This window comes from Hetaerina americana, unplaced genomic scaffold (genome assembly GCF_022747635.1).
Source record: "Hetaerina americana unplaced genomic scaffold, ioHetAmer1.1.p SCAF_1, whole genome shotgun sequence".
In the NCBI taxonomy this organism is placed as follows: domain Eukaryota; kingdom Metazoa; phylum Arthropoda; class Insecta; order Odonata; family Calopterygidae; genus Hetaerina; species Hetaerina americana.
Window position 1 is genome coordinate 69,615,959 of NW_027286069.1, and position 144,179 is coordinate 69,760,137.

Below are 144,179 nucleotides of genomic sequence, written 5' to 3' on the forward strand. Positions count from 1 at the left end.
CAAGTTTCTGTATTCCTGCTGCATAGTCCTTCGCCGCCAGCTCATTGAGATACGCGAGGGACCCATCTTGCACAAATTTTTGCATAATGCAGATGGTGTTTAACAATTTCATGAACAATTGTTCGAGAAACATTGGGAAAATGCTCACAGATGTCATCAATTGTGACGCGCCGATCGTTCCTCACGAATTCGTCAACTGAGCTCACCAGTTGGTCTGTAATGACAGACGGTCTCCCCGAACGCTCATCGTCGTGTGTGTTCCCCCTCCCCATGTTGAAGTTGCGACACCACCGCCGAACAGACGACTCGTCCATTACATTGTCTCCATACAACTCCTTTAATTGGCGATGAATATCATTTATTACATCGTATTATTTATTACATTTATTACATCATCGTACATATTTTTCATTAAAAATTCCTAACCATCAAATTATTTTTTACTAATCCATTTCAGCCTACTAGCAATCTAAGTTTCAATATAGGTCATATTTCCGCTCTCGATATTTCTTCGAAGTCACGCTAGAAAGTTAATGGAACATTTTCAATTTACATCCCGTAAGACATTTCGTCGAAAAATATTAATTAAAGATCTGTCATATTTGACGATGAGGGGAACAGGATTAAAATGTCTGCAGGAATCATAGTTAAACTGTCATTAACCTGGACCTCTTTTTTTCCCCCTTCCGTTCCACCCTCCCGCCTGCCTGGTGCCTGGGGCCACAGCCTGCAACTGCAACCTGCACGCCCGCCGATGTCGTTTCAACATGGAGCTCTTCAAGCTGTCCGGCAGGGAGAGCGGCGGAGTGTGCCTCAAATGCAGGCACTTTACCGCTGGGAGGCACTGCCACTATTGCAGAGAGGGCTACTTCCGCGACCCCACCAAGCCAATCTCACACAGGAAGGCGTGCAAAGGTGAGTGAGTGAGAGGAATGGAGGAGAGGTTTGAGGTGGTGAACTAAAAACTGCATATAAGCTCAAGACTAGTACAATAATTTCCCGTGCCATGTGTACCTACCAAATGTTTTTGTGGCCGAACAGAAGTTTTAATGCCAATGTCGTCGGCATTTTGAAGAAAATTTATCATCGTATTTCGTATTTTCAATAATTAACTTAAAATTATTTTTTTGCGAGCCATAATTCTAGATTGTACTCTTTAAGAAAGTTTACTCGCAAGGTCTTAATGCGTGAATTAATCCATCGAATATATATAATTTCTAAACATCCTCCTGTGCGAAAATAAACTGTTGGGAGCCTTAATTTAGATAAATTTTTCCATGTTAGGTACACGTTGCACCTCGCTTTCCCCACAGATATGTTAGTGACCTTTCTATTTCTTGAATAAAATCTATTACATCTGATAAAAGGAGACCTTTTCAGTTTAATCGATTCCTTTAAATGAAATATTATTTGATAATTTTTCAATGTGATAAAATTTCCCTTTACTCGAGCTTCCTCGTGAATCCACTAATGTCCCACGAATCATCACAATGAAATGCTGTTTCAAGGTGGATCCGAAAAAGCGATGTTGGTTTATTGTAACACTCACCCTCATGAGCGACCACACTGGAATATAAAAATGTGAAGTACAATTCAAATGTAAAAACTAATCGGTTCCTATAATGCATTAGAGAAATGATATTTCAACGCCATTCGTGCAGGTACGATTGTCGTCGATTGCACGGCTATCGTGAGATTTTGGTACACGAGTATATTTGTCATAATACCCGTACACCCGTACTAAAAAACTGAGTCATGTATTTACGAACGACACCTTCCTCAAATATAGCACTTGCCAAACAACAAATATGCCAACATCCAAATGGCTACCATTAGATTCTGCAATTTATTTTTTGCGTTGAATGATGTGAGATAAAACTTACTGTGAGATATTTGGTACTAAGACGCACATTAGCGACTTTTGGCGTTCCAAAGACGTTAACTTGGCGTAGTCTCCCTGAACTCCGTCGTTTATGTCCTGACATATTTCCAAACGGAGGATCATAATTCATTCTGCAGAGCGCTTCTAAAATTTACGGAATAAGCATGGAGTTAACGTTGATGGTGCCAGAGTGCCAGATATATGTAAGGCGCGCTCACCCGAACACCAAATATGGCCCCCATCGCCGGGCGCCATATCGAATCTGAAAATCGATGGCTCGAAATAATCGATGGAGTGTCGGTGGGTGGGCCGTATCCTGTTCTCCGGCTCGTAAGTAGGCGTTTCTTATTTTAAAATACTACCTTTAAGGAAAAGGCAGATGAAGAGGAAGGGAAAGACACATGCAAGGAGGCATAAAGGGGTCTCCGGTGGGAAGGGCCGTATCTCTCAGCGAGCAACGCTATCAATCGAAGCTTATCTCGGAGAGAGATCGGCGTCCATCATCCCTTGCCTCTATTGTGGGACTCTAATCCAGTACCGCCGTTACCTCGCGCCATCGGACACCTTAAGTTTAAAGTGTCCGTATATAGTAAACGTTCACCTTGGAGACGAAACACTGTGAAGCGCGCAGCCAAGTCGGTGACTCACAATTTTCGAAGAATGCATCGAAAAATGACATACTACTTCTTCGCACTACAACAGCATAGTACTTAGAAGTAGAAGAAAATACAATAGTTTTTCACTGTATGCCGACATGGCTCCGAATTCCAATGTAGCTCTGGCAGACGACCTTCTGTATTCCGTGGTGTGAACTTTCAGATAAAAATAATAGTACTTTTTAGTATCAGCTAAATGCTTAACTTTTCCTCCATACATATAGTAGGTCTTAACTTTACCTTTCCATCACATGTTTCAGATAATCATCGGTGGGTATTTATAGTCTGTACCAAATGCATGCTGCATTTCTACGCGGTGGTCATTTTAGAAACAATTCTTTTTCCGTTGGGCCATAATGTGTGCCGCATTTCAAAAACATAATTTTTGGGATTCTAATGTTCGTCATAATGTGGAGAATTTTGAAATCCTGTCAAGATCCTAAATTTATTACATTCTGGCAAGGAAAATTATGCATTCCGACGTTCCCAACGAATAAATAGGGAATTTTATCATTGATATAATCTTAAGCATAGTCTTATACTCAAGATTCTCTTGTTTATTTTCCATACATAACATAAAAATCCAGTCAGTATAGCATTGGGAACCATTTTCTTCAGTAGGTGTACCATCGCGTATTCTTGAACGAAAGTATGATGCCAGATCTGGAAAAACCGTTCCTTTTACCCTTTTGAAAATCCAAATAATTTCGTTATGTTCACGTATTCATCAAAGCGAAATTTTGCGATAAACTTTTTTTAAATATTGAGCGGAATAGAAATACCAGGTCCTCTTTCACCTATGGCTGACAAAAATGAACGGAATCAGCAAAGAGCAGCATTATTTAGGTTGTGTCTACTAGACATCATGGTCGGTACAATGTATCCTGCATGAGTCATATTTTGAGACTAAAATCTGGCAATTGCTCTGTATGTGTAATTATTATACGATATTATGAGCTATGACTTAGGTGCAATAACCACGAATGAAGAATCTAAAAGGACTTCATGGTCTTCAAGTTCCACTTTGACTACACACATTTATAATAATTGGCACAAAAAAGTCATAAAATACAGAAAAACTTAGTGAAAATTGAACGATAACAGACTTACATTTTCATACAGAATGTCTGATGGTCTTTTTGCAGGACGAGCACCTTTTGGTGCTTACTCGAGTTTTTGCTTTAAAAATATCAACATTTTGACCCGCTCTTAATCTAACTATTACCTATTCTGGACAGATTTATTGCCTACAGTTCTGAACAGCCATTTATTGAAAACTGTTTGACAGAAAACAAATTTATTTTAATTCAGATATTCTGAGTAACTATAATAATTCATGACTTCCATTAAGGAGAAACGGAGTCTCACTCGGGAGTCTTGTAACAGTCTCCGATCCCAAGTACCACTCTGTAAATAACTACCCACACCCTACGAGTATGGTTATAGCTGTTATTAGATATTTAAACATATGTCGGCATGAGTCGCATTAGCGTCGTTTCTTTCTCTCCTTAAGTTGTTGGTATCCCGATCCGGGTGGCTTGCCTGTGGCTCATGTGGACTCGAGAGAGAGAGAGAGAGAGAGATGGATCGTAGAGAGGGAGAGAGAGGGAAAGGAGGGAAGGGAAGATAGTTGTTTGTGCACGCGGACGCGATGGAAGTCAAACTCCGTTGAGCGGCGCTCTCTCCTTTTGTCACCGCACACGAAACCGCGCCCGAGCAGCACCACACACACACGTCCACCCGTTCCCCCACCAGCACCACCGCCCCTACCACCCTTCCCGACCTGTAAAGCGGATACCGTTCACACAAAGGTCCTCCGGATTTATTTTTTTTATATGCCTTCCGTTAATGTAATCGCTTGCGAGCGAAAGGATGAGAAGGGCGTGATGGGGGAAGGGGGGAGGAGGGCGGTTTGAGGAGACGAGGAAAGAGAGAGAGAGAGAGAGGAGAGGATGTCTTTTCACTCTCCCTCCCTCTCTCTCTCTCTCCTCTCCCACAGTCTCCTGAGGTCTAGGTCCTTCCCGTCTGCCAAGTAAGTCCTTTGGAAAACGAAATCCCTCGACGCCCTTCTTTCATGGGAGCTTAAGAAGGTAACAAAGCAGGATTACTTCGTGTTTCCTCATTAGCTCAATTCCCAAGGGAGACGCCCCGTACATCAGTTAATAGAGGGGTTTGATTGCCTCGTGATCCGTGGACTGATATTCATTCATTGCACTCTCAATAGCAGTCGCTTAAATCCCGAGCGATATTCACGCCTTCAGAGCAATTCGAACTCGCGACCCTTGTCTTTCCGGTGAGCTCAAAGTTGATTTATTTGCTGGTCAGTCGGATTTTGATAAAATGATTCGTGTTCCTGGAAGCATGCAAAATTTCCAGGTGTGTGCGCTAGGGCTTAGCATAGAGAGAAAATTATTAATTGTTAAGGTTTTTATTTATTTTCTTGTGTGTTACTGTGGAAAAATCTTCGTATACCTCCTGTTAAAACCTGGAGCGATGAATGAAGTTGAATTGTGACATTTATTTGGCAAATATGTTAAATCATTTTGCAACAAAACCTATAGTTTTCGATTTCAAATGCATGTTCCACTAATTGGGTCGCTTTTCCCTGCGTGAAGTTTAGCTTGATTTCCGTTTGTCGGCTCTTGTAAGCAGAGAGAGTGTAATGAAAAATGTATAAATATATACGTACAATAATGATTAACTCTGAAGCCATCGTCACCCATCCTTATGTTTCATTCAGAAACATTCACCATTGATGTTATATGATTCTTCAAACTGTTGAAACTAATCAATCTATAAGTTATGCAAATTCACTGCCTTAAATGATGAATGTAATAATGAAAGGCCTATATGAGGCCAGTTACTCCTCGTACTCCGATGAAGGTGTCTGGGACCACCGAAATATTAAAGTGAGTTATTTCCAGTCGCATTGTTATTTTCTGAAAGCAATATTCTATCTCTATTTGTATACACACACATATGCACACAATAACGCACGCACAATACACACGCACACGATACATGCACACAAAAATTCGTATATACACATGTATACATACATGAGGTGCATATATGTATTATTTTTTTTATAAAAAAATATTATAAACATGCATAAAAGTATGCATAAATTCTGTAATTTCTAAAATGTCCATGAGTAATTGTATCTCCTTGCTTTTTATGGGACCAATATACTCCCCTGAGCGTTATATCAATATTTATATTTTATTTTTTGCATTTAAAAGGAACACTTTACCAAGCGCGGTTGGACTTGTTCCGGCAACGCAATTGCATAGAAATTTTGCAGCCTTTCGACAAAAAACCAATACTGTTGAAATAGTATATTGATTTATCGCGTTGCTCTGGATAGACTCGGAACACGGGGGTAAAAACATCCACTTGTTTAAAAAAAATTCGATACCGTGTCCCCATAAGCATGAAATAGGATTTCAAAACAAGTCCTTTCTTCGCAGAGAAACGAACGAAATCGTATAGCGCTGGTGGGGAAGTCCGAATAAGTGGGATGATGGGAGGAAAAATAATATTTTGCAAGTGCCTCCCACGAAATCGATCACGCCAGGAATGAAGAACGAAAGAAAAAAAATGCGAATTCAATACAAAGTCTTCTGTCTATGTATCTCGCTATCTTCTCTCTCTTTCTCCATCTCTTTCCACAATTCAGCGTTGCCCGAGTAAATATCTCTTTCCTGGACTGGAAAATAAACGTATCCAGGGAAAAAAATCCTATCTTGGGTCCAGGAGATGAAGCAGCGGCGTATGGGGAGATAAAGGAAAGATAGAGAAAAATACGAAAATGGCGGTTTGCCTTGATGAGAGAGAGGTGGAAAGGGATCGACTGAGAAAGTGCAAACGCATAAAAAAGATGGGGTGTGGGCACGGAGAGAAGGAAGGGTCGTCCCGACGCCCGTTAAAGCCGTTTGACCAGAGGCGGAGGCGTCGACGCTTCCTCAAGATGGCCGATCGCCACCTACCCCGTTTTTTTTCCTCACCCACTCTTCTGGGCGAGGGCTCCCGGTCAAATGGGGTTAAGAGCCACGTGGGGATGCTGCGAAGTGATTGGACGAGGGCAACAAAGGGAAATGCCTCGGGAGTCGGAAGAGTGTTCGGGAGCCCATCTTAAAGGAGGGAGGGAGGTGGTGGGGGAGGGCAAATGTATATACGGGTATAAGGCAGGAGGAGAGAAGAGGAAATGGTCCCATGGGGTCAAAAGGTCTTGAGATTGCCCCTTGGGGAAAAGGCTGCGGCGGATGGCTTGTCATGTACGCCGGAGTGAAAGCTCCCCAGAGTGGAAGCATTCAGACACGGGACGGGGCATGGGACGAGAATAGGGAAGGAAGAATAAAGAGAGTGGCAGCAAGGAGGAAAGTATCCGAAAAGAACAAAGGATTAGCTCCAGAGTAGAGGAGATAAATATAATGTAGAGTGAAGGTGATGAGGATGTAAAAGTCTAGGTACCCTCCACGTTTCTCAGTTTCTATACAAGGCGGACACCTTGATGTGAGTGACCACTAAGTTTACAGTCAACTAAATTACCTAGAAATCGTTGAATAAAATGAGAATATACGCATAAAATTATATTTTTTTCCTTGTATTTGTTCACTCGTCACTCAAAATCCATTCATTTTAAACATTACTCTGGAAGTCATCTTGATGCAGAATGGAGACAAAAGTTATTCAAAACTAGGCATGTTAAATTATTATGCAAGCAGACAGATGGTCATTATTACTCGAATTTCATTGTATTAAAAAATATTGTTACCTACAGGAGGAGAAAGCCTTGATGTGATTTACAAAGAAATATGAACACCACATGGCACTACTCACCGATTTCTATAGAAATGAGAGTATTTTTAGATACATACAATTAAACTAAAATGAGAGATATAGAGGTACACGGTCAAAGAGTAAGAATGCTTCAGCCTTAACGGACTTCGTTTCCAATTGTGGAATATATGAAACATTGGCGGAATATCCATGCGGATCTTGCCTGTGGCTGAGATTTGATGCATTTGCGCATCAAAACAATCATCACGATATGGATAACTGCTACCCGTACTGTAGACACATGAACTTTGGTTGAAATTTTATTGCGTGGTATCAAAGAGATCCACGGTAGGTATCAAATTTATACCCGGTGGTTTCAAAAATAGCCAGTCATTTCTCAGAAGTCGGGATCGGAAGTTAAAATCGTTGTGAATTCTGCTAAAAGGATTCATGTATCATCAATTGCGTTAAACTTCGGATCATGTTATTTACAGTCCGGTTTATGGAAAAATAAAATTAATTCTCTTTAAATACCACAATGGAATTTTAAGCAGAATATCAAATTATAATCGATACCAAAATTAATTAATTCGAGAAAACAATTGAAAGCGGACAGTGAGCAAAGTTGAAGCAGAAGATTAACATGAAAACCACGGAACAGTGCGATCGACTTTATGTGACAAGGTTCGCAAGTCAAAGCACGAATGACTCCGATCCGCTACCGTGGAAATAGTACCTCTGGTTAAAATTATAGTGAAGGGTGAGAGTGAAGATGGTCGATTCGGTGAAGAATGTTAGAGCAGTGGTTCTTGATGACCTAGCAACGCCATTTGGTAATGTCGAATGAAGAACCGCAAAAGGTCATGCGTGCCCTCTCTTGGTCGATTGGATATTAATTGTATAAAAGAGATGAGATGACTATGGCTCACAACTCTTCAAATAAATGAATTAATCGTTCAACTCTTTGATTTAAAACTAATGATACCTGCTCCAAAGGCTACGAAGGGAATAATGATGTATTCTTAAAATAGTAAGTGTCTCTTTCAACCTAAGATTTGGACTTGCCATAAAAAAATAAGAGGTGAGAATGTCCAGCTAAAGACCATCAATAGATATAGGAAAAGTAGGGACTTGTGAGTGGGAATTCTCGCATCTGAAGGGAAAAAATGAGCGCGATCAGATCATATGAAAGTGAGTGCGTTGGCGCGTGAGCCGCCAAGGGGTATTTAAATCGTACCCGCGAAAGAGTTGGCGACGGTGCTCATGGCGCGCGCCAACACGGCAGTGCCCGGTCGCTCGTCTGCCCGATCTCCGAGACCCGGGGAAGATTCCCAGTCCTCATTTTCGAAAATGTTGAAGCACATAACCAGGTAGCACATAAAATGTTTTGAGAAGATGGAGCTTGGCTTTCTTTTCATTGACACAAGGCAGGCTTAGGTTTGGTGAAATACCTGGCATAAGAGTTTAATTATTAATCGAACCATATAATGTCACCTTTTCAATGATGGTCGAGTGAATAGTACACATACCCAGCATGTTAAAACAGAGGCGACAGCAATACGACGGACGATCGTCAAAATAAAATGTAAAACCATAGATTTGTGATCAGAGAAAAAATTAACCATGTGTGAATAGTGTCATTTCTTTATTAGTTATTTTTAACAGGCATTAACTTTTCGAAATTACGTTTGTTATTAAAGAAGACAACTGACAGTTGAACGGCGTATTACCCTTGTAGTGCTCTCAATACGGCACTGATATAGCGTTCAGAATACCTCTGAAAAATTCAGTCAGATTTCGGACACGGACCTTCGCGGTGGGGAGCCAGTATAATAATTACCATACAAACCTGACCTCTTAGAACGTGACATATTTTAAACAATTAAAAAAGTCAGTTCACAATACCACATGTTAATAGCCTCCCAATTTCGATTTTGGAGGCCAGGTATTGCAACATGCAAGCAATTTGTTTAGAAACGTTAACTCAAACGCTCACTTTATAAACATATGGTATCAGCTCTAAAGACAGAGAAAAGAAAGTTGCGTAATCTCCCATTATCTTAGACATGAGGATAGGATTGGAATGCAAGAAATCTTGAGCGCCGTAGTACGAGATGATTGCATCGGAGGAGAAGAATAGGATGGTAGGTTTGGTAGTAATGGAGGAGGGAGTCTTGGTTCCACCAATACATATGCTTTAAGAATGAAGATAATGTTCCACAGTTTACTAAACCGACGCCACAGCACACGTGGAGTGGTGGGCCGGCAGTTGGTGCATACGGTCGGTGGCAGGACTCCACTCTCCCCGTGGGTTACGATGTCATCAAGGGCGCGGGGCGAAGGGGTTCGAAGGGGAGCGAGGGCGTAGGGACAGGGATAAGGGGGGGAGAGTAATTGAGAGCAGATCGAGTGCGCGATGGGGGGTGGAGGGCGGGCATGAGGGGGCGTGTTGGGATTTCGGGGACGGGTTTAAAGCGAGGAGGGGTGCCGGGAGGTTTCCAGGGGAGATGATGGGTCAATGATGCTATCGGAGCGATTAAAGCAATAGAACGAGCAAACAAACAGAAGGGGCCCGCGGGGTGGGTGCGTGGGGAGGGGCGCCTGCGGGAGGGAAGGCAGAAAGAACGCGGGGTGTGTCGGGGGAAGTGCTGGGGGGTGACGGGCCCGCTCGCGAGCCCGTTCCTCTCCACTCCCCCCTCAACACCCGCGCGTCCCGAAGCACCCCCTTGCCACGCTAGTAATGTGCGGCCAACTTTTTCCTCTCCATAGTCCCTGCCCCTCTCCTTCAACCCCACTCTCCTAATGAAAATGGGCCCACCTGGCGTTCGCTGGAATAGAACCTGACTAAATCTTACAAATTATGCTTTCCACGTGGCTATCTGAAAGAATCGGGAAATAGGACTAACGGCCATCGTGAAGAACGTGAACCTATTATACAGGTAGGATTACAAATATTGCAAATATTTAAATTGTCAGCATCAATGTACTGGTATTTTACCTACAAGCCAAAAGAAAATTCTTCCACTTGCAGAGAAATAGATTGTAATTCCTCAGAAACATTGTCGCAGGCTTTAATATATATACGTTGGAACTGATGTAAATGTTATGAGGTATTATAAATATATATGTGTGTGTGTGTGTGTGTGTCTGGGCGGGGGGTCGCGGTATTCTAGGGGTAGAGCGTTAGATTACTGATCGGAGGGCCCGGGTTCAATTCCCGGGCAAGTCTCTGGGCACCTGCTGCTCCACCCAAGCTATGTGATTTTTCGGGTGCCAGATCTTCCTGAAAGACGGAAAGGCCCCCCTACCCTCATGTGGGAGTTTCACACGCCGTCGGGCGTAGTACTGGGTGAACTCTACTATTACATAACAAACCGACCTTCGTGTTGATTGCTGTGTTTATGTTATATATATATATATATATATATATATATATATATATATATATACATATACATATATATACACACATATATATATATACATATATATATACATATATATATACACACATATATATATACATATATACTATATATATATATATATATATATATATATATATATATATATATATATATATATGTGTGTGTGTGTGTGTGTGTGTGTGTATGTATGTACACATATATACATACATATATTTTAATAGCCTATACCAACTCTGCATTTTACATTTAATACATAAAAATCAAGTCAGTCATGCAGGGGAGAAAAATTGTATAGTTGAAGTATTGTTTCAATTATGCAGATACACAACTTTTAAAATAGATTCTAAAAATACTAAATTTCAAATATAAAAGGTTTTTCTGATAATTACCTGTCTGTGTAATATACTTGTCCAGTCATATGCAAGCATGAAGGAGAAGTATTACTTGTGGAGAGAGTTGGTATTGTGACACAGCTATAACTCTGGTGATTGTCTCACGTGATAATTTGAAACAGTCTTTACTTTTGAATTTATGGCCCATAAAAGGAGATTTTTGATGACATTCTATTGTGGATGTCCTCACTCCACGGCAAGAGGTAAGGCTCTATAATGGTACGTTATGAAAGTTGAAAATAGGCCACGAAATGGCCGTTGTTTTTCATGCAATGAAAGATTTTTCCTTTTGAAAAATTCAATATCCAGTAAGGATTGGTTATTCATAACGCTCAGCTTACAAGTCTAGAAAATTTCCTTTCAATTCTTATTAGTAATGTGACCCACCTGATTTATTTTTCAGAAAGTCAAGAGAGCCATTTTATAATTCAATTAATCTTATTATAAATCTCATTCACGCGGTAAAAATCGTAATTCGGCGTTTAAAATTGAATCTAATCAGTTGTATCCTAAATATAAATAGTTATCTCTATTAGCCTGTTGCGACGTTACATTATAAAGAGCATTCTTATTTTTATTTCTATTACCTACTTCAAAATTGTACAATTTTTATATGAAAAAGGAGATATAAATTATTTATAATTTTTAAATCATCTTGACGTAAAACTTTTCTCACGAAATGTTATTTTTTATAAAGCAATATTTGCTGTGAGATAACCTTTAAAATATATCTATATAGAGATACGTTGATTTATTGAAGTTCTTTAATATTTTCATCAATATATCTATTTTTTATAGCATCAATACATCAAAAAACAATTTTACAATTTATCTACGTCTGATTTACATGTACCCGAGTGTGATAAAAGTTTTAGTTTCTCACTGGACGGTAGCTTTTCATGGGATCATACCCAAAGTAACGAGTGGAGCTATTATCATATGACCTAAATATTTTCAAGGATTCTCAGCCCAGACATACCTCTATTTGAATAAGCCTCTTATCCGAAATTGGTTTTGAACCCATTTTAAACACGCTTTCATTCCGTAACAATAGATACAAGCAAATGCAATTTCGTTGTAATTGTTCATCTCAAGGATCACAATTGATAGAATCCCCTCTTTTTTCTTTCAAAAATAATACCACACAGCTTTAGAATATGGCTTCCTGTACCTACAACTTCAGATAAAAATTCAATATCCGACCTATTTCCAAATGCAATAAATAGGTATGTTAATTAGGTATTTCTGCCAAAGATAAGAAATTATACAGAGAGGAGACATGAAAAGCGATTGATAAAACGTTTTCACGTAAAATTAAATAAGTGTTACTTTCTTCCTTTAATGCTACATTATTCTAAAAACCCGAAAAATGTTGTCTGCAGTATACGACTTTTGCGTGTAACTTTCAAATTCAATTTACCGTTTTACTTCAACCAATTTAAACCTCATTACAAATAATACTATTTAAGGCATTTCAACAGACTTCGGAATCTACTGAACGTGAATTTCATTCAAAGCCATTGCTAATGACAGAAAAAAGTAAATTCTTTTAAAATGAGAACAGTAAATTTGAAATATTACTAGCGTGACAGAAGAATTTTATTCCATACTATATTTTACCGTAGTTTTTGTCATCTGATTCTCTCTTGTAAAAGGACTGAAAAATCAATTATGGTCCAACAGAAAAATTATTTAGTTTATCCATTAGAAAAATTAAATGTACACTCGTTGGAGAAGAAACAGAATTTTCCCCATTTTAAGTATCAAATTAGGTACAAAATGAATGGCTAAAAGTTGGAAAGCATGATGATACATTTCATTAATTTTCTTCCACGTATAATTTTACTCCCAAATGTCGTAAAACCGAAATCACTATTGCATTGACACCGAATAACTTAGTAATTTATCAACAATGGCAAACGTTTAATTCGAGTCGACTTAATGACCGCCAACTTAATATTCAAGAACAGCATGGATACTGATCCCGCCAATGATGTTTAGTTAATCGTACGATCTCAATTCTCGGGAGACGATTGGAAGAGAAACTAACCGAACGCGGCGACGTTGGGGGAGAGGCAGGGCTTGAGAGAGATCATGGTTGGCAGGAAGAAGAGATATGTTGGTGCTGGGTATTACTATATATACGAAGGAAAACTCGAGACCTCGGAAATGGGTGAGAGATTTGTAGAGTGGAGACTTATAAGAGGCAAAATGAGTCATAGGCACTTTGTCTAGCTTCTAAAAGTTGGAAGCTCGTTAGAGAAGTTATCCATAAGAAATGAAAATACATTCCATTTTAATTTAATTGAAGTATCAAAAGGAAAATGAAACAAATAACTGCTAACGCTCAAAGAGAACTTTAGAGGCACTGAAAGTATAAAATATAATTCAAACGAAGTAAAAAATATTGGTATCCTAAGACTTGAGAAGACTTCCCAGCACTTTCCGCCCACGTTTTTCAGAAATAACAGCAAACTGTATTAATCATAAGCACATATATCATCTGGAACCAAAATATAATATCCCAATTTCTGAGTACATTAAATTTACCCTGAGTATATTAAAGTTACTCAGAGTCGTTTAAATTCAACCAGAGTCTTTTGAATTTACTCAGTCTTGTAAATTTACCAAGATTATTTCAAACGCGTAAGTGAAACAAATCATTAATCTTATAAGGCAACAATTTCAGAGTGAAAAAAATCATTCGCCTTGACCAGGAACCGATCCCGGATCCCTCGATGTCAGGGCGAGTGCTTCAGCCAGTTAATCTACCGTGGCGTCCTCTTTACTGGCTAAAGCAATCGGACGGACATCGTGGGATCGGGTTTCGGACCCCGGTCATGGCGAAGGATTTTTACACTCTTTAATTGTTGCATTGCAATGCCCATAATAGCGAATGACTCCGTTAAAAGTGACTGTCGCGGCATCTCCCGCAATTTCTTCAAAATTATTCTCACATGCTAATTGTTGTGTGCAAGGTATTAAAAAGTTCTCAGTTCATGCGAATAAATTAACTTTAGGAAACAGAAAATGATATACACAGTATGCACACTATTCATACGGCAGGTAAAGGAAATTCAGATTCCTAATTCGCAACTCAAATATAAAAACGCACCAGAGGAACAAGTAATACCACCAGAAAGTAAAGCACTGAACACATATCTAACTTATTACAATTAAAAATTATTTTTAAGCTATTTGAACGGTTTCCGTGTAATAAATAAAAAGAAGAGCTAAGCATTTTAAGCATTCGCCCAATCAATAGTTTAGATACCTCCACCCTGAACAGTGAATCATAAAAATGGATATGAACGAGTATTGATGATTCATCGGTAATATTTATAGGTAAAACAGTTGATCGATTGCGTAATAATGAAACGGATGTCCATTTCCAATGAACGCAAATGGTGGATTAAAGGCGAGACACTTAACATGACAGACTTGATATCATTATTTTAACTTGAAGAGCGCGCTCGACTGGTTTGGGAGTTTTAATCCCTCCGCCCTCATAAAATGCGGAGCTCATGTGGTCCGCATGCGACGATAATGAACGAAGAGTTCCCTGCGCATTCGTTAAACGTTGTCGGGATTCATGAGAGGCGGTTGTAAAAACAAGCAGTTATTCAATCGAAGGGTTGTTGGGCTACCCTATTGTCCTCTCCCTCCCTTTCAACCTTCCTCCCTCATATGGTTTTCCCTCTTCGCCCACGACGCGCAACCAAACCCTTGCGGCTAAACGCAGAAGCATCATCCTCAGACGCGGGCGGATCACGCCTTTCCCATATACTGGCTGGCACATGGGCGGTCGGCCGTGTGTTGCTGCCACCGCCGCAATAAAGTACGAGCGCGCATTAAGAATGGAGCAGGGGATTTCGTGTGGTGGGTTATGTGCTGCCTCCAGGGGCAATTCACCACCCCCAAACCCAATACCCTCATGTGACATGGTTTCTCCGTTATCACCCCCTCCCCCCTATGAGTATGATGCAATGGTTCCCATAATAAGTGAATGCTTATCTCGAATGGATTTCACGAATGAAGAAACAAAACTTTTTTCATGTTAGATCAAGCGACGTTCAGTTCTCCAGTGAGATAGGGATAGAGCCAGAATTTTTTCCCTGAAATCGAATTCCCAGATTTTCTCTCCCTCTCTCTCCATTGATTTCCCTCATTCACCCTCAAAAGTCCAAAATTTCAGGAATGTCTTGTGTCGATCCTCTTAAAGTTCTCTCATCGGAGGAAACCATAACGACGGTTTTAAAATTCTTGACGTCATTCTCACATTAGAGCAGACTATAAGTCGCCTCCTTTTGAAGAGCGACAGCGGGAAGCAATTGTCGTGAATGTGATAAGTCGCTTAGGCCAACGGAAGGAAGGTGAGAGATTCGAAAGGTCTTAACATCACTTCGCTGGAATAGTTTTTATTTTGGCATCCATTCGGTAACCAAGGTCATGCGCGCCATTTAGGGACATTGTGATAAGACGACCGTCTAATAGGAGGGAGAACGCAGCCAGGCCGTCGAGGGAGGTAATCTCAATATTTGCATCCGTCTACTCGCCGCGACTGTCATACGCGATGGTCAATGTACGCGACCAATAACGGGTTCACGTGTTGTACTTACATCTTGAGAAGATAAGTGGTGGTGCCTGTGGTTCTATGGTAATTGGTGTTTAGAGAACATACAGGTATCAAAAACCATTTGGAGCATAATACCGCAGCTATCAGTATAATTTATAATTTAGCGGTCCAACAAATAATACAAGTATATCGGTTCACCTCAAAAAAGATATGTTAGATGTGTTTATAATGTGTATGTGTGTGTGTGTGTATATATATATATATATATATATATATATATATATATATATATATATATATATATATACATTGGAAACAGTTATACCAGAATAAAGTGGGTAACAAGATCACTAACATTGAAGTAATTGCGTCTCAAAACTACGTCGGCATCTCAGACCACCCGGAAAGAGGAATAAGGCCCGAGGGTAAATAGATATGTATATTCTTCATTCCCTCCCACATGTTTTAGTCACTCCAACTAAGACGTAACAATTCCGTTTAATGTGACAGAAAAAATCAAATTGTAATCTGCAATCCATGTAACGAACGCATGGTATTCATTCATTCACAAAGACATGACATGACTGGCGAACCAAAGTTGGGATGAATTAATGGATTGGAAGGGATGAATTAATAAATATTAATCCCTTTACACACGTCCCATACCGGCTCTCAGGTCACAACACAGATGTGATGCTAGTAATACTTCTACTATCAGTCCATTTTTGTTTCACTGTTAATTCGTTATATGCTCTACTGATCTTAGAAGATTTCACCCCAGAAGTGTCGGGTGGCAAACCACGGGTGACTGAAATCACCAATGAGGAATGCCTCTCCTCAGGATTCGAATCCGTGTCCTAGGCACGGTGAGGCGGCAAAATAGCCATGAGCCCGTCAGCTCCAAAAACCTTGTATGATATTACCTCAGTAATATTCGTGTCGTTATATATTCATTCAGCGCATCAACTTCTGGCAAAATTGAAAAAGCATTCCAATGACAAGGTTTTACATCTAAGAAAGATACTTCCGACTCTCACTTTTTGTTTCCTTATATTAGTGCCGATTACTACAAAAATAAACCACCCGCCACCCGCAAAAAAAATTCCTGTTGTCTGTGGCGCACTTCTCCCGGGGTCACATTATCATTCCATACTGGTAAAATAATCATTTCGGCGCCCGCCCTCCCCCGAACGCTCGTGCGGACTGTGAATGGAGTGTCGCTAAACGACCGGCGGGCGCCTCCACTGCGTAGCTAGACGCCCGTAATACTATATAGTATATCGCTCCCCTGGTAGAGCATCGATTATGGGTTCACGCGGCGCGGGTCGAGGCCCACTTCGCGCGAGCTCTCTCGTCAACCCCGAGCTCTCTCGTCAACCCCGTAATCAAGTGGACGGAACAGGGATAGTAAGCCGTGGAACCCACGCACGTTGCCGGGAAAAAATCGATTTAGATGGACAAAAGTTAAATTTCAGAGTCAGTATTGAGTTAACGTAGATGGTGAAATGATGAGATTAAACGTCGAGCTTGAACGAGCAATATAGTTTGCATAGATTATGTATTTTCTTTAGTTGGTCAGCAGTGATGTTGAAAATGTATTATTACCACCATCGCAATACGATAGGAGAGACCATGTCAATAAAATTAGAGATGTTGTATGTATAGATTTAAGATTTCATTTTTTTCACGAACGATAAGGGATCAGAATACCTGTAAAATTTTCCGGCCGCGGTATGGTCATATTCGGGTTAAAATTAGTGTGGCCACCCTAGTGGTGGCTTGCAGAGAACTAAAATATCTACATCTATTGCTTCAAAATGGCGCATTTGTATCCGTACCTCATTCATTTGGTGCCAGCCGGCGATAGCATGTGCTTAATGGCTAATCAATCTATCTGACGCAAAATACTTTCACACTCAGTTTGCGGAATAATGAATAAGTTTTTATATTATGCGTGAAATGTATTAATCATGTCCCGCTACGTTCCGGTGTGATTTTTGTTCTCTTCTGTTGGAAGGCAGTCTGAGAATACCTTGGCCCTGACTGACCCTGGATTCGGTACGCGTGGTTAACTCCCACGCCGTGAAGCATTTCTCACCCGATGAGCACGGGCAAAGCGACCATGATTATTTGCTGTCGTAGTAGAAAGTACACAGCTCGGATTACTGTGTGGAAATAATGCGAATACTGCCTCATACCTATGTATCAATGCAAAAAATAAAATCGGCACAATAGCAATGATTGGCATTACGAAGTCTTAATGTCGTTATCGAAAGAAACACTCGGTTATGCCTTCACTGTTAGTAAATAATGAGGTGGTGAAATAGGCGGAAAAATTATACCCAACAAATTCGAGATGGTGCTCCACATCGCACGGCGATGCATTACAATGCTTCACTCAAAGATTGTGCTGCCTCTAGAATATAGTGTATCGCATTTGATACCTTACAATGCTTCACAGACCTTAAAAAATCCTATTTGATATCTATTTCTTTCATTTTTTCAATTATTTATTTATTATTCATGCTCGATGATGCTAAAAATAATGGTGTCTTGATTTTGTAAGTCTTATCCGTGAATACTATTGTCCCCTCAATCATAAAAAACGAACCTTAAAAGGCAGTTACACTCAATTACTAGTACATAGGGCTGGTGTTTACCATAATCTTACAAAAAAGACTCATAAATCATAGCATGACACCGAGTGACAAATTAATAAATATTCGCTGATATAATTCAGTTCTCGTAAATCACAGATTTGAAGCAATTATTTCAGAAAATCCACATTCTGGAAGCATAGGTACCTTATGTTACATATCAAAGTATTTACGAATATGATCGATAGGTTTATCTAAGGAAAACTGGGAGTGAGGAAGCAAGCGATTAGGTGTTCTTTCTTCTGAATTCCACGAGGGTGCATTAGCGGTGTCTTTTGACCTATATTAAGTTCGTTTGGTATTCTCCTTGCAACAAATAATTCCTCCTTAAAAAGAGAGTTAATATTTCCTGCTAAGGAATTCCATTCAACTTGAGTAGTTTGAAGTTGAGGCGTATATCTTCAAACGTATCAAAACCTTAAGATCTGTTCGTGATTCTACAAAGTGACTATTTAGTCACGATTAGATATTATCACCAAGGAGGAATTCAAACGGACTTCCAAGGTCTTCACTTGGAGGCTGGATGCATTATCATCTAAACTTTTCAAAATGGGAAACACACTATCGCATATGAATTAGACGGGATTGAGTTAAGTGATTCGGAATGAGTCGAGGGATTAAGAATATTCGTTATCTCCACGACGTTTATTGAGGAACACATGTTTGAGTAATGTGCGTGCATTCCTTCAAGAAACAAGGCTTCATTAGACGGTTCTAGCAAACTGGTGAAAAAGTACAGGAGAAATTATCAGCTCTTTCTGTCATGAATCCGCATATCAAATACATGTATGTGGCAAGTATTTGAGTTTTATTCTTGAGCAAGTACGTATTCATGTTGAGATCCATGAGGGACGTGGTAGTTCAGTGGGTAGAGCTCTGGGCTACGAACCGGAGGGCCCGGGTTCTAATTCCCGGGGATTTCTTTGGCCACTCTCAGCTTCACCCAAGCTGTGTGATTTTTCGGGTACCAGGACTTCCTGGGAAACCGTGGACGGCAAAGGAAAAAGAGGTCTCGCCCCCCTCCTGATTTGTGAAACTCAAACAACTTTGGGCTTAGTATTGAGTGAGCTCTACCATTACCTATCAAACTAATCGATAACTGCGTTTTTTTAGACTCAAAATTATCCGCTAAATTTACCATAAAAATCTTATGAAAAGATAATAATTGTGACGGAACAATGGAGAAAGAAATTAGAAACGTCTCCATAAACAGATAAAAGCAAGTGAGGCATAGGCTGGTATTTCCAGCCATATCCCTGTTCTGAAAGGCTCTCTCCTGTATCAACATTTTCTGTGATTGGTATAGGAGAGGCTCGAGGTATTTCCAACGTTGGGACATGACACGAAAATTTTGACGTAGGAAACATGCTCCTTATAAACTCCCAGAACTAGAATACGACAATCAATGAGGACTTAAGACTTTATAAATTTTAAGGGGTATCTACTTTACTCTTGACCCTTAGGGATACCAGACAACATATTCAGGTTGAACCATTAGGATTAGGCAAGAGAAACGGACTCCATTGATACCTTTAAGAGTTCGTCTTCCTCTTTGCTGAATCATTCAGGATGAAAACAAATATAAAATTAAGTTAAAACTTGATTGAGTGATTATTTCTCATTTTCCATTATTTCATGCATATTTCAAGACTAACCACAGTTACGCGTCGTGGTACACAATCAATCTCTAAATGACTCGCAAGTCAAAGGGTATAGTAGGTGAGGGTGTAGCAGACAGACGGGATCAAGCAACCCTCCTTCGCATCCTAAACTCAGAGAACTAATTTCGATCATCAGCAGTCGGAGGCGAAAGACTCCTCAGGCTGAGGTGAGGAGGAGACGGGGAATGTGAAAGGGAAGATCCGAACGCGGGCGTAATGGCATTTAAATGTGAGACGCTCTCTAATGATGTGATTCGGAGGAAACGAGAAAATGGGGATGGGAAGGAGGCGTTTGAGGAATCGGGAGGGCAGAGGTCGTGGCATTAAAATGAGCCGCGGGCGAAAGCGAGGGAATTTGCGAGGCTAAGGACACAATCCGTTGCTTTATCTACGGCCTCGGATTCCTCAAACCTTGTGTTCTTAATGTGAGGAAACTTGTTATTTATTGGGAGAGAGGCGAGCACACCTGGTTCGAGGGAAACATGGGAAATTGACGCGGCGGTCTGGTCGGTTAATGCGGCCAAGATTGATTTTGCTGGAATTATTATGTTGCTATGCCGGAGAGTTACGCGACGAGTTTAAACTCATGTCTGTCTGCACGAGCGGTGAGCGGCTCGAGGATTGTAAAGGTCTAAAAAACGTGGCCCGAGCTCCTTCGAGTGCAACTCGTGTAGCATACCTTCGAGCTTAAAGTAAAATCTGTATTGATAAAATAACGCAAACTTCCTTTTTTCAGATTTAATCTAAAGGATTGTGACAAAATTTTAAGTTTAAGTTATTTACCCCTGTGTACATTATCCAATAAGGCGTCTTTACATCAATCTTTCGATGCGATCGTAGTGGCGAACTTCAAAAATGCCACGAATTTCAACGCTTCTTTTGGAAAAATTTCCCGTCCGCTCACGTGAAACAACTGAACTCTTTCATTACTGATATTAAGGTTATTTTATCACTTTCATTGAACCGGGCAAGTCATTCAATTGTGTTTCGATCGGATAACCGAAACGAAATATTCCCTCACACAAACAAGGCATATGATATCGCAAAGTTTTCGTCTTTTTAATGTTTTCATTATTATTATTATTAGCAGCAGTAGTGTATCAAATTAAGGATGCCATTTTTAATGTTTTCATTATTATTATTATTAGCAGTAGTGTACCAAATTAGGGATGCCATTATACTTTATTTCACTTCATATATTTATTTTTTTAATGATTTCTTTTGTTGCTGTGTTGTTGTTTCTCAATGTTCTTGCCTTCTCCAAAGTTAGGAAGTAACACCGTTTCAACACGAAAAAGTAGGGATTTCCAACCAAATGTCAACGCACGTGTTCACCGTATGCTTAATTGCAGGAAATTTTCTCAATTGTTTTCATCCAACTGGAAATACTCCGCGCGAATCTCGCCCGCTTCCACCTTTAAACGTCAATCCATCTTTATTCACGCATTACTATTTCCCTCCTGTCCCTCTCCTTGGCCTCAACTCCCGCGCAACCAGCCTTTAGCCCAATTTTTCGCGACTACCTCTCATCCTCACGTTCACTTTCCCTCTCTCTCTTGCCTCTCAACGCCTTGTCTCCTCATACATATCCTCCCATTCCCCTCGGCAACCTCCTCCCCACCCCAATTCCCCTTTACCACCTCCCAACACAGCTAAGGAAAATGCCGACGCTCTTTCCCGCTCTTCTATCCTGTTTATTAAACGGCTGATTATTCTGGCAGATTAGGTCTCGCGCGAGGTGCTAATTCAAGCCCGCTCACCGAGGACTATGAGGGGATATAATATTTCGAACAACCCTGCGAACTGAGCTCTACAGATTGGGCTAAGCCAGGCAGTGGTACTTATCGCCGGTCGCTTAGTTACGTAGACTGAAGCTTTAATTGCGAGGATCTATTTTGTGCTTATGATAAGGATTCCAGTTTACTATATTCACTGATACTTTATCCTTCTCTTCCGTTGAAATAGTTTCTTAAATAAGGTGGAAGAAGGGACAATTAGTCTCAACCTCGCCCAATTAAGTCGATAAATAAATAAATAAATAAATTACGTAGATTTAACTTCCGTTTGTTCTCTTCTTGTTAGTGACCGCAAAATCCAATGCCTTTTTACCGGACCCTGTGGGATATGTTCAATGCAGATATTTAATTTAGAAGCTCAGAAATAAGTAAGTTGTCTTAATTGTAAAAATATAGCATTTGTAATAAAACATTTTTCGCTCTTATGTCGCTGAATTCATGAATGATCAAAAAATGTGTAATTGTACTTAAAATCTATCATACCACATCGCTTCACATTTAGTTAATAATCCATTGAATTAGAATGCTGAAAAAATTCGCATTCATTTGGTCAGAATATTTTATGTTGGATGTGCAGAGACTTATTCTCAAGAGTTGATGTAAGCCAGAACATATATCTGCCACAATCGCGTTCCCACCACAGATGTGCAAGAAAGACTCACCGTCCCATGAATATGGCTTCCCCTGAATAATCCCTCGCAAGCCGTTGGCGGAGAAATGCAAAGCATTGTAATTTTAGCATACTGGTGAAATGGCGAGGTTGTGGAAGTGTCTGTAATCTATCGCTGTCCAGTATTTCTATGCCGCGGTAGATCACCGTGAAAATTTCCTGGTCACGCTAGAAGTAGGAAGCGAGGAATAGATTGCTTCGATTCAATCCGATTTCTCCGCAAATCCGACCCGATCTCTCTTTTGATAGTTAAATCATCTCATAAATTCAAGCGAAAATTGTTTATATCGATTAAAAAGAGGAATTCCATTTGCTTTAAGGTGTACAGGACTTATTGATCGAACCCATTTTCAATGGATTTGCAAATAAATACAAAACATGCTTATTTATTAATATGTAATATATAAATCAACTCCATCAAGTTGTCAAAAGCAACACCAATAACCTAGAATTTATATTTAGAACTTTGCGCGTAAGGTAATAGCCCAAATCGCCATGAAGCATTTTCAGTTCAAAAACGCATAAACAAGCAAGCGCAATTTAAAAGCGGACTTAAGTGTTCAGGATGATGGAAAAAAAGTCTACTACGTATTAAAATCTGGACTCTCTCTTACGTCTTTATGAAAATGGAAAAGCTCCATTGAATTATGTATTCACCTGGAAAGAGAAATTCAAACATTCATGACGAAATGGGTTTATTAGAAGTTCTGGACTCAGTATGACTCCAAGGACGATTTAAACCAATGCGGTTGAGAAGACTGAAATCCAGCACTCTAAATTCGTTCCGCAACAATGAGCTACATAAGATACATATGTATCATGATTGTATTTAATTTTTATAACTATCTAATCTTAAAGAGGAATGTCATTCGACTGCTCAAGTCCTGTTCATTCTGGAAATAGGTGCACGAATAGCGACATAGTTAAATATTTAAATTGATTGAGTCTCTTTGATGCGGAAACTTTCACCAAAAATTAATTTCTTAAAAGTTGAAAAAATTCGATATGGCGAAACAGTCGCGAGCAAATACTAATAATTATATTATCAACCCATAAAATAATTCTTCCTTCCTTGTATCTGCGCTCATCTCCCAAAATACGCACCGATATGAACTTTGACCCTTCCAAATAAAATTGCTTCCACTGACCACCGCGAAAATTAGAATGGGCGTCTGGGGGTTCGCTCGGAAGGAATGGGAGGCGGAATTCTTAGGTCGTCCCCTCATCAACCCGCACTCCCGTCGCACGGCAGTTGAGGGAGTCATGGGGGAAGCATAAAGTAAAGGATAAAACGAGAAAAGAGGGCATGAAAGGGCGGCGGGAAAGGAAGCCGTGCGCTGTCGGAAGACGGGAAGTCCAGGGGCTGGGAGGTGTCGAGAGTGCCCTCGCGTGTGTGTGTGTGTGATCTCGAGGCATTGACTGCAAGGGGCTGGGGAGAGAGGGGGAGGAAGCAGGGTGTGGAGGGGTAGGGAGGTTTGTGTGTGTGTGTGGCTTGTGAGAGAGGGGGAGGAAGGTAGGAAAGGGTGGAGGACGGGGAGTCGAGTACACGGGGGGCATTCAAGGGATCGAAGTCAAAACGGTTTAGCCGGAGAGAAAGAGAAGGCGTGTGGGGGGGAGGGTAAGGGGCGTATGGATAGGAGGAGGGAGAGAGAGGGAGAGTGTCGTAATCCTCGCTTCCTCTTTATGAGACCACGAACCTTATGTGGTCCCCGACCCCCACCCCCGCCGCCTACTCACCGCCGCATGCTCCCTTCCCCCTCTTCGTTGCTTTCCCCTCACCCACCCCCGCACATGCATCCCTTAAATCAACGGCGGTCTTCCTGTGGGAGTGGGATCGTGTCGTCGCAATCGCCCTCGGGTTTGAAAGTGCGGAGGTGGATGGAGGAGAGGGATGAAGCGGGAATGCTTTTAAGTAGGGTAGGGGGAAAGGAAAAAAAAAAGCGTTCCCACATTTCCTTCTCCGGCCGACCGTTCGTCCACCAGCGGGGGACTCCTCCGTTGGAAAACGCGCCGGTCCAAGTATCATCTATCGACGTACTCGAGATCCAACTTGTTAGAAAACCGAAATATTAGACGAGGATTTCTTTCATCGAGCGAAGGTATTCTGTTTAGCGTGAATGAGTGAATAATGCCCGCAAAAAAATTGTAACTTGGGTGAAACTGTGGAATGTAAGGTGGGGAGGTTGTTTTTAGGTTATTAAAATTATCAGTGGTGCAGTCGTTTATTTTTCAGTGGTCGTAGGAGCCGAATGTTAATGCTGAACCGATCGGTACTTAATGATTTGTCATTTGCCCCTGGATTACCTGGCAATAATTCCCCCGAAGTGCCTAGCGAGGTGCTTTTGATTTGTATGCAACTATTCACCCCCTTTTCGGGGTGTCTTTTAAAACAGGGAAGTCATGAAAACTCCATACATTTTATTGGCTCGGGAAAAATCATAGTATAGGTTGCAATTACAGTTAACTCAGCTTTAAAATCTGTAAATTGATCTGAGATGCATGAATTCAATTTTCAACACATTCTAATTTTTCATTGTTTTCTTTATTTGAAGAATATTTGCTAATTCACTAGTTCATTCTTACTTCTTAAGGGTCCCATTCGCTCATTTAATCGCGAAACGTTTTATATTTTCAAAATAATGGCCTTGCTTATTGGCGATAAACCTCAAAATATGCATTTGTCGTTGAAATGTCATCAAAAACTTACTTACCATCCCCCTCTAAAAAGAAAAAATCAAAATACTTCAGCTGAAGAACTGTGGAAATGATTAGAATAAATTTTTTCGTATCAATTCCAATATATATTCGGTTGGGCTATGCATTGAAAAAAATTATATTTTCACATCATGGCTGTTACTCATGAATTGTCTTCCATCCAATCACAGGCATGGAAGTTAAAAGTATTGAAAAAGTAGATTTAATATATTGGTATTATGATCACAGAATGAATTCCAGTGGATTTTTGTCAGAAGTAGTCTTTGAGTTTGTTTTTGTCTGCTCTGCCACACCCGACAACTTGAGAATTGAGTAGTAGGTCTGGTTTAGCTTTTAATGGGACCTACGAAATCGTTTCAAAGTTTCCCACCGGTGGCGTTCAGTTCAATCCCAGGGGTGTATACAATACGTTGTTCCGCTGGATAAGGCGTGAGAGGCGAGGGTGAGAGTGGGTCGGTGAAGGAATTAGCTCCGAAAGGGGTCATCCCGATATCGTTTCTCGGCAAACGCACAACCGATGTTGGTCCAAGCTGGCAATCGGATGAACGCAAAACACGACCGCATTAAGAAGTATTTCACGTGAAGTCAAGTTAAAGGACTTCCTAACGGAATTATATACTTATATTTCCCGCGTGCTGTTGCTGTTCACTAAATGAATGACCATCAGGTCCGTAGGGATTCATTCCGACCTCGCGAAATCGGTGTTTCGATTGTAAGTCGATATCGCGGGCGATCATCATTTCCGATTCTATTAAAAGCGATATGGCAGTGCGATAAACACAAGCTGTAGAATTAATGTTTGCATATCGCGAGGTAAATAATATTCACCTCCGTAGGCGCCGATAGTTTCGACGTCATTTCACAATTCATAGCTACTGAAAGGTACTGGTTTTACAAACTGGGCTGGAGCACTCTCCTTCTCCATTTTATGTTTTTTTTACTTCATTCGGTTATTTACGCTGAAAAATTTTCTCTCGGAGAGAAAAACCTCTGAGACCGCAAGAACGTCATTTATCATCATAATATTTCAGGTTCGGAATACGAGTTTGCTCTTGAGATTAACTCTTCTTTATGGCTTAACAGACACATTTGAATAAATAATTTAAAACTCCTATTGGGAAAGTGTCACACGTATCGCCACATAAAGTTACTCCACCGTTATTTTCAACGTATCGGCTAAAACCATTTAATGTTGATGCGTCTAGCAATATCATCCATAACGTTTTGGAAGATTAACTTTTTACTCTCTAAGCTTTCATCCCTATTTCCATTTTCCTTCGGTATATTTTTTTCATTTAGAAGACAACGTTTTTGATACATTATTTAACTATTGCCGTTGAAAAATTAAAAGAAATGCGTAAACCTAGAGACTCAAATCATGCATAGGAAATTTTAAACAACTGTTTGTAACCACGCAAATTCACTTCACTTTTTTCCGATTTGATTTGCTTCTCACGACGGATATCCCTCGGTCGGAATTCAAACAAGTTGCCCAATCATCCCGGAGGAACGAAATATTGGTCAGTACTCTCGTGTAATTTCGGGGCGTAGAAGTGAATGATTCTCCGCCATTTCCTCCCAGACAAGCGAGAGCGTTTCGGCCTGAAGCCGCGAGCACGGGAAGATGAAAGAGTGGCTTGATTACGCCCCGTTGCCTCCGTTAACTACGGAATTCTGCAGAAATAAGGAGTCTCCGGGAGGGGGTGCAGGAGGGACGAGGGGAACGCCCTAGACCCCCGTCAGATATATTGGATACGTCATCCGTGAAATTATGCCCTCGAGCACCGGGACCGGCAAACGTTTAATTAAGGACGCTATCAAGAAAATATTTTCGAATAAATCCCCGGATAGATGTCTCCGGGAGTGCGGTGTGCACGTGGTTAAGAAGGGATTTCGTCCCGGCCGCGCTCGTGGCCTGCAATGCAGCTCGCGGCTTATCAGGTCGTCCGCAGCCGCCCTTTCCTCACCTCTCCACCCCCCAAACCAAACCTTCCCACCCCCTGTCCCCCGTCTCTCTCCCTTTTCCTCCCCAATGTACATCCTACCATGAGCCTCCTTAAGGGACTCTGTGTGAACGCAGTGGGGACTCCGTGACGGCGTGAAAGAGTGGTGAAGAGAGAGAGAGAGATATATAGAAAGGGAACGACAGACGGAGACAACCAAACGAGCGCACCCACCCACACACACACACACACACACACATCGTATAAATGTATTTCCGGAAGAGGAGTTTAGGACGGGAGGAGACTGGATGTTGGCTGGAGCGGGTTGGCACGGAGATATGAGAAAAGTGTTTACAAATGATGCCACTTGAATTTCATCATTTTAACCTCCTCTACTCCCAATCCGAAACCACACACACAGACGCGCGAATCGTCTGCCCTCCACCGCTCAACCGTGCACTCTTTTTATTGAGCTCTGTGATAATTTTCTCTTCTCCTGGCACCTCTGGCAATCCGGGAATCCGCAGCCGACGAGTGAGAGCGCTTACTCCGAGATTTTGGCCTGAAAATGCGCTCAGGATAATGGCCAACGTAGGAAATGAATTTGCGTCTGAGAGTATAAATGGAAGGAAAACAATCCCAAAATGATTATCAAGACACATGAAATAAACACAGGGACAAACTTTTGTCAGTTTGAACTTTGCCTCAGAGCTTCTCCCCTCGTCTGCCCTAAGACAGCAATTATAATCTATAGAGTATTTCTTTTTTTAATGAGATTAGCATGTCAATTACGTGGCGTGCGTATGCCATACCCAGTAAAATTTTAAACATCAGTTAAAAATAACTTACAGGTTCCTCTACATTTACCTAACGATTATGGACAATTGAAATAAATATGAGAGGGTAGGGCGAAGTGAAACGTTTACTGGTAGAGTTAGTTATTCCATGCAGAAATGTGACGATATGTGAAATAAGTGTACTAGAAAGATAGTGACTTCATTGATGAAAATTAATTATAAAATTCAAGTTTTGAGTTAATGCTAGGTTTTTTCCCCTCAATTCCAGAAATGATATTTCTATTAGATATTTTTCTCTGAGCATGTTCATTATCACATTGCGTGTAAGTGTATATTGGAAATAAGGTCAGGTAATATTTGAAACGAAATGTTTTCGGGATTCATAAAAATTTTCTGGGAATTTTCGATACTTATTTATTTCATTTTCGGGGGCCATATCATTTGAGATTTGAAACTCTTATCATCTTCGTAAGTTTCTATTCATTAATTATCTCTGAGGATAGCATAAGCTATGAATTATCGACAGATGGCAAATGCATTTTGGAATATACTACCTACACACATTTTCCAAAATCGAACTTTATATACAAATATATTTACAAATACCAAGAAAAAACGAGGTAACATTTCGAAATATTTATATCTATCCACAATTATGAGGCCCACGTTTAACAAGCAGAGCTACTAAGATGTAATGAGGACGCGAAATAAAAACTTTTGTCCGTTTTTAAGAGACTAATATACGTACAGTCAAACAAAAGTGAAGGGGCAAATGTTCATTTTTCGTATAGTTCACTTCCAATTCTAATCAAAGGAATTTCGATCACTTTTTTTTCTTTGTGCCCTCATTTTGCCCGTGTATCCTGAGTCTCCATCAGCATCCCGCAGCCGGTGATGTGAGGACAATGATCAAAGACGAGTCCATGGAGGACACCGGTTCCTCCTTCAGGGGGAAAATCCTAACCCATCACCACCTTGTGACCACTAATTGCGTCTGACGAACCGCGGCATCTATGCGCGATTGTTTCTCAGCGGGAAGAAAGTTTTATTCTGCAGCACGCATTCTGGCAGTTAAAATTCCTCCCTTCCCACCCCCCGTGGAAAAATTCCTTCCCCATCGTACAAATGTCTCCCGGGCAGATTAATTCTTTTACGGCGTCACAGTTCAAACTCTTTTTCTCAAGATTCTCTCCTTGCCCCGTCGTCCTTCGACTTTGGAGCATACATAAAACTGCGGAGAATAAAGCCTGCTTTATGAGCCGTTTTTATCGTTCTTTCTCTCTCCGTCCTTCACCTTCCTACTCTCCCTCGGTACGTTCCTTCCGTCCCGCACCGAAATACAGAGTCTCGAGCTGTGGTCATCGTCACCGAACAAAGCCAGTGACATGAGGGACTATTGTTGTAGCGGTTGTAAAAGTTCGTCAGGGATATTCGCCGTGGTTGGAGATCCTTGGTCCGTGAGACGATAAAACGAGGACGCGCGCGAGCGGGCGGTGGACGGGATAGAGGCCGAGGGGAAAAATATGTCTCGCCTCCCGTATTTGGCCTGGACGAAACAGTTGCTGTGCATCAAAGCGCGACGGCCGTTAAACCGAGAAGGCAGAAGCTTTGGGTGCCAGGGGAGGGAGGGATTATGGGGAGATATTTTCGTCAAAAGTGGGCAAACACGTTTTTTTTTTGCCGCTGCGAATGAAGTGATCCAAGCGCGGCTGTCCAAACAAAGGAGGACGTGCATTCGTGAGCTCTCACTAAATGGAGTTTAATGTTCCGCCTGAAGAGCAAAAGGGCTGTGAAAAAATAAAGAACAAAACGTGAGCCGAGAGTGAATCTTGCTCGGTTTCTTAGAAATGAAAGAACGGCATCTTCCTTAAACAAAACAAGGGTTTCTTTTACATTATTTTACTACCATGAGGTCACATTTTTTTTATTTCGCATTCACAAAAAAAGCGTTAAATGCCATGTTGAGAGTGGAATATTAAGTGAAATGCGACAAACCATGATTTTTATTCAATGAAGAATCCACCTGATGGTATATTTATACATAAGGGTAAATAAACCTAATCGAGTCTGTCCCTCTCTCGTAGTGATAATTCCGTGCGGCCAGAGTCAAGAATTAACTAGTACGAATTAAGTCAAATAGTTAAGTCAAAATTGTGGTTATATGTCATCATCGAAACTTTTCAACCGATTTAATTTTTAAGATTTGAAATACTTATTGCTATTTTCTTCAAAATCGGTGCAGTAATATTTTAAACTTCAATGGCTGCATTTGAGCATTTTGTATTTCCAAGATGTTATAGCCCCACATAAATTATATTCTTTTCTTTAAAGACGGTTGAAATACATATCTCTGCATCATGTTCATGGGATTCAATGACAGTCTTCGAGGCACAACGGGCATACGGCCAAAAAGAGACACCACCCGTGACCATTGTCCCCTTCATAAAATACCAGTATCTTTTCAATGAGCAATTTGAACATCTTCGTCCCTCTTTGGAAATAAATTTTTTAACGTCTTTAAATTAATTTGTAGAGAGTTTGAAAGAATTTGGCATTTTGGACTGCAGAGTAAAATGGTCATATTATGCAATGACTACCGTGAACTCCCCTGAGTCTGTGAGCGGGACGATAGAAACTTTGATTTATCAACGCCTCTCTCAGTGACAAACTGATATTATCTATTATCTTTTTTCAGAATTTAATCTTACATTATAATTTTAATTTCAAGGGCACTTCTAATATGATGCATCCTTTATCACGACTTAAAAATAAAAGCAACAATAATTAGCTAGAATTATAAAGACTGTGTCATAGCAAATGGTATTAAGCACTATTTGAAATTGGATATCTTGCACAAAACTACACTTACTACTCGTCTATAAGCCAGATTATGAGAGATGCCAACGGTTGTGATTATATTGACCTTCTTTCTATCTGCCGAGGATCCCTTAAAAATATCCGAAGAATTTTAGAATGCTAATTATTGCTATGTGGATATCTGTACATGTCAATAATTTGTTCCTAATGCCCATCGGGAAAATTTTCTTAATCGATGCCGCATGGTCTAGTTAATTACTACTAACATTTATCATTTTATACCATCATCTAGCCTATAACAAATACTATATTTCTTATATTCTATTCCATTTATTTAATTTGGAATATATTTAATATTGATATTTTGTCTAATTAAACCTAACTAGGTATGTTTACATACCTGTATGCCCTCTGAAAATTTCTTTCTTGCATTGTAAATCAAAATTTTTCTTCAATTTTAAATTATTTAATTCTCAATAACGAGTATGCAAATTTATGTGATTTGTACCCGTTTGTAAATGTTTTTTATAACTGTGAAACCAATATATGTTTTGCCTTTCTTTGAGTTCAAGGGTTTTTCCCGTTAAATGAGTAAATACTAAATGAGTGAGGACGTTAAGAAATCCATTTGGCTGAAACTAATATTAATCGACATCCACTAATGCTGATTTAAAGTTGTTAATTAAATGTTAAACTATGTTGATGCCCGAATCAGCTGTCAGCTATATGCGCTCCGCGGCCAGCAGTTTGCTGGAAAAACTGCTTACGTCCGCCAACAGCATGCTCTTTATATACATCCCGCAATTAGCCAACCGCACCAGCCCGTACCGGATCCTCCTTACTTAAAGCTGTAGCGTAATTGAAGGCCTCATTTATTTATAACATTAGCTTAACTGCCTGATGCACTGGTTTTCATTTTTATTTTTGCCCGTTCACCCTGAAATAAATCATTCCTGCGCGCACCATTTTGATTTACGTCGCATGCATCCCTACGCTCATATTTACCCTCATTCACCCTTCTCTCACTCTATCTCTCTCTCTCTTCTCCTCCATAGCTTGCGAGTGCCACCCGATCGGAGCCTCTGGCCGTACCTGCAACCAGACGACAGGTCAGTGCCCCTGCAAGGACGGGGTCACGGGGACGACGTGCAACCGATGCGCCAAGGGCTACCAGCAGAGCAGATCCCACATCGCACCTTGCATCAGTGAGTTTCGCCCGTCTCCCATTCAGTCCCACTTCGCCCACCCGACAACCCACGCTACCCTAGCGCGACGTTTCGCGAATGCACACACACACAAACCTGCTCGCAGTCAAGCAGCGATTTTCCATGTCATCTCTTCCCGCGAAGAACATCGGTCCTGGTAATGCGAGGCGTTAGAAGGAACGGTTCCAAGAAGGGAGGAGCATACCCCTCAAGAGGAATATTTGGTGATTTTATAAAATTCAAAATAAACATTACTTTCATGCCCGAAACTAATTTTGAATATCCACTCCCTCACCGAGCATTACACCATATGATTTATCTACTACGTTTTGGTACCTAGATTAGTGTGATTAGCTTCAAATTTAATATGATTTTCTACTTTCTTCATGGGGAAAAGTTTATGAAAGAAAATGCCCCCGTCTTACAGGTCTTCCTGATCCGTTACTATACCTAAGCCGGTTGTTAGCTGGCGGGAAGTCGGGAGAAAGGGCATTTCCTTCCAACCGTCCCTATTTTTCCTTAGCCTCGACTTCCCCTTCGCGTAGAAATTTTCCAACCCCTCCTCCTGATATGCCAGCGATGTTAATGGGATGATTTTCGTCGCGTACAGATTTCACGCCTTCGTCCCGCACCAATCACCGTGTCCACTTGCCGCACGGAAGTGCCCGAGACGAATAATGAACGCCATCGTTTCCGGGGATCGAGTCATTCAAATCATCCCAGTCCTAAGCATCCGCGATGAAGTCCACATTTGTATCCTGCCTCGCATATTTTAATTCCCGCTGGATTATAAAGTGCGTGCATGAGACGTTTCCCGGACTGGTCCCGATGGTTTAATGAAAAAAATTAGTGGTGGCGAGCATGTGCATGGCGACATGCCACGTTCCGTTTTAAGGCGTAACGATTGGTTTCCAGTTTCAGTCGTTTTTCTTTACATCCATTAATGAATCGGAGAGATTGCTAAGGCTTTTCTGGCGCACGACCAAGTCAAAGATCGTGCTTGTGGGCATGAATTAGCGGCTCGGAAAATTATTGCTCTTGGACGTACTTAACATTCAAAATTTGAAACTCTTCTTTCATTGCACAGGTATGTTCTAAGCTTCTTCTCAGAGATTAAACGATGGGTAAATATTAATGCTTGAACCCCCGGTTATTAACTTCGGGTATCTTGCATGGTATGATTAAATGTTGAATATTTCAACAGCGATTGCGATATATATGATAGCTCGACAAGAGCTACGCTATTTTTCTCTTGGAACTTCATGCTTTCTCGAACCGAGGGTTAATTTGAAACCTTTTGGAACAAATTTCTAACTGGAAAAAAAGAAGCCATTTTTATGTAACTGAATTTTCCTTGCAGGCCTATGTTACTGATTTAATATCTCTCGTTTTTCCAGAGATACCAAGGGTGGTTTCGTCTATCCCAGGAATCAATGGCGGCGGTAAGTACTATTAATATACATACTTATGCATTTTTAATATACATATTTAATTTTTATTTGATTTTTTATCCCTATAAAGTATTTATTTTGAATTAAACGATTATGAATACTCCAAGAAGCAGTTTATGCCAGGGGCGAATTTCTATAGTAATGTTGTTGTTTATAATAATGATGCTGTTTTTCTCCCCTTCAAATAAAAACATCTATAACTTTGAATTGAATTGCCAAGTAACACATCGCCTTCAGTTGAGAAACCATGTTTGGTGCAGTAGGACCTTTGTTCCTAATTTATCAGAGGGTAGAAATTGACTTCGAGCTCATGTAAATAACGGAACAACGCATCTGCCATGCCCATCATGCGCAATCAACATAAGTGAGCATTTTCACATTCAGGTGAGAAGTTCATCCATTCGTTCTTGATTTCATGGTATTCGACAAATAAATCCATTTAAATTGTGTTGCGCTATAATTTTGGTCCAGTATCAAATTCATCACGAGATTCTCACGAGCATATAAAAAATTTATTTTTGAACGGTAGGAAAATTTGGCATCAAGCCAAAATAATTCTAACATTCGTTAAAATAATTCTAACCTGTGTCCAGCATTCCCTATAAGAACGATTAACAATAAATTCCTGAAGCTGAATTACTATCAGACGTGAATAATATGTATCATCGCCATTGGCACATTCTTAAAAAAGTAGAATCAGATGATTTTTTCAAATTTATCTTTAATTTTTAGAACATAATATGGAGATTAACTCGAGTTTTGCTCGTTCTTAGAGCGTATCTATTCTAGAGTTAGTATATATTGAATTTTAATTGAGTTTAATATAATATTGAAAATTAGACACTTCAGCAAAAAAACAATTTTTGACTCGTTCTGACTGATTCTGTCTCTTGGGATGAAAAACGTTCCCATTCTGCACCTGAATGATCTTTCCTTCGTCGCGACTATTCGGTTCATACTTTTACACGAATCGACACCGTCTCGGAAATTTTTAACACTCGTGGTTAATAAATTGGATCATTCTCGGCGCAATAAAAAAAGAAAGATGTTCTGGGTCCCAATCGTCGAAAACACTATTAATGGAAGAGAGAGAGAGAGGTTGGCGCGATTTCTCCACCGCTCCGACATGACTGGAGCGGCTTTCGAAAACCACGCTTTCGTCGACGAGGCTAACCAGTAGCTAGACGGTGATGTATGCTTCCCGCTTTTCTTTATTTATTTTTTTTTTAATTTACACGCCAAAAGGGAATGGGAAAGGTGGGACGGCCGAAAAGGAAAGCGGAATTGACGGAGAGGGGGATGGGGAGGAAAGGAGTGGCAGTGGGGAGGGCGATTGAGGAGGAGAGGAAATGGTGATCGGGGAAGATGAGAAGGAGGAGAGGGGGGAATGGCCTGGGACGGGAGATAGAGCGGGAGAGTACGTGAGACAATTTGGACGGAGGGGGGTAGGACGAATCGTGCGTGGTGTCCTCAGAGAAGTGGTAGGAGGGGGAGCAAGGGGGGTCGGACACGTCTTTGGGGGTCTGGGGAGAGGGATGGAGGGGAAGGAGAGGCGAGGGTGGACACGTCTCGGTCCGGGAGAGGAGGGCTTTCTGGGAGGGTGGGCGGAAGGAAGGGAAAAAGGAAGCACACACGGGAGGTGCTCCGTAGGGGAGAAGAAAAAGTGTCAGAGAGAGTGAGAAAGTCCGCGTGATCTTAAGGTGTCAAAAGGTATGAAAGGGCCGCAGAGCGCTCAGACCCGGTCCCTCTCCTTCGCCTATGCGATGCTGGATTGCCCTTCCCCTAGGGACCAGAATGGAAGGAAGGTGGTCGTCTACCCCCCTTCCCAACCACCCTCACCCCTCTCTCTTCGTAAATGCTTCTGTCCCTATTCTCCGTCCGCCAACCCTCCTTCCGTCCTCCCCCCCCCCTTGTTCCCCTCCCCTCCCCCACATACTCCGACCACTGCGTTGCCACCGCGCATTGTGCCGCTCGAACCAAAGAAACACGTGTACCATTTTCATGCTTATTTATGCATCCTCCTAGCTGAACTCGAAGCGCTCCCGAAAGCAACGGGCAATTTGTCACATCTCTTTGAGCACAGAATGAGCCGCTGGTATCCAATGAGACGGTGTCAGCCCCGAGTGTTGAGTTCGAATATTCGTCTAAATGTGTTTGCCTTAGAAATGTGCGCCTCAGGTGATAATTGGCTACGTGCGCTCCAACTACGTTTTCGTTCAAAGTTTTTCGATGAATTTGTGTTATCATTGAATCATTTCTAAGAACACTCACATTTTTTCAACATTAGTGTCATTAAAAATATCCTCAGTAGTTAATGTAATACTCTATTTAAAAGCCTTATAATATTCTTCAGTGCTGAATGTATCAATTTTCTAATTCATTTAATGAAATGTACTTTAATTCCGGGGGAAATATGGGGATGACTGAGTTTCAGTTATTCCCCCCCAGATCCAAATAAGCTCTCACTGTTCTCCTTTTCATTTCAACTCTGCAAAACATTGATTAAATAATTATGCGTATAAATTTTATACGTGAGTTGCCTCTTTACCAAACCTTATAATTAAACTCGCGCAGTGCTTGAAACTATTTTTTTTCATGAAGCCCTCAATTCAAAACCCTGGAGTAGCATGAAGTGAGGAAATCGATAATTATTCGAATAAAAGAATGCATTGATTTAATTAAATGAAATCAATTGCTCGCGCTAATTATCGTAATTATTTAAAAGCATAGTTTCGGCAGTGTATCAAATAATTGGTCAAACTACAGAAACGTCCTGTTAAACGATGATTTATTTTCATAATTCCATTAATGCATAATCAGAGTTATCAATCCGGAAGTCGTTTTGATAGATGATGTTAGAGTTCACTCAATATTAGCCCAACGGCGTGCGAAATTCAGATGAGGGTATTGGGTTCAGATCGTTTCCCCGTGCCGCCAATGGTTTCCCAGGAATTCATGCTTGCATTTTCAAAATAATAATATTCTAAAATATCAAAATTCTACGTATCACTTCGTAAAAATGGTTAAAATTTCATTCAGAAACAACAGACACCTATCAAAGATAGTATCAGAAATCCATTTTGGGTTTTGAAATTTGACGTATATCAGCATTACTTCCTCATAGTTACGGAGGAAAGAAATGAGTACAAGAAACAATAAGGGCTTCTATGGATGGGTACGATGTAATTCGAAGCAAGGATTGAAATTCATTCGAATTCTAACGTAATTTAGAAATAAAAATTCATCTTAGAGAAAATTTTGAATATTTTCGAAAAGTTAAGCACTCACGATAAAATCGTGTTAAAAAAATAAGTTCATTTATGACTCCAGTTACCCTGTAAAAAGCGCCTTGTTTGCCGAAATATCATTTTCGATCTCGGCTCTGGTCCAATTTCGGAAATGTTGGAACGTTAATTATTATATTCGTGGAGGAAGTTTGCAAACTGACTCATTTGAACTGTGGGTTGTTATCGTCGAATGTCCTCCTTTTCGCAATCACGGGACTTTTTGCGATAACTGAGCGAATCTCTGCTTGCGAATCGGCCGAGGCATAATCCTCCTCCGTCTCTGTTGTTGTCCCTATTATTGCATTTCCTTTCCCAGCCTCCTGGGCCGCGCTCGCTCCAGTTCCCCGAGCCCGGCCCTTTATATTTCCGCGTCCCTACCAACCAACTATTCCCCCCACTCCCCCCCTGCCTCCCTCCCACCCATCACTCTCCCGCCACACGTACAATCGTGTGTGCTCTCCACATGTGACCGGGTGAGGGGTTTGCACCCCTTCGGAACACGTTCCCTCCTCCTCTCCCCAACTGCAGGACACCTCCCCCCTCGCTCTCACTCCTGCATCGGTCCCAGGCTCTTCCGTCTGCCCCCTCCTACACCCACCCCACCAAAACCCACCTACTTCCCCCCCCCCTCATCCCTCCTCAGGGACCCTCAGGGGGAAGATCCTGCTGACCTCCGTCGGTCGGGAACAGAACTAACTCGATGATGGGGCAAAGGGTACCCTTGGGGCAGCAGATTTCATTAGAAGTCCCGCGATCACACGCACACGGCGAACAAAATACGAGCTCCCTCTTCCCTTTCTCATTCCTACTCCCCTCCTTTCACGTCCGAGACCCCCCTCCTAATCCACCAACCCCATGCTCATCTTCTCCATCCCCCAAAACCTCCTCCTCCTTCGCCCACAGCTTTCCGCACTTCCCCGTTCTCCCGGAAAGATTTCAAAGCCCCCCTCCCTCACCTCGCGAAAACCCTTCCGATTCCTCTCGCCCCGAATCCTCCAACCCTTCTCCGTCCTTCTCCTCCCAGGCATTTGCTCCGTTCCCCTTTTGCTCTCTTCTTTCACTTATGTCTGTGTTTGTGTGTGAATGCGTATGATTTCGTGCGCGCGTGTGTGTGTGTTGTCTGTCTGAAACACTCTCTTTACCTCCTCCTCTTCCTCCACCCCCTTCATCATCCCCCTCACTCTTTCGCCCTCTCCCCACCCACGTTTTCCTCTTTCGCTGTTTCTCCGTACGTATATGTATACATATGCAATGTGTTGGTTTGCTCGTATGTACTTCGGGACGGGTCCTAGGCGAGCAGTCCATTATTCCGTTCCAATCCGCGCCCCCCAACTTAACGCCCTGGTACCTGCTCACGGATCGACGCACTCGCATTCATTCTGGGATCCGTTTTTCCACGCCACCTCTTCTGCTCCAATCTCATTTTTTCCTAGCGTCGGCCATTTTCTAGTTGCGTGTTTTCGTCTCCCGCTCTTGTTGATGTCTCATGGCGGAAATCAAAATTTTATCCACCTTTGGCCACTTAATTATGAGATGAATCATGCTGAAATTCATTGTGATGTGCGTGAGCATGATTTAACGGTAATTTGTTATACCTACTATATCGAAATTACGGGGTCAATAGTACTCGAGTGATCAAATTGAATTTAGTTCCACTGTGGATATTTTTTTGATGACGTTTTCACGTCAAAAATACCAAGGTTTAGCTCTTCCTCTCAAAAGTCTAAATCCTCATTTTTAGTTCATTTAAGCCAATTGCCCATGGCCGGAAAAGAACCTTCTGGCTGTTTTCAGACCAGTAGCCTCCAATTTATCTCACATCTCCCATTAGACTGTAAGCTTAATAATACACCGTAAGCATATCTAAATTTGGAAGAAAATAACAAATTCACTCTCATTTTCATTACAGATCGTAATCATTGTTTCCCTAGAGGTTTTTATCGTGGGATTTCTTTTTAGCTTGTGAAATGAAATGAAAGACTCGAGGGGAGAGGAAATCATGTTTTAATATTTTTAGTCCACTTTCCTCTCATCGTTTCCTCCGGCACATGATGTAAATGGGAAATTGAGTAGTTACAGGCGTGAAATGGTGGAATCGGTACACATTAATTACCACGTAATACTACTTTTCCACTTTTTAAAAATTTTTATCGCCGGAAAATTTTCAATAAACCACGTAACCTTCAGAACTTGACCTGAAGATCATTAAATGGATCGAAATCTGATTAGCCACACCTTTTCATTAGATGAAAGACATGCTTTCGACAGTTTTAAATTCGCGTCCCCGAGGGCTCTCACTCTGAATTCATTAGAAAACAGAAATATTCACCCTAAATAATTAACATTGTATGTTATATTAACAATCTCTAATTTAAACCAGCTTCCCAGGAGTACATTCCTAGTTTACTTAACGCCATCCTACCATTTTTGCCTAAAATTTTATACTTGAATCGCCCTTCCTCCATCTGCTGAGCTTACTCATCTCACGGGAATTTGTAACTGAAAATCAAATATATATTTGTCATTGCCGTTTTTTTTCATTGTATTAACCATTTCTAGTCCATAATTTTCTTCATTTTTCTGATAATTAAATACTAATATGTTCACTTTAGTTTTGAGACCATAGTGGAAGAGTTGATGCTAATATAATAAAATTAAAACGTCCGATTGTACGTCCATACAAACGATACCACTGTCCGTCTGCACAAACGTTTTGTGGCCAGAATTTTTATTTATCAGCCAGCCAGGCATTTTAAATGTCCGTCGGCTTTAGCACAGTCCTGTGAATCATACATATATTTGTCCTTGGCCATTGCATCACTTTTCGGTAAGACCGAAGAGGAAACAGGTCTCGTTACACTTACTACGAAACTTTTCGATTTTACGCTTCGACCGATGGAAGAAAAAATCGGAAACGGCGCTTTCCCATTAAAATACGCCGCCACGCACACGCCTGCATGCTTCCTTCCGATCGAAAGACGCATGCGACCGGCGCCATTCGGATGCCTGGAGTTCCCACGGGAAACATTTCACTGCGCGGCAGGTGAGGAGGGAGCAGGGAATACATGGAGATTCGAGACAGCGCTAAAGAAGAAGAACAAAGTGATAAGAATGCTTAAAAAACTCGAGTGCTTTGACTCCGTAAAGTTGGAAAAAAGATTGAAGATTTCTCACTCGAAGGCGGCTTGTAAACTTGAAAATGAAGATATGCAAAAAAATCCTTTAAGGCTGCTCGGAATCGTTCACCGTAAGGAGTCTTAACCATCAAATATATTGTGACGACGCTTGACGACTAATACGTATTTCATTTCGTAAGGAATTCATCTTGTTTTCCTTATATTATTTATTTTCTTGTTCATTTCATACTTTCTATCTGTCCGCACGTAATTCACATAGGTTATTACCTTATTTTTTCCGCATTATTAGACTAACGCCCGGCAAACGTTCTCTTATCCCATCATTTGCACCACTCTTAAGAGTTACATTACTTTAATAAATATATTTACTCATGCATAAATTCCCTCCTAATCGCCATGCATTATAAAATTATTGTATTGATGCACAAAGCTATGTCACGGCATAATGTACTCTTACTGCAGGGGTAGTAAATTATTGCACGAGGTGAAATCCGGCTCGAAAAGAATTTAATCAGGTTCGGAGGGCGTTTTGTTCCAGGTACTACTTTGAATTTCCAGTAAACACACATATTTTTAATTACGAAAGGTAAATACGAATACCTGGGGCAGGGATATGTGGTGGGCTAACACTGGAAAAAGTGGTGCTGCCCTCTACAAAAAAAAAGGTTACATCTGATAGTTACACGAATTATCAGGTGATGGGAGTTAATTAGTAGGTACCTATTTGATTTCTGAAGGTAAGAGATATTATGTGGTTGCTTTATGTGTTGCCATTTTATTTCTTTATTATGCTTGTCATTCAATGGATATTGTAAATGACTGCGTTCCGTTAAATTATAAATCGCCAAGTGGTTTCTATGGGCAGCGAACGTGTGAACTTTCGTTTTATGTTTTACTCATTTAAGGTTAATTATGGGACACAAGATGCGGTGGCATCGTGGCGAAGTCGCTTAGCTACGGGCAAGGGGGCCCGAGTTCAAACACGGATGCCTCTGGTCGTTCTCAACCGTAGCCAACCTGTGTGATTTTTCAGGTCCGTCCTTCGTAGAAAATCATGTGAGGCAATGGAAAGGAACCGTCCCCGCAACCTACGTAGACGTGTAAAATCAACACGCCATATTAGGACTCTGTACTGTGTGACCTCGGTTCTCATCCATCGAAACAAACTACAAATTGATGACTGCAGTGAGTTATAACTCATTTCCCTCAGGCAAATATGTGAAAAATACAACCTAAAATCGACATTTACGTTAGTGATAAAATTTAATGATCGATATTTTATGGGAATATTTTAATGTACGATGTTATTCGAATGGCTTTGCATGAAATCATGAGAAAAAAACGAAAAAAAATGGTTTAATTTGATTCCTGAATTAGATATGTGCAAGTTTCATACCTTAGATACCTGCTGTCGGAGAGACATCAACCGTCACATAGGACTGTCCTTTTTCTCTCCATTAATTAAAATGGAAAACATCAGTCGGAATTTCCAAAATCGTTCATTATATGCAAAATATTCAAAGAAAAGAATCACTTCGACACTTACAGAGCAAGATTCGGAATCATTGGAATAAATATATTTTAAACATATATTCAAAGCATTGAAAAAAAATGAAGCGGAGGGTCGAATACTGACGTTCAATCAATAATTTGAAGCTGAACTTTGAATAGGCGATCGGAATTTAAATTTATGCGTACATACGAGTAAATACATACATATATGTATGTGTTTAAATCCATGAGGTTGAAGAAATGGTTTCCAATGAAAAAACTAATAGAATTATGGGCTTACATTTACCGCGAACAATACACGTAAAAAAGAACATAATTCAATCACATAAATCCCTGTCCTATCCCCCACTTGCTTTCATTCCTGCTTTAAACCGCTGCCTTAAGCCGTTCAATGGCTAATAGGATATAGAGGTAGCTGTAGAAATGTGAAAATCGGTTAACAGGTTAAAACGGTTTAGATTAACCGATTTGTCGTGTCAAACCGTAAATCCATTTCCTCCAATTAACCTCGGTGACCGGCTATCATAGCTAGGGTGGCGAATTTTCACGCTAAGCTTCTCGGCACACGCTCACACCACAAATACGATTATGAGGTAGCTGGTCGAACAATGGTAACGGTAAACCGCTGGCAAAATCACGCCTTTTTGCGTGATGACAAAAACTATCATTGTGATATTTCATCCGATTAAGGGCGAGTAAATATTTATTATAAACTGGTTCGATAAGGATGATTTTTACCACTGTTGCGTTGTGTTTGCCACTGCTTCAGTATGGTCGCCGTGGCCAAAATCATTTCCAGTACAGACATTAATTTTTCGTCATTTCCCTCAGCTGTTTTTTTTCGAATTCAACGCAGGATTGCTTTTCAGAATGGAATTAGGTCCTTACTATTTTTACTTTATAGAATACTACTGAATTGTTAAACTCGAAAATGACTGATTACGTCTGTTAGAAAACTGAACTGCTCCGGTAATGGTGAAAATTATAGGCCACAGCGGTTATATTGAAAGGATGCTTTACAAATAACAAGACTTTGTTATGGAGCGTAGTTCTTTATGGATGTCAAACCTGGTTAATGAGGTAGAAGAAGGAAGGTGGGTTGGAGGCTTTTGAGATGTGGGTGTGGTGAAGGATGGAAAAAATACGTGTAAGATGGACAGAGAGGAATACAAACGCTGGGGTTATAAATAGGGCAGAGAGGAAGTTGCTGGAGGTAACCCGAGAAATATTTAATTGTGGTGAGATGTTAAAGGCTGTAAAAGAAGGAAGAACTTTTGGCGATGGCAATTAAAGAAGGAAGAGTGTAGGCTTTTCAGACAGAATGAAGGCAGGCTGAAGTTCCGAAGAAATGAAGAAAGAAATAATTCACGATAAATAAATAATAAGTTCTTGCAGTACTTACAAGTATATAGTCGTTAGGGACCGACCTTTGAATAGATAAAAAAAACTTGACTGAAAAATAAAGACTGGTGAGCGTCAGCGTTCGAACAGTGCAACCAATAAGGAATCACGTAGCCAGAGTATTTATTATTTCCGCTTGGCCATGTGTCGGAGTGACTGAATTCGTCCAAAATTTTCGCCCTTTTCGAGCACGGCATTCGACGTAGCTGCAGAAAAAAGGAGCACCACACCTCTGTCGCTTCTGCACTCCCGTCTAACGCGGAAGTGACGTCCCAGGTGGCTGCTGGAGAGGGAGAGAGAGACAGGAGGCGGAGGAGTGACGAAGGATCCTCGTGGACGACCGAAGATTCGCCGTGATGCGGTCGGGATTCCTGCGGGAGACCGCGTATGCGACGTCGAAAAAGGTGATCGTGTGCATTCGTGACCTACGGATTCGGCTCTTCTCCGAAGGTGATCGGAATTCTGTCCGCGAAGGTAGCCGTCACACTCATCTTCATTCCTTTCCGACGCTGCCCCCGCCCTCCCCCACGCCACCTCCGAACCCCGCCACGTCGCTGTCTTGGGGATGCGAGAGGTGGGACCAACGGAGAAGGAGAGCGGGGATGAGGGCTCGGAAAAGGGGGAAGGGATTGGAAGTGGCTGTGACATTTCCATAAAAGGGAGAGGACGAGGAACGTCTCTCGTCGGACGACAGAACGTCTCGGACGTCTCGGTTCGAATCAGCCCGTCCCAACGAAATCTCTTAACGCCTTCAACCTTTATTAATTTCCAGATTTCGTCAATTTTTCTTGTTTTTCAATGCAGACGATGAGAGAAAGGACAAGGGTCCCTAGGTACAACAAATTTGAAGAATATCGCAGGAGAAAGAAATGGGTGTTATCCTTTTGCTCCGACAGGTACATATAATTCGTTCGCGCTCTTAAAATAACACCTTTATTTGATACAAAATAAGCAAAACTATAAACGTATCGAGCACTTCATTCCCGAAACTAACTAGATTCATCCACTTAATGCATCACATAAAATGAAAACATATTTTTTAGTATCTCCATCTTTTTTTTCACCTCCCTGGTGATTCGATGTCATTTCCCTGAGGCAACGGCATTGAGAAATGTAAAACCTGAACTCTTAAATGCACCCGATGCATTCTTTGGTGGAAAAGAATATGGTTATTTTTTTAAATTCCTCAAAAAGATGAATATCTTCGAAAAAACGAAAACGAAGGATTTTGCCATTTCTCGATTCTATCGGCGGGCACGGGTCCCAAAGGGAGGCTTCCTTTTCGACTACTCCAAGAACAGGAGCGATTTGCATAAAGGATTTCTTTTTTTAATTCCTCTCTCGGGACCATTGTGGCCGTTACCTCAATTTAAGATGCAACCTGCAACGTGTCGGGATCACTGGGAATAGGATTTTTTCTCTGAAAAGAGGTGCAAAAATGTTTTCACGAGCTTCTTCGCCCACTGACAACTTTTAGCCACACAAGTTCTTAAAATCTCGAAGCATTATATCCATGGCGACTTTTCCGAGTTATATGAAATTAAGTATATTTCCATTTAGTCCACAAACAATTCATCATATTTAAACTAATTGTTGTACTCAATCAAAAAAAATATTTAAAATCAATGTATATCACTGCCATATTTAAATTAATCTGCAATGATCATTTTTAAATTGTTGTGACACTATGTAATTTTTATTGAATTCAGAGTTAATAATTTAAGTTAATTAAAAAAATTAGAGCTTCATGCTATCAAAATTGTTTTGGCGTTGCAAAGAGTAGTCAATACATCAAATCTACCCTATTCAAAAATTATTATTAATAAAAATATTGTTTACTTGGCTTAGTAACTTAATTAAACAATTTTTATGTATACAGTACCATTCTTTCTCGTCTCAGTTTTTTATTTAATATTTACGCCAGACTTAAATATATTATTAACAGGCATCACCCCAACAGCTAAGCAAATATCATACATATAGTATGTTTAAGCATTGATTTAGTGATTTTAATGTTTTATGGTTCATAACAAAGATTATCCTGGACTACTGCCTGCAATTCTACGAGCGAAATTCCTGAATTAGATTGTTTTATTTTAAGAGCAGGGAATAGAACACTTTCTACGGCCACTCGAACTACTAATTAAACTACGGAACTACGGCCACTCGAACACTTAACTGCGCAGTCCGCAGAAGATGGACGTACTAGTCCGCCTGCGGAAAATACTCCTACGGGCCTCTCAAAGTACCCTGTTCAAACATTTGGCCTGGCCCGTCCGCTAATGTGTTTGTATTCCCTCATGACGTCACTATATCCATATGATTTTCCGTTGCATGAACTAGTTGCTATAGCAATAAAATAATATATATATAACGCTAAAATATACTTAAATCTGTCTCTAGTGTTGAACAAAAATCGTGGATGGCATTCCTTTGACATGTTATTTGCAAACACTGGACTATTAATTTTATTATTATTCAAGTATTGCAATTACAACACAGGTACACTACAGACCAAATGACAGTAAATAAAGAAACGCAATGCCTCCGTGTTAGAAATGTATAGCATTAATTGTCTTGCCGCCTTTATTGTCTAGTTTCCCTTTCATAAATTTCTTGTCCTCGCATCGAACTATTTTATTATTAATATAAGATCATTAAATATTTTGAACCGTCTTAGGAACGACGGAATGTTTCAGTAATAGCAAAGAGGACACTTAATTTAAAAAATCAATTTCAGAAGACCTAGCAGAATATAACATTGAAATGGAAATGGAAGCAAAAGGATTGAAAAAAATAGGGCAGGGAGGGAGAGGAGCAGAAGGGGTGGAGGGTCATGGTATCCGATCCTAGAGTGGGCGGGAGTTACCGATCCAGTCCGGTCTCAACTACGGATGAGATTCTCGTCCTCGGTGGAAATCGTTAAAGACGGCCCTACAGTCCATGAGGGTTCGGAAGAAGCGTGTGAGTGAGAGAGGGTGAGGTGGTTGGGAGGGGGAGTGGGTCGGCATGGGCCCCCTGGGGACAATAATAGGGGCGTCGGTCTTGGGAGGGGGGAGGAGATGACGTGAGGAGGGCGGAATGACTGCCCGAACGAGCGCTCGTGAATTCGTTGGCACTCTTGTCTGTCGGGGAGTTGAGAGACCGGCCGCGTTCTTCCAACCGTTTCGTCGTTACGGTAACCGTTTCTCTTGTCGCGAGAAGGTTGTAAGTCAACGGTCACCATATCTCAGGTTCCCACGAATTAGACTACATTCACTTAGCTCCATATAAAATGGAGTCGAGTGGATTGGAGTAGGCTTAAAGATTTCCGCCGGTTTTCTTAAAAAGAACAAAGGTGAAATTCGTCGTGAATTGATTTTTTGTAGAACTACAACCTTTCGTGTATTAGCTTTGGAATAAATGTTGCTCGTCAGCTGTGAAATTCGACAGGAATTGCTAAATCTTGGGTGTGGAAAGTTGGCTTCAAGCTTTATTACATTGCGCTTCCTTGAGTAGATGTTTGATCCGCTTGGATTTTTTGATTTCCCCATTCGATATACCCGGAAATACACACTATTATAATATTGCTCTGGACCAAAGGTTGCTTTGAATATTTTAATTAAGAAGATTAGAAGTTGACGAGGGAATTCAATTTTTCCCCTACAAATATTGATAGTTATTTGTCAACATTTTTGGAAGCACCCATAAGCTCGGTCTAAAACACTCCACAGTTTCAAAACTGAACCCACACTCATCGCGTGAATTCCCGAGAAAATGTTTAAGAAATGATGTAACACCATTCTTATTGATCAACTACGAAATATTTAGCTTGTAGCATCGTCAAAAGTAGAAAAGCAACCATAAAAAATAGCGAGATATGATTGATACCAACGGACCTAAAATGCATAAAATATTTAAACTCGATTACTTTGTTTATATGCGAAGGCTATTCAATAACGAATAATTTTTTTTGACAACATACATTTAATTACCCTCCAAATATTTCTGGTTTTTCTCATATTAGTCCCTATTTGATCCAATGTGTTTTTCCCATTTTTTAAGTATTTTTTTACATGCAGAGAGCCCCTTTTTATATTGTTCCTTCTAAATAGCCTCAGTAGCCTTCACCACCACTTCTGATAATGAAAAACGCTTTCCCAGAAGGCTTTTCTTTACATTGGGGAAGAGAGAAAAATCACATGGGGATAATTCAGTCATTCACTCATTCACTCCATTGGGAGTATGAGTAATACACACTGATTTTCGCGAGATATTCAGCAACAACTTTTCCCATGAGCAAACGTACATTATCATGGGGCAGTATGCAGTCTGCACAAATTGGCCCATTTCAAAGTAATAGGGCCATTTATGATTGATGTGACCTTGGAGAATTTTTGCTACACACACAATATGCTCCATTAACATTTTTATGTGTTGTTTGGACATGCTGGCACACCATTCCCTGAATATCAAAAAATATATAACCATAACTTTCCCAGTGGAAGCCACCACTTTGGCTTTTTTGAGTTGGTGAAACTAGATTTCCACAAAGAGCTCTGCTCTTTGTCCTCAGGATAGAAATGATTTAGCCACGTTTAATATGTAGTGGTAGTCTGAAATAAACCCGTCGCATTTCTCTAGCACCAATTTCAAATCCGTAAGAGCAGTGACTGGAGTTCCGGGTCCTCTTTCTGTTTTAAATGATTATTTTCCCTTTTTAAAAATGTTTAATTATATTCAAGATATGCTTAAGAAAAGATGAGACTCTCCATAAGCATTCCAAAGCATTATTTAGACCTACGCTGACGATTTTTTAAGGTGAAATCAAAAACTCAATGCAGAGTAATTTTCGTCGCGTGTTACCTTTATCATTGCCGTAGGTGAACTGAAAATGTTTCAACTTGCAACGGCTTTCTTTGGCGCAATACTATAGTCGAGTCAACAAAATTTGTACCACATAAACATTACAAATTATGCTAAAAATAAATCATTAGATATTAAATAAAATATTTGTAGGACTAAAGATGCTAGTAAAAATATTTAGACCACTCTGTATTGAACACCCCTAGTAATTTAGTCATTGATCGAGGCATTCTCGTGCAAGTTGCTTGGATTCAGGATTTATGTCACTCTTCACCCAAAGCCTGTTTTTGGGAAAGAATTTAGGACTTGGGCGATAATTAAATTCAAATGACTTTCTGGCACGCACTGTGTTAAACGTAATCTGTATGCTTTATAGTTTAACACACCTCATAACCATCAAATAAACGTTATCATAAAAAAACCAGAAGTTACGTTGATAAGCTCTCACCATGCATATATTTAGTCATTTTTAGTAAATTTAAATAAAATGCAGCAGAAAGGGCGTGTGAATTAATATTCTATAAAATAATAATTTAATCAAACCATGTCTTTCGAAAAGGGAAATGGTAGGATTAAACACTAACTCAAATAAAAAGGCTACCCTTAGAATAGTGCAGGGGCATTAATTTTTGTACAACAGCCATTCATTTCCTCCAGAGAAGATTAATTTAAAAAATAGCTCATCCTGGTGTACTATTTTACTTTTGAAACCAGTCAAGTTCGGTTGATACTCTTCCACGAATTAATTTTTCTCCTAAATCTCCAGATTCCGCCATAAAAATTATATTAAAAATAACTCCCGTCCTTTTAGGGGAGGGTGTATAAGATAATTTCATCCCGCGAGCAATTTAAAATGTAGAATTAGCATTTTGGAGAAAATAATATAATAAAGAAAGCCCTCGTCCAAACACGACGCATTTACCTCATGGAATGGGATTTATCCTCAATAATTTCCAAAACGTCCAAGTTCATAAAAAGCTCTCTGAGAAGCAGCATCCTTGACTCAGTTTCAAAAACACACACACACACGCATATACAAACACAGAACCCAAGCGTCGGTCCAATTAATACTTTCATAATTATTTATTTTTTTAAAAATAACCCCGAACCAACTTCCGATGCGACGGGAATGCCATCCAAAATTCACAGCGACAAGGACGCTGTCGCCACTCTCTCCGCGGTGGCGTCGTTCGAGGGTGCGCGGAGGTCCTCCGCATTTCCTTCCGCATCGGGTTTCTTTTTTTTTTTTTTTCTCTTCCTTTCAAACCACCACAAGTGCCGAACCCACCCTCCCCCCCTCCCCGCTTCTTTCATAGTTCATACGCCAATAACTCTCCATCTCCATCACCCACTTCCTCCTCTTACCCCACCCACCCCCACCCGAAACACCCACCCCTCTCCTTCCCTCCATCCGTTCTCCTTTTAAGTGAAACAACTTTTTAATTGATTCCCTCGACGAAAGTTTCAAGGCTCGTGGGGAACCGGCGCTCGGGCCAGAAGGAGGAGGAGGGTGTGGAGGGGGCGGTCGCTGAGGAGAGCGCGTGGGCGGAGGGTGAACGAGGGTGGAGTGGAAACTTATTTTGATTGGAAGCGGTTTGGTTGAGACAGCGGGAAGAGAAGAGGAGTGGGCGGGAGGAAGGGGAGACCGGATGGGGCGAACGGAACGAGGGGGATTGTAGAGGGGGCGAGGGTGCGCGGAGTTTGATGGCGGTGTGGATCGGGGAGGAATGATGCAGGGAAGGTGTATAGAGATTAAAGGGTTTTGGGTGGGGAGGGGGTGGACGGGGGGGGGAAAGGAGGTTTGGAGCATCGGGATCGGGGAGAAATGGCTGGAGACGACCGGGAGGAGTGGCGAGGGTGAGTGGGAGAAGAGATTGGGGAGTTGAGGCTGCCAAGGAAGGTGATCGGCTCTACGATTCTGTCCCATGTGCAGGCCAAGATTTTCCCAAGTATGAGTAATTCTTTATGGAAACTTTACAAACGTGAAACATTCATCGTAACCTCTCACTCAATTAAAATCCTGTGTTATATGAACTAATCACTAATTGAAATTCAGTTTGTAGTTTGCAATCTTTGAAAAAATTGAGTAAATAGGATAAAAACAGAATAAAGGACCTCAGGGAGGCTAGGCAGAGGAACTCGCCGTTGGCCGTAGACAACGGCGACTAATCACGTATGTGCATAGTGAGTGTTTCGAATTTTGTTCGCAACGACTTTTGTATTCGATCATGTTGAATTATTATTTAAAAATGGGAATACTTCCAACATTCAAATAATTAAGAGTCAGGGAGCGTGGAATCCGTAAGCCAAATTACATGGTTGGTGACCTTAAAGACACTCGATTGCTTCCTGTTAATTATTTTAAAAGAAACATGGTATTTCAAAGTTTGCTACACATATTTGCCATTAAATGATCATTTCTGTTGAACAGAATTTATGTTCATTACTAAAAGCTGCCCAAATATGCTACTTATTAATAATATTTTCAATAATAATACAATATTATTTTTTTAAATCTCTAATTATTAACAATGCTCTTATTCTCAGCAAAACCTTTTCGATTTTTATTCTATTAATGGTATAAAAGAAGTACATTGAGATTTACTGAACCTGTTAACTTATTTATACGGTAGAGAAAATTTTATCAGTTAAATCATAATTGCATGTAACACCTGAACGACGTATAATAACTGTAACTGAAAGAGTCATTTTCTAAACATAAGGACTATAAAAATGTCTCAACAAATTTTAATGTTCGTGGTTATTTCATTGTATGGCTGATCTAAATTCTTTACTTAGATTCATGACAATGCACACTCACATAAAATTTAATAATGTCAATGTGAATATCGGTCATAAAATGATAATGGTACAGCATTAGCCGGGAGCGATGAGATGGGGAACTTGGTAGTCGCCAATCCAATCACGCATTCGATGTAAAAATGTCGAAGAAATCATGATAAATCGCCTTGGAAAAACATATCGTGGAGTATTCATTATAAATGCATGTAAGAAATGTCGTTAAGAGAGCAAAATCCATTATGCCGATATCGGGGGTTCTTGTGAAGCGATATGCGTCTGTCTTGACGGTTGCCCAAAGATATGGGCGGGCGATTACACATATTGCCACTCTGCGGCCGTATAGATCGGGTGGAAAACACCTATCCAAACTCAGCCCTTATGTAAGATCGAGAATTCGTCCATGTTCAACAATTTTGGCTACCTTCTCTGTATCCTGAGGTCAAGGTAATTAACGCTGCTTACCTCTCATCCGATTTAGAGCCCATTCAACCATTAGCATGACAAGGAATGGAGTCTTTATTCATATCGATATAGTCGAACAATCCTCGAAAGTGAGGAATATTAGAAAAAAAAGGGATTGGAGTCCGACTCCCTGATATAAACCCACATTCCTGATTCACAATGGGACTTCTCACGGCACCTGTCAAGCGTAGCACTTAAGATCATAGATCCACTTTATAGGTCACGCAAGGCCACGACAACTTCCGTCTTTGCCCACGACCCTTAATCCCCACTCGAACCTTCACGGTCACGAGTGGAAAGCCATTTGGTTTTAATTATAATTTGGACTGTACGCGTCAAAATAGGAAATTACCAAAATTTATTTTTAAATAATGCTCATGGATAAGTTATATCTAATTATTATTCAAAGTAGGAAGTAATAAACCCAAGATGGAGACAGCGCACTTAAAAAAAATCAAGACAATTTTCTCCCCCTCTCGGGTGAGCGCTCTCTAGAACAGGTGGCGTTATCGAAAAAAGTCAGAGAGAGAGAGGGCGGGGAGAGAGATACGAAATCATGATCTCGAGGCGTTATATTTCCACGTACTTCCACGGAGGCCGATGAAGTTCATGACGCGGGGTAAGGGTGTTGGATTAAAGGGAAGTCGGGAGAGAGTGCAAGTGAAAAGGGAGAATCGCGGACTAATGAGGGAATGATTAACGAGCGAGTTGAGGAGGGCGGGAAGGACGCGGGAGGGAAGTAGGGAATTGGGAAAGGAGAGAAATTACCGGGGGAAGGAGGGGATATAGCTCTCCAATGATGATGCTGTTAAATATTCCAAGTTTAATTAATAGGGTGGCCTCATGTTAATAGACGCTTGCATTTAATCTTTTTACACTTGCATGGAATTAAGCTTCGGGTTATCCGTTAAGCAAATTATGACTTTCCAGCCATGCCATACCATTTTTTACGTCACATGTTTTTCAATCGCGTATTTAATACATGTACAATCACTCTCGATTGCGGTCCGTGTCGGAGTGGTTTTGTTACTATACTATTGCTGATGCTGTCTGAAAGATATCGCAAATTAGGCAAAACTTTTGAATTATCTACAATTCTAGGCTACAAATAACGTATGGCCACATTCAAGACTGACCCTTCCACAGTAGTTAATATTATATGTATGCGCAACTGGAAATGTACGAATTTCTGAATTGGTTTATCTCCATCACCTGAATACGTTCCAATTTCATTACCTGATGAAAATACTCGATTTTACTAGTCATTCATCAATTCTTTGGCATAGGTGTTTAGATTAATTCTATGGCATGGGTGTTTAGATTTTTAGAAAATTGTTCATTTCGTAGAATGTTCGTTATTTCCTTTCAATTTTCTAAATCCTACTTGTTAAATTTTTAGTACAGCAGTCGATGTAAATGCAACTTTTACTTCCTTTAATTTTTTTCTGATATTTCTCCAGGAATCAATATATGTAGCTTTTAATACATTTTATTTCGAGATATCCAACGCATAACTCACACTGAAATTCATTTCCGCGCTCCGTATTGGTAATCTATTCAAGAGCAAGATTTTATCAACGTTCTTTATAACTCACTGAAAAATAATGACTCCCAAATAGAATGGGCTGATTAATATCATTATTTTATATTGGCTCTTCCTGTTTATCATTGCTTTCTAAAACAATGTCTGGGGTTGAGGAAATTATCGGTCAAGCGTCCGATAAATACTATATATAGTATTGCTACAAAATATTCGGAATCAGACCGTTTTGGGAGCCCATAAAAATGATTCAAAAAAAGTCTCTTAATACTGGTTCCATGCGGACGAAAACACCGAGAAAGGTGAGAATTCCATTGGCCGATGATATAGTCCTTATTACGGCCACATAAATGCCACGAAGGCTGTGAAAATGTATTCCACCAGTCGCACGAGGCAACGAATCACACCACCAGTGGCACGTCAAAGGGAGCCCGTTTCACGTAATTGGTCCCGCGAAACTTTAAATTTCCACGGGCGGGAAATTTATTCGAACTGCTTTGGATCCTCGCCGAGCCGTAAAGGAATGCTCGCTTCAGCGTTTCAATTAAATCACCGTCACCCGATATTCAGTGCGTGCCCCCCCAATGTAAATACGAATTTGCACGCACGGCCAACCTTCATTAAGCCTCACGAAACCCGTTTCTCCTTTTTGTTCTCCTCTGGAACGAGTTCCCTCGCCAGCGCGTGCTAGCCGCTGTGGTCAGCTAGCGTGACGTCCACAGCACGCGTTGATAGGGGATGAAGGGGTTACGGGGAAAGGGGGGAGGGGGTTTGGAGGGGTTGCTATGTGGAGGATAGTTTGGCGGAGCGGAAGAGGAAGAGGGCCTGCCTTCTATGCACTGGCATGACCGGGGGAGAAGAGAGAGAGGAGAGCCGAAGAGATTCTAGGGTAACATAGAAGAGGGATGAATGGCCGGGGAGGGATCTGCGTTTTAGACAGCGCTGGGTAAAACTGATTCTCCAAAACTACAAAGAAAAGCGTAATGCATAGAGGGGTGGCGTGAGGAAATGGCGCTCACTCAGTCAAATCTAAGAGATACGTAATTCATTGGCGTGCATTGTTCCCACTGTGACTTCATCAATACTAACACCTTTAATTATATCTCATTTCAAGCGGGTGTTCAAAAAGGGGTTGTATGTATGCATGCACTTAAGATTTGTTCAAAGAGAATCGGGTTTCAAACATTTCACGCGTAAGAGAGGCTCCGATCTGAGACATTTTACAATAATACACAGCACGCATTTAACTACCACATGTATACAAGCATCATTTATTAGGATAGTTTGCCACCACATTTAAGGTCGACTTTGGCTCCGGTCGGTCCTTTGGCTTAGATTACTAAATTTCTCACCTGCACGTCTGACAAAAGTAGTTCGACTCATATTCGAAGATGCAAAAACGGTTTCAGCAATGAGTCACTGTGAGAAACTGTGAGTTGAGTCAATGTGATACTATATCTATATTCTGTTTATATGCCACAATAAAAAATTAGCAATATTGCTTTGTGCGCATGTGCGTGCACAATATTTTTCTAAATAAATAAAAATAAGTCACGGAGTTCCTTTGGGCCAATCAGGCGAGAAGGTTCCGTTTTCCAATGAATTCGCTTGAACTACGGAGAAGGAGAAGTACGCATGGCTTTCGTTAATGCACACCAGTTGTGCATTAAAGGTAAAATGTGACCTCAACAGCTTAATTAAATTCTGTCACACTTAAACCCTGGAGTTATCACCTCCTTATATTGCCACAAATTACGTGGCACCGATTTGGATAAAACTAGTGCGTTGTAATAAAGGCAAGGCGGGGATGGAGGGATGGGCACGTAGGAAAAAGGACCAAGAGATGGAGAGAAAGGGGGGGGAGAAAGAGAACGGGGTACGAGGATGGGGGTGGAGGGGGTGGGAAGAGGAGAGTCGTGAGCGGAAGGCTTTTGTTGGGGGTGGGAAGGAAGTGGTGGGTGAGAAGGGGAGAGAGATTAGAGGGATTAATCGAGAATGGATTGCAGATTGGAACTTAGAAATTTGTCGAGTGGGCTCCAGATGGAGGGCCAGGTACAATTGCGTAATCGAGTCTTCTCTCCCTCCTCTCCTCCTCCTTCCTCCCCCGCTTCCGCCTCGCCCCCGCTGGCACGGCGGCGGAAGCGTCGGCGGTCCCTGGATTACGATGCCGTAGCGACGAATGAATGGTCCTCGACCACGTCTTAGGGCGGAATAGAAGAGCGAGTCAGAGGAGGAGGAAATTTTAATCGAACCGTTGAGTTCCATACTGCCCAATTAAATTTCGAATGTTAATGTGACGGGGAAAAATTGCACGTTCAAATAGATTCTCAGTGCATCCGTATTTTACCCCTTCTCCGAGCCCGCGTTTCCTGCAAACGAACCGCTTGCTTCGTGCCTGCGAGCATCGGTAGTATTAAGTACCCTTGCCACGTCCATGAGTCGTACAAATTTCAAATTGTCTATTCAAATATAAGAAATTATTTTCCGTGTGGCCCTTTGATGTTTATCGTACGTCCTCTGAGTACAATGGAATTCTAAATGTTGTCCTTTTGTAACGGGGATGGATTCAAAGGATGCTCAGTTCATCGATGCATGTGGGATCAAGAGAAAAAGGCTCAAGAGCAAGGTGGGCTCACCGTCATGCTAGGACTTTTTATGCGACCGGACAATCTTATTATCGTTATTTCAATAAATTTGCAATATGATGAAAAATAGTCGCCTTGAAAATATATATCGGTGCAAATATATATCAAGATATTCCGCGGCCGCTAGAGTAAGTTAATGTTAATCTATTTTTATGGAACATATGGAACTAACTAAAGGCCTCTTTCTATTTAATTATCAAAGAATGAACTTGCCTTTTGATGAGTAAGAGCTTTCTTGCCGCTGATGGCCTCTATACTGTGCTGTTAAGTATCTTTTTGGTATATGTAACGGGATTAGTTATAAAACTTGCGTCCAATTAGCTGAGTATTATCCCACCGCTAAATTAAATTCCCTGTTATTCAAACGCCAAAACATTTTTCAGAACGCATTCAAATTCATCGCAGATTAAAGTTTACTTCTGAACTGCCAGGAACTCTCCCAACTTGCATAGTTCAAACAGAATTCTTCAGCAGTTACTTAATAATAATTTAATATAAGAAACCGTGCAATCTCATATTAGTTCCAAATATTATTCACGCTGAAACCTCTCAACGAAATCATTTCAGTATGCATATTAATACAAAACGTACCATTTGATCGCATTTTTGTTGGTTTCAGGTTAATCTTGAAATTAAATCATCCACTATCACGTAAACGTATGCCAGATTTTCTTTGGTGAATAAAATCAAACCAACTGTCGCGATAGCATAATGATACGTAATATTATTACAGAATTACAAGTTTGGTGTATAATAGCTCATTGTGAGACTGTATTTTCTGTTGCGTATATTTATTTTGTGCAAAAAATACGACTGTGCGCAATCCTCTGTCTTCCTGGTTGTCATTATTTGATAACTCTAATTTCAATCATATTATTTTTAAACCTCAAACTAAAGTGAAGTAACAGCATCATTTACGATTATGGCCTTTATTTTTCGGTCTCCAACCGGATTTTTTTTCACTACAAACCACAAGACTATTGGAAGTCCGCTCGTAAGGATATTTACATGACTCCCTCCAAACCAACACCCCTCCAATTAAGTGACCCGTTTTGCATTTAAAAAACTTGCGCTGAGGGATGGATCCTCGTTCCATCGACAGAAATGGGATAAAGCGATGAATTCGGGGGTGAGGGGAGAAACAAGCGGACGAAAGGTGGCGGATTCTTAAGTCCAAAGTTTCTGGTTAGCCTCAAAAACCAATCTCAATCCCGAATGGAGTATCGACCTAGCAACCGCCTCGACTGCTCGCGCCCACCCACCCCTCCCTCTCCTCTTCGCCGCCGTTTCAAAAAAAAAGCAAGGAAAGCGCTCGCTCACACACTCCTTCTCCCAATCTGAAAAACTTCTTACACCGTCCCCCAGTCTCTCTCTTCCCTCCAATTCTTCCACTTCCTCTCATTCTATGTCTTTCCCTCGGCCTCCCCCAACCCTCACCCTCTCACTCCCTCTTCCAACCACCTCTCCACCCTTCTTTGAAACTCAAAAATACTCCCCACCCTCCAAATCCCTCGACAACCGTCCCATCTCGTTTCCTTCTTTCCCACGCATCGAATATACTTGTTCCATGCCCCCTCTGGATATCAAACTTATTTGAAAACAGGATCGCGTCAGCACTTGGGCCTACGGGCTATTCCCCTGCATTATTTGGCCCATGGTGCCCAAAATCGAATTTAAAAAATGGCGTCAATTTGGGTCAGATTGGTAACCAATGAGAACCAAAGGAGTAACAGCCAAGCATAGACTAGAACAGTAATCTATGATTTCCATTATGTAGAAAATAGTGAAACAAGCGATGAAAATACCACTAGCAAGTTATATCCTTTACCAAGCGATGTGTGGAATAATGAAAGGAGCAGCACAAAGAAAAAATGAAGAGAAACAACTAAACTTATATAAAAGTCAGCAGTCCTCAATCCTGTAGATTTGAATGCTTGATGGTTATAAAGCAGAGATGAAAGTAGAGTGCAGGCAGCCTTAATACAGTTTCTTAGGTTAGTTATAGATTATAGTGTACAAGATGAAGGAATGTAATCATTAAGAAATAATGAAATATGCGAGGATATTATTTAAAATGAAACACACATTAGGAAAAGCTGGCGAGCCCAAAACAGCTGTAAGATTACCGAAATGTGCTATATGATAGATTTTATTTATAATAAATATCTAATATTAAATAAAATGAGTGTTAGAGATCAAGGAAAAGGCGGATGCTTCAAAACGTTTGCTGCTGGTGCAGGTTAATAGTATCCAGGAATAATGCAATCCATGGAAAAAGGTTATAATCAATTTAAGCGAAACAGATTTTAGGTTGCTCCGCTCAATCCGGCTGTTTGAAGAAGGTATTCAATGCGTTCATTTGTAATTCTATTGATTCATGGTTGGTATTAGAGGGAATGTAAACTCACTTGTACTTCCTGAGCACAGTAAAAGAAAATAAATCCCTGATAATACAAAGAATGTCATCATATGAATATATATAAAATTATGTATGTACATATACGATATATATATACATATACGATATATATATATAATATATATATATATATATATATATATATATATATATATATATATATATAACCATGAACACAGTAATTAATTCGAAGGTCGGTTTGGTAGGTGATAATAGAGTTCACCCAGTACTAATCCCAACGGCGTGTGAAATATTCTTACACACACACACTAATATTATATATATATATATATATATATATATATATATATATAACCATACAAATATTGTTCTTTACGTTCTCTCTTAGTTAAAAATTTTATGTCACAATTGAATTGCCATTGGAGACTTTGTTGGTTTTTCCCAAGAAGGAACCTGGATTTATTCAGTTTCATGGATTTAAAACTATCTTTTTCCGCATGGAGACGTAACCTAGAAATGCGTCACAGGCTTACAGTAAAATATCAATAAATTAACCGATCACATTCTGTCGTATTCGAATAGTACAAGTCAAAGGAGGACGGAAAGTGAGTGAAGTATCCACAATAAGGCCAGCGAATACTCTCAATATATTTAGTGTGCGTTAAATGTATCGAGTTATCACTAAATTGGACAAGATGAAATATAAAGGATATCTAGGCATTTTCTAACACATTTGTACAATATATTGCTGCCATATTTTTTATTCATTATAGGAACAAAAAATTTCGGCTTATCTGAGAGATAAAAATAAATTACAATTTTTAGTCGATATAAAGTCAAATAAAATAAGATATTAAACCCAAATTGCGCTTTCTATGAGCAAAAGGTTCGATTTATAGCCTGTGCATTGGCATCAAAGTTTAATAATTCATCCGAATAGGAATATTATGCATTGTATCTCGTAAGAGGGCGTGTGCTGTGGAGGAATGAAAGGGTCTTTTTAGAATATCCCACCTTATCCAAAAATATCACTCAACTAGATAACGTTTCGGGTTTCCCTATAATAGGTCAGTTTGATTGTTGGAACGCCATCGACCGTGGTTTCCCTATTTTTAAATACAACATAAAGTTTTGGCGAAATATATTTCTACGAGGAACGGCTTCTGACTTAACTCAGTAATCTTCTCATTATTCAGTCAATCTTTAGTAAAAAAAACCCAATTTGATAAGGATCAGGTTTTATTGAAGTTCATATGATTTAATATATTAACTATAGCGTGAGTAAATTTTTAAATGTTTTCTTGAAAATGGGAATAATTATTCCGATGAAATTTAGTGAATCTGCCACTATAGGTTGCGAGAAAAAGTGTGAGGAGGGTCTCGAATTTGAGAAAGCTGATTAGAGGGGAATGCTCAAAATCCCCCGAAAGGAATTGCATCATTTTTCTTTTGCTAAATAAATAAATTTAGAAAGGCATGTCTTTTTAGGATTACTTCGCTCAGCGTCACTGAGAAAGTGAGAAACAATAATAGTTTTCAAATTTTCAGAGTTTATGAGGACGCCTCGGTAGCTTAAGTGGCTAAAGCACTCGACCGGATATTGAGGGATCTGGGTTCGAATCCCAGTCAAGGCGAATGATTTTTACACTCTGAAATTGTTGCATTGAAATGCACATTAGCGGATGACTCCGTTAAAAAGTTACTGTTGCGGTATCTCCCGCAGTTTCTTTGGAACATAATAGTTATAAATGGGTGTCTCTGCCCATGCATATAATTTCCTCAGTATTTTGATAAATTTATTGATATCAAATTTTCGAACACAACTTTGCTTCAAAGGTCCTGACTTTAGCGCAACCTAATTAAACCTGATAATTCATCGTTATTCCAATTTTGATTCTTATTTATCTTTAATCATCTTTCATGATAAATCTAGAAGTTGTTTATTCTTACACTATTAGGCAAATGTAGGGTTTTAAAATTCATTATTGGCATATTCATATCCGTCAATCAAGTAAAGCTGGATCTTCAAGATACTGGAAATTATAGTGGAACGTCAAGCTACCAGGAGCACTAGTAGGGATAATTGGATCGGTAAAAAAATTATTTTGAAATCTAATGGATATGCGTTATAAAAATTCACGTTTCACCAGTCCTGTGGTGATCAAATTTTTGTGCTTCCGCCCACAAAAATTACTTCAAAATGCCTGGGGACTCTAGTACTATTTGAGCTTACTATTATCATTGGATATTTTTGTGAATTTACTAAAGCCATCTCATTTTTATATCTAACATATTGAAAGCGGAGAATTTATTACGCCTTAAGTCTTCGAGAAGATCTTATAAATAAATTTCCACCGAATGGTTTTCACCAAAGCTTATGGCGGACCAGATCGCACCTCCAGTCCATCTGTATCCTGCCGTAAAGTTATGAGCCAACTCGCTTAGCAACGGGTAATTGTGCCTCGGAATCTTACACAAACTTGAGCTGTTCCAGCACCAAACACCGCGGGCGGACTTCTGCACGCAACTCCATCTCAATCGCAAAACAGCCCCATTCCTTCCTCCATGCTTCAAGCCCGCCTTCTCGTCAGTCCTTCCTCATCCACCCCTATTCCGCCCCCCGTCACCCCCCGAAATTCACATTCTTCTTCGACCTAAGCTGCCGCACGAGGAAGGCGACAAGCGGGTAAAGAGCCTGATTGGCCAAGTTTATATCGCCATGAGCCCCCCGACTTGATCGGCCAGGATAAAGGCGAGAAAAAGAAGGAAAGGGTTCTTTCGGGTGTTAGGGTCGTGGGAGAGGTGCCGAGGTTTTCTCTTCGAAGGAGTTTGAGGGGCAGGAAAGGTTGAAGAAGACGGGGAGAGGTCGGAGAGGGAAGAAAGTAAAATTAATGGCCGGCGAGTAAGCTTAGCGCCATCGCCCGGAGCTGACGCCACTTCTAAGGCGGTTCGTTCTCCCGAGATACGGTATAAGGAACGCCCAACCCCCTCTACGCGCGACCGACCCTCTTGGGCAGCACTGAAACCCATTTCTCCCAACCCATCCCCCTATACCCCCCCCTCGCTCTCTCTCTCGATCAGTCATCCCTTCACCAGTAAGCCCTCCCGGTTAGTTTACCTGCCTAACTAATTTTCCTTCGCAAAACTGGTAGAGCGGCTACTAGTGTGATTTTGCGCATATGAATGTAAGCGCCCTGACACCTTAACAGGATCATCACTATGGTTTAATTTTGTATAACTCTGCAAAATCGTTGAATCTGATAGGAATGCCATTTCAAGATGGTGCCCAAGGTAGCAAAGTTGGCAGTGCATATAATTTTATTCCTGTCCACATTATTGCTTTGTAGTGTAACTTGGGAAATACAGGGTAAGTATAAATGTGGTAAGCAAGAGGTACTTGAGGAGTGTTTGTGGAGGAAATAGGTGAGATAGGGAGAGTAATGAGTTGGTAATGAAAGGATTGGATACTCGCCCGTTATATACAAGTATGAAAGAAGTTTGCTTTGCTGGACTGGTCTGTTGGAGAGATTGGATGAAAGCCAAAATCATCAAACGGATAGATACGAGAGAGTAAATAGTTTAAGAGGAAGTGGCTGACCGAGAAAGACGTGGATGAATGGGCTTGAAGAAACTGTCATAACAATGAATACCTATTAAAATTTTCACGAACAGAAAGACATGCATGAAAATTCTTTTTAATTAGACAAGAAATCGAGACGAAAGAAGTACACAAGGGCGGAACAGTACGGAGGAGGTGAAGGGAGGAAGGTATAAGGGTGAAAGTTTCCTAATCTAACCTAAAACGACCTCAAGTTAGGCTTTTATGGTTCTACCTGTCCTTTAAGGGAACGGAGTGAAGAGTGTGTTTGCATTTAATATGGGATCTGGTATAAGTTATTTTAGTAAGTATTCTCTAAATGTAGCTATTTTCACCAAAAAATTAGTATTAGATTAAAATGGAATGGGTGCAGGCTAAAGATGAATTGTAAATCAAAACCCGGCATCAGAATTAGTCTTATTTTGAACTGACTTAACTGAAAAAGTCTACATATAATTCGCTGTCTCAGAAACTGAAGGCATAAGACAGATGAAGCGTTCTCCACACGAAGTTTCAAAGTTGAGGGAATGATTAAGGTCAACCTTGTGAATGGCAATCGTGATGTCGGCATTGACAATTAAAACATCTAGTATTGCAATAGTAATTCGTTTTCATGTGGCGTACAATTTCCATTGGAATAATTTCGTGCGCAAAGCAATTTCATTAAGAAGTAATAATATGTATTGATGTGGAATGAAAATAGACAAAAACGAGAATGTATCGTATTCTCGTGAAGTATCGATTGTTTGAGCACAAATTCTTATTAGAGGTGAGAACGTTCCTGTTAAAACAGTTTTGGGAGCAAATTCTTATTAGAGTTTCATTTTAATTCTGAGTACCTACTTCTTAAGAAAAATTAGTTAATATTTTTCCGCGTTCCGAGTTGGTTGGTGACAAGAGGTTGGCCAGTCCAGATTCTTCAGGATTGACAAATGAACTAATTAGTATGCAACAATATCCTCACTCACGAAACCTTCCTCTTCTTCCTGCTGACCGCCATTATATAAGATTGATGATCGAATCTTTTCCTTAATTTCCCCAGTGGAGTTAATTTTTTTTGAACAGCAGGAAGGAAAAGACCACATATCATGTGGCATCAGAAGTTGAATCGTTCATTTCCCCCTCTCACTTCGTCGCATTTCCCTCCCGCAAGCAAATGTAACGTTTCCAATCTTAGCCTCGAATTTTTCACTGTACTCTCTTCCGAGTAAAAATTAAAAAAAATGCTTTCTGCTGAATACTTTTTCAACAAAAAAGAAATGCAATGATAACATTACTTGTCATCCTTGGGGGAACCAAAATAAGAACCCGGGACCTTTGGATCGGCTTGTGAGCACATTTTCTACCCAGCCCCTTCACAAACCAGTTGGCTTCCAAAGTATTCTACATACCTATATTTCTTTTCTGCTAAACCACACATTTGCACATTTTCCACCATTCAACCATATAATTTCTCCATCGAGGTCTTCTGCCAACCCAACTGCTCTTGGTAATGGAAAAACTAAAATAAAAAACTGAAGGATATTTACATCGTTCGCATTAGTAATTCTTTCCGAGTTGTGATTTGCGATAAATTTTCATAGCTGTTATAATCACCATTTTAGCGGCATTAAAATTCGTGTGATTTTTTTTCTGCACCAAAAGCGCAAATACCGTTTAATTTGGGTGCAAAAAATAAAATGCTGACATTAATTAGATTAGTGCCATATCTTGCACTCCCTCTAAAAACGCTGTGAGGCCTTAAATGGAAGGTTTATGAGGCGTTAGGGTTTCAGAAATCTTTTTTACAAGGGGCTATTAAAGAGCCGGTCGCCATTTTCTTAGGAGCGCGGAGATCCTACAATTTGTATCAGGACCGGGTAATAAGCAGTTTTCCAGGATATCCGAGAAAATTACCGCCAATTATCGCGCTCGTTTAAGACGAGAAGCGTACTTACCACCGAACGGGCTAACTTCACCGATAATGAATTAGGAGAATCGTGAGAGAATTCATTGGTAAGGGGCAAGATGAGAGTAATTAAATGGCGAATAATTCGGCGTTAATTAGAGAGGCGAGCATATCATGAGGTCACCCAACAAGAGACGAGTGGAATCTTCTTATCAGATCCGATGTCCCTCTTGAACTTTTTACTTTATCTTCAAAATTTTGCGTTTTAAGATAACATTAATTAGATGAAAGTTAGTAAAATTTTACGAAGGAGTGAGCAAAACTAATTTTTCCCCAGATCAAAAGCTACTCCAAAGAATTTAAATATATATATATATATATTTTTTTTTCAAGATTATATTTATACATACACAAACCATACATACGTAATTCTGATGATGACGGTCGAAACGTCAAAACTACTGATGTCAGTGTCCTTTCTTTGTTTTTCTATGTTATAAAAATCTACAAGTGTTTGTATATATATAAAAATATATATATACACATATATGCATATACATACATATATATATATATATATATATATATATATATATATATATATATATATATATATATAAAAGGAAAAGGGGATGGGAACAAACATAAAAGACGAACACAGGAGAAGTGACGAAGCAGATCACAAGTGTAAAATTTATTTCCTTGACCGGGACTTGAACACCAGATCTTTCAACTTGCCGGTTGCTTAAACTTGGTTGCATAAACCCTCCGCAGATTTCATCGCAAATTAGGATTCCTCGATAGCTCAAGTGGTTAAAGCTTCGGCCCGTCAAGTTGAAAGATCCGGTGTTAAAGTCCCTATCAAGGAAATATTTTCGCACTACTGATCTGCTCCATTCCGCCTTCCCCACCCCTCCTGTGTTCGTCTTTTATATCTGTTCCTATCCCTTTTCCTTATACCTATTTTCATGTAAATGAATATATATATATATATATATATATATATATATATATATACATATGGGTCGCGGTAGTCCAGTTGGTAGAGCGTTGGACTGCAGACCGGAGGGTCCCGGGTTCGATTCCCGGGCCAGACACTCTGGGCACCTGCAGCCTCCACCCAAGCTATGTGTTTTTCAGGTACCAGGTCTTCCTGGGAAACCATAACCGGCACAGGGAAAGGAACTGGCCCCCCTACCCTGATGTGTGAATTTTCGCACGCCTTATAGGGCTTAGTACTGGGTGATCTCTACCATCACCTACTAAACCGACCTTCGGGTTGATTACTGTGTGTATGTATGTATATATATATATATATATATATATATATATATATATATATATATATATATATATAACGGAATTACAGGCTCGTGAGGAAAATTCGCTAACTCGCATACTAAGACATTTAATAAGCATTGAAAAAGATAAAATACTTCGTGAATAAATAAAGCAATCCAATTCCAAAAGATCTTAAAAATCTAGAGGCTTAAAGGAAAAAAGCTAAATTGCTAATGCCGATGGTCTCTTTTAATGACTCCTAAATGAATTCGGAAGGAAGTCATCGGCAATTTTCCCAATGGAAAGATGATGATTTCGTCATGTTATCTTGAAATCATTTTTATCATGGATTAAATGAACTTTGAAGTTTTTCTGTTCACCGTACGAGTTCGAATGGGAATCGGTTTGTCACGCCAGTCTTTATTTAATATTAAGCTCGACCAGTAATCCCAATCCTAACAAATTAATTTCAGTGAAAAGTTTATTTATATTATTTACGTTTATGTTTGTCCGATACGAAACGGAACAACAACGGATCAAATTCTCCTTCTCCAGGCTGTTTATAGTAATAGCATTTAACCCAAAAATTAAGTTATAGCTAATGAGAGCAGTAGAAATGGGCATTTAATGTTTAATGTTCTTGAAATGTAAGCAGATATTTAATTTTTACAATTGGTTATCTATTCTATGAAAATTCCTGCGTCCTAACTTCCTTTTTAAACTCCATGCTTCCAAATGTTGTCGAAATAATACCAAACCGAAGGTAGACGATTGTATTTCATTGTGACCGTCAAAACATTTTCAGCTTGACGATTGATTTGGCAGACGCTTATCAGCTGCCACTGTTGTAATAAATTTCAGGTAAAATATGTCAGCGATCGAGCGAGTCCAGGAATTCCTCGTAGAGCGTAGCAAACGGCTATCATACGATTAGAGGGAAATCGTTTGAACATTCCACTCCAGTTTTACGGTGGCCTTTAATCTCTGCAGTGGTGAGTTAATTTTGCATCGCATTCACGCGATTCCATTGAGGCAATCCCAACGGCCAGGAGGCGCGAACGTTCCCGGAACGTAACGCGAGTTCAAGGATCGCGGAGCTTCGCTGCGCGATGTCGCCATAATCGAGGCACCGAGAGCGTCACCCAGTCACCCCAATTCTTTCTCCGAGAAGTAATTTCTCCCTCGGTCCTCTAGCAAAAGACTCCGTTTCCCCATCCCACCCACGGCGTATCTGAAGAGCCTCCGCGGAGAAGGGTACGAGGGGCCCGTCGGAAGAAGTTCAAACGGTCGGAGAACGACGTCGTTCGCTTTATTCCTCAGCTTGGGATCGAGTCGAGATCCCCTTGGATGTGCGCCGCACTGCAAAACGCTTCCTCCCTCACCCTCGCGAGCGGTCCTCCTCGCACCCAATTCTCACTCCGCACCGCGCTCATTAAAACTGCACCACTGCCTTTCCCCGGATTAACCCTAGGCCGGTCGAAAAGAGGGTGCGGAGGGAGGAGGTTTAGAGGGGGTTACGGGAGATGGGCGTGCATTCCTCGGGAGCGCGGGAAACAATTAGATCCACGAGACGAGGTAATCTGCTTCCGAAAACCCCCTCGGCCGCACCCCTCCACCCCAGTCTCTCTCCGCCTCCCCTCCCCCGCTCTTTTTGGGAAAACTCCACCTTCCACGTGAAACAGAGTGCCCCTTGCCCCCCCCCCCCCCGGTCTTCGCCACGGGAAGTTCTTTGCCTCGCAACAATCTATCTCCCTCCAACCTTCTTATCCAGCCCCATCCACACCCCCTCACTTATGGGTTATCCACCCTTCCCGGGCTCCCTCATACTACATGCCCCTTATCCTCTCTCCCTAAATCTTCCCAGCTCCGTCCCCATGCCCCTCCCCTAAAACTTCCCCACCTCCCCCTAACAACGCTACCTTCCCGAGCCGAACCTCCCGTTTTAATCAACTAATTTACTCATTAGCCACCTCCTCCCTCCCCATGAAGCATGCTCGCCTCACCCTCCCTCCACTCCGTCAGCAACCGTTACACCCCTCCCCGCTCTGCAACTCAGCCCCCTCCATTCACCCTTCTACTCCTTAATCCCCCGCTCTGCTCCGGGCCCGCCCCTAGGTGCCGCATAATCCCCACCTCGCTTCCATCTTCTCCCTTCTGCCCTCACGACTTCTCTTCCCTCTCCAGATAACGTGGACTCCCCTTCCTAGCGTCTTCCCCTTGCGCTTCGGGAAAATTCCTCGCCCTCGGTTCCTTGCTGGACCGGAAAGAAAAAACTTTCCACTTCCGCGATGGATCTCCTCATCCCATTTCCATCGCTGTGAGCGTGCGGAAAATTTTCGCGCACGAAGATCGACTGCTCCTCCGGTAGGATGCCGATGCCCCTTTGCATCCCTGTATATCCGAGGCAGGCATAAATAAAGAGTTGCCTTTTATTTAAACATAACCACTCTCACCTCCTTCCCCTCATTCCTCTCTCGTCCCTCACAGGACCCATAGGGTCCAGTTGCCGAAAATTCACTTCAAGTCGAATTTATAGAAATAATGTAGAACTCTCCGAGCTTGGGGCAGAGTAAATAGCATAAATGCCACGAACATAGTCGTGGTAATCGTTGTACGCGAGGTATGGGTGCCGTTAAAGCATTTCGTGTAAACCGATTTTCGCGCGCGGACCAAAATGATCGATAGTGGTCATGTCATGAATTCCCAGGCGAATCGAGAGCAGTATATCTTCTGTAATAGTGACCTTAGGGCAGCTATAAAGTGTCCTTGAACTTTGTAAAAATAAAATTTCATTGATTTAAGGAAAGGAAATACTATTTTAAATGTATTGTCAAAGCATAAATTCTGTTTTTCCTCGAAGATTTTCATCAGATTATATTTTGAGACACAAAATATATTTTCGCATCACGCGATATTTCGTGAAAATATTTTATACCCCAAGCGAATAAAATAAATTAAGATGCACGACCTATTTCTTCACGGAGGAAATGGGCCCTGGTAGACTCGGAAAAAAATTGTGTTATATCTGGTTAGTGTCATTAAGTTGACATGATGTTCAAATGCCAAAAGGTTCAGGGTTCAAATCCGAAAAATTCCCACGGAATATCATCAAGCCATGCTCTTTGATTTTATTTTGCAATTTATTAAGGGTATAGGCCTCCACATTTCATTAAAATCTAGAACTAAATGCCAACAGAGTTTTAACATTTTCAGTTTTTGCATCCAAGTAGCTGGAACTTGGCAAAATGAGACACCTACTTTTATTTTCAGCAATATCAGATTCTCCGGCGATAAGTGTGATTTCAAAGTGTATACTCTGTCTAAGTTCGAACACAATTCAATTCCTCTGACTAATTCCAAATCTGAGCGGTGTAGCTAGGAGGTGAGAACACAAGCTGCTTCGTAGTTCCGAGGAACACATTTAGATTAACAGAACGTTCCTACAGGCCCCTCTTAGATTAACAAAGCGGTCCCGTCGCCAACGGAACAAACTGTAGAAAGCACTACGATGGGCAAAATCGCATGTCAAAGGGGGGCGAGACGCCGAATCAATGGATTGTGCGAGACTTACGTGTTGCCGACGGTCAACCTTTCAGGAGACGAGTTGCGCCTCAAAACTCGTTTCATTTGGAAGGAAATTATTCTATTTTAAAACTCTGTGTTCTTTTTAAATAATTTATTTCTTTTACTTTCTCTGTCTCTGAACTACTTATCGAATATCGAACCACCATCGAGGTTCCGACAAGTGGAACGAAGTTCCACCTTTCATAGGAATTCTATAGTACCACCTTGGTTTAGTTCTTAATATCTCCATTGATAGCGAGGTAATCCATTAGAAAGAGGGCTGCAAAACGACTTAACCCTGAGTTCAGTTTCAGATGACGCCTCTGGGCACCCTCAGTATCGCCCGAGTTGTGTGATTTTTCGCGTACTAGATCATCACGAGCAACCAGAAACGGCACAGGGAAATTAACCTGGTCATCTTACTCTTTGATGAGTGAATTTCTCTTAAAATATAGGGCTTATTATAAATTGCGCTCTGATCTCACCTGTTAAATCAACCTCCCGCTTGATTACTCTGTGTTTCTCCATTGCCAAAGGCTGTCTAACCGAGTACAAGAGGTGTGAACAAATAAAATGGCGCCATTTTCTCGACCGCCATTTCAATCCTCGATAAATTAAGTTCAGTCAGGTACGTTCAATTAAACCCTTCGTATACAATACATCCTAATTTAACTTTCCTCTGGAAGGGTAATGCACCATCCTAGAAGGAGAGTGCTTCCCATGCCGTTTTTTTAAGTTCATTAAATTAGCATGAGTAACTAAATTTAGTTCAATATGTTCGGGATTAACTAGTACACCCCGCAGTGATCCCTTCATCGAATTAAATCTTCCAGCTCTAGAGTAAGGAGGGCACGTAGCAGGCCGCGACAGAATCCCGAATGCCATTCTCCTTTTTCCTCTTGTGTCGTCGACTCGAATCTTGCCTGCAGTCTCCCACACATTTCGTGGCGGGAAACGCCCGATCACTTCGTTCCCTGGACCCCGCCCTCCGATCATTACTCTTTCCATCTCACCTTCCATCGTGCATATTTATTTACTAAGCCTTCGCAGGCCTGCCTGTTTGAAAGGGAACCCGTGAAATTCTTCGGATGGCCATGTAAACAAAACAATGCCGCGTGTTTAATTTTTATTTTTATTCCTTGAAACTACAGAATGCCTCGCTCGCTCTCTGTTTGAAGGGTAGCCGTACAAATTGAGCAGATGAGCTGGATGCTTTATTTTCGTAACAGCACATCCGACAGCCCTTTATTTAAAAATGTATGGCTTTCGTTTTTGTTTCGAGTGTTGCTCCGCAATAAGGGTTATTCGTATTAAAATATACGATCTTTCTTCTCCGGAAAACGGCCGTTATAAACGTGTTTGGGAGCACGAGTTGGAATTTTATGTACCGACCAAGTATCCTGTATTATATGGGAATTAAAATTTTCTTTACTTATAAAAGATTGAATAGATAAATTAAAATAGCAATTCTATAAACCTCCAATATGTAAATATTCTTATATATGCACCTTAATAACAATTTTTATCGGATTAATAATGAGACATAAGCATAGACATTTAGAACATTACAGAGAAATATAGATAAATGGAGAAATTATGGGATAATGGAATAAAGTGACGAACTGTGTCAGTCAAATCCTTGGGTTGAAGATTAGTGATGTAGTCAGTTTTTAATAAGACTTTAAAATAATACTGCTGTAAATTCAACCAGCGATGAAAATGCGTCGTTATATCCTGAGATTTAGTGGTACTATGGGGACATCCCGTCAGCACTACTAAATGTCCTGATACTGCGACCTATCGATAATACATATGCTAATAACGTTTTCAGAAACTAATTTTTTCTTAGCGTATTGGGTCTAATAATATCTACTTCAACTTGACAGTGTGCTCCACACCCTTACTTTTAAAATTTATTTTATTTATGCCATGCACTTTTCGTATATTTCCATTAATATGTTTGCATAAGCACTACGCAATACGTAGTTTTTTGATTATGTCAAGAAATTCAAAATATATAAATTACAACTGTAACAAATTTTTCCGCCGAACAATAATGTGAACTCCTTAGAGCAAATATTTGCAACTATTGTAACCCTAACTGCGTTAGTTATTTCGTGCTAGCCACTTGGATTCGAATTTGGGGATATGTTTTGAGATAAGACCGTTGGAACTCACCCACTACAAATCTCTGAGGTCTGTAAAATTCACGCACGCAGGGTAGGAGGCCAATTCCTTTTCTTGATTCGCCCGAGGTCTTCTGGAAAGTTCTCGTGGCCAATTTATCGCACAGCTTAGGTTCAGAGCGCCTTGAGAAACTGGCCGATTTAAACCTGGAAACCACAGATCCGTAATTAAATTGAATATCATTGCACCACCTTGCTCAATAACGGGTACATTTTTTTATCTTCCCCATTTTGACTAAAACTCCACATTTTTATTCTATGCAATATCGTATTTCAAATATTTTTAGGATTTGCTCGGCAAAAATCATTTATCTTCTGACACCCACGGAAACTGCTACGACCTCTACAAGAATAGCGCGCAAAAGTGGAACGGCTCTTTCGAGCATAAGAATTTTTTACGCAATCTTATTCAAATCCTTCCTGAAAAAGTTCTAATGACAGAAAAGATTATTACTCTCTCTCTCTCTCAAATCACAGAAAAGATTATTACTCCAGTTCAAGGTAATATAAATTGCCGGTAAAATACATTCTTTACGCATTTTAACAAATGTTTAACTCTCATAGAAATAATACTAATATCAAAGGTAGGAACAACTGCTAATACGAGTAGAGACAACAGCAACCAATAATTTAGGGTTAGCAAAACATTTTAATGTTCTTATGTGACGTTTTCAGCTGAAATCCTTAAGTAGATAAACTGGTATTATTAATATTTTGGTGAATTTCAAAGAATCGATCAAAGATTTTTGTCCCTTAACAATTAAATTCCAAAATAAATCCGAAATATCGAAATGTCCCTCCCTTGAAGCTAGCTTCGCTCACAGGAATGAAAATATTTCTTATTAACACATTATATATATATATATATATATATATATATATATATATATATATATATATATTATTAACAATTATTAGGTTCCATTTATTAGAGATATCCTCGAATCCACTCCATCTCTCTCCAATCCCCTGCAGTGCCCGCGATCTCTTGAACACACACGGGCGTCAAACAGGCCGACAAGCCCAAGCCGAGGGGAATTGTGTACGAAGTACTGAAATGCCTAAAGGTGACTCTTTCGATAACCAGGATATTTCAAGGTAAGAGACACGAGAGAGAACCACGACCGGGGATGGGAGCAGCCAGCCATCCCCCTTGGGGAGTTAAGGTGATGGCGATAGAGAGAGAAAGGGAAATTGTAATGGGCAATATCTCAAACGTGGGCGGAGGAAAGATTCAAAGAAGAGATGAAGATGCAAATACTGCGAGGAGCTCATGGGACGAGAAGATGGGGAAACAGGGGCGAGGCGATAGAGAGGGGAGAGGAGTAGAGATAGGATATTTAAGAGAAATGGTAGGGGCGGGAACGAGAGGGGGAGGGAGCGGTGTTGATGAAGAGGTGACAAAAGGGAGTGAGGGTGTTGCTGGGGGGGCGCGGATGTGAGCAGAGGGGGGGTAGTGGGATCTTAAGAAGGGCGAAGGTGACTGCCTGTGTGGGATTTATTTCCGAGAGACTTTAACCGACACCTTCGCCTAATTTATGTTGTCCCTTCACAAGTGCGTTTCCAGGGGGGCTTGAGAGGGACGGGGATGGAAGAAGTCCCCTGGGGGTAGGGTGGAGTAATAAGGGAGGGGAACGGGATTTTAAGGGCAGGGGGTGTGATTTAAGGAGCAGAGGGAGGGGAGAGTGAGTCGCAATGGTGATGTGAGGTGGAAAACAGAGAGAGAAGAAGTTAAATTTGTGATAATGTGATGCAAGAGAGACTGGAAAATAGGATGATAATGTTATGTTAACGAGATAGGACTAGCGGAGTGGAATTGGCCACATTGTGATGCAAAGGGAGCCTGGAGTTGGGTTTGACGGTGTATCGACCAAAAACATTACCAGTGGAGGCGCGGAAAGCTATTAGGGGTATTGAAGTAGTTACTCAAAGGGTGGACACATCCATAATACTCGTAATTACTGTTCCTAATGAAACTTTCAATAAGTAAAATATCGCAATTATATATTAGCAGTGGTGGACTGTAGTACGATAGGTTATGACAGTACCTTCTTTTTGCGAAACTAATATGATAATAATAAATGATAATAATAAAGAAATTTTGGAAATGAAAAAATAGTAACTTTGTGATTCCACAGAAAAGTTATTTCGATACGACCCGAGTTTCGACGTTCAACGTCATCTTCAGGTGAAGCTCAACGCTCGACGCTCAACGTCATCCTGAAGATTACGTTGAGCGTCGAAACTCGGGTCGTATTGAAATAAATTTTCTGTAGAATCACAAAGTTACTGGTTTTTCATCTCCAATGTGAATCGATTCCATAAAGTTATGCCGGAAACCATCAATTGAATAAAGAAATAGAAGACTCTAAGAGGGAACATATTGAAACATGTGCACGGAGAATGTCATCATATTTCTTCCGAAGCTTGAGTTCATTCGTCGTTTGGAATGCATTCAAGATTTTCAAGTTATAGCTTCAGTAGAGGCTATACAATGTTAGAACTGAGAGGTAAATGACTTCAAACGATCATAATAGTGATGGAAGAATGAGTGTTTGTGACACAGAAACGTTTTTCGTGCATGTCAGTCCAAATTTAAGCATCTCAATTAGATTCATTAAAATAAGAAGGAGCTATTTCTCCAGGGAAAAGGTAACAGCGGAATCGTTTAATATAGGAGCCAAATATTGAGAATAGACCGAAGCTACATTCTCCCCTTTGCTCAGATGTAATAATGTCTCATCTCCATGACATTCCGAACAGTTATATTCAGTGAAATCGTATGACTAATGCTAGATTTCCCCGTTTAATTCAACTGTAAATGGCTTGGTATACCCGTGGATAGAAGATTTCACTCATGACGAGAGGGCGCAGGTTCGATGTTGGGTGATGCTTCTGAGTATATTACGCAGTACCACGCAAATTGCTTCATATTTCGGGCACCAGATATTTCTCGGAAAATATAGGTTGCACATCAAAAGTAACTGACCCCACTATTCCTACGTGTAAATTTATCACGCCTAATGTTAAATAATGTGAGATTTATTTACTATCAAAATAACCTTTAAAGCATATAATTTCATAAAACTGTTCAAATTGCCTAAAAATCCCAAATTTTCAATCTGAACGCAGCCTGAACCTCTTCAACCTTAACTATAATTATCACCCCTTGAGTGAATGTAGGGTATTAAGAATTTAGAATGAATACGTTCAAATTGTTTTTCATGCGAAGAAAACGTCATCCAATAGATCGACACCCCGCCAATCGAATAAATTTTGAGATTTAAATTTCGGATCTTATTCCTGAATAGCGGATGCAATTTACGAATATGAATGCTTAATTTATACATTATTGTTTTTACTCTCTTCCTTGGAGATCCTAGACCAACGCATTTGATCAGTGATCACCAATAATCAAGCGTGCTGAACTAAGTATCTCCAAATACTCAATACTCTATGGCTCGGTTCAAGAATATTGTCGATGCACTCAGGCGGCACAAAAATTAAATCCATCTGATGAAATTAACGGATTTGCTAATGAAATAAATCTCCTTCTCCAAAGAGTATTAATTAAATCATCCCCGGGACGAGCGCTGAACGCGCGGCTCCGAAATTAAGCTCGGATCACCCCTAGCGCTTGCCCGCCCCCCCACCCGCACCCATACCCCTTCCACGCGTGGCCACGTTGAATACTGCGGCGCGCTCATCCGCGGAGACCATTCTGCCGCGTAGCCCTGAGAGCGCTCCGCGAAGCAACAGTTGCACTGCTCGTGCCTCGATCCGGCCGATGGGCGCTTATTCCGCGCCCGTACCAATCGCACACACGCATGCATATTCTCGCTCGCCCTTACCTCGTACCCTTCCTTCCTCTCGCTGCACACCATCCCCTCCCCCAGGACGTGCTGCTTGAAAACCGTCCGTCCCTTCCCAGCCTACTTGCTGGTGAGCGAGCGCCAATCACCCTCGCCCTCTCTTCTCGACCGAGGACTCTCGTCTCGGCAGCACGTATCGATGGAGCGTGTGCCCCTATATGTGCATGCGTGTTTCAACGCGGGTGTGTGCTAGGGTCGGGGAACAAAAAAGAATAACTCTAGACTTGGATTCAACATCGTCCCAAGGTAAATTATATGAATCAGCTCTCTCTTTTTATTCCATTCTCGAACCTGTGAAATTTGGAAATGAATTTATATAATTTATATTGAAGCTGTCTGTGAACATCAAGGAATCGACGATCTTATTTGCTGAACAATTTCCTACCATATACCCCCATCTTTTCCATTTCAACTTCCCTTATTATTTGGGAAATCAATCAGCAAGCGAATTGATGACCGGCAGAAATCAATTTCAGGAGATGTTAATTCAAAGTATGGCTCAAGGTTTGAATTAATGTGGTATCTTCAGCGATGATTACTCGTGTTCAACCGAAATGCATCCTACTATTTTTCTGTTAACTGCGAGGTATTGCGTTAAATCCCGAAGAAACTTTGTTTCTGGCGCCAAGGAATTGTTATTCCGCAGCAAAAGTTTAAGTAAGCGATTCTTGTTATTTGTCGAACCATACTCGATCACTTCGCCCGCGTCGCTTTAGAGGAGAGAGAGAGTGGGGGGGGGGGTGCCACGGAGGTCGCCGCCGTCGGGACGCGCTCCTCTCTCACGTCTGCGAAATACATCTGCTCGGAAAAAATGTTCGAGGGAGGACGAGAGAGAGAGAAAAGGGAGAATTCGAGAGGATTGATGGAAGGTGGAAAGGGGTAGGAAGGGGAAGGAGGGGATTGTCGAGGATGCTCGTTCCTTTGGGAGAAGGAAGAGGGGGCGCGCGGTCTGGGAAGGGGTCTCGCTGCAATCGATACACAATTGAATCAATTAACCTCTCCGCGCCCGTGTGTGTGTGGAAAGGGGGGGAGGGTCGGGAGAAACGCTTGTCACCAAATAAAAATTACGAGCCCCTCACCGCCGTTCTCCCTCTTCCAGCTCCTCGACTTGTAATCCCTTTCACTCCTCTCCTTCATCGGATCCAATCAAAGTGACTGGACACGCTTCCCTCCCGTCCCGTCCGGATCCCGTGGCGTGCGAGGGAGAGAGAGGTCCGGCCGCCGTAGTTAATCCAGTTACCGTGAAGAGTGATTAGCGAAGGGGGAGAAGATTCGGTGGGAGGTGGTGGCGAAAAGGGTAGGAGTGGAGCCGAGGGCAGGGGTCCGAGGGGAAGTGGAAGCCGTTGTCGACACAATCGGCGAATTGGTGCTGAAGCAATGCATGAAAGCTCCCATGGAGTCCTCTCAACAAATATCACTGGATTTTCAAAACCTTCAAGTAATTTTTGCAAATCATAAAGGAAATCTCACTGGCTAAGCATGCAGCTGATTCTGCATAGTTGTATAGGACTGCTTTCCCGATGAACAGCATTTACGACTGGTTCTCGGGTTTCACACGGCGCAAAGTTGACAACATCGATGTTTCAATGGCTGACTCCGCCATCGTCTTAAGGGGAAAGTCATTCATAGTTGTCTTGAATAGTTGATCATCTATGTATCCGGATGCTGGAATCTCTCTGCCAGGTTTATATGATAATATAAAACAAGATGGAACTACGATCCCTCCTCTACTACATGAAGTATATTCAGCACGGATAGAATGCTGTTTTTAAAAAAGCTCTTCGTAACATTTCGTAATATCGTGTTTACTATCAGGTGAACTCTCCCCACAGTTATCAAACAAACCTTCGGGTTGTTTGTGGCGGTAAAAATTCATTCGTTATTGTATATTTGCTTTGCTCTGCATTTAAAATATTCTTTGCGATACATAAACGTTTTCGACTTGAAATCCTTATGGGATAAATGCAAAGGAAATTAATGTCCTTCCGTTTATTTATACCCGAGGGAATTCCGTAATGAGCACATGATAGATTCGTAAGGTGAGTTTCTCGAAAATGTGTTTAGATAAAAAATTATTAAGTGCTAAATCCTTCTAAGTGTTGACAGAGGGCAAGAACCCCAGGTCTCTTGACATTAAAGGAAGAATTTGAATCAACAACGTTCTTTTTGAAGAAGATGTTAGGTCGTTGAGAGGGGTGAGAGGACAGAAAGTGAGATGGGACGGGCTACAGACAAGGGCTGTTGAAGTTGGAGGAAGGAAAATGAAAATGGAGGATAAAAGCCTGCAGTTAGAGCGTCCGTTGCTTCTGGCAATAGTAGTCTTCTATCTGGTAGAGGCGATGTCATCCAGCCCACATCATATTATCTCCAAATGCTAATATTATTCTTGGTAAAAACGAGAAAAAAAATATTTTCCCAAGGACGATCAAAAAGGTCTTTCTCAACCATAAACTTTATCGTAATTTTAGATAATTTTGGCGTAGTAATAGTTTAAATCCACATATTCATTATCTTCAGATAAAAAATATCGGGTATTTTGTACCTAAAGATGATGCATGTGGTTAAAATTGGTCAAACATCATCATCTAATGTCTTTGTTAGAACTAAATATGTGTCCATAGAAATTTTTACACCGTTAAAGATATAATTTGCATTTCATCTCGAATCGCAAAGGTGCCATCTCGCTATAATAACATAAACCAAGGCCAGATTATCAGAATAAACTTGTAAAATGCAAAAAAAAACTAAAAGTATTAGTTTTTGCATTTGTTTAAACGTCTTCTTACATCATCCTCTAGAAATTCTGCGATTATTTTGAAGTAACTCTCCTACTGACTAGTGACTGATCAGCCGTCTTCGTGGTTCCTTCCACAAATATCTTCCATCACAATTTTGTGCATCTCATTCTCGTCTCTATCCCTGGGTCTATATTGTCTATTTCACTTAAGGAATTGCAGCCAACGAACTGTTTGTTGAAATATGCCCGATGTGTTGATTTCTTCCTTGGCTCATTTTTCCGCAGGTTTTATGTCAACGTGCAATCTTCGCAGAATTCGTCTTGCAGTCCCTCTATGTAGAGCATTTGATATCCTTTCAAAGAAAAAATTCCCATTTCTTTTAGTACTGTTTCCTTTTTGTTGATATTGTACATTTTGAGCAACATTATAAGTTTATTCGACCTGTTTATGTTATCAAATCAATTCTAGTAACTTTTTGTTGCAATAATCAATCAATATGAATTATCAAATGTCGCTATTAATTACACATTCCTCTTCGAATTTAACGGACTCGTAACGGAATAAGAGTGTACTAAGCCCAGGAAAGAAATAAAGTGGCAAGTTTACGATTTCTATAACGAGACTATAATGCGTTCGAGGAGTGATTTAAACAAGTGAGGTGTGAGTTTTTGCTTCATTGCCGAACATTTTGTCAGTCGTGAGTGTCAAAACGGATAAATGAACTTCTCACGCTGTCATTATCTCAAGCCATGTAGATGTCCTGGATGTTATTCTCCGAGCGGGAAAGAAAACATTACCGCCGTCAGTCGATCGTAAGAAAGCAAAACAGATTCCTTGGATCGAACCCGCAAAATTCCCCTCGCGGCATGGAATTCAATTCGACGTAGAAGCATTTTCCCTCTGCCAAAGGCGCGATGCGAATCACCCTCCACTGCATTAAAATCAAAGCACTCGGTGGATTTACGTATTGGCGGCGCAACAGCAGGAACGCAAGAGAGAAGAGGGAACTGCCCGACGAGGGGCACGAGAATTCCGAGGGGAATCCTCTTGTGCTCCTCTCTCTCTATCTCACACACACACCCGGAGATTGGCAACACAATCAATGCACAATTCGAGTTGTGTAACTACAGGTATTCGATGTTTCCGCGGCAATTCGCGACAAGGACTACGAGTATAGATTTTTTAAATCTAAAGAAAATAGACCGTGCAACAAGATACGAATTCCGGTCGCCAATTTCGTTTTGGACGTTAAGTGAGTTTCTTCATATGAGAAATAAGCGTAGCACGTATAGAGTAAATCTTATAATTAGCTGGAGAAAGTAGAAAAAGTCGTCGAGTATGCCCGAAGGAAATTTTTTTCTATTTAAAATAAAGAGACGCAGAGCTTGTAGTATGTCCGGCAGCCGACGATTCGATTTCAAAACTTATAGTGAGTACATTTTTCTTAAATATCGTACTTGCAGTCACTGCTCAAAGTTTTATGTCCATGCATTGGCACCGGCGTAGTATATGAAGTGTGGACACTTGTTTAAAAAAAAGTACGAGTAAGTCAACTCTTGAGAGAGCTGCCATTGATTTTGAAAGCACCCTTCGATGTATGTATATATTTCTCAATATCGCTCACTAGTTCTCTCTTTTGCGCCCTCCACTTATGAAGCCCAATCTCCCATCTCGGATGCCGATCAAAATGTTTTGGCTCGCCTGGAAATTTAATCAGGTGCACGGATCGAGGAGCACATCGCACTACACTAGGCATTTGACTTTGGCGTTGGGAGAAGGGGAGGGAGCGGAGAGGTTTGGCGCGTTGGACGACGACGGCCTGAGCTAAATATTTGCGCCAATTTGAGAGACGCACGCCAGCGGAATCGAAAACATGCCTCTCCCGAGGCGCGAGCGGATCTGAACCCCGGGAGGTGGGACGGCCCCCACGGCGAGCAGTGAAAGCTCTCGGTCCGACGCGGAATCTCAGGGGCGGCCTGCGCGGAAAAAAAACATATCTAGAACCTGTCGGGAGCTCCCTGAGTGATGGATCTGTCAAACAATCAGCTAGAGGGGTTGAGTGGGTCCGCCAAACGAAATGGCAGAAGAAGGTCCCGGCGAATGGGATTTCATATCCACAAATCCTGGGATCTCTCCTCCCCAACACATGCACACTCACACACAAACACACATCACCACCTTCCACTCCCTATCTCAACATTGGATAAGAATCCCCAGAGTCTACGAGAGCCTTTCCTGACGTCTCCCGTCACTTTGAAGGTCCCTCACCTTCTCTCCACCACCACCCACCCTTCCGCCCGAATACTCCTTATCTGCGTGCCAATGGCTATTAAATCTCTCAGGGTGCCGCCTGCCAGAATTCCGCCTGCTATTGTTTCCCGAAACTATTTCCTATTTATGCGTAAACGAACTGTTAAGCCTGATTTACGAGGTTGGCGGCGCCACGGCCCAGCGACCGTTGGATGCGTGTCGAGGAAGCCCGAGGGCGAAGGTTCGCTGGGCGGAGCCTCGATACACGAGGTGAGCAGAATTTTTTTCCGCGGCCGGCGACCCACACCCTTCCTGTCAGGGCCGGCTCGAATGAATGTGAAGCGCTAAGCCCCTGAAATGTATCCTCCTGGAGTGCCGTATTGTCTTTATCACCGGGAAAGGATGTCACAAATCCTGAAAAAATTTCAATAATCCTGCGTAATGTGGCGATATTCGTCGGCCGGAATCGCTTGAAATAACTCGGAGTGTTTCAAGTACTTGGGTGCCTGTCTTACATCCAATTTATCATTAAATTAGAAAATATATTCCATTCTGCCATTTTTAAAACGTACCTTCATTAGATGGGGTTGTGGGGAATAGCGATAAGAGATTAAAGGATTTATTTTATTTTGAATTGCTAAGACCACATTTGGAAAGTGTTACAAGTAATTGGAATCAGTTGGATAGAGTGTTCACTGATGAAATAGATAAATTTTAAATAATATCAACTAAAGTTAATAATAATTGTTTCGATAAGAAAGTAAGCCTGACGAGGTTAATAGAAAAATTAGGATCAGGGCTCCTCCAAATGCTAATAGAACATGAGATACTAAGACTAAAATAGGTGAAGGACACTTGAATTAACTTATTAAAGCAAGGTAATTTTTTTCACCGTATGCCTCTATTTGGTCCTTGCACCCTTTGGGATCTCGATAATCCTTTGGTTTCTCATTAGGTTGGCAAACCACCGGTGTTGACAGTGAGTTAAGACGTCACATTATATCGGTAAAATGAGGCCACCATTGTATAAGAGAAATAGACTACAACACGGAGTTAGAACCCATTTTTTCCCTCGCATACATAGCAATCACAACTGGAACAAGATTAACCAACAACAATACTCTTACAGCCCAATTGCAAACTGAAAATTTTATTCACGAAAATCATATTCATCTTAATTGAAAAAATAAGGAACGGTGTTCTAACACTCCGGTTACGGTTTTCAGGTTATAATGCAACGCAGATGTACATTTACGAGCCTTGTTTAAGCTCAAGTTAACCTTGAATGAGTCTTGTTCCTTGTTCAGGTGCGCTAATATTCAAGATGGCTTCTCAAAATCTAAAGAATTGTGGCATTCAATATCTCAGAGTGAAGATTATTAAACCAACCGAAGAAAATGTCAAAAAGGAAGCTTTATGAAAGCATGGAACTTTTCGTTCGGGACATGCGTGGAAAAATGGTGTCTACGTTGGATTCATACCATAGGCAGTGATGTGCTTGTCAAATTGGCCGTGAGGTACGACATTGGACAACAATGGAATCGATTTTCATTTTAAATGGGCAGGTCGACTAGGTCCCCCGATGAACGCCCGGGTTAAGGTAGAGCTGTTTTAAAAAAATTATATGCTATGTTAAAGAGGATATGGGGTAAATGGCAATGCAGATAATGAACGAGAGATCAATCGAAAAAATAACGATAAAAAATTAAACTAATCATCGGGTCGCTAACATGAGTTGGTCTATCAAGAGTTTCATAAGATTTCAAGATATTTGAAAGCAGGCCGGCATACGCGTTTGTTTGGAAAGACAAGTCCTGTATTTCCGCCACCTGGTCCTATGGCCAAGTTCTACTGCCACGCTACCTGGTAACTTTTCCTCTACATACCTCTACGTACCTCTCCCGCTTACCCTTGAAATATTCCAAATAAATTTGTCTTCTTGTAATGGCCTGCGTTCATGCATAAAATTGAAATTCTTTCTTTGGTTTTATTTTTATCGCCTAGTTTATTAATAGAAATCATTATCCCAGGACTTCCAAGGGCTATTCAATGCTTGCCAATCTTAAGTAAGCGATTGCAGCTCAATATGATAGAAGTATTTCGTCACCTTCTGCAGAGATTTGAAGGTTCTGCACACAGTACGTTTTCTGAAGACCAAAACGAAGAATTGAAATTATGTTAACGGCCAATGGTAAAGTAATTTCATAAACCACTAACCTACATATTATCAAATTGTAAGAGCTGATGTGTTTTCATGATACCAATCTTATTTTGGAAGATGATTAAACGAAAGTTTGGCTATCGGTGGGGGAAGACTTCAGAGCTCTACCTACACACTGATCATGTCCTACTCTATATAGCAGTGTACTACTAGCTTTTTCTAGTGATGAACTGCTATCTTGAGTATCTAAGCCGCCGGCCGAGATAAATATCTTCACCTTCAACGTCCCCGTCCGTTTTTATACTGCCTGGTTGAGTCGATTTTCTCTCACACTCATCCTCATGCTTCCAGTACGATTTCCCACGCTGCTTCGAATTCAATGGTTTACATTCGTGTAAACTACCAAGCAAGACTATTTTGTAAGGAGTGAACGCCCTTTCCTAGCATTGTTGAGAAAAAAACGAGTGGTTGAAAAGTAAAAATTGGCTTTATTATGCAGCCACACATCCGCTGCACCTGTCTTTTGCAGGAAGAAACAACGCGGATAAAGAGGGCAGCACGCGCATACACGGAATCGTGTTTCAATGGCAATGGTGCAATTGGAAGGAGGAGGATTTTGCAGTCTCCGTCTGAACAAAGACACTCGTCTGCCCATGTTTCTTTGTTTCCTCCCTCCCTCGCCGTACTTTTATAGGGTCATTGTTACATCTACTCTCGATCGGAGACTGAAGCTCTGAGGGAACGAACTCCTACTTCTCATCTGTACATAACCTTTACGTACGTCCATCCTGAGATGTGACAGTAAGTATACTTCCTGACAGTTTCATATTAATAAGCATCGTATCCAACAGAAAACGCTAAAAATCATATTCTTTTTAATCACTTTTCTTGACTGTACATCAAATCGTTTCTTATTAATCTAATTAAGGCTGGAAGATATTTCCGTTCAGTCATTTTGGTGCATGGAATGGATTTTTTCACCTTCTTAGTCCTGTGGAAAGGTTAGAAGAGGCAGCCTCTTCCTCATGATTGCGTTCTGTCTTCTTTCAACATCCCCTTAGATTCACATATCGCCAATTTCAACCACCACATTAACACATACCTTACAATTCATGCACCCCTTTCATCTATTCACATTTGATATATTCTTATTTCATTAACTTTTTCGATTGTCTTATCAAGTGGCTTATGCATATAATATGTACAAATATTTCTTTTAAGAGCCCAAAACAATACCCAACCGATCAGTCAGTCGAGAAATCAGAAATATTTATTTTGAACATTCGACTCATCTGAAAGTTTTGAACGGACCGGACCTGATATAGTTTTTCTGCAGAACTAGCTTCGATTTCAGGGCAAATTTTCATCCATCCATTTTCGAATGCACATGTAATAGTTCCTCCAACTCTCATTACGTCTGTATACTCCAGTGCTCATCGTCATTAAACCAGTCTTTGGAATTACTTAAGAAAATTCATTTTTTAGAAAGAATATTCATTGTTATTAAATCGTTGAACAATAGCTGAGCGTTTTAATTTTCTTTATTACTAAAAATTAATTTTTCTTACCTAAAGCTTCTTCGCCCTGTTAACCCTTCCTTTCTCATTTTCTCTCTCCTCCCTTATAAATTAACTTCCATACCTTCTTTTCCCACCCTTTCTTTAATCCTTTCATAAACTTTCCTTAATTCGTCAATTGTTTCAAATATTGCCATCTCGAGCGATAATCTAGATTGGCACGCAGTTGGCTGGCGGGTGGGGCCCGAACCCTTCGGTCCTTTTCTCTCCAAGGGCACATCTTTCTGAAGTTAACCCGACCACTCTGCCATCCTCTCTCAAACCGAAGCCATCTCTGCTGGAACGACTTGGCGGCACTTATATATAGTTGGCCCCAAGCACTCGCAGACTAAATAATCTCCAACGTCAAAATTTCCCATGATTTTTGCCGTAGGAGACTCCTGAAGAACTAACGTCCAGTGCTGGGAAAACAAATGGGAAATTTTTACTTAGTCCCTTATAACATCCCAGTCCTCGGAGATGTCTATAAATACGGGCCAGAGTCTATATAATTTGATCTTCGTATCCGTTTACGAGCCGTTTCTAAGTTTAAATTTCTTGGCTATGGTATTTGCGTTCGCCCGTGATCACGAAGTCTGTAAACGTTTAAATCGTTAATATTTTGTTCTTTATTGACTTTAATGTCATATATGCAATATAAAATAAATAAAGGTTCTATAAAGGCCGAGAATGCAGAGTTATCGTGACCTTTGGCGTGATAGAAACTCAATTCTAAACTGCAAATGGAGGAATTCATTATGTTAGTTATCATTTCTTCGTCACTTGAATCACCTGACTCCATTAAAATACTTCATTTTTCCGTTCCTAACTGTTGAAGAGTGATTTAAATTGAGATGTCTCAATGGGCATATTGGTACTTAGAGATAGGTGAGAAATAGAGTTAGAAATGGATGAAGAGAAACGACATGAGATGACAGTGAACCGTCTTAAATAGCGTACTCTTAATGGCGCCCGATTCGATTTTGTTCTAATTTTTTGCCTCCAAACGAACCCAAACCCTTGACGCGGAAAACTGCACTCTACCTACAGTGCCAACTCTATGACAATCGGTGCCGATTATTTCGGTGACTCGAAAACTTTATTTCGCAGGCAGGTGCGCTGTCTGAATTTTCGATCACAATATGGTTACAGCTGGAGCTGAGTCTAATTAGAGTGATTTATGACGTAGCAGTTGATTCCGCAATTGATTTTTGCGAACACAGGAATTATAATAGGTGAAAACCACGCTCTCTGCTACCTCTCGCATTGAAATGTGACCAGCATTGTTCGACAGCGCGCCAATATCCGCCGAACTCCCCCTCCTTACCCCGCCTCCCCCTCTTCATCCTCTCGAGGGTTCCCTTTCTCGACATTCTTTTGAATTTCCACTCCTCTTCCTCTCTCTCTCCCTTCTTTCCACCCTCCTCCTCCTCCCTCTCCTACTCTCGGCTTTTTTCTCTATCCCTGTAACTTCGTCTCCCATCCCCCGTCGCCATTATCAAAATTAACGAGATGAATAAACAAAAGCCTCACTCTCTTTTCCCTTTTTCTACCGCCACTTGAGCGCACGTTGAAAAATAATAATGTAAAAAAAAAGAAGCGTAGGGTCTAAAGAAAAGAAGAGGTGAGTGAGGAACGGATAATTGTAGGCCGGGAAAGGAGAAAAATCAAAGGAAGTGAATTGAATGGGGGGGGGGAGGGAGAGAGAAGGATAGAGGAGGGGAAAGGGTGGTGGGAGAAGGTATGAGGAAGGAAGGAGGATTGGAGGGAGATGAGGAGAGTGGGAGGACGTTGAGGTCGGATTAAGAGGTTGCGAATGATGGGAGAGAAGAAGCGGAGGGATAGTGGCCGTGGGGCATGCCTCGGCCCCGGTGCCGAAATCGTCGATATTTTCATCACTTCGCGGGAACAATCGGTACTCGGCCGTCACGGTGGTAGGGACCTATTCGGTCAGACAGTCTGGGGGAAATCTCGAAATACGCAAATACCGGGAAACGTTAAAAAAAGGAAATTTGAAAGATGTATTCTGATTCATCACGTATATAATGAACTTTCAGATAAGTTCAAACCCCCTGATTTCACAGGACTCCTAAAAATAAAATTCACGTTTGGGCTAAGAATGTTACCTGGAGACGTAAATCGCATGAGTAATGCTGTGTGATGACCTACGATCTAGCCTTCTAAATCCCCAATAGTAAAGGCATTGCTTTTTTTTCAATGAAAGAGACTGAATTTTTGACTGATTATGTTTGAAAATTGGTGGCGCGGGAAAGTAGCGTGTAGCGTATAAGTGGATGAATCCACTTTCTTGTGGATTAGATCGAACAAAAATTGAATTTTCTTTTCGCGACGTTGTTCCATCATAGAAAACTCACACTTGCCTTGCCTTGCACTCTCACTCACCTCTCGAGGGCTGATGCAACCTCAGAAGATGCCCGAGGATGGTGCATGAGCTCGAGTAAAAAATAGGGGAAGGTAAAAAATTGAATTAATTTCACAAAAGTTGAGTAAATAAGTAATGGTTAATTTTTTAAAGGGACGAGTCTGAGAAAATAGACAAAAGCATGTTTTCGTGTCGACAAGCTGATTAAAATATTTATCCCCTTTTCAAGTGAAGAATATAAATAACATAATAGGTACAGTAAAATAGTATCTATTAATCGAAGACTGTATTACCATCACCATTTTCAAGACAATAATTCCAAGTGTCTCCAAAATATCGAATCACGGCTGATAATCATACAAGTTCCCAGTATTGTATGATCGTAATTATGTAATTTGACTGAAAGGACGAAACAATTGCGGTAATAACACTTGGTCTTCTAGTGGATATTCATACAAGGACTAAACGCCCCCACAATGTCCATATAAAATTTAAACACTATACAAAGTGACAACAAGAAAACTGCAAATGTTGTGCGTTACAGATTGTAAATTAAGAAAGAAACACTATGGTGCCATATGAATTATTATGGAACACTTACTCAGGCACATCCATGCTAAGGAGTCGCACCGACGTCAGTTTTCGCTTTTGCCATGCGACGACGTAAAGTCCTTGGCCTTGATAGGATTTCAAGCCGATGTTTGACCGACAAGTCGAGTCAAAAACTAGTGTGGGGTAGAAATTTAAAAGATAAAACGATAGTAAGACATTATTAATTATAAAATAAGAGGAGGAAGAAAAAAAACTACCGGTGAATGGGCGATGCTTGAAGTAAGGAGGGGAAGGTAGAGAGAGAGAGAAACGAAATTTACGAATGCGGGGTGGAGGATGTGGGGAGGATGTCATGAAAGCAAGAGCGAGGGAGCAAAGGGATCGGAGTGGAGGAGAGGAAAGATGAGGGGCGAAGGTGAGGGAGGGTGAGGTTGGGTGGGTGCTTTGGTGGGAAGGTAGGTGATAGAGGTTTGATGGAAATTACGAAAACAAAAGAGACGAGTGGAAGCACTCGAGCGACGACTGGCTGGGGACTAATCAAAACCTCATTTCGCGGCAAAGAGGGCAGCCCGCGACATCGAAGGAGGGGTGGATGGTGCGGGGTGGGAGGGAGGAGGGCATGGGGGGAGGGGGAGGAGTCTTTCTCGCCGCGTCAGTATAACATTCAAGGCTAGACACATTGCGTTATGCCTCGAAGACCCACGCCGTTCATTCATTCATTCAATCCCATCCGCTCCCCTCCCCATCTCCCTCGGTCCCATCTCCCTCCATCCCCCTCTCCCTCCCCGCGAACAAGAACACTTTTTCGGTGAGTGAAGAGGAGGGGGGGAAGGAAGGGGGCATACTCTCGAGATTTCGGAGGGACCCACTGCGCCCTCTCATTATTACATCCCCTTCCCCATACTCCCTCCACAAAGCTAGTGCGCTCGCTCTAAGTTCGGAAGAGGCCCGACCCGATAAATATTGGTTTTGATTCGAGAGAGTCGAGTGGAAGGGGGTAGCCGTCAATTGCCTTGGAGTTTAGGACGGGTGGGGGGTCGAAAAATTTCTTTGATCAATTAGAGCGTCGTGTTGGCAGATTATTCGAATCTTGCCTCCGTGGATTCTCGGAGCCGAATCGTGAGACGTCGACATAGCGGTTCTGTTTTCGCCATTGTGCATACCTCTGGCCAAATTCAGGCATTAAAACTTTTGTGAGACTTTTTGTGTGGTGATGAAAAAATTCATGCGGTTTTACTTGGAGAAGTCGTCTTGTTATTTTTTTCTGAAATTCGAAGAGTTATTCGTTACGCGAGTACCATTTCACTCCCAGTACCGAAGAGGTTTTGCTGTCAGTCAGCATTCAAAGACGGTTCGTCAAGTAAAAGAACTTGTGGATTAAAAATTACTCCGTAATAATGAAGTAAATACGCTTTCAGGGCACAGCATTCTATGTAACATCCGAGATGGTTATCAAATAGCACAAATAAAATGAACGGTATAAATCATGTAAGTCACCAAAGTCTCTATGATAAGCTCCGCACGCAGGCTTCCTTCGTCGATCCAATTTCACCAAGTGGCAAGTATCAAAGGGAATTCCACAAACCGTACTAAACAGGTTTCACCGCTTCCGAATGACTTTGTTTAAAATTTACCAAAATTAAGTGATAAACTTCGTTACGCTAAAACCAGTGACAACTGTTCAGTTTCCTTTTCCCTATGAACTATTGTATATTTCTCAAAAGAGATGTGCAGCCAACGACGTCGGCAGTGCATTAAAACTATTCCTGAAAATAATGTGACAAACATTTCACAATTTCTGCTTTCAATAAACTACCTTAAGATAATAATATACCTAATATGCAACACAATAAAAATTGGAAAAATCTCTACTCAGTTGTTAGGCGATCTGACAAAAAACTTTTTAATAAGTCAAGAAACCCTTGCATTAAATTTGAATCAATCAAATGGGAACGGAAGTAGCTTTTTGAGAAAGCATAGAAATCTAATAAAATTTTGGCTCCCCGGAAAGCTGATGCGAAAGTGACAAAAATTTGCTGCTACGCAGCTTGCGCGGAATGAAAGGCCTCCGCCGCTCCCTTGCCCTCTTCCCCTCTGAGCCCCACCTTCGTCCCTCAAGCTCTCATCGTGAGGTAATAAGCGCGAAGATTTGATTTCGTTCCATAAATTTATAATGAGCTCGGTCGGATAGGGATGATTCGTATGAAAACAAAAGGAGACGGGGAAAGAGGCGGAGAGGGAGGAAGGGGGGTGGAGTAGGAGAAGGGGGTGGTTACGGTGCGGAGAAAGGGGAGTGTGTGTGAGTGGGGGAGAGCGCGGGAGGATTCGCCGCACCGGAGGAAGAAGTGGCGCTTCACAACAAGCGGTAGCCGACATGAAAAGTCAATGGCGCTCGTTACCAGGCGATCGCGGAAGTTGTGCTAGATGGCGGAATGCAAACCCTATCAGCTGGATAGGACTCCATAGGCACCGTGAACAATCGTCATCTATTAGGGGCTTTGAAAGTTATCTAAATAATAAGGATCTTGAAATGAGAGTAAAATAGCTATTTTACTCAAAGTCCTCGTAACGCCTATTAAATCCTTGGCGAATTGTATTTCCCTTTTACTTTCTGTTAGCAATGTGAGGGAAAAAAATAATAATCTACTATATACCTTTTCTCTTCCTGTAAGCAGGTATTTCCTTCTTTAAATATGGACATTTCCTCCTTTCCTTCATTTACTTTAAAATACCTAGCCCAGCTATTTTTTTATTTACGCTCTATCCCTGTTACTACCACACTCTTTTTCTGTCTCTCTATCAAACTCACTATTGCCCTTCTATCCTATCCCACCAAAATTCTGTAACCCCCGACTCTCTTTTATTCTTTGGCTTCTCTTCCACGTTTCTGAGCAGCATTAATCAAAGTCTTCACTAACACGGTATATACCAAAACACCAAAAGGATACACCGAGCACAGAACACTTGCAAGCTGTAATCAAATTTTCTGCTGAATTAACCTTATGTCTAGAGTCATTTTCAAAACGCAGCTATTGTTAACCTGTGCATCAATGTACTTGTCGAAAAACATTCGAATGAAACCCCAAATACAGCCAATTAAAATGGAAAGTTTCAGATTATTGTCCATAGTCAGTTGCAAAGATATTTCACCAAAATAAACAGTATTTAGCAACCCGAAAACGGTTTGTCGCAGCACCACTCACCTCCTTAAGCTAGCCTCCGCTATCTTCCTCAGTCTTCCTCCTCGATTAACACCTTCAATTTTCTTTGAGTACATCGGACTCAGTAAGCTGGTGAACTCATCAAGAGTTAGGGTAAACCTTCGAAGGTATTCGCAGAAGGGCTTTTTTGCATTCGCGAAATATTAATCCAATTTGGCCTTCAAATAACCCTCTCCTTTGACTAGGTCGTGCAATGGCATTAAGGTACCGATCACTTCCTTCTTGACCCCTGGGCCTTCATGTGCTCCGCGTTGTTTGATGGCAGCCCCGCGGTGAGTCAAAACGCGGTCTACCTCGGGAACCTTCTATCCTTTCGTCCGTGCTGATTCGCTTCTTTGTTTTACTTGTAGTCACGCGGTATTCAAAGTTTCACTTCCAGATTGCTGAAACGAATAGGCACTGAAGAATCGGTAAAATGGATGAGTGGAGATCAGGAAAATTTTAAATAATTTTCATGTTAGGTACTTGTCCAATACCCAGGCACACGTACAAGAGAGCACTCTTGTTTGTAAAATCTTCAAAACCCTTGAAATTTCTCTAAACCAAAGGCCTTCTATAATGTATCACATGAATTGAGATAAAGCTTTCATAGTAATTAAGGTTTTAAGGGATAAATGAAATGAAAATTAGAACTCTTTCTGGAATGAATGGGGAGTTGGAGACTATTAGATGGAGTTGTTTGATAATTAGTATAATAGTTGTGTGGTGTATAAATGTGGGTTTAAAGCATGTGGTGATAATGAATACAGGGAAGTAGATTCACATGATAAATAATTTCTAGTTGCGGTAAGCATTCTGAATAATGAAAAAGCTCTGACGATATATGATACATTTATATTTAGTGAAATGTTGAAGTACTGGGCCACGCTATTTATTAACTTGTTCTAAGCGAATTGTTGACTGTAGTTGCTCCCTCTATCAAACGAATGAAAGAATATAATAATTCTACTAATTTATAAATGGATGGGTAGTAACATGGAACGCAAGCATTAGTACAGTTAGTGGACTTCGAATTCAATTCAATATACAATACGTATTTATCAGTGCTTATAATTAAATCTAAACAATCAGATCGTTTTAAATTTCTAATACATGGGTATTAAAATATTAGACTGAAAGAGAGTGCAAGTAGAAGGTGTGAGAAATACACCTAGCAAATTAATGTTCATTTCTTAATGGCGAAAGATAGAATGTTGGCTCTTTTAATTCATATTTTGACAGGTAAAAGGTAAAAAATATATACGCCATCTGGCAGCTCACCTTAACTGCCTGCATTGGGCTATTCGTGAAACGCGAAGGGCACAGATAAACACTCAAAAATCCATCAATGCACAGAATTTCCGGAAGATCCTTAGTCCTGTCAGAAAAAAAAATTATTAGCAAACTTTTCTAATAGAGTATCTGCTCGGAAACGCTACCATTTTAATGTTTATGAAAAGGTGGTAAGGCGAAGGTAAAAATAAAGAAATAAAGTTTTAAAAGGTTTGGATGAAATGGGAAGAGATATATAGAGATATCTAGAGATAAAAAGCATCAAGCGTATCGTCCGTGAAATCTGCGATGCCGCCAGTGCAGTTAGCTGATAAAATACGACGGCTTTACATGTCTGCTTTTGCAGCGTGAAATTAGCCAATCCAAAAGTAGGTCATTAAACTGAATGTTAATTTTTCTTCCCGTGCTGCAAGACCGAGGAAAACTTTAATGGTTATTTAGTGAGACGTGTAGCTGCTATAGGAGGAGGGTTAAATTTACAAAAATATTAAAAACAGCTCAAATTTGTTTTTCCCTACCATCCCTTTTGTTTTTAAGATTAAAACTTCAGACATTTTAGAGCGGAATTTAAGCAGTAAGTGTGGGTACATTTCCGCTTATTTATTGGACGACGGTCTGACATGGCCTATCACAATTAGCTAATGCATTATCTAAATTAAATAATTTATTAATAAAGTTGATTATTTCCATTGTGCAACTACTCGCCTAAATGAGCAGCCCCGTAACTGTTTTTAAGAAGATTAATTGTAATGTTTTAGGTGTAACGACGTGATATAGTATCAAAATTGAACAATTGCTTAGGAAACATGTGTTTCACAGTAAACGACTTCTTAAATAGACTTTTTCCGGTACTTTGAAACAGATGTGTAAATCTGCATTCCTCATAAATACTCATAATTAATCATTTAAATGAATTTAAAAAATTAATTTGTATAAAATAATCAGAACTATGTTGAATAAGTTAAGGTCAAATGGATATACTAATGGTCATTTAAATCAAAATCATTTTTAAAATGCATCACGACGGCGAATTCATAAACTTGGTCATAACTTTTCTCTTCTGAGTGAGAGAATTTTTCTTTACTTAATACATATAGTTGTACCCGATTAATTGGAATGATTCTCATCCTTGCAGGTCAATGCTCTCTTTTCCAAATTAAAATGCGAATAAATAATTTGCCATTCTCGCGCCAAGAGAAATATCGTTTCATGGGAATCTTTAAAAGTTGAAACTACTTTCAGCGGAAACATTTATTGGGTTTAAGAGCAATTCAGTGTGAATCTCGCAACGTTTATGTAGTCTTTGGCGCGCGAAATGCTTTGAAAGACAAAATATTGCGATAGAGACAGAGGGCGAAATTTCGCAAGCTTGAGTTTTGCAGAGCATACAGAATCTGACGGGAAAGCGCTCGCAAAAATTACCTTTACGATTGCTGGCGAAGAGTAGCGCATTAGAGATGGGTGAAGATATATTCCTGGGGGTGGGGAAAGGGATGGAGGGCAGAAGGGGACGAGAGAGGAGCTGGCTGAGGGGAGGGGAAAACATGCCCAACCTGCGCCGAGCGGAGCGCGAGAGATATTTTTTCCCTGAAACGCACTCTCAATTGTATTATTTTTCCGAGTCGATTACAGTTTGATGCTCCGATATTCTCGCAGGGCCGGTGTGCTGTCGTTGCCACTTCACATGAAAACGGATGAAAAACAAAGGATGAATACACGAGAGTAAAAAAAGAGCGTTTTTGCGCGCCGCCCGCGCACCGGAGACATAAATTAGTTTTGGTAGACGTCAGATGCTGAATGACGGAGACGAACTCGTGAGAGAAGCGAGGCGAGACTGGAATGGGGTGGATGGGGACAGAGAGAGGAGCTCGGGTGTGGGAGATGACGGAGAGAGGGAGCGGGAAGGGATAAAAGGAAAAGAAGATGATGTCGGCGAAAGAATTTCCGACCAAATCGAAAGATTTCATTTTTGACAGAGCCGGTGGTAGGAAATCACGCAATTCCTGGTGCCATACCTTTTTACTGATAATCCCTTAAGATAGCATACTGGCTATATATTCATCTTCCTTCATTCTGATTCATATCGGAACCGGAACGTTGCACGGAAACCTCTTTGCTGAGTTCATATGCCGAAGACTTGGGTCAAACTCCCTGGCATGCGGAAAATATTTGTATTAAATTCATATTAATTGTTGAGTGTGAATAATGAACAACGATGACGATTAATATCTGGATGTAACCAAAGATCAATGCTACCATATTACTTAATGAATCTCTTAGATACAAACTGCCGTCAGCCCCGGATAATACAACAAATGATGGGTCCAATTGTCTAATAGATTTGGACAACATATAATATACTGCAAATTTCACGAATTACAAATAAGTAAATAGCTTCAGAGTTATTCTAATACGTTTTGAATTGTTCATTAACCTTTCAAAAAGAGGCCTTGTAGTATATATATAAAGCATGTTTTATTTACCACAAGCTGGCCTCGTTGGTTTGAATGACCAGTGCTCCGACCACTGCCCATTCTAATACCTTACGATCGACACTGAACTGATGCATGTTACGCGTTATGTTTTTCCGTATTTTTGTTGTGGAAGCAGTTAGGACCATGTATAACCGCCGAAGTGGAAACCCTTGAGTTTGTACAATACATTATTTCCGATAGTTCATTAAATAGTCGGCAATCTCAATGATTGTACAATTGAAGAAGCTTTCTAACTTTTCACTTGGATAACTTTTTATATGTCCTCATAACTCCAGACCGAAGTAGCCGCTTAACCAACCAACATCTTATCAAATGCTTCCCGTATTATAGCCTCCAGCACTTGGAGCACGATATACTACCTTGATCAAAAAGTTCCCGGAATAACCACCGTGTGGCGCTCCCATCGTTCCGATTTGAGTTCTGTTTTTTTTGTTAAATTGGTACATCTGTTGTTGATATTCCCTTTAAATCTTAGTGTCATAACTTGACATTTGCAAAAGTTACGTAGCCAAGAGTACATCTATCTCTGTGTGTGTTGGCGATTTTTTACAATTTCAGAAATGGATTTAAATTTGCAACAACGAACTTGTATTAAATTTTGCGTAAAAAACGGACTTAGTGGCGCACGGACGTTGGAAATGTTGGAAAAGTGTTTCGGCAACGATTCTCTAAAAAAAACGGTCGTTTACCAGTGGCACGAGCGGTTCAGAAGTGGTCGTGAGTCAATCGAAGATGATGAACGCAGTGGCAGACCATCGACATCGAAAGTCGGTGAAAAAATTGATAAAGTAAAAGAAATGTTGGTCAATAACCGCAAATTAACCATCAGAGAAATAGCGGAGGACTTGAACATTGCCTATGGATCCGTCCAAGACATTGTGGTTAATGATTTGGGTTTCCGTCGTGTAGCAGCAAAGTTGGTGCCAAAAGACCTCAATTTCATGCAAAAAAGAGACCGTGTTGACGTCGCAAAAGACATGATTTGCGAGGCTGAATCCGATCCCACATTCATCAAAAGGATCATTACTGGAGACGAGACGTGGGTTTATGAGTACGACACGCAACCCAGACATCAGGCAAGTGAATGGCGTTCACCAAATGAGCCGAGACCAAAAAAACCACGTCGTTTTCAGTCAAAAAAGAAGGCAATGCTGACGGTTTTCATGGATTACAACGGTGTAGTGCATCATGAATTTTTGCCAGAAGGCCAGACAGTAAACAAAGAGTATTATTTGGGCGTTATGAGACGTTTGCGTGAAGCAATTCGCCGAAAGAGACCAGAAATGTGGGCAGAAAACTCGTGGATTTTGCACCATGATAACGCACCGTCGCACAGTGCTATCATTATTCGTAATTTTTTGACGAAAAATGCAACAAATACCATCCAACAGCCACCGAATTCACCTGATTTGGCTCCCTGTGACTTCTTTCTGTTCAATCGAGTTAAAAAACCATTACGGGGAACGCGTTTTAGCAGCCGAGAGGAAGTAATGGAAAAATCGCAGGAAGCACTGATGGACATACCGAAAACCGAATATAAAAAATGTTTCGAGGATTGGATCAAGCGCTGGCATAAGTGTGTTGCAGTCGATGGGCATTACTTTGAAGGGGAGAATATAGATTTAGATGAATAAACTTGTATTTTTAATTTTCTGAATAAATTCCGGGAAATTTTTGATCAAGGTAGTACAACATTGTTTCAAGCGCGCAGGATCCCAACACAGATGATGTCAAGTGATAACTAACTCGGGAAGTAAGCAAACGCTCGGGTCCTTATTGCCATACAGCTGAATTCGGTACCACTCTCGGGGAGACGACGATCTGGCTCGGGATTCCCGGAGACATAAATCGGGTGAACCCTAGTGCGTCCCGTAAACACGGGGCAGAAACGTGCGCACGTGCAAAATCGTGGGGATATTGCGGGATCAGCGGAGAGGGTCGCGTCAGGAATAACCTCCCTCTTTTGGCGCTCTCCCCCTGTGCTCCGAACTCCGACGCAAAAGGCTAAGAAAGAAATGACGACGTTACCCCCACGTCTTTGCTGCCCTTTATTTCTCTCGCCTCCCCTTCCCGCCCCCTCAGAGCCGTGCAACGCATCCGATGAACGTAAAAGTGACGCGATGAGAGATCGGAGCGGCGGCAGAGCTGTGAACCCCGATTGTCGTCCCTCAGATGGCACGCTTACTCGCACGGGAAGCATGCTGCTGAGTTATCATAGCGCGATAAACGCGCGATTAATAATCTTTTCTACGAAATTTCGCGAAAAAGTTAGTAGCATTCGTGTGCACAGGGAGTCTAAAGGATGATGCATGTACATGAGATTTGTAAAGTATGCACAGGTTTTCATGACTACCTAGAGTTGTGATCTCTACTATCACCAGACGAGCGACGTTTTGGCGTTGATTTTGTAATGAAAATGCAATACAATTTTCGGCTTAAGAATTAGAGAATTCTTCGTCGAGTTGACTGACGAACTAGGAAACAGGTGAAGTTAAATAGGGGTACATTTATTCACCTCCAGATTTTCCAAATATTTTCCATCAAACGAACAAAAAATGAAATTCCATCATCTGGAATGGAAACAATGGAGTGGTCGTTCGTGGGTGTTAGGGATTAAGACCACTGCTTGGAAAAAGGTATAACTGAAAAGTATTTCACTCCTCCTTTTAAGTGTTAAAAGAGGATTGGAAATAACGAATAAGCTCTTAGCAAAAAATTGCATTAATACTCTTATATAGGAATTGAGAAAAGAGACTTGTGTGGATAAAGACAGAGTATTAAATTCGTGTTTAAATCATTGCTTTTTTGGAACGGATGTGGTAACTGAAATATCAACTGACTGTTAAAGGCAATTCTCTCAAACTCTTCAAATGTTCTCTAATAGGAAGTGCAATACATAATGATCTTTAAACACCTTAACCTCAGAATGTTTTCTCTATTACATAACAGAAGCGTCTAAAATTAAAACGATGGTTGAATGAAACCATTATTTAGGTTAGCAAACAACTTTTCACGATTTCTGATACATTTATTAAACAAGATTTGTGGGATACTCCTACAACCGTTTTACGGTCATAACTGTAAGAGTCTTTGACATTGATAAGATTACATTATATTTGATATAACTATCCTTTATGTTCAAACAGATGGCATATAGTATTTTATAACTCTGGTCTTATAAGTTAATACAGTGTGTTTACACACCTTTTCAGAAATTGTACAGAGAAACGTCTGAGATACTGTGCAAACCAGCCAGCTATCATGTGAAATTCAATTTGTTCTTATTCAAAATTTTCCCTGTACAATGCTAAGGTGAGCTGACATTTTTCTTGGCGCTTTATTTGGCATTTAAGGAACCTTGACCATGCGTAGGAAGTGGTATGAAAGCAAAATTAATACACACGAGAGCCGGGGAGAGTTAAGATAAATTGCTCGGATTAATGGTCGTGAAGTGCATCAACACAACCCGTTCGAGACGTAAAGCCGAAATTATTTTGTGTCCCACACATTCCAACGTCAGCACAGGACTTGAGTTATTGAAAGAAAACAACAGCGCCCGCACTTTTCAACGTTCCGGGTACGTAGAAAAAGCTGAATTACGTCTTCCATGCGAAAATCTCGTTCCTGCCAGCGACTACCGATGGGGAAGTCCTTTTTTTTCATCTCTCATTTTTTTCCTCAGCTAAAGATAATAACGACAGCAGCAATGGAAATCTTTGGATCCGCTTCCTGCCTGCTGAGCTTCCGAGGGGAGACGAGGATTAGACTCCGAGCTCCTCCCGAGCGCGTCCCCGCATTAAGGAAGACGCAGTGAGACATTCCTCCATGTCCTCTCGGCCGAGCAAGGCTCGTGTCCATTTCAATCGCAAATGCCTCCCGCAAGAGGAAGCTCGCATGGGTTGAGGGGGATTAAAAAAGGAGTGTCAAGAGTTGAAGAGGTTTGTCACACCCTAACTTGGATGATTATTATTATAAATAAGGATTAAGGAGACGACGCTCGTAAGAAGGATGTTCCCAACGAGGAAGACTTCGAGGAGGGACGAATGGCATTCTTCGGATTTCGGGAAGACAGGAAAGGGATGCAAGATTCGACCATCGCTACTCATGACGCCAACCACTGCCGCCGACGAAAGGCTCTGTTTTTTTTTTAATTGTCCACGTTAACTGATTGTTAAGTATAGCGAATCCCTCTTCATGAGGAACACAAAAAAAAGAGTTGACGACTGCAAAAAAATGCGTCTCCCTCCCGAAGATGGGAGATTATCTTACGAGTGTGTTCATTCGGAAGCTGTGCGTGTGCATGATGAATGGAGATCTAAAACCCGGAACTGGTTCTGAACTGGCGAATAAAATATGCAGAAAACCTTTTACATCCGGGAAAGGTGAAAAAACCACGGCAAATGACGAAACAGTATCGAGATTTGCTGGTATAATGTATTTGAAAATTAAACTTTACAGAAGATGATTCCTGCCTTTAATAATTTCTAAAAGATGTTCTAGACTCTCTTCCAACGGAAAATCATTCAGTCAAAAAGTAACGAATGTGTTTCGGGGAATTGTAGTTTTCCCATAGTTGAAATTGCGAAAATGTAATGCAATGCATATTAATGTTTCCTCCAGGATATGTATAATCTTCTCCTAAATGGATGCCATCGGACTAAGAGGAATATTACAGCAGACACATGGTGAAAATAAAATAATAGTTCCATTACGCATCGCGTCAATCGGTATATTAAGAACCATATTCATTAAATCACAAAATAATCCTTCACCGTATCTTGTGGCCCTTTCCCTTCCTACCCGAGCGTTGAACTCTTCCCTCGTCGGCCGGTCCTCCAAATGAAGTCCTAGTCACCGGGATCGGATGTCTCTCCTAAGTTGACGCCAAGCCAATGCCTGCAGTCAGACATGGATCTCCTTCGGTCTATGAACGATAATAATTTCAGATAAACCCAAAACGCATTTTGGGGGTTTAATTTTAGTCCGACGGTTTCGGCAAAAAAAATATGGAATGCGTGTTCTGGGGAAGGTCGGAGGCCGAGCACAGGTTAGTGCCGATGTATTTTTTTTACGGCCACATAACGTTCCATTTTGAGACCGCACACCGATGATTAACGATATGGGACGTGTTTTATTTAGTAGTTGATAATTCCCCCCACCCGGTCCCGTAACGGCGCCCGCGACGCGTATCACCTGAGCAATCTTGTCATAATTCATCCCCAGACGGATATACATTCACATTCGGATCCGTCCCGCACTGAGCACACTGGGAATTACTTTCATTTTTTTCTGCCCGCGCGGGCCGAAAGCAATCAATAGATGCACGAAGTTCGCCGTGTTAATATTATTGCCGCGGAATCATTAATTTAGCGCCGAGAGATCGATATCACTTGATAGGGAATTTAGGTACTTCCATACCAGCATGGTTTAAAGTGGACGGATAGAGTGTGTTCGGGTGGTGGAACAATGTTGCATATTTTCTTAAACTTCATATTCTTATGAATTTTATTTCCGTCTAGGAAAGACGCATGGCTCCATTTTTCAGTCCCTCAAGCTTAATGGTAATTCTCCCATTTGAGTATGATGAGTCGCTAGTAATTGAATGTGTGGAATAAACGAGAATATGTATGAATTAACTTAAAGCATAAATATTAAAAGTAACTTGTCAGTATTTGTAAGAAATTAAAAAATATTGATAAATTCAATTTTCTGAAGATTATGAACGTGAAAAACAAGAAAATATAAGGAGATTACAATAATGATTTTTGCGTGGTTTATACTCTGAACCTATTAAATAAAATGCTACCTATATCTTCAGTTTGAATAGAGTATTGACGGTCACGTGACGCAAGCGATTATTCAATATAAAAATCTTCTGTGGGAGAATAATGATATCGCTAATACGCAATCTAATTGAATGAATATTCCCACGAAAAAATAAAATTTCTTGATCCAAAACACTCATACTAAATCTGATATTTGGCTAACGAATGGTTACTTAAATGTAAAAGTCGGTTAAAAAACGTTCAGCGGATGATGTGGAATATTAAATCATCTAATTCTCATTTAATGTGTATTTTTATAATTTCAGATAGTTGCGGGAAGTGCCGATCAGCCACGAGACGCCTAAATCTCAAAAAGTACTGCCGAAGAGATTACGGTAAGTGAATCCCTGCGCCAAAGTAATTCAAAACTTAAGCAAAACATGAGTTCTGTGCCACGTAATTTCACTGCATTCACATGAGGTATTAATATTTGCATGTTCATTTCGAGCTTTTAAACTTAAACTTTTACACTTTAAAATTGTCACGGAAAGTATTAAAATTCTAGTTAATTCCCTTGCCCCGGGAAGCGGTTTTAGAGTCATTATTATCACAGATCGGATTTTAAGGGTGATAAAAGTGACACAAGTAATGTATTACAACTCTTCATTTTATTTTTCATTTCTTTTAAATAAAATCATTTCAATACTATTAAAATGAAAATATATTAATTTACTGCGGCTCTATGAACTTTTCTATTAGTTAAAGTTATTCGTTTATATTTAATAAATATTATTTTAAATGACTCTGTATTATTGGTTATAGTTATTTATATTTGAAATCAAATATTTATGGAGAAATGAAATCTTTCAATAAAAATATTTATATTCATTACTCCTTCGGGCCATGTTTTTTTCCAATGAACGTGGTATTATAATCACAGTTTGATATTGATATTGATTGGTGAATGAATTCAGGGTTGTTTTTGCTCCGAGTCTAAAGAGTATGCACTTAAAATTAGTCGTTCTGTGATAACTAGAACCGATCTGCATAAATAACTTCAAAGAAACTTAAAATTACACAAAAATAAATGTGAATGTATGAGTGTGGTATAGGCAAGTGCATGTATACGTATGTGACAGGAATTATGTAAGATAAAAAAGCGTCATCTGAAAGGTCCGTTCAAAATATTAAACAAGGTTATCGGACGAACAGAAGTGTTTTACATGTACGAGTAGATATCGAGGAAATATCACTATGGAATTCACGCCAAAGATTCTCCGGGCAGAAATTTTAACATCGCACAAGATTTACGACAGTTGTCTTTCATTTTCTAAGCAAAAATCAAATATTCAGAGGAAACAAACATGACGACTTTGTGTACATGAGACTTGCCACTTTTTGATACCCCCTATGTTAGGTAACTTGTAACGGATATTGTAATGAATGGCTGAAATATCGTCCCATCCTTATATCTACCTCCTGATTAATATGTTGATTTTTGCCAATTAATGATTATTAAATTAATTATCACTTCGAAACTTGGTTACTCTTTAGGCTTACCGATGCTTTCATACACGACTGCCTTGTTTGAATTTCCTTTCTCTCTCTCCCTCCAACCATCACTACTCTTCACCACCATCCGCCGCTCCAAAAGCAGCCGTTTTGGCCAAAGTCACGCACCGGGAGGGCATCGGAGACGAGTGGGTGCGGTTCACCATGGCCGTGCAGGCGGTGTATAAGAGGGCGCGGAGCAGCAGCAACAGCGCTACGCCTGGCGGCGGCGGAGAGTCCTCGAGGCTGATCAAGAGGGGCACCGCTAGTTTGTGGGTGCGAGTGAGGGACCTCGCTTGCAAGTGTCCTAAGGTCAAGACAAACAAGTGAGTATACGAGTGCCGAGGCACTGGTCTTAAGCATAACGCAGCGGCCAAAGCTGTCGCACCAGTTACGAAAGCTTGGAAAAAATGGGCCCTAAATTTTGCCGTTCCGCCTACTCACAAAAAAATTACCAAAAAACTATTTTCCAAACCTGTAACTCATGCTATAACAATGCAACATGAGCGCTTCTTTTCAACGTGAGAGCTAATTATTTAAAAGGGTTACAGATGGGAACACGTAATGGTCGACACGAATTCTCCCACAAAAGTCAAACAAATAGGCGGGGACGTTTTATTCCAGGCGGTTGAGCCTTCGGCTGCTGAACGGAAAATGTCCTGAAGGTCCTTAGATAAAAATCCGCGTGATACCTCCGGACAATTCCAGCCAAACCCAAGCTGTACGCGATCTTTATCACAAAGTGAGTTCCAACTTAGCCAGTCAAAACCGATCCTCAAAATGAAGTCTGCGGCTAGTTGGGATTTCTTTAACGTGGAATCCTGTATATTTTTTCGCAACTTCCGCAATTCAACTCTGGAGTTCAACAGCAACGTGTGCAGAAGCGAAATCAAAAGAAGTTTTCTTTGAATTTATTGATGCGCTAAACACCGCCACCAGTACGACTCCATGTCGTAATTTTCACTCATCTGCGGGGAAGAATTCACGGAACGGTGTCCTATCTTACGGTCTCCCAAAGGCAACGCACCCATTGGGAGTGCATCACAGCCATTGATTATATTTTAATAATGTCCGATGAATATCTTTCAGCTGGGCCCAAGCCTGCGTGCAGGACCGGTTTAATCCAAAGTCGAACCAGTTGGTAACCAGTTCGCGAGTGCTTCTATACACAATATCCTTATACCAAAAGCAGTGTTACCGACTTCACTTCACTCATCCTCTTAGAGTTTCCTCTCACATAGGCTAAAGGGTAGGATTTCTCACGCTTTCACTTCGAGGGAACATTTCTCTTCTAATTTGATCTGAACGTTTTCGTGAAAATGTTCCAAGCGACAGGAAATGATATTGCTCTCCCTTGAACTAGATTCACCTTCCGTCGACGAGTGAGAATCGAATAGGGTGTTGCACTGGTCAACACTAGACCATAGTTATTTTTTAGAGGAAAGAGAGTGTGGCGGATTATCACGGCGGAGGCACCTAGGTAGTTGATATCTCGGGGTCCCCTCGTAAAGTATTTTCTAATGTGGTTTTATTTTGACCAACTAACTATTTAAATAATCTTATTTTCTTATAAAAAACAAACATTAACAATTATTAATGTTGTCATTGAGTAAAAAATGTAAGTGCCATGATACATTTTTTTTTCTTTTCATAAATGACTAACATGTCGTGGTAGTTCAGGGGTTGGACTACTGACCGGAGGGCCCGGGTTCGATTCCCGGAGATGTCTATGGGCACCCTCAGCTTCTAGCAAGCTGTGTGACTTTTCGGGTATCGGATCTACCCTCACCAATCAAACTGAGCTTTGGGTTGAAAACTGTTTGTAAACGATTAAAACTTTATGTACCTGCACTTGCCTTATGCTTATTAGTGGTGAAAGTTTTCTGGATATCTTGTCAATTGACCTTTTGCAAGATGAATTCAGTAGCATTAGAGACATCTATTAAGTCAACATTATTTTGATCAGTTGCCGTGAGGCTCAAATCCCATTACCCGGTTATCTGGCCCTAAGAAGAGGTAGGTAATGCCTTCTTTCATCAGTTATGACCGGCATAATATTGTCTTGTGTGACAGAATTATATTAATATTTTATGAACAATTCATTGATATTCTTGTATTAGAACTTGAATATATATCCCTTGTGTTAAAATGTATAAGGTTTCATAAATGTATAATCCATCATTTTATGATATGAAGCAGGGGTTTATTGATGATTTCTACATGCTAATTATACTAATTTAAATAATTGGCCTTTGGTAATTAAGGTTCAAATCATGATTAAAACAAGTTTTCTTACATGAGACTTGCTACTTTTTGATAATCCCTAGCTTGGGCGATTTGTAATGGATATTTTAATGAAGAGCATAAATAATATAACCCATCTTAATACCATCTCTTGATTAAGTGTTGATATTGGCCTATTAATAATTAGTGAATACATTCTTATTATCAAATTGGCCCATTTGGTTACTGGCTAAGAATACCCATTCTCTGTGCAGATGATAGAGAATCATTGTGTGTAATAGCATACTAATAGTTTAAAATAAAGCATCAGGAAGCTCTACTTAGTAGAAATAAATATCTTGAAATGTCACCAAGGATTCAAAACTTGATTATACTTGACTTCAGGATTAAACTTGCTTACATAATAAATAAATGATCAACAGTGAAAATATACTCCTCCTAAAGGAAATGATTTTTAATAGCATGAAGAATAAAAGCTATTTTAAAAAAGTTAATATCTCTCTTTAAATAATATGAATAAGGTTACCTTAAAATGAATATTTATTTTCAGATATTGCCAGTGTTTCACAGAATTTATTGCAATTAATTGCACAATCTTAGATAATAAGTGGCAGATGAGATTTAACACTTGTTGTCGGGAGACATCAATGGAAAACTCTACCTATACTCAAAATGATTGAAAGATTAAAAAACTACTACAAACTATCATTATTCAGTGGAATTGCTGGTTTCCATTAAAAGTAAAGTTTACCAACTGGCATATTTATTGGCAATTTTTACAAAAATGTTTGCTGACAAATTTGAAATTCTCAAAAGTTCCCATGGCAATGGCTTTTTTTCACATTTCAGAATCTCTTTATTCTGAAATTTTCAGGAATTTCATTCTTGAGAATATGGTTCCTGCAATATACTATTCGTTATATTTATTACCTTTGGAATATACCTCTTTTCCATGACGTGAAAAGAAAAATAATTTCATTAAATGGACACTATCAATATGAATTCACCATTGAAGCCGAAGGACTTTTTGGCTGAACTTCAAGATTTTTTCTAAAGTAGCATAAACATTGGCTATCAGTCCATATCATTTAAGGGGAATGGTTTAAAATAAGTAATGGGACCAATGGTTTTATGTCATAGAAAATAAATATTTTTCCATGTAAAGTTCAAAGTACATCTCGTATAACCCTCACTGCAACATAGGAAAATTCTTTACATTTCATAGGACAAATGTCATAATTATTTGGACTGTGCTTATTTATGAAAATTTGAGAGGCAATAAAATTCATTTGCTAAAAGTGATCGCTTTGGTGAGAAAAAACATGTTTCAGTCTCGTAGCTGAGCGACCCATCCTAGTTATGTGCCAAGAAGTTTCAATGCAATTTAGAATCCCAAGGGAATGGAAATTTATTTCGTTTTGGCATATTATGACCTCTTCATTGAGATGCAACTAACATGGTGTGGCTGGCATCAAGAGGGTAGCATCCCGGTGCATGTATGCCTCACACCATCACCAGCCTTTCCCTTTGGGCATGTTTGTGCATACCAATGCGTAGAGACCTTTCTTCACTTGACTCATAATTCTTACTTGGTGTCTCCCAAATGATAAGTCAGACTAATTTAAAAATAGTATGTTTCAACTGTTAGAATAATAACAGAATTATTATTGACTTACAGTTTTGTCAGAAACCTTATATATTTTACATGGATGACTTTGATAATGGTAGCTAGATATCAGTGATTACAACAGCGTCCAATTGGGATTTTTCCATTCTTGTATTTAGTGGCCAGAAAAAAAACACTAACCTCGATACTTTTGAAATTAATGTAACCCTCACATTTAGATCACCTTCCCCCTTTTGTTTGCATTTGTCTCCACAACTAGTCATGAATTTCATGCACATGGAAAACACTTAACCAATGCAAATTTCCAATTCTCAGATCTTACCTCATCTTGGGCAAAGAGGAGGTGGGTGGTGTGACCGGTGGAATCAGTGTCGGAGCAGGGCGAGGCCCAGGGTTGGAAGTGGATCGTCGCTCCATTGTAATAGAATGGAGGGACGAGTGGCACAGGAGGATGCGTCGCTTCCAGAGGCGGGGAAGGAAATGCAAATAGAGCACCTATGAGGGAGGGAGGTGAAGAAGGAAAAGATGGGGGAGATGGAAGAGGAAGGAAGGGAATTGAGGAATATTGACCAGAGGTGAAAGCAGATGAGTCACCAGTTGACTGAGTGTTACATACAGAAAAGTAGTCAAAAAATACTCTTTCTCTCTTCCAGGTGTGCGGTTGAATTGCTTGGCTAAATGTCATTTTTTTCTAATTTAGTAGCAGCTGTTCTGAAGAACACAGCGGATGTTGTCAATGAGCGTGTGTTAGTATCCCAGAAGATGCATGGAAGATAAGATTTGTGTGTAACTATGTGCTTTCTGGTCAGTGCGAAGCAATAAAGAGTCTAGGAAAGGAGTGGATCTGTATGGAACTGGTGGTGAGAAAATTAGGATAGTTTTCTCAGATGCAGTCATTGAAGTGCTTTATTGGTTACTTGTGTTCAATGCAGCAAGGGAGTTAAATCTTTGATTTAAAGAGTGCATACAACAGTGTCTCAGACACACACTTCCTAATTTCGATTTTATGTTATGTTGTGCTCACTACAAGTGAGTCATGAAAAAAAAACTTTTTTAAGATTGTTTTATCATAGAGTGGAGGAAAGAAAACTTGACCACCATCAAGAGCAATAAATGCTGGATCAGAGATTGAAGCAATAACGTGTCAACAACAATTAGTAGGTATTTGAAATGCATCCAAGGGAAGTAAGGCATGAAATGAGGTTTAACTGTAATCCTCATTTTTTAACTGATAAGTTTTTCATGGTAAATATATCATAAGACATGTCAAACCCAAAGGCAAGACAGGCAGCTCTTTGTATCAGTTTGACCCCTGTCAGGGATATTTCAGAGGTTGAGAAGCACGACTTGAAGATTTTAGATAGCATTGGCTATGACTGCATCGTCTGCTATCAATGTACTCTGGAATGCTCTTGGTGTGTATATAGCAATAAGGGATGCAACTAGTGCCAAATTTTTGCATGCTGAATTTTAAGTTAACATGCTATGTGTAACCACAGATCAACTAATATAAGGATGAAAATCATGCAATGAGAATCAAAGATAAAATGGTGAAAACAAAATATTTTGCGTAAAATTCCAGATTTCTTGAAACACTTCTGTTTCTGAATTAAATTTTCAGAGTAGCCCTAACCTATACCAGCATAGATGCGATAAACCTGGTAATTACTTTTCATCATACCAAGCAAGTTCCACTTTCTCAAGCAATCTGCTGTAAAACTAATAAACTGAGCATTGCATTCATTTATGAAACTTTCAATAAAAAGTTACTCTGGACTATTGAAAAGTTAAATGTAACGGTTTAAAAATATTGTATCACAAAAAGTAAATAATGTACCCTGATCCCCCATCTCTACTCTGATATCAAATAGGAGTCTTTCAAGAAGATAAAGAGATGTAATGACAAGTTCACAATGACTTCATGATCCCAAAGGTCATTCAAAAGGGAAGACATTCCATATGCATCAATTTTATTCCCATAGGAAGTTCGACTCAATAAATATGGGAAGTCTCATGGCTAAGCTGCACATTGAACTGTGACCTCATGAAAGGTTAGGATGAAATTAACATTGCAATTGGAGAATACAGTAGTTTTTTACTTGTTTTTGCACAAGTTAAATCACTTCATCACCCAGAATGGAATCAAACTGCTGGTTAAACATGAAAGGCATTTAGTCACCACTTCCTATTTTGGGAAGCAAAATACGTCCACAGACAAAAGTAAGATGTTCAACCACATACTGGAAATGCATTAGCCACAAGTAATACTTCAAAATATTTTATGGCTGCTTGCATTTAAGAAAACCTCACCTCATCTAAACACACACAGGTTGTGTACTTGCCTAATTGGCAGTACAAACAATTGGGTATTTGCATACTTAACCTTGGTATGGTGCTTGGTTATTAAGTATGGCTATATAAGTAATGCATACAAAAACAAGATAACTTATAATCTAGTCTGCCAATCCACCTACAATCAATGTCAAAATGTAAAATGTTTCATTTCTTTTTTGATTCCTAACATTAGGGTTTGGTATTCCAAAAAGGCATACCACTTGACAAATCTGAATAGTTTTAATCTCAGCAGTGAAGAGGAAAAATATTTGTAATGTTGCTGTGACATTAAGCTTTTTTTAGTGTATTAAAGCTTCCTCCTGAGAAAGGTAGTCAAAACTTAATATGTAGTCAAACTAAATCATTCATTCTTAAACTTTTGCGGCACCAGCATTAAAAAAATGTTTGCAAATTAAAATTAAGGTTTTAATGGAATTTATATAAATTCCTTTTGCAAGTATTATTACATCTGCCAACTAATAAAGTGGGAGATCTGCCCTTACATAGCAGTTAAATATAGAATTAAAGGCAGGAGAAATGAAATGTAATTCACATTAGCCACAAAAATGAGAACAAGTACTTTTGGCGCAAGCACAATATGCATAGCGCACACAATCAATACTGACCATGTATGCTATCAAAGGTGTTGTAAGTTGTTCTTCCTCAATGTATATATTTATTACACTAATTGATAATATGGTAGTAATTTAAAAAAAAAAAGCTTGAACGCCACATGTGGTATGACAATGGCATGCAAATATGCTGTGATGGCTATGGCATAGTATAACAGCCATACAAAAGAAGCTTTCCTATACTGTAGAAGTAGGAGAAGTGAAAACCATTTTAAATCCATGCTTCACTCATCAGAGACATATCGTGTAGAATTAAGGGCTTATACACTTGAATCCAGAGAAGAAAATAATGGGAAATCAGTCGTGCGAGAAGATTATGTTGCTTCAAGCATTCCGGTTCCATATTTTTTTGTGGTAATATTCAAAGGTTCCCTTAATATAAAATCTTTTTCTGGTTGAGAAGCAGTACTAATGAATATTTTGACTGAAGTTGTTTAGATTTTCAATACCATTGGATTATATGATGATTTCATTCAATTATGTCGCTCATGATATTGCTTAGACCAGTTCTAGAAGGTATTCAAATTTTAAATGATATGCAACAGGCATACCTTCAAATTATTCAATACTTTTGATGCTCTAATCGCTCCTTAACTTAAAAGAAAATGCTCCACAGGATTAATTTGCATCTGATATTTAGGTTAGGTGAAATATTGTCCTACAAGATTTCAGTGAATTGTTTCACGACTGAAGCCCAGTAGCTCATTAAGTTTAATGAGAATTTTTAAAATGTGGCTGAAATAAGCCAAAAAAATTAATGTACTAATTGAAGGCTGACATAGTGTTTCCTTCAAGTAAAAGCATTGAGTGTTGTGTAGAAAGAAATTATTCCAATTTTTCCATTTACCATCGTAATTTAAGAATAAGCAATGTAATTAATTTATATTATATATATTAAAGAGAAAAAAGGAGTAACTTATTTGTAAAGTGTAATGTACTCAGTTATAAATTAAGATACTATGTAGAAAATTATAAAATTAAAGATGATCATGTTGAATCTTTAAAAAAATATTACAGAGTGGAAAATTATTAATTGAGAATTTAGCAATTTGTCCAATTTAATGACAACTTGCTATCCCATCAATCTCTTTGTCTTTTTTTTACAATGGACATTTCTCTGTATGTACAAAATTATTTCAGAATATAACTGGTAATAAAAAAGTTGCTATTGTAGTATTATTTTTACAATGTCTTAAAAATATGTAGCACATATATGTGCGCTTTTAAATGTCTTTATCCTGTCAGGAAGAAGTAAATTTATAATACAGCTATAAGGACCACACTTGAGATCATCCTCTTCATAAGAAACCAATGTCATTCCCAATAATCACTGTACGTTGAAGATTAATCTTAGAATATTCATGGAATTATCTAAAAGCCTTTGACTATATTAATTCAAGTGTCATGAAGCACACGTTGTTATTCACATTGCACAATGGTTTCATATGGCTTTGATTTTGTAACAACAGTCATAAACAATGAAAACACTACATTATAACTTCGAGAATAAATTCTGATCTGGATACAGTTTCAATAATTTTTGGACTAATTATAGCAAAAGAAATATTTTTAATGAAAAATTAACATTTCCCAGAGTCCATTCTTATGTAATTTCCTCGTATGTTCTAATGCAACAATTTCAGAGTGAAAAAATCATTCGCCTTAAGTTACTGCATCTCCCGCAGTTTCTTTGTAATTTGTATGTTCTACTCTACCACTATAATTACAATGGACTTTGTAATCGGCACCTTTATCATCATATACCACTGTTTAACCTTGAGTGTTAAAAGGGGGAAAACTTAAATATTAAAAGAAAAAAGAAACCACACATGCTTATGTAATCACATCTCTACAATCTCATACCAACACATCTACCACAGACTGGTTGCACAGCAGTTTTGAATTTTGGTTAAACATGGTATTGAGTTGCCGAGACCACTCAATCGTATCAATGCAGTTTGATCATAAATGACACTTTCCATCTATTATCACAAACTTATGTATTACTGGAAGTAAATTTAATAAGCAAGGCGAGTCCAGCTACTGAAACTAGCACAAAAAATAACCATTATCAAGATATATCACCTATTCTAAAGGTTGTTTTTGGCAGCTCCCAATGACTATTTAATTCTAAGTATTGTTGAAACTTCTAATTTCTTCCTGCATTTCTTTTAACTGCCACCCTTCCTATACTCGATTTACCCAACATTCTCTTTCTAATCACAACCCTTCCAACTTCCCATGCACTATCTATTTTTGATTTCCCCAAACTTCCCATTAAACACCCTATTAAAAACCAGTTGGTCTTCCACTCTGCCTAACATTTCATCCACCACAGCCACATCTCAAAAGCTTTCAATCTATACGCATTCTCTTGCCTCAAAGACCAGGTCATAACTAACTACTACACTCCATGTTAAAGTCTCATCTTTTCTTGGAATCTTTACTAAGGATACAAAAAAGAATAAAATTATTAGGAATTAACTGTAATAGAAAGGAAATGTGAACATTTTCCTCTTTCCTCAAGCCCTCAATACCTCTGCACGAGGTCAGAAATGACAATCACAAGGAAGTATTTAATTCGTGTCATGCTATTGCTATAAAAATGACTTCATAATACTTCAATAGCTTAATACCTAATAGAATTCATGCAATGGCCTCAATTTCATTCAAATTTTTAAAGAGTGGATAATAAATTGATTTTGATGAATAGCAAAATCGACGATTTAAATAAGTAATTACAAATCCTATTCCCCATCAATCTTTCTGCTCTGGTTTTGCAACACAGCATTGGCAGGAAAGTTGCTTAGAGCAATCTTGTTTCTTCCATCTCATTTTTTTGTTTTCCACAAAATAAGCACCTACAATAACCTACAATGTGCTTTTATGAAAATTTCCCAAGTTTTAAAAGTAGTGCACAATTAACATCAATTAACCTGTTATATAGTGGCTCTACATGCTTAGCTTTTATTTGAATAGCTATGCAATTCCTAAGCCACTACTACAAACTTTAAATATTGGCAAGGGTTTTTATGGTACAATGGTCACCTGGAACTCTTATCTCCATGATCCAAGTCATTTAACAAGTCAACTTAATGTGGCAAAACAATGACATTAACATCTTGTGACAATGTGCATGTTTTGCACTTACATATTCATTAACTAAAATGCCTGTATTGAAATACTACAAAGATCGCATTGCTTGTAATTGGCATCAGTTCTATGCAATTCATTGCAAAGAATTACTTTACGGTGCATTTTTAAGAGGATAATCAGAGGGTTGGTACTTCAAATGTTAATATGTTTTACAATGATTTTTCCATAATCTTCAGTCATACAGGAATAGGGTCATATGGGAAGTTATTTAACCAATTGGTAAAGTACATTTTCACCACAAGCTACTTCAGCTTTTATTCAAGTATAAAAATTACACTGAAAAATAGGTGAAGAGAACCAAGCAGGATTGAAAAACTTTTATTATAGATAGAAAAACACCAACGACTACACTAATCTGTGAGAGCATCAATCAGCAAATGATCATGTTCAGCTTGAAGAGCATAATACATTTAATCTTCATTCAAATTGCATGTCTTGACAAGTGAAATATATTCTCCACTATGAGAATATTACCATGAAAAAAATCATAATTTCATGAAAAGCACCACAGCTTTGAAGATCATTGAGAATAGCACCAACTCGCACTCCCAAATTCCTCACTCCTCGTGAGTGCATGGATATTATCACAAATTAATACTATGAGATGATGGTTGAGGTGAGTAATTAATGAGTAATATTGCTGCTCAGTTGAAGTACCCCTTATTGGTCTTTAAGATTTCAATATTAATCTTAACTCTGAATAGAGTTTTTTACGTCAAATTCATTATAAAGAAGAGGTATATTCTTCAAAAAACTTCACAAATACATCAAGTCCCCAAATACTAAGTCCCTGAATTGCTAAAAATAAAATTACCCCACTCAATTGATTCAACTGTTCAATACATCCGTTAGCAAGGGTGCCATCATCAACGGTTATCTGCCAGTAAAGGCAGTCGCTAACAATAAATATGATCCACGTACATGGCTGCAATTATGTCATATGAACAACTGAAGCAAACAATAACGAAAATTGTAAACCAAAAAGTAAGTTATCTTCTCAGGGGAGTGTGGAAAAAGTCTCAGTACTAAAAAACTTCAGTACAATTCATAGCAGTATGTCATACAGATGATTTTATCAACAAAAGAGCATAATATTGAAACTTAACACACTGAATGAGTATTAAGTGTCACCAAATTTACTCTAGTAAAAAAAACAAGTAATCTAAGGCCTTATATGACTAGTATACAAATTTTGGCTTTTTGAAAATTTAGTCTAAGAATCTTCTTTCCCTTACATACGTTCTATTCTCTATTTGTCTTCTATAAGCAATTAAATTCAAACAACTTTTAACAGTGCATGAACTAACCCAACTGCTTCCATTGTTTCGTTCTCATCTCCTTCCTTCGAATGGTCTTACTTCTCTCAATACTGCATCTACATCTGTACAAACATTTCTCCACCAATTTTTGACTGATAGATGAAAAATCAAATGGAAATAAAAAGTCATTTAAATTTACTTTCCAATAAATAATGAGTAATATTATTCTAAGGGGTTGCTAAGGTACAGATTCATACACCAGGTTATTTTTAGATATGGGCCGCAGAAGATTTACAGAATATAAGAAATTTCTTTAGCTTAACTTATGGAAAATAATAATTAGCTTTGCCAATGGCATTACACCTTGCGTGAAGAGGAAATGAAATGGTAATGATAGAAAGGGTGGCAAAGAAGAAGGGTCCACGAGGATCAAGAAGCAGGAATGAGTATCAAGTCTCTTCTTCATTCGCCTAACCCGGGTTTTTTAAGGTTATAAGGAATTGTTCAAAATTTTGTTTTGGATACCTTGGAAAAGGACTCAATATCCTTTCCTTTTGTTTCTTCTACTGTAGAAGTACATGTACAGGAAAAAATAAATTTTCCTGTATTATAGGTAAAATACTAAAATATTAGCTAGCTACTCAAGATTCGTCATTGATGCAATTTATACCCAAATAGACAAAAATTGCAAGTATTGTCTTTAGAAAACTTTTGCAGAGAAAATGCTAAACTTAAACTAAACAAAAGTTAACTCTTGAAACTTATCAGAGACTCCTGCATGACACACTTTAAAAGGATCTAAAATAAAATGTTTTTCAATTGATACTCAGAATACAATTAGCTACAAATCGAAGTTCATTGTACACAAATCATTCAGCAGTTGTATTACAACTTGTATAATGGTTAAGAGAGTAATCACTGGAATGTTTAAAGAAAAGTGGTACTAAAGAGGGTAAAAAGAAACAACATTTCCAACTAAAGTATTTAATATTTCACGACCATGGTTTCGATGCTGCACATCATCATCTGCGCACAACATCAAAACCATGGCCGTGAAATATTAAATCCTTTTCGTCGAAATGTTAAGTTTCTTTTTACCCTCTTTATGAAGGAATTCCACGAAGTTAAACCTGAAACTTATGTTTAAAAAGTGGTACTTGTTGTGGTAATGGTAGTGGAGCACTGGGCCACTGAACTAAGGACCCAGGTACACCCAGCTTCATCTAAGCTGCATGATTCTTTGGGTACCAGATATCCCTGGGAAACCACAGGCGGAACAGGGAAAGGAAACGGCCCCCAATCAGTGTGAATTTCACATGCTGTTGTGCTTAGTACTAGGTACTCTACCCTCAGCTAACAGACCAACCTTCAGGATGGTGTGGTGATACTGTTTTGCACAGCAGGAGCACAGCAAAGTTAGAGGATCAAACCAGAAAGAATGGGAAATCAGAATGCTTGGAATGCACTGAGTTTAGGAGAGGAAAACTAATAAATGTGTATGTGGAAAGGAAATCCGAGATATTTTAGGTTTGTGATGCGAGATTGAAAGATAGGGACTACTGGAATGGAAGTTGGAGAGTAGCATTCAGTGGAAGGGAATGGAGCCAGCAATGGGTGGCAGTAGTATTGAACAAATAGGTAGGAAAGAGCCCAGTAACCATATGGCAGGTGAGTGGTGGAGTATTACTGGAAGCAAAAGCTGGACCAACAAAGTGATACCGGTATACTTACCAACAAGTAACAATAGAGGTGAAGACATACGGTACAACCAATTTGAAGAAATAATTTTTTTTATTTATTCATTTATCGACAATTGGGCGAGGTTGAGACCTATGGTCCCTTCTTCCACCTAACCCTTACATTACAGACATTACATTGAAGACAATCACATTCAACCAATAATTGAGTTTATGCCAGGGAGAAAGGTGAATGGAGAGATGAAAGTGAGGTAGAGACTATGGTTAACAAATAAGGAATTACTGGGGAAAAGTAATAGTGTTGCTAGATACAGGGATAAATTATAATGAATAGTAAAATTAAGATATCTGTGGATAATTCCCCGGAATTCAGAGAGATCACTTAACCTAGCCTGCCCCAGTGGCAGCAGGGTAACATCCTCACATGCCAACCAAGATGTTGTGGGCTCAATTCCCACCTAGGTTTATCCTCAACCTAGGGCTCTGGTGTTTGTGAACGTCTTCAATGTAATGTTTAGGGATTAGGTGGAAGAAGGGACTATTAAGTCTCAATCTTGCCCAAATACAGAGTTTAAATAAATAAATTATTATTATGGTTACATATTGGAACAGCATAATTAATTTGCCTAGTTTCCCAGGAGTGGATGCAGTTTCAGTTCATAATTTAGCACTAATGAAGTGTAACAGCAAGACTCGAGAGGATAAAACTAACTGCTGAGAAATTGGAATGCAGAAGCATTAACTGGAAATAAAAGAAACATGAGGTAGAGGAAAAACTGAGTGAAGATGGGTATAGAACAAAAATGGAAACCTCAAAAAAGTGATATTAAAAGCCACAAAACTGAACTATGGTGAGTGTAAAAAGGAAAGGAACAAGGAGGCCATGGATTGTTGACAGGATGATTACAAAGATATATGATAAAAGGATGTGGGAGAATTTAAACATAAGGCTTAGGTAGAAGTTTAGAGAACTGAAAAATAAACTGAGGCAAGAACTAAGAGTGAAAGAAGTGTGGCAGGAGACTCAGTGCAGGATATGGAAAGTTAACAAACAAGGGCAAACAAAATAAGTGCACTGTATAGAATGTTGAAAGATCTATCAGGAAGGCATAAGAAGAAAATCCACACTAAGACCGCAGATGGGAGGGAGGAAGTCTGAAGATTTCATTAGTGCAGTATCGATCCCATCCCAAATAAGGGAAAGGCAGCTGTGTGCGAGGACTATACAAGTTTCATTTCACAAGCAGCGAAAGTGCTACTATTGATCATCATAAGATTGAGAGAGGCAAATAATTACTTAAGAGATGATCAATTTGGCTTTAACAGGGTTACTCAATAGTGATGCCATTCGTAGCAATAATAATATCACTAATATAAAGGAACAGCCTGATGAAGACTTTTTTATATTGTAGATGTATTCGATCGCAAACTATTGACTATAATCAATGAATGTATCAGAGATAATAGAATTTGATTTGATAGATGGGTGACATATGTAGCCTGAGCATGTGTCTAACTACTAAGGTGCAAGTAGCAGATGGAGAATCTAGATGGCAGTGATAGAAGAGGGGTTAGCCAGGAAAATGCAGTATTACTTGTGATTTTTAACTTTCTTGTTCAACATGCTTGAGGGGGAAATAGTTAAGATTTCTGGTAAGAATTTGAGATGATAATAAAAGTATGTGGGGGATCTATTCCTTTCTAAAATAAACAATTTTATGCCATGTAAACTGACAACTACAATGTCACAAGTCCCATCACCTAGTTTCCAATAACTCAAGTCAAAAATCTAAAAGAAAGGGAGAAAAAATTGTTACATAAGATATGTGCATTATAGACCCACATTTACCAAAATTTTATCAGGGTATGGGCAAGGCTTCACACTTCCCTTTATATTTAAACCCATGCCAAAATAACATTCACCCAAAATTATATTTATTCCCATTTAATGAATTAAAAGGCACCATAATATAAAAGAATCATCTTTAACTGTGATACAAACTGACATGCACCTATGTTTTTGGTTAAATTTAAGCATGAGCTACCTTGATGCAAGTTAAATTTTGCCTATACACAAAAGTTTCAACATTTAAAAAAAATATTTGCTAAAGGCGAGGTGTTTTGGGTAGTAATTTTTCAGTTATAATTGCAAAATGCTACAAAGCTTTTTAATTATTTTTTCAGTTGTTGCAAAAAAATCTCCAATCCTGGAATTTTGCTACTGGATCCTGGGCTTTACTGTAATTGCAATCAGATTTTTCATTGATCCCAGATGCTCACCGAAAACTATTTTCTTTTCTTTTATTTTCTAAGTGAAATCACCGAGTTTCCTATACATTGACTAATTTCACTAGTGCACATATCTACCTAAAATATAAAACAATGTATTTGGAACAATTATCTGTCAAGTACACTGGTTAAAGCTAATTCAAAGAACTGCAGAAGACTTTGCAACAAACTTTACTGGAGATATCTAATATCCATTAAAATGCAACCATTTCAAAGTGTAAATATCATTATGAATACCTGTGACATTACAGTATTTCATTATAACATACTGTTACTTTAAAGGCCCTAAAATGTTGGAGTATAAGAGGATGTAGCTTAACTGGCTAAAGTACTTGGCCAGACAGGAATACTGGTTCAAATCCAAGTCAAGGTGAATGATTTTTATGCTTGGAAATAGATGCATTTTCGTTAAATGTTGGTTTTCATTGTCTTAATGCATACACAATACCAAGAGAACCACAAAAAAGTAATATTCACAAGCAGCATCAGTGAGGCTAAAGAAGCAGAGAGATGAAATTGGAATAAGAGACAAAATGAACTTATATACATTTTAATAACACTAATTAGGCAGAGTCCATTAAAACATTTTACAAGCATGTGAACATCACAGACCCATCAATTTACTTTATGATGATTAAAATGGTAAAACTTGGGAAAATATTAACCTAGCAATAATGATGGTTCACCTGCATGGAACAGGTAATTACCAATAACAATAAGTCCACACTGAACTGAAGGATTCCACAAAAATAAAGTAACAAAACCGCAGTTGATGCAGTTAGGAACTCTTGTTGTATTGTACACCGAGTCACACCAATAGGAAACAAAACTTTTGATTCCATCCTATATTACTTCAATTTTACACAATTTGCACTTGCCAGAAGTCTCTTGAGGGGTTTGGAACAGAAGACAAATCCTTCACTTGCTGGTAAATAGTTCTTTCAACAGTCACTGGTTAATTAACAGGCTCAGTTATTGAACGGCCCTCTAAATATGATTTGTTTGCAGGCATTGGTTCACTGGTCAGGTTAAAAAATACTCAAATGCATTTACACCTAAGAAGTTTCTCACTAACTTAAGTGGGAAGTTTTATTCTTTTGTTCCATTAAAAAATTCTTATAAAATTCCAGGATGTTAAAAGTAAAGAATCCCTTGCTACCTCAATTACTGTAGAGGATGAAACTAATAGACACCCTGTCTTCTAATATAGTCACAATTACTCAAAACTGACAAAAGGATTTTATTCTAAATATAACTTAATACAACATCGGTAAGTCTTCACAGTCAAAGTCTAAAGAAATCTCAGTATTAAATGTTTAAAACATGGTTATCACAAAAGTTTATATAAACAATTGAAAATTTTGGTTCAGAATAACCACTCTCCAGATTCTAATAAGAATCAGTTTAGTCCAGAAGCCATCATATTATAACAGCCATAAATAATATAAAATACATACATACTAGTTTCACCACAAAGCCAATTTCTTTAGCTGATGTGACTTCAGTACTTCATTCAGACTCACTTTTAAATATTTACTGGATGAAAACTTGCTCCTCAAAGCCTAAAATGAAATAGGGCAATTAATATAAAAATTACATGTCAAGGCAAAATACAGAAAATGACTGCCACTTTAAGTACCTTATATTTTGAAGTCTCTGCTTTTATAATAAGTGCTGCAAGATTTTTCACCAGATGCGTGATTTCAGAAAAACGATACGTTGAATAATGCACCAAAGTGTCTGTCCAGAGTTTCTCTGAGAGGGACTTTTCACCACTAAATAACCTGAAAAAAATAACATTAAAATGTAATATGCTAATATTCAGAAAGCAATATCGAAGTCAAAGACAAAAACTCAATACTCATTAAAATTATGAGATGCTACGAAATGAGAAAAATTAAAAACTGAAACCTTACCAAAGGGACAAATACAATGATGCAGCAGCCATTAGTGAGGGAGGGTGGTGGCACAAACTGTAGTCCAACAGTCCAAGTTCAACGAGATATTTCGCCATATTATGATGAATCGCCTCTGCCTATAGAAAGAAGCAACAGTTATGAATTTAAAATTAAAAAAACATGCCAAAAGTTAGTTTAATCTTAATATTGCAGTGTGACCTGATCCAGGAGAATCAAGAATTACCTTGGCGGCTTTAGTATATCTCCTCAGGAAATGCAGAGGGAGGGGCTTCCCCAGGCTAAAATCCAAAGTTGACAATATAATGCATTCCATTTCAAAAATTTCATCCTTAGTGCATGCTCCTTGGGTAGTGTAAACCAAATCACAAACATCTGGTCCAAACAGTTCTTCATACTTACCCGCAATGAACAAGCATGTGGCCCCAACTAATTGCAACTTTGTCCGGTCAATTTTCCTGTAATCCTTCAAGAAAAAAAAAATCATGTCTAGTTGAAGTTACTATCCACTATTACCAGATTATCGTGAACACATCCTATGTTGTACACTATGTTATGGCACGAAGTTGTTTAACACTAGAACAAAGTGAGTTGGTACTATCCATCTTTAAGAAAAATTGATTCTTTCAAATTTCAATGCATCTCACATATTAAGCCAATACATTGAAAAAATTTCAACAGCCATGAGGTCCAAATTCTGAATTAAATACATGTACAAAGAACACCAGACAAACTGACTTGATTACCCACAACTTTACACCTAACTACAAAGTAGATACAGCAGAATGGAAATATTTTTTAAACCAATTTGACAGTTACAAATTTTGCAAGCCCATTAATAAAATAAAATGACTACATTAAAGGTTAATTTAATATAACCATGGACTCAAAAAGTAATTGATATCAACACTATCTGTGGGTGTGGAGAAGGATGGAGAAGGTGAAGTGGACAAAAGGAAAACAAATGAGGAAGTGCTAGGTACGGTGGGTGAGGAGAGGGGAATGTTGGTAGAAATCATAAGCCAAGAAAATTGGATGAAGATCATATCGATCCGCAATGGAATGTTGAAGACTGCTATTGAGGGGAAAATGTTAGGCAAATGAGGAAAGGACAATAATAGAATAGGGATGTTGGGAAGAAGGAAGTATACTGAGATGAAGAGGGACTTTTTGTACAGTAGGATGTTGGATTGTTTTGTTAGGAGAAACAAAATATTTGGTGGTTGTGCCCATCAACAACCTACCTTAACCAGTAGATTACCTAATAATAATTATCAACAGTACCTTGCAATTTATAATACACTGCCCTGGACACCAGATTTAAATTCCAGGTGATACACTTAAGTAAGCTCATTTTAAAATCCAAGCAGTATTATTATCCATTTCTTACAACTTTTAAGAAGCAGAATGGTGGCATAGGGAAAAGAACTATCCTCCCCCTACCCTGAAGGTATGAATTAAATATGTCCCAGGCTTGGTTAAGAATGCCTTTTAGATGATTGGAAATTATAAGTAACCAGGTACATAGTAATAAAGACATTGGGGCTGCATTCAATACTGATAAACACCAGTATTATTTTTGAGAGATTAAGTACCCAAGGCTAATCAGTGCTAAATGTAGTATTATCTCATAACCATGTCATGGTTCAGAAACGAATTCTTAGCCCCCATAAATGAAAAGATTAGTTTGGCACACATACATAATTTTTGATTCTTTCAGAGAACAAATATCATGTGCCATGAGCAACATCCCCACTTAAGGATTTGCTGAGGATATTACAGTAAAAATGCTGCCTAACAATGGTGCTCCGCAAACCACAATTTATAAACACCAAAAAATACATCTATGCCAGCTCAAAAGACAGCACAGGATGCTGATCAGTGAAAGAACCAAGCTAATTTCTCTAAACACTGGACTACCACGCCACACATCATAGTTTGATCCAGCAGCAAATCAATAAATGGAATCGTACTAAATTTTGTGGAATCATTCCATAATGTATAAGCATATATTCGTAGTAATATTTACACTTTTTACTATTCAACTACTGATTTTGGTAGTCAACTGTACCATAATAAAGAAGCGTGGAAAATTAGTAATAATATTTGGGTCTAATTTAGAAGAGAAATACATCAAAAACTAAATGATAAATCACAATTTATTTAAAGTTGATAATGATTTATTGCAACTAATCCATTCAAATGGCAGGGAAAATATTTAAGGATTGTCAATAATGAGTATTTATTCCTGCTGTATCCCTATTACTAGCATGCTTTGCGTGCTTGCTATCCAATCTTCATAACTAGATATTTAGGAGTAACTCGGACAAGCACTATAATGAAGTAAATTATCACTCCTGAGGGAAAAGAAATTTGAATGTACTCATTGAAGATGGAAGTCTTATCTAGAGCTTTAATCTTAACGTCACATCACTCTCCTTATACAATACTTTCCCTCTATCTTCTTCCAAGTCAAACTTTTCAAACCAAAGCTAGATTGCCGACAGTTTCCCGCTTTTGCTGCATTCCCCCATGAGGTACATTAAATGTATGTAGTAAATGCTGAGCTGTCTGATCTTCAAGGTTTACACAACACTATCACACCAGCTAAGTCTTCAGATAGGAGACAACCAACTTTAAAACTAACTAATTATAACTAAAAAATGTCTTGTGACAAAGAAAAAAAGCTTTGGACTTAGAAAAAAGTTGAATGGTCCAGATGCGCGAGGAAGAACATACCTTAAATCAACAGACACTATGGTTCATCTTATACCAGTGATGCGTCTGTTAACCACTATAAAGTGCTAAAAAATTAGTCTTACTTCACGAAATGCTTTATTGTAATAGACAAGACTCATTACCTCACGGATGCAAAACTTCATCGAGCATTCAGAAAAATGGGAAAAGGATACCTATCATGTTCTTTGTTTCACATCTTCATAATCAGTTAATAGTAATTAACACATGAATCACTCATTCTTATTTTAGACTGAGTATTTGTTTTGAATTACCCTTCTCCAATCCAGGAAAAACTAGACATTTTTCTCCATCCATAGACACTTGAATTTAGGGATTCTATGAAGATTTAGAGCTTTCACAAAGTCATGAATAAACAAGCATGAGATAAACAGGGCAGAAGTGAAATCCAAAACCCCAGGCTAAGGAGTATGCAGAAGAAAACCCATTTGGTAGGGGAAAAAGCAACTCCAGGGGAATTTAAATTGGCCTTTCAAGAAAATTGTTCACTCAAGGCAGGAATGAATATGGTATTAATCATAAGGCCCAGAGTAAACTTAAGTAATAATTGCAAGTGAAGGACACTATGCATCTCCCTAGATCTCTATTTAAAGGGGAGAATTTTAATGTAAATGACAAAAAGTTGATATGAAAAAACTCAGGTTTGCATGCCTTCAGAATACCCATTGGACACTATTTCCTCAATCAACATTTGGCATCAGTTCAGCCCTAGAGGCTTTAAATAATTATTTTATGACTAAAGTAACTGTTTTAATAAATGACATGAGTAAGGGTGATTAAGCTGAAGATTGTCAGAACAAGCCACTCAAGTTTTTGGGACATACTTGATGCAATTCTCTCAAGAGCCAAAAAAAAATTATGAAATATCAAACAACAAAAATAATAATAATAAGAATAATAATAATCCCCTGAAAATAGGGAATGGTTCAGAATGATTAAGATAAATTGCAAGCAAGAGTTACTCCATAAGGGTAACCAAATTTTACTCCAAAATTTAATTTTTGTTATATCGTTAGCTTAATTTGTACGTGGCACAAGTTTCACAGATTTTACTCAATAGTAGAATTAGCTGCAGGTTCAAACAAATTTGCATATGGTAACAATGAAGGTAACAGCTGCATTGAAATTTCACTTCCACATAAAAAAAATCATCTATGTGATTATATGTCATGTATACTATGTCATCTATATCATAAGGTCTATGTGATGCTACAGAAGAATTCTTTCCTATAGCACAGCTAAAATATGGTTTCAATGTTTATTGAGGGGAGAAAATTTCAGGGAAGGTGTACCCAGACAAGTCTCTTCTGCTATGTAAGTAAACAAAGCCACCATTGAAAGAAGATCAAAAGAATACTGAGCACCAACAGAAATATTGAAAATTTCATTGGATTCCACTATCACAAGGGTGATAGAATAATTGTAAGAGAGATCAATTCATTAAGGGACCACAATTAGCACTGTGATGTTGTGATTATCTAGAGAAAAGCAATAAACAATATACTCTACCACCTTATAGCCCATATTTAGTTCCATGTGACTTTTCTGCTGCCCATTGTAAAGGAACATCTTTGCGAGGTTTATTTTATCATCAGAAGCAGGTGCAGGCAAACATTTTTCACCTTGCAATGGCTGCCAGTGATGCAATACCCGATTCTAATCAATGAAACTTGTCCAACATATACATATCATATTGAACCAACAATTTAACATTTTTTGGAAACATTTGAACATTTATGTAAATTATGTGAATAAATGTTATCACCACTAGAGAATGTAATTTATTTAAGTTTCTGAAGAATTATTTAATTCTCACTGCTTAAATAATAAATTTAACTAATATGTTTCGTTTGGAGTAAGAATGGGACTTCTGGAAGAGCATTCAATAGCCTAAGATAGGTAATTTCAGAGTTCCCAGGGCTCAAATATTTTGATCTTAATAGTTACAACATATTAATGTACATAAGAGTTTCTCAGGCATTGAAACAGTATTACCAGAGGATAAAAATTAGGCTATGAATTTATAGCTTAAAATGGAACAAGGTATGCATAGATTGAGCATAAAACATTTGCAATAATTATGTGTTATTTAAAATTCCATCACTGTTTGGAAAAAAAGCTGAAACTGACTACTCCTCTAGTACCTTAGTTTAAGGAACCATTGAATATTGTATCAGTACAACTTTTAAAAATGTAAGCTTCTAATACTTGAGTATAGTTTAAGCCAAGAAAAAATGTATCACACTGCAGTTACAACTTGAAGTACTTAACCGAAGCTTTCAGGGACAACTTCTGAAAAATGAACTGGGAACATCTTGAAAGAATTAAATCTAATAGGGAGTGAATTCTTAATCCTCCTTGATTAATGTCAATAATGCATTACTGAAAAGGGCTTACCACTAGCAAAAATTAGCATGGCAGAACCACTTGGGAACTCAAGAATCAAGCCACTTATGAATACTAGGGAGAGGCCACATTAAAACATCTCTCAATAGATCAATGTTAAACTATGGGCTTGAATGGAGATTGGATGGGTGACCTGTGTGCTCTTTTCCCAACTGCACAATGCAGGCAGGTAAAAGGTGGGTCAACAATGTCTAAGGGAGTACTCCTGATAAAGTACCTCCACAGCAACAATGTATATCTAGTCTGCTACTTTTTAGATTGACCCAATTCAAAGATGTATGCTCAGATGCCAAGCTAAAGATGCTATGTTTTGTATTTAACTGCTCAGTTCAACAAGCTTATACTAGAAGTAAAGCTTATGCTAGATTGAGTAATGTCAATTGTAAATAATCAAAGTAGTCAGTGGAATTTCAGAATTTCCAAAGTGGCATATTGTTTTCATTTTGGGGGTAAAAATATGCAATTCAATCATTACTAAATATTTACTGAAACATTATTACCAAAATCTTTGATATTCTGACATTGTAATGAATATTTATTTGTTCCATTATATTTCCTTTCTAATACTTATGCAAAGAAAACTCAACTTAGTGATTTTACCAAAATTTAAAAAAATCAATGAGTAACATTCTAATAACCCACACTCCAACAAAGTGCGAAAATGTGCAAATAATGCAAAATTCCAAAAAATGGTTATATAAAACTACCAAGATCCTTACAATGGTTTTAGTTAAGAGATTGGCTGAAAGAAAATATACCAATAACAACTTCTGCACTCCAGTACCAACCTCAAAACTTTCTGAAATCTAAATTTGTAGAAACAGAAGCAGGAAATTGCTTGACAAAGTGCAAAGAATTAAAACAAGAAAATCTGAGTACTGTGAGTGAACCACCCATGGCAGAAATTTAGGGAATCTACAAAACCTACTTTACTTGGAACTATTGGAACTTGGAACTATGCATTAACAGGATCGTCAGAGCCTGGATCTTATAAAGGCCAGAGAGATCATTCTTTTGTCAACATCCCCACACACTGGCTCCTGTCACCTAATCAAATTTAAAATGTGGACAGTGAGAAATCATTCTGCACCTAAGACAAGAATTAAACAACTAATAAAGTTTGGTTAAGCCCAGAAACCTGGAGAATGATTGAGTAAATGTGTGATCTTCAAAAGGGTGTATTTGAAATTTTTACTTAAATGCAAGAATGGAAAAAAGTAACATTCCCAGAAATATTTAAAATTTCAAGGTAATTTTTAATGGACCCTGGACATTATGTACGTTGCTTTGCTAAATGTAAACCACTCTGTAACAAAGTTCGGTCAAAGTTTATCAAACGCCAGTATTTCTTGATATCAATTAACTAAATAACTATCAACTATTGGAAGTGCACTGACAAATTGCTGATTACATATAACCAAAACTAACTTCAATTTATAACTGTGGTGATTACCAAGATTTTATAACAACCGCATCCCCACAGTAGCTCCTGTTACCAAATCTAATTGAAAAAGTGGTTAGTGAGGCACCACCCTTTTGTCTAAGATAGAATTTAATATCTAGCAAACGAGTGGTTAAGTTAAGCCAAAGTCAATTTGTAAAAAAGCCTATTCCACAGTAATACAAGCATGAATATGCCACACAATAGAATCTTCCATTTAATTAAAAGAAATATAAAGCATGCTTTTCAGCAAATTAAAGAATTAATATACTTGGCAAACACCCTATACTGGGATGTTTGGTGGCATTTCATTCAAATTGTGCTATTTCATTGGCCAAATTGCAAAAAGCAATTTAATTCTAATTTAAAATGGATGAGAGATGCTAAAAATCATATGAAGAAATTATTGAATGGGAGGATCCTGGAGCTCTTAGAGACTAGGTTAAAAAGCCTTCCACAAAGTTTTAAAGCGCCAAAAATTCACTAATTATGAAGAAAAGCCAGATTAGAAGTCTATGCTTTTGAGAGCTATTGAGGTTAATTATCTTCATCCCCAAGCGGAAAAAATGCAGTAACGGCAATTCCAGTTTTTCTTGGGGTATTGGGTAAATTCCCTTCTGTTAACTTCTCAGAGGATGCCCCGCAGTATAAAGGGAACATACACTGCTTCCCATTTTGATTTGCTTTGGGCATACAGAGCTATGACGATGAAGACTGTGGAAGAATAAATTATTGCTGAGAACTAAGATTGCCGGAGCTCCATGCCGGTAAGGTCAGGGGTAAATGTGCTGCAGAAGCACAACCAGCCAAACACCTCACCAGTGATACAGAAAATCAAGGCAAAAGATAAAAATTGAAGGAGAAAAAAAATTTTAAATCACGTTCAGAAGAGTGGGAAAAGTTAATAAAATTTTGTTTATTGAAGTTTAATTAAAACGATAAAAATATTTATTAAATTTGGACTTGGGTTAATGCAGATTCAAATGCTATGCTTCATTTTGTACATTTTCTTGGAGAAGTAAATTTTCTGATCTTCCACTAACATAGAACGAATTCTCCCAAGCACATCCTAAAACCTACTCAAGACAATGAAACCAAAAACCTTTTCAATGATGCTCTCACACATGCTCACGTTACACAGAGGATTAAGTATTCTATTCTACAATAAATTTGTGAGACAGTCACAATAGTGATTTTTATGATTATTTACGGGATAAGCAAGTCTTGCAATGCAAAAATGCCATTACCATAGCATAATCTACAAACCCTTTACTAAAATTTAAGTTCCACCCACCTGTAAAAACCTGTCCAGTATGCCAACGGTGAGGTGAAGGCTTTCTTGTATCATTTTGAACTCATCATGAACTTCAACAATCCAATTTAAAAGCATTGTCCTCATGGATCCATTAATACTTTGGCCGGTCAAATATGCCGGCCGCACAGCATATTTCCTCTGTAAGAAACAAGATCCCCAAGTTTATACCACTGAGGGATTACTATTCGAGAAGAAATGATTTTCGGTTAAATACCTCCAAATCCCTAAGATATGCATATATATCATTCGCATACGGCGGGGCTAACAAAGGGCTCAGACCATCATCCTTGTCAATGTCCTCTACGTCATTTAACTGCGATGAATAGCTCTCCACAGGAAGGACCTTGACTTCGTTGACTTTGACTACCTTCGGTTCAACCCTAATTAGGGACAGAATGGTGCAATTAATGCTAATGAAAAAAGATTAAAAAATTATTTCAAACTGAACTAGTCCATCTTACTTTCGCAAAAGTTTTCTCGGTTCCACAACTGTACGTTTGGCGTCAGTAGTTTTAACTACCGCCGAAGGCTTCGAAATCACTTTAGAAGTTTTGACGACAGAACAAGTCTTCACAACAGTGGATGTTTTTTCAGCTACCGCAGTCTTTTTAATAGTTTTAACAGTTTCTGTAGGTACAACTGATTTGGCTTTGACAGCCAGCCGAGTAATCGGCTTGGCAGATACGTTACAATTAATTAGAGGCCGCAAAGCTGGGCGAGGTAATCCACCTAATTTCACATGGTCTGCTTTCACTCGCATATTTTCTGTCGACTGAAAATAAAGTATTATTACTCAAGGATTGTTTAAAATTCACGTGGTTGAAACTAATGAACTTGCTTCCGATAAGGCACAAACAAGCAACGAATAACTTTTTCAAATTTGTTTTACTCACAGCTGCTATATTCCTTTGCTGCAAAGCCATCTTTACTACAATACAATGCCACCGAGAGCAAATCTATCCTCTCTTTAACACCTGGTCACAACTTAACGAGTCTGAATGATACGTACAAAATTCACGATCCTTCCAATGCGGTCTTAAGTTAAACCAAATTTTCGTATACTCTGGTAGCCAATGAGATTCGCGGTTTGTGGAACGAGATTATTCTTTTAACGGTTATTAATATATTGGTCTTCGAAAATCAATTATTTAGAGTTAATACGTGTTAAATAATATTTTTGTCAAATCTGGCTAGCTTTATTGAATAATAATTCAATTTTTAATGCTAGAAACATGTTTTTCACTACTTTATAACAAACGAACGACGAAATGGATGTACCAAAGTTTTTTAAATTTGTGATATCTTCTGGTAATCAAAGAAACAGCGGTTTTACGTCTGCGGCAATATTTGTTAATATGTTTCATCTGCTATAAATGACTCGTTAGCAGTTCCAAAATAGAAAATCCTATTTTAATTACACCTACTTAATTTGATGTATAGAAAACAAAAGACGTATATTCTAAATTATTACGGCAAGAAGGAATGATGCGTTATCAGTCAATCATTCCTGGAAAAAGAAATGTAAAGAGAATATCGGTATTGGAAAAATTATGTTGCTGGATTTTTCTGTCGGAGGAAGTGGAGAGTAATTAACGCATTGGGAGATAATTTGCAATTAAATTAGTCTAGGGTATCAACTGATGTGAACGTTCTTACGAGCTGAACTAAAATTCATCATTTTAATCTCCTTCTTCTAAGTAGAAAGAGGCAGGCTAAGTTGAACTTAGTAAGGCATTAACTAGTTCAGTTTAACTATCTTGGAATTGTTTTAATCAAGATTGGCCGAGTAGTAGGGGCGAAAGGAGAATTGTGTCTGGAAGAATCTTCCTCAAAGAGGGTTAATTGATTACAGGAGAGTTGAATAAATGTAGAGAAAATTTGTTGAAATTTAAATGGAGCGTGGGGGTTGTAGGATGCGGAAACCTGGTCGTGGAAACAAGTTGTTCGACATATCGTTAAGGCATTTGAAATGCGTGATGTGAAGGAGTATGAATAAGTTGAAATGATCAGAAAGAAAAACGAAGTACGAGCTTGGAGGGGGAAAAGAGAGTTATTACTAGAAGCCGTTAAATGAGGCAGGGAAAGTGGATGCTAAATATTTTGATTGGAAATGTGATGTTAAAAATTGATAGAGGACAGAACGTTGAGCAAGCGAGATAGGACAAAGAAAAGAATAAGTGTACTGCAGTACTGCATGGTAGGAAGAGAAGACTACCAAATTAATAAAATCATCTTAGCACAATGCGCAAGTTTTCAAATTCAGATTCCGGCAAAATTAAACAATCGGAAACACAAAGTGTATTCAGAAGCTACAATGTACATCACACCGTATGTCTGTATGGTGTAAAAACAGTGAAGATATGGACAGTAAAAAAACAGTAAAGTTTCTTTCTTCTACATTAAGCTAAATTAGAAATTCCCAAATCAGGATCTGGGCCTTAACAAAAATGATTGGTCTTCCAAAATTATTGAAACCAATTGGGATTTTTATGAAAATAAAACTTGTGTCTACAACCTAAATTGAGGTTAAGTTGATTCATTATGAAAATATATGTCTACACTTGCACACATAAGGAGTTATTTTTTTGGGCTAAACAGATGCTTCTTAACAAGCTTTTTCCTGGCAAAAAGGGTCTAAGGCATGGTTAAAAATACACACCATAATAAATGAAAATTTAACCCACTGCAGGAATAATACCTGCATTAACCATCAAACACTCATCCAAGCATAGTTCTCATCACCAGTATTTTAATCCTAGGATTGGTTTACTGCAGCCCTCCATTCTACTCTATTTAATGTCAATGCCCTCAATCCTTGATACCCCCTCTGTTTTATGTCCTTCATAATTTGTCATGTGCACATGTCTCTTGGTCTTCCTCGTGGAATCTCTCCTTCTATTATATTCCTAATCAACCCATTGTGCCTCAATGCGTGTCCAATTCATAATAGTTCACATATATGTCATTAATTAGCACAATCCACTTAAAATTCCATCAAATATGAAGTGCTTACCTTGAAAGAATTGGAACCAGTACAATTAATATTAAAGAAGTTTTAGTACTTGGTGGATTAATTTCAAAAGGACAGACTTGTTTGAAATGTATCCTTTTTATCCTGACGTATATGTTTTATCCTCCATGTTAAATGTTTATTCTGACCAAAGTAGCTCTAAATCATCACCTATTTTAATTACAGATGAGGCAAAATGCCATTCAATGACGGTTGAGGCACCTGCCCCTTTTTCCAACTACAGGAAAAAATCTGAGTTTGCCTTGAAGACCATGTTGATAAAGAATTATGCAAGATTGAGGAGTCTTAAAACTGAAATGTAGCTGACAAAAATACCTTATCGGGATCATTAGGATTAACATCCAAACAGAGATAAAGAATAAAAATAAATCAAGGATTCTGATCTGATAGCAGTAAGCTAAATATTAACTGATGGTGGCCTTCAGAGATGTGACCTCTCTCTCATTATCTGATATAAATCCCTTCTCTCCAAGATCCTCCCCCTCAGGATCCTCATCCTTTACTCACCTAGAAGTGGTTTTTCTCATTAAATGTTATTTTCAGCCTCGACTCTGGCACATTTAATTCTCCGCTTTTTGATGCATATACCTAAAATTTACTTCCAGTTTTTGTCTAATACCCTTAGTTCCACATATCCAACGAAACTTCTCCACATTTGCCACATCTAAGTTATTTTCTTGTGTTTACCTCTTCCTGCCTTGTCATCAATGAGTCAACACTAGTCTGATGGCCTTGTGCATCATTCATGCAATCTTCTAGTTTATCTAATCTAGCTGCACTCCAGGCTTTGATTCTTCAACTAATCTCCCATCATCACTCACTATTGCTCCAAGGCAGTTGAATTCCACCTTTTTTCAAATACTTTCCTTACAATTACATTGTGCATTAATGTTCATTTCAAGTCACACATGCAAATGTGAAGTAAAAACTGCTGGGTTATAAGCATTTGTAGAAAGATTGCAACAGATTTCTAATGAAGGGTTTTCAGCTTTTAAAGAAAGTGTCACAAAAGAGATCTTCGGCAATGTAAAGAATGAAATTCATGTATAACATTCGTGGTGCTGAAAAACTACTTTAGAAAAGTTATTCTACATTTGTCCCCGAGTACCTATCAAAACTCTGAGGATTTTTTATGTAAAATAATTATATATCGTGCTGTCACAAAGTTAAGAAAAGAAATTAACATCCAAAAGGCTTATGTGAACATAAGTAATTTATATGTGTTACTTCATCAAGTGCAATGGTTCAATGTTTGCCAGTGTAAATACCTTGTCATCTCATTTAAGTACTTTGCTATTTATAATAAAAAAGAAAAAAATTGATAAAATGCTGTGAAGAAAATGATATAGATATATATGAATATAAATTTTATTATTTACAAAATATATTACAAAATGTTTGATTGAAGATGTGCCTGCATACTTGAAAAGCAGCAAAACTCACATCTTTCACAGAACAAGTGACTTCATGGATAAGAAATTTATCCATACCACTAGGTTAATTAAGATGCAAACAGTACTTTTGCATGCTTTGCAAATTGTCCATAGAAAAAACCCAATTAAGATCAAGTTATCCAAAGTAAAATAATGTAAGAATACTTCCATTGCAAATCATGGCCAAATTTCATAAATTGATACCTTTAAAAAATGCTCTTTTTAAGACTTAAATAAGATCAGGTACATAATTTGATTCTTCTCTTCATCCCACTCATATCATCGTAACACATGGACATTATTGTTAACCCAGTGCCTTATAAATAATTTTTATTTCATTTGGGATTGAATATTCTGGATATGAATTACACACAAAAGATTGCTCCCAGTCCTAATCACCATCTTCTAACACTGATTGAGAAAATTTGCTCAATAAGTGACATCATGTTCATGGGCAGCCATATGTTGATTGGCTAGAAGATGTCATACACGGTGAAATAATTACAACAATTGGTCTCCCACTACCTCCTCACATGGGGTCACTTCAATAAACTTCTTCAGAAAGGTTATCCAGCTCGTTCATCTACAAAAGAATTATTCAAAATAGGGTAAACACATGAAAAGATACAATTCAATAGGCAAATATGTACTAATAAATGCAACAGACATCCTCCTATGGGTTATACTCATTCAAATGTAACTTTGCAGCATTTCCTTAGCATAAAAAATTAATATCTGAATAAAAGAAAGAATAAATAAAGTCTCTTACCTTAATTTTCAGTCAATATGGTAAGATAATGATCTTTCCTGACATAGATGCTTGGTTATGACTATGCTAGTAAGCCTATTCTTTGGAAGAAGAGACAGCCTTTCCAGAAGTTCACCTAAAAATATATTCAATCCAGATGTATACTTCAAAACTAAAAAAATATGAGTAGATAACACAACAATTAAGGTAAATATTGTGATATCACAGCTGATGTAGTAACAAACAAATATAGCTTTATAAATGCAAGTGCAGTGGTTATGCCATGGAACAAAATAAGTACTTAGCATTCATGTGATTTTTTCAATAAAATTTTCTGAGTCATTCCAATCACCACCAGTATGATTTTCACCTTTTTCATAGAAGTATTCTTTGTGCACTTGTTTCTTTTATATTTTGCCTTTTGCAGGCCTAAATTAATTTTAATTTTTATCTTTTACTGACAGAGGTACCAAAAACATGTTAATCATAAGTATGTAGTCATAAACATTGGGACTGGGACTCGAAAAAATGGATAAAGAAGGAAAATATGCTGGTAATGTCCAAACACAAAGGATACATTGAGGTTATGACTAACTCAAGGAGTAATAAATAAACTATAGAAGAGGGGGTATTGAAAATGTGAAATCACCACTTGTGGTGCATCACACAGCCATATGCTATAGGGTAGCCACTCATTTTCAGGATTCCCATCCATAATTTTTTCCAGAATTCCCTGAACAAATATTTCATCTATCTCCCCAAATTTTTCCCATTTTTTGCAATCTGATTTTTTTGCATACTGAGCTGGGGTAGTTTTTGATGGACCCTGGTGGGATCTGCTGGTGTATTTTTTGTTGATCATCACTCAGTGTTTCATGTGTCACTGGTATCAATGTAGAGAGTCCAAGTATAGATTCAGCTTTTGCCAGGGCCTACAAGAGGCATTAAACTATTACCAAAAAAAGGGACATCGTCCTCATCAGGAATTGCCAATTCACACATGAAACTCTTAAATTTTTCAAACAAAATGGCCCTCTATCCCATTTCCTCCAAATTTTTGAAGAAATTGATACTTCCAGGCTTTTTCCTGATTTTTCCCAACTGCGTGGCTATCCTGATCCTAATACAGCTATTAGGTATTCATTCAACTCGAAACAATTCATAAAACAATGCTTACGTCTATCCCCATAAAGGCATCCAGTTGCTAGCGACACTTGAAGTGCCTGCCCAAGTCGATCCAATGCCAACTGCACAACAGCATCTTTTTCAGCATCTAATTCATCTGTTACACTGGCAAAAATCCTTCTCCTGTGAATCTCTACCTCATCAGCAATTGATCGCATATGAGATGCTGATATCACTTCTACGTTTGGTGTCACAGTGGGCTGCTGTGTCGGCAACAATTGGGAAGGCTAGAAAAAAAAAAGACGGCACATTTAGATGAATCAATACCTTATTGCATAATGGATTACTAACCTCTTCACCCAATATAACTCTATATTTACCAGGAAGAAATATATTATTTCAATGTGCGCATTTGGGTTTTCCAAATTCATAGAAGTGTTCACCTAAAATAAACTATATTAGGTATTTCAGGCTTTAACTCATCACATATCCATTTAATAATAAATTACATTAACCCATAGAAAGTTTACTGGGTCAGTACATTTCACCAGTTTATGGTATCATTGGTTATGCCTGATGATGATGCCATTAATTGGTGAAAGCCAGAATACCAATTCAACCTTCTGTGAAATGGTATGATTGTTCTTTTTCAGCTGATTTTCACCGCTAAGTTGCATGAATAATAAACATTGCAGAATATTACCAGAAATACTTTTTAATTCTCATATTTCCCAGACACTTTTTGGCCAGTAAACCTTGTTTTGTGCCCATGAAGTTTTAATCTCATCTTAAAATATTTCAAATATACTTAATTCATGAACAAATATGTATGTATACAAAACAGGGACAAGATTCCTTTACCCAATATAATCTGGTAGGCTGAGGCTGCCTTACCCCTCCCTTCACAAAATTCATTCAATTTTCAAAAGCTTTCATTTAATTTTCCTGCATGTCTGGATTAAAGATTTAAGAGCTTACTATTTTTTTCATTATACTCCACATCATTCCAAAGAATATTAATTCTAATACTACATGTATACCCCCATATTAAATGATTGCAAATATAAAATGAAGTATTGGTAAGCATAGAAAAGATCTTAGGAACACAGAAATTGCTATGCAGTTCGTTGCTCTGCGTAGCTGTGAGTATATATACATATTCTGAGGAATACATCAATAGGATGCATTTTTGGGGGGATAAGGACGGAAGGAACATCTAAGTCATAAATGTTAATCTCATCAGCCCGACAAGGTTGTCACTAGTAACCTACAATCATTCTTCTCTGGAACGGGTGAACCAAGGTCAATCATTATCTGCAATGATACATACTGTACCTGCCAATTATAAGTGCAGACATACTTTCAAAATGGTTCTCATTGCTGCTGTGAGACATCCACTTTATGGCAAAATTAAACTCTTTCTCGGCGCAAAAAATTGAATGGAAAATAAGGTTCTGCAAAGGAGAGTATCCTAATGTGATATCAACTGTATATAATTTAAATTGAAAGACAAGAAATTGTTAACATAGAGAAATGGAATATAAGAAATCCAGTATGACAAGGCTTTTATTTTCAGCAACACATCACAGTTTAGATTTATACAGTAAACTAAAAATAATTAAGATTGGGTGCTACTTATTTGCCATGAATTATGTAGTTATCATGACTATGAGGGAAGGACTGAACTGAAGACAGGGTCATAATAGGTTATAGATATAATCATAATAGATTAATCTGAGGACAGGTTTGAAGCAGCTTTCTAAGCTATTCTGTTGCCCATCAACCTTTTCATTTGTTCATGGTTCCTTAAATTGAGCTCTTCACTGACCTGCTTCTTTATAACTCATCCTTAGCCTTCCTCTTGAGATTTTTTTTTCCTTTTTCTTCAATTATGACCGACTACTTTTCCTTCTGTAGTGCATTACTATGCCCCAAGATGTGACCAATTCGATTCCCTCTTCTTCTTGACCGTATCCTCCTTAGGCACTTATCACCAGTCACTTTTTGAAGCATGTACTTCTTAATGCATTAGTCTATCAATCTTTATAAGCAGTATTAAAATAATGTATCTGTCACCACAAATTTTACTCCACAATCTTCCTCCATTTTCATTTTTGCATTTCCATCTCCGCATCTTAGTTCTAGTCTATATCTCCCTAATGTTTTTCCTTCTGCAGTATCCTACAATGCCACAAGTAATTGCCAGGACTACTCCGGTTAGCCCTTCTACAGTTAATAAGAACACAAATCCTTGTGCCCATAGTAGTTAAATTGGGTACCATGTAAGGTTGTTAGTCAACTGAAGATTTTAATTCCTGTCTGTACTGCAATTACTATTGTTGCTGATGTGAAGTATGCTCATGTATCTACATTGATTCCCACAGTGAATGTGTGATGAGCTCATACAACAAACCTTAAGATTCCAATTGAAATTTTGGCATAAATTATTCTCCTCTTAATAAAGATCGACGAATCCTTTGCCTTCTCTGATTATTGCTTTCCAATCTCCCAGAATTATTAGGTTTTCTTCTCTCTTTACATTACTTATTACTTTCATGATATCACCAAACAGACCTTTTAAATTGCCACTATCATAGCCTGAGGTTGCCATGTAACTTGCATCACTACAGTATGTATGAATTTTGTAGTTATCTTCACCATGTGGATTCATTGGGCAGCAGGAAGATCTTAACACTCATTGTGACATTCCTCCAAATATTATGTCCACTCAGGCATTTTCATTTACTTAGCCAGGGAGAATTACCAATTAGCAACCACTTTCCCAGTCTCCTTTTTGTTCATGCCATTTCACTTATACACAAGATGTTTAACTTCACTTGCCTCATCTATACCTTTATATTACATTACCTATCAAATTCCTTGAGTTACCCAGTGTACCCAGCATTCTTAGTTTCTTGTAAATTGATTGGTACATCTGACTTACCCTCTCATCTTTTTCATCTTTCTAGTCCCCACCCAGAGATTCACTTTGTTTTTCACACTCATTTATATGAAAGAGGGCTACTGATACTCTGTGTAAATGGTGACAATAGATCTCCAGGTCACGGGATCCTCAAAATTATTATTATTCGATTGTCTACCATTTAAGGTAGATTTTAGATGGATACAAACTTAATGACTCTACATTTCTTAGCCTCGACTAACAAAACAAAACCTTACACCCCATACTACAAGAAACCCTTCTTCAATTTCACATAATTTCCATTCCATTCAGTATGCATTTCCTTTTACTACCCCTTACTTATTAGCCTCATGTTCTCCTCCTTATCAAAGTCTTCAACATTTAATCAAGTATAAAATGCTTTGAGTCCATCTTAACATGTTTAGGTCATCCCTTGGATTGACTCCTACACCCTCCCAGTACCACAACTCCTTATCCATAACTGCTTATTTTCTAAGTTCACAGGCTTATTTTGACCACTTAATCTAGAGGTCAGCCCTACATCTGCATTTTGGTGGATGTACTTGATGGCTTGATGCTCAGCCACAAGTCAGGATAGGTTGTTAAACAAGACATTTTACCATAAAAGCATTAGATGGGGAGCCAAAGTAGGTGGATAAATATGGCATAAAAGACTCACCATTGGTTGCTGAGGTTGTTGCTGCTTTCGTGGCTGTTGAGACATCTTTGGGCTTGAGCATTGCGGTGAGTCTCCTGGGTTTCCACCTAAATGGCAATATTTCACGTTATAAAACAAAAATTAATTTTTCAATATTTGAGTACACATACTAACAGTTGAGGGGTAAAAATATTTAGCCAGATAAATACATACACATTCTTGCCAGCAAATAATTTTATATCTGACCCAAGGTCACAACTTCATGTTTGTTTAATCACACTACCCTACAGAATTTTGAAAATATCCTAACACTTGGCTTGCTGAGCCTTAAATCCACTTTTGCACACTCAGTGCTGGCCAAAATGACTACTATTCAGATTTTTTCAATTGTGACAACTTATCATTTTATCATTGTTTTTACACCATTTTAAAATTCCAAAGAAACTGCAAGAGATGTCGCAACAGTATCTTTTAACGGAGTCATCAGCTAATGTGCATTTCAATACAACAATTTCAGAGTGTAAAAATCATTTGCCTTGACTGGGATCTCAGTCAAGGCGAAAGATTTCTATACTTTGAAATTGTTGCATTGAAAAGATCATTGTTAAAACTGAAGTTTGATTTATATTGCTCTATCTTTCAGAGAGTGAAAAAGATTACCCTGTAATACATTTAAAATCAAATACTTCTTTAAAAAATTCTCTTTACATAATTTTCTTTGAGATAGAAAATTTAAATCCAAATTTTATGTGGCTGAAGTATATCGTTTGAAGTGGCTAAATAAATAAAAAGGTTTTATGTGAAGTAATTTATCACATAAATTGATTATAATAGCCACAGGAAAAATCTCTTGGAGTGGAATATTATTGGGTTGTTCAATAACTCCTTAGAAAATCCAATAGATGGCACTCGTAGTACGGGAAAAGATTAACTTAAGTAAGCCTTATCTCTCACTAGACTGCCATTTTAAGTTTTAGCTACCTCCATTTTGCGGTTTCATTATCATAGTCAATAGTAGCAACAATCTTTTGTTTCTTTAAAAAAATGGTAAAAATGAATTGTGTGTGATGATGACATACTTCTAAGGAGGAGATCCAAACTGAGTTGGATGAAGTTCATGGCATTTCTGCTCCTGTATCTGTGACTGTTCACAATTGTGTAAATAAGTTTGAACATCCAAAAATGCTGAATATCGTTTGGGTTGTCCAATGGCAGTGACTTCCTCCAAAATAATTGACAAAAGGTAGGGGGTCCTAACTCCCAAAATATTTCTCCCAATCCAAAATCCCAAAATATTATATCTCCTAAAATATGAAACTTTCAAACTATATAGCATATTTTTTCTCTAAGTATCTTCCATAGTAGTATTAGTTTTTAGGGGAGGCGACCAACAGCTGAGATCATTTGTGCTATTAGGAATGAACAGGAAAGAATGAAGGGTGGAGAGAAACCCGGCATCGGCATTAGCCTACTCTTAACGAAAGGCACCCAGGAGTCCGCAGCTTAAAGTCCCATCCAAGGGGGGGCGTGCTCATTCAAAGTGCTCTGCACAAAGCATCTCAAGTAGATATCAGGATACCATTGAAAAGTATTTGCCACCTCCAGGATTCAAACCCACATCTGGGTGGAAAGCCAGCATGTTAACTATCACACCATCCCGATCCCTGCTGGTCCTGGAGTACTAATTAAAAAGCAATGCTCTGGACACTTGCATACTCCAGAGAGAGAAGAAGTCAATGCTTTGAAAGTAATCGTCTCCATAAAGCAAAAAGCAGAGGAAAACCAAAGGAGCTCTGCCAACACAAATTTTCAGAAGCCTTCAAGATGTTCCAGCAGGAGTCCTGTCCCAACTTCCTGATGGAGCCAACATTAGTAAAATGACACAGAGGCAGCATTTAAGGGATCTTCCTGCTGCGCCACGTACAATAGCCGACTTGGGAGAGATACCAGGAAAAATCAAGATACCCAGTACAGATGAAAATTTTCTTATATATGATTCATATGAGGATCCAAATTACTGATTACAATGTGGTCGAATCATAATTTTTGGCACACAGGATATGGGCATACTCTAAGGCACTGGAAGTAGACTACATCACACTCAACAGCTCCAAGTAAAAGTGCCCCTACTCGATTATGTGATGACTGATTTTGAGTCATCTATAATAAATGCTAAGATGCACAACATAGGCAATGTGTGGGCTTTCTTTTTGAATCTACATCAAAACATTTATAGGCAGATCAAATTTAACTGGCTACAAAACCAGTACAATGACGAAGAGGATAGAAGCATAACAAAAGCAGTACAATTGATGGTTGGAACAGCCTTTGTACCTGTTGATTATGTAATTTCTACTTTCGATCTTCTTTCTGATAAACTACCCAAAGATTTTCTACCTGTGTCTGATTACTTCAAGGTACCTGTATATTATTAGCTATAGCACAATAAGGACTGATATTATCCCAGGTAAACTACATCCTGGGTTAGCGTGCTTGAGGCATGCGATGAGCTGCAGCAGCTTGTTACCCTCTAATTTGGAATTTATATGAAGCACGAAGACAAAGCTTAGATCAAATAATCTTTCCAAGGGGCAGCATAATGATTTTTCGACTATTGGAGGTAAAATGCACACAAGTATTTATAATTCCTTTCAGAAATTCAGGAGCAGGCTGACACCGAGACCATGTTGCATCAATTATCTTCCGGTCGGAGAATAAAGAAAATTCAGGCACCCAAGCTGCAACATGTCGAAGATCGCTCATATGATATTGTTTCTAAGTAGAAAACATACGAGGGTCATCCGGAAAGTAGTACCCGTTCGTGCCGCATGAAGTGCTGACGACGCGAGTAGCCGCTGGACGAGGTCAGATAGCTTCAGTGGCTTGTCTGCCTTCTCTGAGCCAAGTTGCGTGACGCTAGCATTGCCTGTGTTGTTTCTGTGATTGTTTACAATGTTTAAAAAAATTGAGAACGCCGCCAGTTGTGAAGTGAGGGCAGTGATTAAATTCCTCAATGCAAGAAACGTTCGCCCATGTGATATTCATCGCCAATTAAAGGAGGTGTATGGAGACAATGTAATGGACGAGTCGTCTGTTCGGCGGTGGTGTCGCAACTTCAACATGGGGAGGGGGAACACACACGACGATGAGCGTTCGGGGAGACCGTCTGTCATTACAGACCAACTGGTGAGCTCAGTTGACGAATTCGTGAGGAACGATCGGCGCGTCACAATTGATGACATCTGTGAGCATTTTCCCAATGTTTCTCGAACAATTGTTCATGAAATTGTTAAACACCATCTGCATTATGCAAAAATTTGTGCAAGATGGGTCCCTCGCGTATCTCAATGAGCTGGCGGCGAAGGACTATGCAGCAGGAATACAGAAACTTGTCACACGTTATGACAAATGCCTTAATTTGCTTGGAGATTATGTTGAGAAGTAGTTTAAAGTATCCTCTTTCAAATAAAATTTTTTATGTTTGTTAATATTTACTTTTGTGTCTTTATTTCACGAACGGGTACTACTTTCCGGATGACCCTCGTACAAAATTGATGACTTAATTCTTAATTACTTACAAGCCATCCATTAAAATATGACTTTCTGAATTATTTGATACAATAAATGCTTGTAACGAAAAATTTTGGAATAATCAATTTTGGGATTTTAGTATTTTGGGAAATTTTGTTCTTTGAGATTTTACTAGTCAGGAGTAGGTGGCAGGGAGTTTTGAATGAGGAGACATGTTTTGGGAGTTAAGACCCCCAATCTGACCAAATCCAAAATATGATTTTGCATGATTAATAAATCAAAGTTCCCAAAATAGCTGAGGCCACAGGCATATCACAAGGTGTAGTGTTTTCAATTTTGCACAAATAAAGGGGTATAAAAAAACAAATCTTGGCAAGACAGGGGCCACGTTTGCTCCCAGTGGAGAATAAATTGTGCGGTAGATTTAATGGTGGTTTGGCACTTTTGTCTCAATCCTGACGAGTTTCTGTATCAATACATAAATGTGGACAAAACATGGATACTACTACACTCCACAGACAAAGGAAGTTAAAACAGAGGGTTTCTAAAGGTGATCAGCTCTGAAGAAGCCGCAGGTGGTGAGATCATCTGACAAGGGGATGGTTACAGTTTTTTGGGATGCACGCAGAATCATCTACATCAATGACTTGCAAAAAGGACAAACAATAAACGGAGAGTATTATGCGTAAATTATTGCTCCAGTAGAGCAAAGAAATCAAGAAAAACTATCCTCATTTGACAAAGTAAAAACTTCTCATCCATTCAGACAATGCATGCATGCAGTTTTGATGGCAAAAATTTAAGTTTAAATTATTGCAATATTCACCAGATTTGGTTACCAGTGATTTTTTTAAATTTCCAAACTTGAAAAAATTCCTCAGCAGAAAACAATTCTTGTCAAACAAGGAAGTCGCCAATACTGATGCCTATTTTGAGAACCTTCTGAAATCGTACTTTTTGGACAGCTTAAAACGTTGAAGAAACACTGGAAATATTGTATCAAGCTAAAAGGAGATTATGTTGAAAATTAAAAAAATATACTCAAAATTTTTGGTGTACTACTTTTTCCAGAGGACTAACTGAATGATCCATGTATCCTGAAGCATAGATTACGCTTAAGTCCATTTTGCTAGCACTACATAGGTAGGATGACAGACACCTATTCTTTCTTTCATCTCTCAAAACACATGTTGTGTCCATTTTTCTGCTTGGTGGAATAGGTAACTTTTCCAAAATTATATATCTGTTATATATGATGTTAATCAGACAGCCATCAAAGTTGAGTTGCATAGGGTGCACACATTGGATCCTCTTCTATGATCACCAACTAAATGCAGACTTGCTGCATAATTCTGAAGACAGACACTGATTAACTGTTTTTGATTGAACATAATGGTAGTTTTCACAAAACTCATTAAAATGTAATTAAAAGCTAGGTAGTCTCACCATTTTAAAGCTTTGTGCAAAAATAATTTGTTGTAACTTAATAGTTGATTACTGAGGTCAATTTATTTTTATTTTAAGCAACCCCAGTTGCAGGCTTTCTCTTTTCCCCTATCCTCCTGTCTGTATAGGTAATCATTTCATTCTGGCATCTTACTGATACCATGTAGATATCTCTCTTATCCTTCCATCAAAATACCAAAAATGCTGCCCAATCTATGAAAAATTGATTTCCCATGGACTAATTTGGCATTTATCACATCACACAGTAATCCTTAATGGTTATCCATTATTGATCAAACCAGTCCAGTCCAAAGTTGCTCTCATTCTCTAAAATATGCAACGCTGGAGTACAATCTGTATATTGTGGGAACTTTGTTGGCAACAGAAAGTGCTGTGTTATAGTCTGACCAGCATTTACCACTCCACCACAGAAAATGTAAAAATTCTAAATCCATTCAGTTTCTACCTTTCACAGATTTAAAGCTTTATTATTATTACACCATAATTATTTGGTTTCTCTAGCATGTAGATTACCATTTAAGGAAATCTTTCTCAAAAGGAACATCTGTTTTCATCTATGGTTAGGCCTCCACTTTTTTGATAAGCTGTCTGAAACTTATCACGCAAACTTTCCACTTTGAGAGGTTCATGTCCTGTTTCACTTCTATGATGTTGCTGATGATTGACAGCAAGGTGGAAATTACATAAAATTGACAAGAATCAGTTTCTTGGAAAAACTTAGCTATACATTACAGGAAAGCACAGGATCTTGGTTCCAATGATAAGAAATCAATGGACAGTGATATAATTATTAAAATGGCTAAAAATCTTCTCTTATCAGCTAGATTGACTGTCTTCCATCTAAGCACTCAGCTGTACATGGATGGCATTCTTTCTGGCATCTTCTTAGCTATGTTGCCTAGCATAGAGGTTTGTTTGTACTTCCATTATCATGACATTACAGGTAACAAAAAAATCAAAATTCTCACTTGATTCATTGAGTTCTTAGTCGTTCACAATATTATGCCAGCCATCAAATACAGGAATTTTGGGCAGATCATCTACATCCTGCTATCCGTCTTCAATGTCTGTCTTTCCACCCCTAATAGGAAGTACACACCCTTGTTCACACTCTCATCCTCTTTACTTGACATTTCAGATTTCCCTTTACTCAAGCAGTCCCTCCAATCGGGTTCTCTTTGGAATTCTCTGCAAATCATTATCACTATCACATACAGAATCTGGTTCAATCTAAGTATTTCATAGATAAAAGCTACACTAATTTAATTTAGTGAATTCAGAGATGCTATACAATGTTACAATAAGCTACCAAAACAGCAATGAAATATATAAAATATAAAGAAAAGAAAACTTTGAAATGGAAAATAATTACCTGTTTCATCATGACTCCAAGGTTCATAATCCACATCAGTGTCTGAATTATTTGACTCATTGTTCTCACCATTGAATTCATCAAGAATAGCTGATATTTCTTCACAATTAATGTGTTTACGTGCCATGTTTCCAATTAACAGATGCGAAGCACATAGAAGTAACATTTGCCGTGAATGATATACGGAGATATGACGAACAAAATTGCTAAATGTGTTAGAGACAAATGGAATTTTTCCAAACCAAAAGTGAAGTCAAAAGTCATCCAAAGATGAATATGTGTACCATGAAGAGATATTAAGGGTCAGTACAAGAATGGAGCTAATTCCCATGGGGAATTTTTGAAAGAGTAGGACATAATATTATGCCCATTTCTGAGATTATGTTTTTATGAAAATTGACCCCAAGTTAATTATGAATGATTCAATTTGAATGAGTTTCTGTTAATTATAAAAAATATTCCATTTAAAGATATATTATGGTAACATCTTTCAAGAATCATTCTGCCACATTAGAAGCAATTACATTCACTTGACAGAAAAATGCAACTAGATAGGATGCATAGGTACAAGATGCTGCCATCTAAAAATACATGTCTTAAACAGTATATGCAGATAGAAATTCATTCCAACAGTGTAACAAAATGTTGAATGATGAGAATGATTTATCAGTGAATAGCCTACAAAAGAGCACTTACCCTGCTCAAGGAATAAATTCAACATTGCTTGCAAAAGTGCCAGATGAAGCTGTGAGTACAAAGCTGGCTCCCCTTCTTTAGAATTCATGGTACCTGCTGTATCAGCATACCTAAAATATACATGGATAATAACAAATATGATTGGTTAGAAAATTTTTGTAATAAGTTGAACATAGAATCTTTATACATTCTGAAGCAACAAAATCACATGAATACAAAAGATAATAATGAAGAAATTCCTGGGGTGAAATCTAATTTCCCTTGGGAATGGAAAATTTAATATGCAATTATAACTTGCAGGTCTTCCTGTAACCAGGTACATATATAAATACATATATATAAACCATAAACATAGTAATCAACCCAAAGGTCGGTTTAGTAGGTGATGGTAGAGTTCACCCAGTACTAAGCCCTACATGGCATGTGAAATTCACACATCAGGGTAGGGGGGCCAGTTCCTTTCCCTGTGCCGGTTATGGTTTCCCAGGAGGATCTGGTACCCGAAAAATCACTTTAGCTAGGGTGGAGCTGCAGGTGCCCAGAGTGCCTAGCCCAGGAATCAAACCCGGGACCCTCCGGTCAGCAGTCCAATGCTCTACCCCCTGGACCACTGCGACCCACATATATATATATTGATATATATATACATATAATTCATATATATAAACCATTCCATACCAAAGGATTAGATAATCCTTTGGTATGCAATGCTATCGATTGGCAACCAATTCAGGGCTTCTCCCTCAAGCTGAGTAAATGAGGGCTTATAGCTGAGTCATGCCAATCATGTACCAACTAACTGCCTAGGCGCAAGCAATTTATTCTCTCCCTAACCTTTTCTCTAAACTAATGCTACTGCTCAGTTAATGGCTTAGTTAAATGTAAAAGAAGTGAAGGTCATCATGCCATTGAAGCCCAGCTGTAAGAAGGAGATTGGATAGTAGAGGCAGACCTCTTTAATTATGAGTGATGTGAGATGGAGGTCACGATCCCGCAGAAGAGTAAATAACAAAAACTATTTAAAATGTAGCCACTCCTCTCTTAAAGCGCTTATGACACACCAACTGAAATGCTTCCAAGTGCACTAAGGGGCCTTAAAGAGTAAGCAATTCTTTTAAACAAGGTTTTGCTGAGTGCTTTCTCTAGAAGGTATAAAGAGGAAGAGATATAGGAGCACTACTATGGCTTTTTTCTAAAGCTGGACACCTGCGCTTTCTCACATTTGACGACAAATGATAAAATGCAGGTCACCTAGGTAGGATAATTACAGGAGGAGCATGTTTTCCTTACTCCAGTAAGAAAAATTATATACTCTCCATAATTTGAACATCCCATGCTCATAGTTGTAAAGTTTTGATTTGGTTATTTGGGTTTTTCAAAATCTAAAGCCATGTTTATAGAATTTCAAACATGATACTCTTGTTGATAAATCTCAACAAAAAACTATTAATTAACAATGTTTAAAGAAAATAATGTTAACAGGCATATCAAGCAAAATTGCCTAAGCACTAAAAAGTTTACCAATGGTAACGTTTTCAAACCTCTTTTAAGCCCATTTAACAATTCCAACTGATCAAAAATATGTCAACTATATGTTTCCAATAATGTGCACAAAGTTTCCACTGCAAGTTTTAACCAAATTACTATTTTGCAGGGCTCAATATCATAATTCCTTATCATTAGCATAACAGAAAATTCTCATGAGTATTTAGCAAGATGATTTTTGGGGTCATTACATTTTTGGAAAACTTAGAACTGATATTTGAAAAATACAGGAACTAATGTGTGTCAATATTTTCACTTACATAACTTATAATTTCATATTATATCACCTATACTTTTCGTTTAACCCATTCAGATTACCTAAATAGATTTCCTACACTTAAACATTGTTAAATCCATAATCAAAACAAAACTGATTACATACATTATCTTTTTTCTTAAAAGTTTCTTACCCCATTGTTTCCCTTCCTAAAACACTGTAACTGTTGGAGAAGCCAGAGTTGGAACAGGAATGACTCTTTTTAGGCCTTGCTTTATAAAAATGCAAGGGAGCAATTATACACCACCTGTAAAATAGCAATAAAGAATAAATCAGAAACTCCGACAAATTATTTTTTAGTTTTATTTATAAAGCACAGTATCGGTATGATAAGGAAACATTAAGTCTGGAGATACAATAGCTTTCCAGATATTAATGTTTTCTGATTGAAAAAAATTGAACGACAAGACATTATTTTCCAAGGTTTTAAATTGAGCATTCAACTGTTTCTAAATCTAACTTAAAAAAATGTGAGGTAAATTACTATATAAAGTACACCTTTTACAATAATGAGTAAAATCAATGCAA

General features: G+C 39.0%; 3 protein-coding genes across 5 annotated transcripts in view; 1 reads left to right on the plus strand and 2 right to left on the minus strand.

Moving 5' to 3' along the window:
* Positions 1 to 731: 731 nt before the first annotated feature.
* LOC139692841 (netrin-1-like) lies at positions 732 to 107,733 on the plus strand. 2 transcript variants are annotated; one of them, XM_071591150.1, is made up of 6 exons: positions 732 to 915; positions 31,828 to 31,977; positions 33,375 to 33,419; positions 98,548 to 98,616; positions 99,876 to 100,098; positions 103,959 to 107,733. In XM_071591150.1, the coding sequence occupies exons 1-6, from the start codon at positions 768 to 770 to the stop codon at positions 104,131 to 104,133; spliced, it is 810 nt and encodes a 269-aa protein (XP_071447251.1). In that variant the 5' UTR covers positions 732 to 767; the 3' UTR covers positions 104,134 to 107,733. The 2 variants fall into 2 exon arrangements, with proteins under 2 accessions (XP_071447251.1, XP_071447260.1); XM_071591159.1 differs by having other exon boundaries at positions 99,879 to 100,098.
* A 7,850-nt stretch (positions 107,734 to 115,583) lies between these two features.
* CycB (Cyclin B) lies at positions 115,584 to 125,872 on the minus strand. Its single transcript, XM_071583096.1, has 8 exons — positions 125,739 to 125,872; positions 125,307 to 125,617; positions 125,060 to 125,225; positions 124,825 to 124,983; positions 117,153 to 117,392; positions 116,927 to 117,045; positions 116,650 to 116,794; positions 115,584 to 116,572 (listed from the first exon to the last, which is right to left on the minus strand). Exons 1-8 carry the CDS (start codon positions 125,766 to 125,768, stop codon positions 116,477 to 116,479), a joined length of 1,266 nt encoding a protein of 421 aa, XP_071439197.1. The 5' UTR covers positions 125,769 to 125,872; the 3' UTR covers positions 115,584 to 116,476.
* A 3,427-nt stretch (positions 125,873 to 129,299) lies between these two features.
* Positions 129,300 to 144,179, minus strand: part of LOC139685974 (integrator complex subunit 15) — a 17,811-nt gene continuing 2,931 nt past the window's right edge. The window contains exons 6-12 of one of the 2 annotated variants that reach the window (XM_071583101.1): positions 143,785 to 143,898; positions 141,830 to 141,939; positions 141,134 to 141,232; positions 134,785 to 134,870; positions 131,235 to 131,469; positions 130,079 to 130,193; positions 129,300 to 129,892 (exon numbers count right to left, since the gene is read on the minus strand). In XM_071583101.1, coding sequence (XP_071439202.1) covers positions 130,087 to 130,193; positions 131,235 to 131,469; positions 134,785 to 134,870; positions 141,134 to 141,232; positions 141,830 to 141,939; positions 143,785 to 143,898 — 751 coding nt within the window. In that variant the 3' untranslated portion in view covers positions 129,300 to 129,892; positions 130,079 to 130,086. The remainder of the gene's footprint in view (positions 129,893 to 130,078; positions 130,194 to 131,234; positions 131,470 to 134,784; positions 134,871 to 141,133; positions 141,233 to 141,829; positions 141,940 to 143,784; positions 143,899 to 144,179) is intronic. The other variant, XM_071583102.1, reaches the window with a different exon arrangement.

Excerpts from the sequence above, each read along its gene's own strand:
- LOC139692841 (XM_071591150.1), top strand. The coding sequence starts at position 768 with ATGGAGCTCTTCAAGCTGTCCGGCAGGGAGAGCGGCGGAGTGTGCCTC. Across the intron at positions 31,978-33,374 it reads CCACATCGCACCTTGCATCA|AGATACCAAGGGTGGTTTCG; the intron begins GTGAGTTTCGCC and ends TCGTTTTTCCAG. Across the intron at positions 33,420-98,547 it reads CCCAGGAATCAATGGCGGCG|ATAGTTGCGGGAAGTGCCGA; the intron begins GTAAGTACTATT and ends TTATAATTTCAG.
- CycB (XM_071583096.1), bottom strand. The coding sequence starts at position 125,768 with ATGGCTTTGCAGCAAAGGAATATAGCAGCT. Across the intron at positions 125,618-125,738 it reads AGCAAAGGAATATAGCAGCT|TCGACAGAAAATATGCGAGT; the intron begins GTGAGTAAAACA and ends CTTTATTTTCAG. Across the intron at positions 116,795-116,926 it reads TCATTGTATTTGTCCCTTTG|GTTATTTAGTGGTGAAAAGT; the intron begins GTAAGGTTTCAG and ends TATTTTTTTCAG.